Below are 144,179 nucleotides of genomic sequence, written 5' to 3'. Positions count from 1 at the left end.
TTGGCCACCACAAGTGCCTCTAAAATTAGTAACTTTCGGGTTTGTGAGAGACTTTAGACTGTCGAACCTGCTACCGAAAGTCCCCTATACAACTATTTCTAGTCCATTTTCTACGTATTTCTGCTATGCTTTTAGGGGTGTCTTGGAGTAGTTTTAAGAGTTATAAAAGTTATGCTTGATCCCTTATTTGGATCTGTCTGTGTAGAATCAAACTTGGGAGACGTAGAGACCAATAGTGACGTAACTGCTTCAGAGCAAGGTTGCATTTGCAAGAGATAGTAGAACTAAATTAAACTTTTATTTTAATCGAATGAAATATTTTAAGCATGCTCATGCATCACGAATGCTATGTATAACTAAATAGATTGTTGTACATTAGATTCATGAATATGATACATTGCATATTTAATTGTTGTTGTAGATGGATTTTTTATGACCAACTTGCCCTCAAGCATGATATAATATGTTTTGTATCACCGATTTTTAAGGGTGAGCAATCGGTCGGTTCGGTTCAAAACTGAACCGAACTGAATAAACCAAAAACAGAAATTTTGGTATTTATAAAACCCGAACTAAACTGATTTTGATCAGAAACCGAATTGAACTGAACCGCTCTGATTCGATTCGATTTGGTTCAATTTGATCGATTTGAATTTTTAATAAATTTTTTATTTTTTATATTTTATTTTTAGTATTTTAAAATTTAATTTAAATATTTTAATCTTAATATGATTTAATCTATCTATATTATTGAAAATAATATACTATTATCACTAATCTGTTCGGTTCGGTTTTTTCAATTTTTTTCTGATCAAGATCAAACCGAATTGAAATAATTGAAATTTTTAAAATTAAAAATCAAACCGAACCAGAATGAATAAAAAATCGAAATGATTTTTTAAATTAATTCATTTCGGTTAGTTTTTTCGGTTTGAACCGAATACTGCTCACCCCTACCAATTTTTCTTTTATGAATCCCTTGTCAATGATCTTGGTATGTAAAAGTTTTAAAGTTCATGTTATGTTTGAATCAAATTAATGGTGTATATTGATGACTATAGTGGAGCATTTGATGAGGATTTTAGAGTAGGTTTATATTTACAGTTATGTATGTATGCATATATCGGGTTTAATTCATGTTATGATAACGTTTTATATATATATATATATTTTTAAGATCATGTTGGGTTTATATTAAATGTAACAGGAAGTATAATCAGCTTTCTATAGGCTTCGGCGACTTTAAGTCATTCTGAACTCAAACCCTAGTAGTGGCCCGATTTCCATGTCATTATAGATTAGTATTAGAGTCCTAGGTTTACATGGCCGGGCCTAGAGTGTTGGGCTCATTGATGTTAGAGGGCAAATACAATTAGTGAAATACATGACTACTAGGAATAGGATGTAGAGTCCTGTCTTGATGTATGTATGCTTATGTGTAATGTCATGAATATGCACATATGCATTAATGATGCAATATGTATGTTGAGAGTTTATGTGTATGCACATTAACCATATAATACTAAAGTTTATGTGTTTAATGTTTTTTTTCAGAAAAAAGGATGTGTGGCTTATGTTGATCGACACAATTGATCGGTGCCCCACCTAAAAATAAGGGTATAAATGCCTTTTCCTCTGCTGCTCCATCAAGAGCATGGACAAGCAAAAGTAATGGGAGAGAAGTATTAAGGGACCCTAGGTCTTTTGATGTAAACAAAAGGAGGATAAATCTGGGTAGGATGTCTGCAGATGACAGGGAATCAGTAGGTGATGAACAGAGGAGAGATGGAAGTTTAGATATGAGTTTTGAAAGAGAAAGTGTGAGAGAGTCTAAAGGATGAACAAGAGGTACTCAAGTCTCAGAATCAGCTTATCCACCTCAGTACTTATTTTACTCATAGGGATTAGGGTATCTAATGGGAGGTTCATCAGATTACTCTAGCTATCACCCTTACCCCTCATACATGCCTTACCCTCCATACTACTTATCATACGCACCCTATCCCATGTACTCACTCCACCATATTACTAGAATCCAGCAAACCCTAACCCAGGGAGTGTAGCACCGCCTCCTCCTGCCCCAGCAAAACCAGTAATTCCTGAAACCTAACCACCTAGATCTAACCCATCAGCAAGGAGCAAGGTAGATGACAGGTTACCTGAAGTTGGATGCTCATAAGTATAAGGAGTGTAATGACCTGAAAACTAATCTACTAACGGCATTAGGGTTCATATCGACTTAAGATCGACGGAGCCCGTAGCAAGCCTACTATACATTCTATTATATCTGATATAATCCTAAGAGATGATTTTAAAATGCACATTAACATTTGCATAACATGAACCAAAACACGGTATGTTCATACATATATAACTAAAAACATAAACTCATGCTAGAGCCTTCATTAAATGCTCCAATATGGTCATTAACATACCAAAGTTTGGTTCAAACATAGCTTAAACTTAAAACTTTTTATATAATAAGATCATTAATAAGCAATCATAAAAGAAAATTTGGGCAAAGCACAATTCTAAACTACAATACATTACATGCCCACCACAAACTATTATTCAAGAGATATACCATAGAATATTGTTGATCTCCCGAACTAAGTCTATTCCTATAAACCTAGGATGAGAGGAAAAGGATAAGCTACTAGAGCCTAGTGAGCAGAAATATAACAAAAAGCAATTTAATAAAACATATGATTGTATAAATGCGTCATAACAAAAATAATTCACATTATGATGAGCTTGTCGCCTGTAACACCCCTTATCCCGTCTATAAAATAGCTGAGTAAAGGATGCCACATGCTATCCTATATACAATTGCTCATATAGACTTAAATTAGCTTCTACATTACCAGTTGTTATTTAATTTATTTAAAAATATGTTAATTCACAAAAATAACTTTAAATGGAGAAACTGTAAGAGTCTTCCCTGTTTATCAGCAATTATTCCTGTAGGAAGCAGTCATATATTCTCAATATTTACTCAATTCACACTATTAAATCTATAAATGGAACATATTAAGTTAAAGCAGTAAACATATTGATTTACATTTTTACTATTTTCAAAACTCATTTACAGACCCCTAGTGGACTACTTATATACATCCAAGCATAAACAACCTCTATACAAAATTTGAGATTAACTGGTTATGATGATATTCTCCATACTGATGCAGAACCAAACTTCTTGTTCTCACTTTCTTTGTCTATTATCTACACATGGAAAAGTCCAATGCGTCGAGCTTATACTCAGTCGGTAAATAATAATATATATTCATACAAAGTATAAATATGATTACATATGACAGTTACAATAAAATCATTTTATAAAAATATGTGAAAATTTTGGGTATATGTGGGTGAAAAGTGAGCAAATTAAGTCATGCAATTGTATATATATAAGGTCATTCATAATATGGTAACCATCTTGTATGCACACTTATAAGGTATTAATAAGTCATATAATTAAATCTTAACCTCTATAAACTCTTAACAGAATCAACTAGCCAGATAAGGGAAAACTATGTCTGTATAGCACAAAGTGCTAAACTGTATTTTCTAGGGGCCGAATGTTGTGCCTGTATGGCTCAAAAACTGAGAAACTATGCGACACATGGTGTGTCAAAAATATCATATTATGTGGCCCATTAGGGCATAATACTTTTAAACTGTATATATAATGCTATATTTGTATTTTGTCTATGACTCCTACCGAGGTTTACTAGGGCAAAGAATGCATATTTACATGTTAAATATTTATTTGTATTAAAATTATTCTTTTAGATGCTTAACATATTGAAACAAGCAAGCATGTCGAATTATACATTCATAAGTAAGCATATGTATGTGATAAACTATATTCAATCATGAATATATTGCTATTTCATTAAGAGCGTGTGTGTAAAGTTTTAGTTTATTAAGCTAGCATGTGTGTAAAGTAGGCATGCCAAGCTAGCATGTGCGTAATTTGGCGGAAAAGTTAGCATGTCATCCCTTTTAGGTGAATATTTAGATTTAGGTTTGTTTCTGTCTGAGATTGTATCACATTTCCAAGTGTCTTATAGGCAGAATTAGACTAACTTTTTTCATGAATCTTATATATTTATGTTTTAGCTTTCTAAAAAGATATATTAAATCCAATTCTGACCTTCTTAACTTAAGTTATAAATTTTTCTTTGTAAGCTGCCCAATTAGATTCTAACCAATATAATTTTGATACCTACTTTTAGTCTAATAAAACATATCATATGCGTACATTTGCACACAAATTTAATCTTAAGTTTTTTCTACAAAGTTTTAGGTATACTTCTCAAGATTCATTTGACACTAATTTTAACTCATTTTAATAAGTAAAGAATTAGTTATATTATAAGAAATATAGACCGTTCCGGATGTACTATTCCTATGACTAGTTTAGGTTCACTAGCAATTTACATATATTTAGCTACAAATTTAAAATTTGGTCAATTCATAAACATTTTAGTTCTTCATCTCAGGTTTCTTTTCGTATATTTTAGAATTAATTTCAATAATTACACAATAAGTTATGAAACTTCTAACACAGGTTGCCCTATTAAAACCTATTATGCTAGATTTGTATTTTTAGCTACCATGTTGAATTTCTTTGCTTTAAGTCTTCCAAACACCATTTCAACATTCATATTACACATCTATACAATCAAAGTAAAATTTCCAGCAATTAAAACCAAACTCTGATTTTATATATTCATGAGAAAATCAAAGGAAAATAAAAAATCATGCAAACACCAAACCTTTTGCACAAACTTTTTCAAAAGTTTTAGGTACACCTTATTTATTCTTTTTCCTTACATTTGCCTTTTGATATACCTTCCTCATTTTGAATTTGTTCTTTACAAAGAATAAGGAAAAATAAGAGTTTTAATTTATTTAACAATATAAAATTGATTGAAAGCATAAAAGAACATGTTTGTGTAACCAAATTTTCAATTTCTATCACTTACCACCTAACCACCTAAACTTCTCTTCTTCTTTCCTCCTTTTCTATGGTTCTTTTATTGGTTATTTCACTTAGGAAAAAAATTTGCATGGATGGAGATCTTGTTTTCATAGAGAAATAAGGTAGGAATGGAAGAAAAGAAGAAAACAAATTTTGTCTTTTTCTTTGGTGAAGGTTCGGCCAACATGAAGGATGACGAAGACCATCTTTTTATTTTATGATTAGTCATTTCTTTCTTTTATATTTAGGTGATACATGGAGAATTTAGGTGAAGAGGTGAAAAATTGGAGGATCAAACTTGAAATTTACTTTTAAACTTTTCATTTTCACACTTTAACCTACTAAACTTTTCACATGTTTCCATTTAGTTTTTAAACTTTAATATTCATAGATTAATCTACTAAAATTACACTTTTAATATTTAGAAGTTCATTTCATTTAGAAAAGCACATTGAATTTAACAAGCACCTCAAGCTAGCACGTCGAATTTAACAAGCACAAACCTTTAAGCACCTCCTGAAAGCAACTTGACTCTGACTTACATATCATATTATCTGCTTTATTTTAAGATATGTCAGTTTTCTTATTTGGTCTTTCTATGATTCAATTATTAGAGTTTAAAGATATTAAAATATTATTATTAATCATTCTTATTTTAATTTTATCTTTGCATGTATAACTCTATATGAAATGCAAGTCAGACCACTAAACACAACTTGTAGTGCTCCACTTATAGGCGAATTGTGTTTCAAGCGGCTATATATAAACTAACATCTCCCTTAATTAGCTTGAAGTTAAGCTAGCACCTCCCCTGAAAACTCTAATTTTAGAATGGTACAATTTAAGTCTAATAATTTTTTTATTTCTATCCTTAGGTTTAGAATCTGACATCACTAGTAACCCTCCATAATTCCAATAGTGTCCGGCCCACAGCGGGTGCTCCTCAGGACTTCCTCTTAAACAGTACATAACATATCCATAGATGGGCACCCCGGTCTTTGTCTTACATAGTGCTAGGGGTGTAGAATAGGCTTCGATCTAGACTTCTATATTCATCATACATATCATAATATCCTCGAGGGCTAGTGGGCCATCCAACATCCATCCACAAATAGAAAGAATTATGTAGTGCATTATATTCATGAATTCTAATGCAAAACAACCTATTCATATGCACATGGCATTCGTGATATATGAGCATGCTTAAAATATTTGATTTCATTTAAAATAATAGTTTAGTTTAGTTTAGTTCTAATTATCTTTGGCTAATGCAAACCTAGCTCTGAAGCAGTTATCTCATTGTCGGCCTCTACAGTCTCCTAAGTTCGATCCTATACAGATGGACCAAAATAAAAGACCAAACATAACTTTTGCAACTCTTAGAACTACCCCAAGAAATTCCTAAAAGCATATAAGAAAATGGGCTAAAAACGATTGGACAAGGGAGTTTCGGCGGCTGGTTTGGCAGCCTAAAGTCCCTTTACAAATCCGAAAGTCAAACTTTTAGAGCCAAGTTAGGCAACCAAACTTGATTTCGGCGGTCGAATATGGGTTCTTCTGCAATGTAGAATCTGATTTTGCCTTCTATCAACAGCCCCCAAAATGCAATCAAACCAACTCAAAAGCCTATAAAACTATCTAACATCACATATAGGGTCTCAAAACAACTTAGGAGACTCCAAAACACCAACATGCATCCATTCAAAGAGAGATTTTCAGATTCAAACAAAACCCAAGTTCAAGAATCAACAAAGAAATTGCATGCATCCTAGCCAACAACCCAAACCAGAAACAAACCTACGTTAACCCCTTAGATCAATAGAAAAACAAGGATTGGAAACTTACCTCTTAAGGAAAATGAAAATAGATTCGGAAGGGCAAGAAAGGGATTGTGGATAAAGCCAATCCTTGTAAAACTTTGTGATTCTCAATCAAAAAATACAAACTAAAAAAGATCATAAATTTCTGAGAGTTTTAAGAGAAATACAATGAGAAAACATCAAGAGTTAATGTATGCTCACCTCTTCCTGAAAATAGAGAAAATCTCCTTCCATTTTCGAGTTGAGCTCAATTTATAGGTGGGCTAGAAAAGCCACTTTCGGCAGTCGAACCTTAAAAATTTTCTAAAACATATCTTTTCACATTTTTAAAATACTTAAAATTTCATTATATGAAAAAATATTTTACTCTTCTAAAGTTTTTTATTTTGAGATTCCGGATTTCAATGAAAATTTCGTCGAAAAGTTGGAATTCTGACACTAGAGTTTAGCTGAAAATTACAAGTAGGGAGATGACCACATTTGAGTATATCAAAGTAGTAAAGATGATAGTTGATAAGTTGGGAGCTAGTGATATTAGAGCCATTCAGATAGAAGAGTTCACTCTGAAGTGCAAGAAGGCCAACTAATGGTTCAAAAACTATACAAAACCAAAACTGGATAGCTTATCATATGAACAATTTGCAAATGAGTTTGCTGGATGGGATTTTCCAGATAGTTCAAGGGAGTTTAAGGTGATAGAGTTTGAGCAACTGAGACAAATCGAAGAGATGAGTATGGATGAGTATACAAATAAGTCCATAGAGTTGCTACATTATGTAGGTCAGGCTTATGACACAGAGTAGAAGAAAAGCTAGGAGGTATGCCATGAGACTCCACTCTTGGTATTCCTCTTTGATCCTAGCAGTAGAGATAGAGAATTTCCACACCATATTAAACTCAGGTAGAAATATGAAGGCTAGTGCCATCATTCAGGGAATAATAAAACAACAGGTGGCACAATACTCAGGTTCTAAGGCCTCGGGAATGGAAAAGTTTGATCTCTCTTCTCTTAATGCAGCAGCCATAAGAAGCAGGAAGTGGAATAAGTCCATTAAGAAAACCAAGAAGAGCAAGTTCTGGAATAGGTTGAATTCTAATCTAGAAATGGGTAGTAGTTTAAGCATTATTCCAATAGCTCTGGATGTGTTAGATATAGAAAGTCGTACAAAAGACCTTATTAGTTTTGGACTACAACTTATTACAGATGTGGACAAGAAGGACACATGACACATGACACATGAGTGTCCTAATGCAGCCAGGATGGTATAATCCCGACAGATAGCTTTTGATAGTATGGTTCAGCTAGCAGATATAGTCACATCTCAGGACAGAGGGTAAAGTAGAGGAAGGGGGCAACCTCTTCATCAGTAGGTTCCCAAAGAGAAGGTCCTGCAGCATAAGCATGGATCTTCATCATGACACAGCATGAGGCACACACATCAAACATAGTGATGTCAAGTAAACTCACTATTGTCTGTTCTGATGTGTATGCTCTTTTTGACCCTAGTGCTTCTCATTCTTTTGTTTCCCTAAGAGCCGTAGTCAGTTTGGGTTTGATAGCTTATAGGCTTGAGTGTCCTTTTTGGTCCAGTTGGCCCAAATGTAATCCATCTTTGGTAGAATCAATCTGTTAGTTTAGTCCAATTATAGTTGAGAATAGGTACCTTTCAACCAATATTGTGGTTCTAGATTTGACTAATTCTAACATTATTCTATGGATGGATTGGCTCTTTACTCATGGTGCTACCTTGGATTGCAGAGACAAGGTAGTTAGGCTTAGAGAACATGATGGATCAGAGGTTGTCTTTCGATGGGACAAGTCAAGTATGCTTAGGGATTTGATATCTACTTTACAGGCTCATAGATTGCTTAGGAGGGGTTGTCAGGGGTTTCTTGCTCATGTTAGAGAGTTTAATGGTCAGGTAAGGGAACCAACTTCAGTGCCTGTGGTTAGAGAGTTCCTAGATGTTTTTCTAGAGGACCTGCTAGATTTACCACTTGATAGGGAAATAGAGTTTGAAATTGAGGTGTTTCCAGGTATCGATCCCATCTCTATTCCTCCCTACAAGATGGCACCTTCTGAGTTGAAAGAGCTAAAGGAGCAGTTGCAAGAGCTAAAGGAGCAATTGCAAGAGCTAAAGGAGCAATTGCAAGAATTAGTAGACAAGGTTTTCATTCGACCTTATACCTCATCCTAGGGTGCTCTAATGCTATTTGTAAAAAAGAAGGATGGATCTTTGTAATTTTGTATTGACTATAGATAGTTGAATAAAGTCATTACCAAGAATAAGTATCCTTTATTTAGGATTGATGATCTATTTGACTAGCTAGCAGGAGCTAATTTTTTCTCCAAAATAGATTTGAGATTCGGGTATCATCAGTTGAGAATCATATAAGAGGATGTGCCTAAGATATTACTTTTAGGACCAAATATGGGTAGTATGAGTTCCTAGTAATGCTATTTGGGTTGCCCAATGCTCCTGCAATATTTATGGATCTCATGAGCAAAGCTTTCAGACCATTTCTAGATAACTTTATTATTGTCTTTATTGACGATATCTTAGTGTATTCCAGGAATGTAGAGGAGCATGACCATCATTCAAGGAGAGTATCGCAGACCTTGAGGGAGCACAGGTTGTATGCTAAGCTCTCTAAATGTAAGTTCTGGTTGAGGAGTATCTCTTTCTTAGGGCATGTAGTGACAGGAAATAGAATCGAGATAGACCATAAGAAAATAGAAGCGATAACAAATTAGTCCAAGCCCATTACAGTAACATAATTCAAAAGCTTCTTAGTTTTGGCAAGTTTCTACAGACGGTTTGTTTAGGATTTCTCCAAAATAGCTACTCCTATCGTCAGGTTGACCCAAAAAAATCATAAGTTTATTTGGTCAGAATAATGTGAAGAGAGCTTTCAAGAGTTTAAGAGAAGATTGACATTGGCACTAGTGTTAGCTCTGCCTATAAGTCATGAGAATTTTACAGTATTCTGTGATGCATTCCGAGTGGGAGTAAGTTGTGTGTTGATGCATAATGATAGGGTAATAGCTTATGCTTCTAGACAACTAAAGAAGTACGAGTTAAATTACCTTACACACAATCTAGATATGACACTTGTGATCTTTACACTCAAGATTTAGAGGCATTACCTTTATAGGGTGAAATGTGAGATCTTTACTGTAACGACCTGAAAACCGGACTGCTACCGGCGCTAGGATCCAGATCGACTTAAGATCGCCGGGACCCATAGCAAGCCTACTATACATCCTGTACATCTGATAAAATCCCATACATGATCATATATCTTCATAAAAACTTTAAACTTTCCATATACCAAGCTTGACCTGTGCACGCACCATAACTTTATACATACAAACCCCATACTAGAGCCCTCATCAAATGCTTTAGTTGGGTCAACATTACATACATCAAACTTGGTTCAACATATGTCATCATTAAAACATTAACATAAGATCATGTACAAAAAGGGATTAACCATACATTAGGGCCAAGCACAATACTAATCCTCATTACATTACTGTACAATACCTTACATTACATTAATTTACATATCATTACATGTCCACTAAAACTCTATTACATCATGCTATACCAGAACTCTGATGACTCTCCCATAGCTACCTGTGCTCCTGCAACCTTGGAGGTTAGGGGAAAGGGATGAGCTACTAAAGCCCAGTGAGCAGAACAATAAAAATAATTTATAAACATATGCCATCATGAAATGCATCACATCACAAACAATTCACATCACGGATGGACTTGTCACCAATAACCCTCTACATAGTCTAATTGTGTCAGGGGCGTAGAATGGGCCTCACTGGACTTTCTCTTAACATGACATAACATAACATATCCAATGTGCCAGGGGCGTAGAATGGGCCTCACTGGACTTTCATACCGTATCATAATATATCATATCGAGGGCTAATGGGTCATCCAACATCCATCCACATCAACATCATATTATGCAATGCATCATATTTGTGAATTCTAATGCAAACAACCTAGTACATATCATGGCATTCGTGATGCATGAACATGCTAAAAATTTCATTTATTTTAAAACATAGTTCAGTTCTACTCACCTCTGGCTGACTCTGAAACAACTAACACTGTTGGCCTCCTCGGTTTCTCGGGTCCGATCCTACACAGGTGGACTCAAATGAGGGACTAAACAAACTCTAACATGACTCTAAACATCTCCCCAAAAACCCCCTAAAACATCATCAAAACATGCATAGAAAACTAACAAAGGAAGGCTGGACAAGGGACTTTCAGCGACAGGTTCGGCAGCCGAAGGTCCCTCCAGATCCGAAAGTCAGGCACTTTCAGGGGCAAGGTTCGGCGGCCGAAAGTCCTTCCAGAGCTGAAAGTTCAAACCTTCGGGAGCGAGCTTAGGCAGCCAAAACTGCCTCCACATGCAGGTTCGGCGGCCAAAACTGGCTTCGGCGGCCGAACCTGGGCTCTCCCAAAGGGCAGAACCCGATTCTGCCTCTCACATCCAGCCACCCAAAACTTCACAACATGCATTCAACTATTCTAAAACATGCATAAACACTTATACAAGCATATAGGGGCATAAAACTAGCCTAAACCCCAACAAATATCAACATAGCATCACTTTAACATACATTTATCATTTAACTAATATAAACCCTAACATTTTACATCTACTTTAAACATGCATTAAAACCCTTAACCCCTTCTTAAAACTTACTTAAAGCATCATCAAAGGCGCGGATCTACACTTACCTCTTAAAGATCGAGAGGAGATGTGATCCAAACTTGGAGATTAGGAGAAATCGAGCTTCAGGGGTCTCTAAGCTTCAGAACTTTGATCTTTGCTCAAAAATCTTCAAAACAAGGTAAAAACTCATCAAAACTTGAAGGGATTGAAGGAAAACACAAAAACAACCATGGGAGGGCGAAATCTCACCTATGCCTGAAAATAGAGAGAGAAAACTTGTCCATTTTCGGACAAGGGGCCTTTTATAGGTGGCTGGCCAGACCACCTTCGGGGGCCAAAAGAGCTCCCGCAAGTCCACCATGTTCGGCGGCCGAACTTGAGGTTCGGCAGCCGAACCTGGACTTTTCCTCTTTGGTCTTTTCTTTCAAAACTCAATTTCTTTCTTCATTAAAACCATAAAAACATATAAAAACATTTTAGAAAACCTTTATTTTACCCTTCTAAAAGGCTCCGACATCTGAGAAATTTTGGATTCCAATGGAGATTCTGCCGTAAAGTAGGAATTCCGATGCCGGGGTCTAGCCGAGTATTACATTCTTCCCTCCTTAAGAACATTTGTCCCCGAATGTTCAACAAACAAACACATGCATAGCATGGCATAACACACATATTAACAATGAAGCACATAACAACAAAAACACTAACCTTAAAAGAGATAGGGGTATTGCTAGAGCATAGACTCCCGTGTCTCCCAGGTACATTCTTCCATATTGTGGTGATTCCAAAGGACTTTTACCATCGGGATTTCCTTATTCCTCAGCTTTCTGATCTGCATGTCTAGGATCCGCACCGGCTGCTCAACATAGGTGAGATCTCCTAGGATCTCTACATAAGGCTCATTAAGAACCTTGCCCGAATCTGACACGAACTTCCGTAACATGGAAACATAGAAAACCGGATGGATTCTCTCCATTGAAGCAGATAGGTCCAGTTTGTATGATACATTCCCAATCTTCTGCAAGATTTCAAAGGGTCCGATGTACCATGGAGCTAGCTTACCTTTCTTCCCAAAACGAATCACCCCTTTCATAGGAGACACCTTGAGCAACACCATATCTCCCTCCTGAAACTCTACATGCTTCCTCCGGACATCTGCATAGCTTTTTTGCCGACTCATAGCAGTTTTGATCCTTTCTCTGATAATGGGCACCACTCTGCTGGTGATCTCTACTAGCTCAAGCCCTGCCAAGGCCCTTTCTCCAACTTCTTCCCAGCAGACAGGTGACCTGCACTTCCTCCCATAAAGAGCTTCATATGGAGCCATCCCTATGCTAGCATGATAGTTGTTATTGTAGGCAAACTCCACCAAGGGTAGATGTTGCCTCCAAGAACCGCCAAAATCTAGCACACACATTCTAAGCATATCTTCAATGGTTTGGATGGTCCTCTCTAACTGTCCGTCCGTCTGTGGATGGAAAGCAGTGCTAAAGTCTAGCCTGGTACCCATAGCGTTTTGCAGACTCAGCCAAAACCTGGAGGTGAACTGGGGTCCCCTATCTGACACTATTGAAACGGGAGCCCCATGCAACCTGACAACTTCATCAACATACACCTGCGTCAATTTGTCCACAGAATAGCCACTCCTGACAGGGATGAAGTGAGCAGATTTGGTCAGTCTGTCCACAATCACCCATATGGAGTCCAACCTGTTGGACGTTGCCGGTAACCCCACCACGAAATCCATAGCTATATTCTTCCATTTTCACTCTGGAATCGGCAGTGGGTTAAGCATTCTTCTGATGTTCCAGCTTCACCCTTTGACATACTTTACAGGCAGACACGAACTGTGCCACTTCTCTTTTCATAGCTGGCCACCAATAGACTCTTTTCAGATCCTGGTACATTTTGGTGGCTCCAGGGTGAACACTGTATTTAGCATTATGAGCTTCCCTCATAATGTCTCCCTTCAAACTCATGTCATCTGGTACACATAACCTGTTCCCATAGCGGAGGATCCCTTTGTTGTCAAAACGAAACTCCTCATTCTTGCCTGACTGAACAGTTCTGGCAATTTTCACTAACTCTGGGTCCTCATGCTGTTTCTGAGCCACCTGCTCCAGAAACACGGGTGTCACTCTCATCTAAGCTATCAAAGCACCTGTACCAAACAACTCCAACTGTAGCCCTTCATCAATGAGCTTATAGAATTCCCTCACCACCGGTTTTCTCTCTGCCGTAACATGGGATAAACTGCCAAGTGATTTCCAGCTTAAGGCATTTGCCACAATATTTGCCTTATCCGGATGGTACTAAATTTTGCAATCATAGTCACTAAGCAGTTCTACCCACCTTCTCTGCCTCAGATTTAACTCTCTTTGACTCAAGATGTATTGCAAGCTCTTATGATCTGTGAAGATCTCACATTTAACCCCATAAAGGTAATGCCTCCACATCTTGAGTGCAAAGATCACAGTTGCCATCTCTAGGTCATGTGTAGGATAATTTAACTCATGCTTCTTCAGCTGCCTAGAAACATAAGCAATTACCCTCTCATTTTGCATCAACGCACAACCTAGTCCCACACGGGATGCATCACAAAACACTGTGAAGTCTTCATTACTGGTAGGCAGAGCTAACACCGATGTTGACGTTAACATTTTCTTCAGCCCTTCAAAGCTTTCCTCACACTGTTCAGACCACACAAACCTCTGATTTTTCTTGGTCAACCTGGTCATAGGAGCGGCAATTTTGGAGAAGTCCTGCACGAACCTCCTGTAGTAACCTACCAAACCTAAAAAGCTCTTAATCTTTGTAACTGTAGTGGGTCTAGGCCAGTTAGCTACAGCTTCCACCTTCTTGGGGTCCACTTCAATTCCCTTTTCTGACACAACATGTCCCAAGAAGGAAATTCTCCTCAATCAGAACTCACACTCAGAGAACTTGGCATACAAGCCATGCTCCCTCAGGGTCTGCAAAACTATCCTCAGATGATGGGTATGCTTCTCTGCGTTTCTAGAATACACTAAGATATCGTCAATGAAAACGATAACAAAGTGATCCAGATACTGGCTGAAAACTCTGTTCATGAGATCCATGAATGCTGCAGGGGCATTAGTCAGCCCAAACGGCATTACTAAGAACTCATAATGCCCATATCTGGTCCTGAACGCCGTCTTCGGCACATCTTCCTCTCTGATTCTTAGCTGGTGGTACCCAGATCTCAGATCTATCTTGGAAAAACAATCTGCTCCTGCTAGCTGGTCAAATAGATCGTCGATCTTGGGTAGAGGATACTTGTTCTTTGGTAGTGACTTTGTTCAACTGCCTGTAATCGATACAAAGTCTCAAGGATCCATCCTTTTTCTTTACAAACAGCACTGGAGCACCCCAAGGTGAGGTACTCGGTCAGATGAAACCCTTGTCTACCAACTCTTGCAACTGCTCCTTTAGCTCCTTCAACTCTACTGGTGCCATCCTGTAGGGAGGGATAGAGACTAGTCTGGTTCCAGGCATCACTTCTATTTCAAACTCTATCTCCCTAGCAGGTGGTAGTCCTAGAAGCTTGTCTGGGAAGATATCTGGAAACTATTTGACTACGGGCACTGAGGCGGGCTCCCTAACCTGACTATCAAGCTCTCTCACATGAGCTAGAAACCCCTGACAACCCCTCTTGAGCAACCTATGAGCCTGCAGGGCTGATATAAAACCTCTAGGCATACCCCTCCTGTCTCCCCTGAAGACAACCTCTGACTCATCCTGATCTTTGAACTTGACTACCTTGTCTCTGCAGTCCAAGGTAGCACCATGAGTAGATAGCTAATCTATCCCTAGAATGACATCAAAATCTGTCAAATTTAGAACCACAAGGTCAGCTGGAAGGCATCTACCCTCAACAAACACTAGACTGAACCGGCAGACTGACTCTGCCACTGATGGGTCACACTTGGGTCCACTGACCCAGAGGGGACATTCTAACCCAGAGACTATCAAACCCAACCTCTCTACGGCTCTCAGAGCAACAAAAGAATGAGAAGCACTAGGGTCCATTCAAGCATACACATCTGAACAACCAATGATGAGATTACCTGACACCACGGTGTTTGACGTGTTTGCCTCCTGCTGTGTCATAGTGAAGATCCGAGCTGGAGCTGATGAACCTTCACCCGGGAACCTGCTGAAGAAGAGGCTGCCCCTCTCCCTCCGCCTCTGCCACTACCCTGAGTCATGGCTGGAGCTACTGGCTAAGCCACACTACCTGAAGTCATCTACTAGGACGGTGCCATAAAAGCTGCTCTAGGACACTCTCGTGCCATGTGTCCCTTCTGCCCACACCTAAAGCAGGCTGTCATCCCAAATCGACATACTCCCTTGTGTGGCTTACCACACCTCAAGCATTCTGAACCATCTGAACCTGAGCTCGAGCCACCACCTAATCCCAGACCTGACTTCAAACGATTCCAAAACTTATTCTTCTTTGGCTTTTTAGTGGTGCTGCCCCACTTTTTACTGCCTGAAGCTGCTGCGCTCAGAGAAGAGGGATCTAACTTTCCCCTGCCTGGGGTCTTGGAACCCGAAGACTGTGCCACTGATTGCTTAACTGACCCCTCAATAATGGCACTAGCCTCCATCTTCCGTGCTGCATCCACAATGGTATGGAAGCTCTCCCTCTCTGCTGCAAGGATCAGGGAGGAATACCTAGGATGTAGCCTCATGGTATACCTCATATCTTTCTTCTGATCTGTGTCATATGCCTGACCCACATACTGCAGCAACTCCAGAAACTTGTCGGTGTACTCATCGACACTCATATCCTCTGTCTGCCTTAGCTGCTCAAACTCAACAACTTTCAGCTCTCTGGAACTGTTTGGAAATGCCCATCCAGCAAACTCATTTGCAAAATCCTCCCAGGATAAGCTCTCCAACCTCGGGTCCACATAGTTTTTGAACCATTCTCGTGCTTTCTTGCATTTCAATGTGAACCCTGCTATCTTAATGGCCCTACTATCATTTGCCCCCAACTCAACTGTTATCATTTTGACCGTTTTGAGGTACTCAAATGGATCATCACCTGTCTTGAACTTGGGAGCATCCAGCTTCAGGTAATCTATCATCTTTACCTTGCTCCCCTCATATGAGCTAGGTTTAGGTGTTTAGATTTCAGGAGCTACTAGTTCTGCTGGTGGAGGAGGAGGTGCAGCATTCCCCGGGTTAGGATTTGCTGTATTTGGATAAAAGGGTGAGGGTGGATACATAGGGTACTGGGGATATGGTGGGTAAAAAGGAGGGTAAGGCATGTAGGAGGGATATGGGTTAAAGCTGGAGTAATCCGATGTACCACCCATCGGATACCCTGGGCCCTGTGGAAAGGGTTGATATTGGGGTGGGTAGCCAAACCCCGATTACTAAGTGCCTCTTTGAGACTCTCCCATGCCCTCTTCTGACATACTCATGCCCAAGCGACCATCTCTTCTCTGTTCAGCCTCCTCTGATCCCCTCACATTAGCTGACATACCACCCTGAACTGTTCCCCTTTTGCTTACATCAAAAGACCTTCTAGGGTCCCTTGACGTTCCCTCTCTACTTGAACTACAAGACATTGCCCTTGGCAAAGCAGGGGAACGGGCATCCATGCCCTCATTTTTTGGTGGAGCTCCTGTCAATCTAGCGGATCGACGTGAGCCTCTTATATTGCTTCTTAAAAACTACATATACACATAAACATTAACATCATATGGTTCATGTGGAAACACATGAACCCGCATCATACATAGCATAACATTAATGCACATGCATATCATCATGGCATTACACATCATCATCAAGACAAGACTCTACATTCTATCCTAGTGGACATGATTTTTCCTATTGTGCTTGCCCTTCTATGACATCTATGAGCCCGACACTCTCTAAGTCCGACCATATGAACCTAGGGCTCTGATACCACTCTGTAACGACCCGAAAACCGGACCGCTACCGGTGCTAGGATCCAGATCGACTTAAAGTCGCCGGGACCCGTAGCAAGCCTACTATACATCCTGTACATCTGATAAAATCCCATACATGATCATACATTTTCATAAAAACTTTAAACTTTCCATATACCAAGCTTGACCTGTGCACGCACCATAACTTTATACATACAAACCCCATACTAGAGCCCTCATCAAATGCTCTAGTTGGGTCAACATTACATACATCAAGTTTGGTTCAACATATGTCATCATTAAAACATTAACATAAGATCATGTACAAAAAGGGATTAACCATACATTAGGGCCAAGCACAATACTAATCCTCATTACATTACTGTACAATACCTTACATTACATTAATTTACATATCATTACATGTCCACTAAAACTCTATTACATCATGCTATACCAGAACTCTGATGACTCTCCCATAGCTACCTGTGCTCCTGCAACCCTGGGGGTTAGGGGAAAGGAGTGAACTACTAAAACCCAGTGAGCAGAACAATAAAAACAGTTTATAAACATATGCCATCATGAAATGCATTACATCACAAACAATTCACATCACGGATGGACTTGTCACCAATAACCCTCTACATAGTCCAATTGTGCCAGGGGCGTAGAATGGGCCTCACTGGACTTTCTCTTAACATGACATAACATAACATATCCAATGTGCCAGGGGCGTAGAATGGGCCTCACTGGTCTTTCTCTCACATCGTGCCAGGGGCGTAGAATGGGCCTCACTGGACTTTCATACCGTATCATAACATATCATATCGAGGGCTAGTGGGTCATCCAACATCCATCCACATCAACATCATATTATGCAATGCATCATATTCGTGAATTCTAATGCAAAACAACCTAGTACATATCATGGCATTCGTGATGCATGAACATGCTAAAAATTTCATTTATTTTAAAACATAGTTCAGTTTTACTCACCTCTGGCTGACTCTGAAACAGCTAACACTGTTGGCCTCCTCGGTTCCTCAGGTCCGATCCTACACAGGTGGACTCAAATGAGGGACCAAACAAACTCTAACATGACTCTAAACATCTCCCCAAAAACCCCCTAAAACATCATCAAAACATGCATAGAAAACTAACAAAGGAAGGCTGGACAGGGGACTTCTGGTGGCAGGTTCGGCGGCCGAAGGTCCCTCCAGATCTGAAAGTCAGGCACTTTCAGGGGCAAGGTTCGGCGGCCAAAAGTCCTTCCAGAGCCGAAAGTCCAAACCTTCGGGGGCGAGCTTAGGCGGCCAAAACTGCCTCCACAGGCAGGTTTGGCGGCCGAAACTGGCTTCGACGGCCGAACCTGGGCTCTCCCAAAGGGCAGAACCCGATTCTACCTCTCACATCCAGCCACCCAAAACTTCACAACATGCATTCAACTATTCTAAAACATGCATAAACACTTATACAAGCATATAGGGGAATAAAACTAGCCTAAACCCCAACAAACATCAACATAGCATCACGTTAACATACATTTATCATTTAACTAACATAAACCTAACATTTTATATCTACTCTAAACATGTATTAAAACCCTTAACCCCTTCTAAAAACTTACTTAAAGCATCATAAAAGGCGTGGATCTACACTTACCTCTTGAAGATCGAGAGGAGATGTGATCCAAACTTGGAGATTGGGAGAAATTGAGCTCCGGGGGTCTCCAAGCTTCAAAACTTTGATCTTAGCTCAAAAATCTTCAAAACAAGGTAAAAACTCATCAAAACTTGAAGGGATTGAAGGAAAACACAAAATCAACCATGGGAGGGAGAAATCTCACCTATACCCGAAAATAGAGAGTGAAAACTCGCCCATTTTCGGACAAGGGGCCTTTTATAGGTGGCTGGTCAGACCACCTTTGGGGGCCAAAAGAGCTCCCGCAAGTCCACCATGGGAGGGCGAAATCTCACCTATGCCCGAAAATAGAGAGAGAAAACTCGCCCATTTTCGGACAAGGGGCCTTTTATAGGTGACTGACCAGACCACCTTCGGGGGCCGAACTTGAGGTTCGGCGGCCGAACCTGGACTTTTCCTCTTTGGTCTTTTCTTTCAAAACTCAATTTCTTTCTTCATTAAAATCCTAAAAACATATAAAAACATTTTAGAAAACCTTTATTTTACCCTTCTAGAAGGCTCCAACATCTGAGAAATTCCGGATTCCAACGGAGATTCCGCCGGAAGGTAGGAATTCCAATGCCGGGGTCTAGCCGGGTATTACATTTATAGATCATAAAATGTTACAATACATCTTGATTCAAAAGGAGTTGAAATTGAGGTATAAGAGATGGGCAAAACTCTTTAGTGATTATGATTGCAAAATCCAGTACCATCTAAGTAAAACAAATGTAGTAGCAGAAGTTATTAGCTGAAAATCACTTGGCAGTTTATCTCATATCTTAGTGGAAAGGAGACTAGTGCTAAAAGAATTTTTTAGGTAAGGCTTACAGTTGGAGTTCTCTGATACAGGTATTTTAGTAGCACAAATGAAAATGACACCTGTATTTTTGAAATAAGTAGCATAGAAACAGAACGAGGATCCAGAGTTCGTAAAAATAGCAAAAGCAGTTCAACAAGGTAAAAATAGTGAATTCAGATTTGACAATAAAAAGATCCTTCTTTATGATAACAAATTATGTATATCAGATAATATAAATTTGAAAAGAGACATTATGAGAGAAGCTCATAATGCCAAGTATAGTGTCCACCACAGTACGTTTTAAGAGGTATATCTAATTGTTAGAATTTCCTTTTCCCTTTTTAATTGTGAAATTTTCTTTTGTCTATATTTAGGTATAATCACGAATATTCTTTTTGAAAATAAATAAATTCATTTCTCATTATAGATGCTCGTCTTTTTCTTTATTTTGACCCTTAGATAGATAATACATCTTATGTAAGAAAACACCATCTGCATTCAATTTCAAGGTCTGATAGTGATGTATCTAAGCCTATAGATCAAATTCAGATTATTTTCCATCTCATTTGACCTGATATGTGGTGCTGAACAACTAATGGCGGTGGTCTATAGCTCTATTCCTATTTTAAAATTTAACAGGATGGCTTATTGATATTTGTAATTGATTTTATTTATTAATTTAAAAATTACAATGGAACAAAAAATTTATTTGTAAATTTATAAACAGATATGAAACAACGTTATGTTGTTATGTTATAATTATAAATAGAAAAGAATCTTGTACGATTTACAAACAATATTTACAAATGAAAAATCCATTTACATTACAAATGGATTGCAAATGTCTAATTTTTAAATGGCTTACAAACAAAAAAAAATCTGTTTGTGAGGGGATTCATTTGTGAATGAATGAGGAAATATGAATTACAATCCCATATGAATTGTCATATCCGTTTGTGATAAGTGAGAAGTACTAAAAACAAGAGTAAATTATACTTTAGTTCTTGAATTTTAGTATAATTAACGGATTGATTCTTTTATTTTTACAATCGGACACTTAAATTCCTCTATAATTAATCTGTCTAAATTAGAGGTTCTTCCATCTATTTCTGCCGTTAAAAATGTGAAAATATTTTTATTACACTTTCAAATGGACAAACTACACTTGAATCCTTGAATTTTAGTATAATTAACGGATCGGTCCCTGAATTTTTAAAATCATACACTTAAATCTCTCTATAATCAATCTGTCCTCAACTATTATACTTTAAATATTTTGATCCGTTATTTTTTATTTGAAGAACACTTAAGTCCCCATTAACTTTTGTATATAATATCTCATTTAACTAATTTTTAACACTTTTTGTTCTTCAACTTTTATTCATTAATATACTTCAATATTTGTAACTTTAAAACTTTCACAAAATACTTACAACTCCAACTATTTTTATGTATTACCAAGTAACCTTTAAATAGATTGTAAACTTTTATAAAGAGTATTTTATGAAGAAATTGTACTTTTAGAAGAACTTTGACTATTCACTAGCTTTAAACTAATATTTATAATGGACATAAGAACTTTAATTTTAAACGGATTTAAATATAGAGGGACTTAAGAATTTAGTTTTAAAAATATAAGTATTGATTCATCAATTACGCTAAAATTTAGGGATAAAAGTGTAGTTTACTCAATATAAAACACTACAAGATTTTTCCGGATTAGTAACGAAAATCTGTTAATAATCCATGAAAATACGTTACTAACCTGTTTAGTAACGTATTACATCTATTACTATGAATCTCGTTGCTAATGCAATAGTAACAGATTAATAATCTGTTACTAATATTGTAACGGATTTAGTAACGGATTTGTAATAGAATTTATTAACGGATTCAAAATCCGTTACTAATTTAATAAAAATTTAAAATATATACATTAAATATGTTATTAAATTTAGTAATGGATAGAAATTCAATACTAATCTGTTACTAATTTTATAAAATAAAAAATAAAAAATATATTAAAACTATATTTTGTTATTAAATCTGTTGTTAATTTTTTAAAAAAATATTAATTTAATTATAGTAAACTATTAATTTTTTCATTGTATTTTACATTAAATATTAATTTTAATATTTTATATTTTATTAATTTTATGAGAAAATTATTATAAAATTACATGAGAAAAATCTTAAAAAATGAAAAAATCTGAGAGAATGGAAAAAATGAGATATAAAAAGGAAAATAAGAAAAGAAAGAAAATAGAAGAAAATAATGATAAAAATGAAGAGAAAATAAGGAAAAAAGGGAAATTAAAGAAAATGAGAAAAAAAGAAGAAAAAAGAGAGAAAAGAAAAGAAAATGAGAGAAAGATGAAGAAAAAATGAAGAAAAATAAAAGAGAAAATAAAGATATAGAAAATAATGAAAGAAAGAAGTTAGAGTATATATATATATATATATATATATATATATATATATATATATATATATATATATATATATATATATATATATATATATATATATATATATATATATATATATATATATATGAGAGAAAAGAAAGTAAATGAATGAATAATGAAAGAAAAAAAGGAAGGAAAAATAATAGAAAGTGTAAGAGTAAATAAAAGAAAATGGAAGAAAATGAAAGAAAAAATATAAGAGAAAATAAAGAAAATAAAATAAAAATCAAGAGATAAAAGAAAGATTAATAATGAAAGAAAATTGAAAAAAAATAGAAGAAAATGAAAGAAAATAGAGTTAATAATGAGGAGAAGAAAATAAGATAAGAAAAAAAATGAAGAAATGAGGAGAGAAAAAGAAAAAAATGAATGAAATGAAGGGAAGAATTAGTAATGGATTGAATCCGTTACTAAATTTAAAAGAAAAATACAGACGAATTAAAATAAAAAGGCGGTATTATTCTCTAAATTTTAGTAACGGATTTCTTAATCCGTTACTAATTTTTAGATTAGTAATAAATTTAATAATAGATTTTTTTGTTATTAAATTAGAAAGAAAAAAAGAGAAATTTTAAAATAAAAGCGCAGTATTTTATTCTCTAAAATTTAGTAACGGATTATGGAATCCATTATTAATTTTCAAATTAGTAATGGATTTACTAACAAATAATATCCGTTACTAACTTAAAAAGAAAATATGAGATTTTAAAAAATAAAAAGTCAATTTTTTGTTAAAAAATAGTAATAGATTAAATCTATTACTAAATCCATTACTAATTATATAATAGATACGTTCCGTTATTAAATCCGTTACCATTTCATTTATTTAATTTATCTATTTAGTAACCGATTTAATAATAAATTATTAACGGATTAAGATTTGTTACTAAGTTTTAGCTAATTTTATAACGAATTTCAAATAAGTTATTAAATTTGTAAATAATTTTATTAACTAATAGATTTAGTAACGGATTTGTTAATCCGTTACTAAATAATAAAAATTAGTAACGGAATACAAAATCCATTATTAATTAGTTACGAATTTATAACGGATTTAAATCTGTTACTATTCTGATAGAGTTTTATAGTGAAATTCTCATATTGGAAAAGATTTAAGTGTTCACGAGGGTATTTTAAGTATTTGAAATATTTGTTCTCCTTTTGAGCGGTTGACTAATAGAATTATGAGTAGAAGATCTTCAATTTAGACGGATTGATTATACAACGAGTTAAATGTTCGATTTTAGAAATACAGAGACCAATCCATTAATTACGTTAAAATTTAGGAACTAAAATATAATTTACTCTAAAAATAAAAAAAAAAGATACAACAATTAGATTATTTATTCAGATATGAAATTTAAAAAAATTAAATTCAAAATGCAAAGTAGAAAGCAGATTTTTCTCCCAAATTGGAAAGTAAGGAGTCGACTAATTCTAATCATTAATGGAAATTCTAGCTGCATCTACCATCTGTTCTAATACTTAAACAGAAGTTAATAATATGAAATCAAAGATTAAAATACAAAAATGAAAGAAATAAAATAGCCAAGAACAACAAAAACACGAAAATTGAACCTATTGAAAATTCTCACATAATTATTGAAAATTCTGGCATTAGAAGTTACAATTCAACGAAAAATAGTAAACATACTAAAAAATTATAAAATTTTATGGGAATATTCTCACATGACATCTAGGTAGACATCAATATAACATAGGCATTTAAGAGCACTATACAACTTGATCTAGCATCATCTGGTCATGCAGGATAAGGATTTGACCTAAGTTGCAATAGTTCGGATCTACCCATATTAGTATTATTCTTGAAGGTAGGAACATTGCAAGATCTCATAGTGGGTTGTATATATCCAGGCATATGTTATATTGTTCATGTGCTTAATCAATTTGTGCATTCTCTGTGATAACCCCATCTTGATGTTGCATACAGGGTCTTACATTATATTAAAGGTACTCTAAGACAAGGAATTAAGCTCTCTTTAATTAGTTTGTTAGCTATACCAGCCTATTGCAATGCTGATTGAGCAGGATGCTCAATGACACAGAAATCTGCTACTTATTAAATTATTTTCCTTAGATCCTCGCCAATCTCATGGTATTCCAAGAAGCAAACAATTTTTTTCATTGCTCCACTGAAGTTGAGTAATGTCTTGTGAAATCACATGGCTACTCAGATTATTACAAGATTTCAGTGTGAAACATAAGGAATTAGTCTCTTAATCTCGTCCTTTAATTATTGACATTCTTTTGTTGTGTGGCCATGATCTTCATGAAAGCGAGTGTAACGACCCGAAATCGGACCGCTACCAGCGCTAGGATCCAGATCGACTTAAGGTCGCCGGGACCCGTAGCAAGTCTAACATACAACCTGTCATACCTGATAAATCCCATACATGATCATACATTTTCATAAAAACTTTAAACTTTCCATTCTACCAAGTTTGAACTGTGCATGCACCATACTATAAACATAAAAACCCCACACTAGAGCCCTCATCAAATGCTCTAGCTGGGTCAACATTACATACATCAAGCTTGGTTTACATCACATTAATTAAACATCACATTAAGATCATGTATCAAAAGGGATTCTCATACATTAGGGCCAAGCACAATACTAATCCTCAATACAATTCTATACAATATCTTACATTACATTACATTACATTATCTTTCATGTCCACAACTAACTATTACATACATAGGACTTTTACTCTTGCTGACTTCCTGGTCTATTTCGAACCTGCAAACCTGGGGGTTAAGGGAAAGGGGTGAGCTACTAGAGCCCAGTGAGCAGAATAGTAAAACAGTATATTAAAATACATGCTTTCATGGAATGCATCACATCACAAACAATTCACATCAAGGATGGACTTGTCACCAATAGCCCTCTACACATTCCAATAGTGTCAGGGGCGTAGAATGGGCCTCACTGGTCTTTCTCTTAACATAACATAACATAACATTTCAATGTGCCAGGGGCGTAGAAAGGGCCTCACTAGTCTTTCTCTTACTCTGTGCCAGGGGCGTAGAATGGGCCTCACTGGACTTCTATACCGTATCATCGTCATCATATCATATCGAGGACTAATGGGTCATCCAACATCCATCCACATCAACATCATAATATGCAATGCAACATATTCGTGATTTCTAATGCAAACAACCTAGTATATATCATGTCATTCGTGATGCATGAACATGCTCAGAATTTATTTACTTTGAAACATAAAGATCCATTCTACTCACCTCAGCAGCTACCTCACTGCTGGGGTCCTCGGTTCCTCGGGTCCGAACCTACATAGGTGGACTCAAATGAGGGACCAAACATATACTAACATGACTCTAAACATCCCCCCAAAAACCCCCTAAAACACCACAAAACATTCATAGAAAGCATGCAAAGGAAGGCTGGACAGGGCACTTTCTGTGGCAGGTTCGGCGGCCGAAAGTCCCTCTAGAGCCGAAACTCAGTCACCTTCGGCGGTAGGTTCGGCGGTCGAAAGTCCCCTCTAGAGCCGAAAGTCCAAACTTTCGGGGGCAGGGTTTGGCAGCCAAAACTGCCTCCTCAGGCAGGTTCGGCGGCCGAACATGGCTTCGGCTGCCGAACCTGAGTTCTTCCAAAATGGCAGAACTCAAGCCCTTCTCAGACATTTGCCTCCCAAACCTTCCAAACTCAAACCAACTCATGCAAAAACATGCATAAACATGTACTCAAGCATATAGGGGTCTCAAACCATCCTATACCCTAACAAACATCACATAGCAACACATTAAACATGCATTTCATCATTAAACACACATAAACCCTAACATTTATAACTAGCCTAAACATGCATCAAAACTCTCTAAAACCCCTCAAAACTTACATAAAACATAAAAGAAGGGTAGGATCTCCACTTACCTTTTGAAAAACGAGAGGAGAGGCGATCCAAACTCGGAGATGGGAAAAATCGAGCTCCGGGGTCTCCAAGCTTTAAAACTTCGATTTTTGCTTTAAAATCTTCAAAACTAAGCTAAAACTTATTAAAACTTGAAGGATTTGAGGAGAAAACACAAGATCAACAAAAGGGGTGGCAGAGACTCACCTTGCCCGAAAATAGAGAGAGAAAACTCGCCCATTTTCAGACAGGGGGCCTTTTATAGGCGGCTGACCAGACCACCTTCGGAAGCCAAAAGTGCCTTCGCAACTCCACCATGTTCGGCGGCCAAACATGAGGTTCGGCGGTCGAACCTGGGTTTTTCCTCCAAAACATTTTCTTTCAAAACTCAATTTCTTTCTTACTTTAAACTTTAAAACACATGAAAACACTTTAGAAAAACATATTTTACCCTTCTAGAGGTTTCCAACATCCGAGATTCCACCGGAAAAAGGAATTCCGATGCCGGGGTCTAGCCGGGTATTACATTCTCCCCCCTTAAGAACATTCGTCCCCGAATGTTCACCAAACTAGCATAACATACATAAACACATAACAACACATAGATACAAACCTTAAAAGAGATGAGGGTATTGCTGGAGCATAGACTCCCGTGTCTCCTAGGTACATTCTTCTACATTATGGTGATTCCAAAGGACTTTCACCATCGGGATTTCCTTGTTCCTCAACTTTCTGATCTGCGTGTCTAGGATTCGCACTGGCTGCTCAACATAGGTGAGATCTCCTAGGATCTCCACATCAGGCTCACTAAGAACCTTTCCCAGATCTGACACAAACTTCCTTAACATGGAAACATGGAAAACCGGATGGATCCTTTCCATTGAAGCAGGTAAGTCCAACTTGTACGATACATTCCTAATCTTTTGCAAGATCTCAAAGGGTCCGATGTACCGTGGAGCTAGCTTACCTTTCTTCCCAAAACGAATCACCCCTTTCATAGGAGACACCTTGAGCAACACCAAATCTCCCTCCTGAAACTCTACTTTCTTCCTGCGGACATCTGCATAACTCTTTTGCCTGCTCACAGCAGTCCTGATCCTTTCTCTGATAATGGGCATTACCCTGCCAGTGATCTCTACTAGCTCAGGCCTTGCTAAGGCCCTTTCTCCAACTTCCTCCCAGCAGACAAGTGACCTGCACTTCCTTCCATACAAAGCTTCATATGGAGCCATCCCTATGCTAGCATGATAGTTGTTATTGTAGGCAAACTCCACCAAAGGTAGATGCTGCCTCCAAGAACCGCCAAAATCTAGCACACACATTCTGAGCATATCTTCTATTGTCTTGATGGTCCTCTCTGACTGTCCATCAGTCTGTGGATGGAAAGCAGTGCTAAAGTCCAGCCTGGTACCCATAGCACTCTGCAGACTCCGCCAAAACCTGGAGGTGAACTGGGGTCGTCTATCAGACACAATTGAAACAAGAGCCCCATGCAACCTGACCACTTCATCTACAAACACCTGCGCCAATTTATCCACAGAGTAGCTACTCCTAACAGGGATGAAGTGAGCAGATTTGGTCAATCTGTCCACAATCACCCATATAGAGTCTAACCTGTTGGACGTTGCCGGTAACTCCACCACGAAGTCTATAGCTATATTCTCTCATTTCCACTCTGGAATCGGTAGTGGGTTAAGCATTCCAGTCGGCTTCTGATGTTCCAGCTTCACCCTCTGACATACTTCGCAGGCGGACACGAACTGTGCCACTTCTCTCTTCATAGCTGGCCACCAATAAACTCTCTTCAGATCTTGATACATCTTGGTGGCTCCAGGGTGAACACTGTATCTAGCATTATGAGCCTCCCTCATAATGTCACCTTTTAGACTCATGTCATCTGGTATACATAATCTACTCTCATGGCGGAGGATCCCCTTGCTGTCAAATCTGAACTCCTCATTCTTGCCTGACTGAACAGTCCTGGCAATTTTTACTAACTCTGGGTCCTCATGCTGTTTCTGAGCCACCTGCTCCAGAAACACGAGTGTTACTCTCATCTGAGCTATCAAAGCACCTGTACCAAACAACTCCAACTGCAGCCCTTCATTAACGAGCTTGTAGAACTCCCTCACCACCGGTCTTCTCTCTGCTGTAATATGGGATAGACTGCCAAGTGATTTCTGGCTTAGGGCATCTGCCACAACATTTATCTTACTCGGATGGTACTGAATTTTGCAATCATAGTCACTAAGCAGCTCCACCCATCTCCTCTGCCTTAGATTCAACTCTCTCTGACTCCATATGTACTGCAAGCTCTTATGATCTGTGAAGATCTCACATTTAACCCCATACAGGTAATGCCTCCACATCTTGAGTGCAAAAATTACAGCCGCCATCTCTAGGTCATGTGTAGGGTAATTCAACTCATGCTTTTTCAGCTGCCTAGAAGCATAAGCAATTACCCTCTCATTTTGCATTAACACACAACCCAGTCCCACACGGGACGCATCACAAAACACTGAGAATTCTTCATTATTGGTAGGCAGAGCTAACACCGGTGCTGACGTTAACATTTTCTTCAGCTCTTCAAAGCTTTCCTCGCACTGCTCAGACCACACAAACCTCTGGTTCTTCTTAGTCAATCTGGTCATAGGAGCGGCAATTTTAGAGAAGTCCTGAATGAACCTCCTGTAGTAACTTGCCAAACTCATAAAGCTCTTAATCTCTATAACTGTAGTGGGTCTAGGCCAGTTTGCTACAGCTTCCACCTTCTTGGGGTCCACTTCAATTCCTTTTTCTGATACAACATGCCCCAAGAATGAGATGCTCCTCAACCAGAATTCACACTTGGAGAACTTGGCATACAAGTCGTGCTCCCTTAGGGTCTGCAAAACTAACCTCAGATGATGGGCATGCTCCTCTGCATTTCTGGAATATACTAAGATATCATCAATGAAGACAATAACAAAGTGATCCAGATACTGGCTAAACACTCTGTTCATAAGGTCCATGAATGCTGTAGGGGCATTGGTCAGCCCAAACGACATTACTAGGAACTCATAATGCCCATATATGGTCCTGAACGCCGTCTTCGGCACATCTTCTTCTCTTATTCTCAGCTGGTGGTACTCGGATCTCAGATCTATCTTGGAGAAACAACCTGCTCCTGCTAGCTGGTCGAATAGATCATCGATCCTAGGTAACGGATACTTATTCTTGGTAGTTGTAACGACCCGGAAACCGGACCGCTACCGGCGCTAGGATTCGGGTCGGCTTAAGGCCGCCAGAACCCGTAGCAAGCCAAACATACATCCTATGAACCTGTTTAATCCCATACGTGATCAACATCATACATAAAAATTTAAAACTTTTCTTTCCAAGCCTAACCTGTGCATACATAACATATCATAAACCCCTCGTTGGAGTCCTCATCAAATACTCCAATGGGTAACATAACATATCATAGGCTTAGATAATATAAACATCATAAAAACATTTTTGGATCATATACCCAAGGGATTAAAACAAACTCCAGTCAAGCACATTCTAAACTTTCATTACATTACATAACATACTTTTACATTACAAATAAACCATGTCCACCACTAGGCTATTACATAAACTTCTCTTACTCTTCTTGACTTCTCTATCTACTCAGCACCTGCAAGACTGGGGTTAGGGGAGAGGGGGTGAGCTAAAAAGCCCAGTGAGCAGAAAGTAAAAACATTTGATTTAATTCCTCCATTTTTAGGTTTATTATTGTTTATTTTATTATTCTTTTTCTTATTATCATTATTATTATTATTATTTTATTGTTTTATTTAACTCTTTCTTTTTCTTTTCATGCTTTCATGAAATGCAACACATCACAGCTAATCACATAAAGGATGGTATTGTCACCATTAGTCCTCAACATCTCCAAATGCCAGGGGCGTAGAATGGGCCTCACTGGTCTTTCTCTTACATAACATAACATTCTAAAGTGCCAGGGGCGTAGAATGGGCCTCGCTGGTCTTTCACTTACATAGTGCCAGGGGCGTAGAATGGGCCTCACTAGTCTTCCGTAACATATCATCATAACATAACATCAGAGGACTATGGATCACCCAACAACCATCCACATCAACATCAATTTATGCAATGCAGCATATTCGTGAATTCTAATGCAAACATCCTGAAATATTGCATGGCATAATGATGCATGGGCAATGCTTTATGATTCATTCATTTATTCATTTACTTTACTTTAAAACTTAAGGAGTTGTTCCACTCACCTGGTGACTGAAGCTTTAACGACGGATCCTGAACGACTATCTCACAACCGGGGGTCTCGGTTCCTCGGGTCCGAACCTACACAGGTGGACTCAAATGAGGCACCAAACAACAAGAACATAACTCTAAACATACCCCCAAAAACCTCCTAAAACACCTCAAAACATCCCTAGAAAACATGCAAGAAAAGGCTGGGAAGGGCACTTTCGGCGGCACCTTCGGCGGCCGAAAGTCCTTTCAGAGCCGAAAGTCAGGCAGGTTCGGCGGCACCTTCGGCGGCCGAAACTCCCAGACAGAGGCGAAACTCATGCATGTTCGGCGGCACCTTCGGCGACCGAAAGTCTCGGACAGAGCCGAAACTCCCACTTTCGGGGGTAGGCTTCGGCAGCCTAAAGCTGCCTCCCAAGCTGGTTCGGCGGCCAAAAGTGCCTTCGGCTGCCGAACCTGGTTTCTGCCAAAGGGCAGAAACTTGGTTCTTCATGCCCATTTCAACCCCCTACACAACCAATCATGCATAACCCTATTCTACAACATGCATACTCAAGCATACAAGCTCCTAGGGGCCTCAAACTAACTTAAACCCCAACTACAACACACAAGCAAGCCACATTGTTCACAAATCACATAAAACCTAACATTTTCTTAAAAACTCATACAACCCTATACATGCCATTCTACCCCATAAAACAACTTAAAACTTACTTAAAACACATAAGGAGCTTAAGATCGGCTCTTACCTCTTGAAGATCGAGAGGAAGAACGATCCTAGCTTGGAGGTAGGGAGAAATCCACTCTTTGATTTCCAAGCTTCCAAACTTGCTCAAACTTCAAAACTCTTCAAAAACAAGATGTAACTTGTTAAGATCTGAAAGATTTGAGGGAAAACACTTAAAATGACCATAGGAGGGCTAAAGCTTACCGTCGGCCGAAATGGGAGAGAAAACCTCGCCTCTTTCGGTCACGGGGTCCTTTATAGGGCTGGTTCTGTCACCTTTCGGCGGCCTAACGTGCCCCCACATCTCATGCATGTTCGGCGGCCGAACATGAGGTTCGGCGGCCGAACCTTGACTCACTCAAACAAGGCTTTCGGAGGCCTAAAGCGCTCCCAAAACCTTACCATGTTCGGCGGCCGAACTTAACTTTCGGCGGCCGAACCTGGCAAAGCCTCCTTGGTCTTTTTCATTCAAAACTAAATTTTCATTTTACTTTAGAAACATAAAATACCTTAAAAACATTCCATAAAACATGGTTTTACCCTTCTAGAGGTTTCCGACCTTCGAGATTCCACCGGACGGTAGGAATTCTGATACCGGAGTCTAGCCGGGTATTACATTCTCCCCCCCTTAAGAACATTCGTCCCCGAATGTTCACCAAACAACACATAACATATATACTAAGCACATAAAACACTTCACACTTACCTTAAAAGAGATGAGGATATTGCTGGAGCATGGACTCCCGTGTCTCCCACGTGCACTCTTCCAAGTTGTGGTGGTTCCATAGGACTTTCACCATCGGGATTTCCTTGTTTCTTAACTTTCTGATCTGGGTGTCTATGATCCGTACTGGCTGTTCAACATAGGTGAGATCCTCTTGGACCTCCACATCAGGCTCACTAAGAACCTTGCTCGGATCTGACACAAACTTCCTCAACATCGAAACATGGAAAACCGGATGGATTCTTGCCATTGAAGCAGGTAAATCCAGCTTGTACGACACATTCCCAATCTTTTGCAAGATTTCAAAGGGTCCGATGTATCGTGGGGCTAGTTTACCTTTCTTCCCGAAGCGAACCACTCCCTTCATTGGAGACACCTTGAGCAATACCAGATCCCCCTCCTGAAACTCTAACTGTCTCCTGCGGACGTCTGCATAACTCTTCTGTCTGCTTGTAGCAGTCTTGATTCTCTCTCTGATTATGGGTACCACCCTGCTGGTAATTTCTACTAGCTCAGGCCCTGCCAAGGCCTTCTCTCCAACTTCCTCCCAGCAAACAGGTGATCTGCACTTCCTTCCGTACAAAGCTTCATATGGAGCCATCCCGATGCTAGCATGATGGCTGTTGTTGTAGGCAAACTCCACCAAAGGTAGATGCTGCCTCCAAGAACCGCCAAAGTCCAGCACACACATCCTGAGCATATCCTCTATAGTCTGGATGGTCCTTTCTGACTATCCATCAGTCTGGGGGTGGAAGGCAATACTGAAATCCAACCTAGTACCCATGGCATTCTGCAGACTCCGCCAAAACCTGGAGGTGAACTGGGGCCCTCTATCTGACACTATCGAAACAGGAACCCCATGCAGCCTGACGATCTCATCCACATATACCTGCGCCAACTTATCCACAGAGTAGCCACTCCTGACAGGAATGAAGTGAGCAGATTTGGTGAGTCTGTCCACGATCACCCATATGGAGTCTAATCTGTTGGACGTCGCCGGTAACCCTACTACGAAGTCCATAGCTATATTTTCCCATTTCCATTCTGGAATCGGTAGCGGGTTAAGCATTCCAGCAGGTTTCTGATGTTCCAGCTTCACCCTCTGACATATTTCGCAGGCTGACACGAACTGTGCCACTTCTTTCTTCATTGCCGGCCACCAATAAACTTTCTTCAAATCTTGATACATCTTGGTGGCTCCGGGGTGAATGCTGTATCTTGCATTATGAGCCTCTCTCATAATGTCTCCTTTTAGCCCTATGTCATCTGGTACACATAATCGACTCCCATAGCGGAGGATCCCCTTACTGCCGAATCTGAACTCACTATCATTGGCTGACTGAACAGTCCTGGCAATGTTCACTAACTCGGGGTCCTCATGCTGTTTTTGAGCGACTTGCTCAAGGAACACGGGTGTCACTTTCATCTGAGCCAACAAGGCACCTGTACCCGACAACTCTAACTGTAGCCCTTCTTCGATGAGCTTGTAGAACTCCTTTACTACTGGTCTTCGTTCTGCTGTGATGTGGGATAGACTGCCTAGTGACTTCCGGCTTAGGGCGTCCGCCACGACATTCGCCTTACCCGGATGATACTGAATCTTGCAATCATAGTCACTCAGCAGCTCCACCCATCTCCTCTGTCTCAAGTTCAAATCTCTTTGACTCAGGATGTACTGCAGGCTCTTATGATCTGTAAAGATCTCACATTTTACCCCATAGAGGTAGTGCCTCCACATCTTGAGTGCAAAGATTACTGCTGCCATCTCAAGGTCATGTGTGGGGTAATTCAACTCATGCTTCTTCAGCTGCCTAGAAGCATAAGCAATCACCCTCTCATTCTGCATCAGTACACAACCCAGTCCCACACGGGACGCATCACAAAAGACTGTAAAGTCCTCATCACTAGATGGCAGAGCTAAAACTGGTGCTGAAGTCAACCTCTTCTTAAGCTCTTCAAAACTCTCTTCGCACTGGTCGGTCCACAGAAACTTCTGATTCTTCCTGGTTAACCTGGTCAGAGGAGCTGCTATCTTTGAGAAGTCCTGAACGAACCTCCTGTAGTAACCTGCCAAACCCAAAAAACTTCTAATCTCTGTCACTGAAGTGGGTCTAGGCCAGTTAGCCACAGTTTCTGTCTTCTTGGGGTCCACCTCAATACCATTCTCTGACACTACATGCCCCAAGAACGAAATGCTCCTCAGCCAGAACTCACATTTAGAGAACTTGGCATACAAGCCATGTTCCCTCAAAGTCTGCAAGACCAACCGCAGATGATGGGCATGCTCTTCTGCATTCCTGGAATACACTAAGATATCATCTATGAAGACAATAACGAAGTGATCCAGGTATTGGCTAAATACTCTGTTCATGAGATCCATGAATGCTGCAGGGGCGTTTGTTAACCCGAACGGCATCACTAGGAACTCAAAATGCCCATATCTGGTCCTGAATGCTGTCTTCGGCACGTCTTCATCTCTGATCCTCAGCTGATGATACCCAGATCTCAGATCTATCTTGGAGAAACAACCTGCTCCTGCTAGCTGGTCGAATAGATCATCGATCCTAGGCAACGGGTACTTGTTCTTGGTAGTGACCTTGTTCAACTGTCTATAGTCGATACAAAGTCTGAGGGATCCATCCTTCTTTTTCACGAACAACACTGGAGCACCCCAAGGTGAGGTACTCGGTCGGATGAAACCCTTATCTACCAGCTCTTGTAACTGTTCCTTAAGCTCTTTCAGCTCTGCTGGCGCCATCCTGTAGGGAGGGATAGAGATCGGTCTGGTTCCTGGCATCAATTCTATCTCGAACTCTATCTCCCTAGGAGGCGGTAAACCTGGCAGCTCGTCTGGGAAAACATCTAAGAACTCTCTAACCACAGGCACTGAGGCGGGCTCTCTGACATCTCTGTCTAGCTCTCTCACATGAGCTAGATAACCCTGACAACCCCTCCTGAGCAGCCTACGAGCCTGTAGGGCTGATATCAAACCTCTAGGTGTACTCCCCCTGTCTCCTCTAAAGACAACCTCTGACTCATCCTGACATCTGAACTTAACTACCTTGTCTTTGCAATCTAAGGTAGCACCATGGGTAGATAGCCAATCCATCCCTAGAATGACGTCAAAATCTGTCAAGTCTAGAACCACTAGGTCGGCGGATAGGCATCTTCCCTCTATGAAAACTGGACTGTACTGGCAGACTGACTCTGCCACTGACGGGTCACACTTGGGTCCACTGATCCATAGGGGACACTCTAACCCAGAGACCATCAAACCCAACCTCTCGACCGCTCTCGGAGAAACAAAAGAATGGGATGCACCCGGGTCCATTAAGGCATAAGCATCTGAACAACCAATGATGATATTACCTGACACCACGGTGTTGGATGCGTTTGCCTCCTGCTGCGTCATTGTGAAGATCCGTGCTGGAGCTGACGGACCTTCCCCTCTGTAAACTGATGAAGAAGAGGCTGACCCTCTCCCTCGGCCTCTGCCACTAGCCTGTGTCGCGACTGAAGCTGCTGGCTGTGCCACACTACCCGAAGCTGTCTGCTGGGGCTGTGCCGTAGGAACTGCTCTCGGACACTCCCAAGACATGTGTCCCTCTTGCCCACACCTATAGCAGGCTGTCGTCCCAAACCGGCATACCCCCCGGTGTAGCTTACCACACCTCGCACAAACTGCGTTATCAGCACCAGAGCTTGAGCCACTTCCTAATCCCAGACCTGATTTGATCTTGCTCCAGAACTTATTCTTCTTTGGTTTCTTAGTGGTACTGCCCCACTTCTTACTAGCTGAACTCAAGGATGAAGGGTCAATCCTTCCCCCACCTGAGGTCTTGGAACCAGAAGGTTGTGCCACTGACTGCTTGACTTTTCCCTCTATTACGGCACTAGCCTCCATTCTCCTGGCCATGTCTATAATGGCATGGAAACTTTCTCTATCAGCTGACTGAATCAAAGAGGAATACCTGGAATTGAGCCTCATGATATACCTCCTCGACTTCTTCGAATCTGTGTCCAGATGTTGCCCGGCAAACGGCAACAACTCTAAGAATCTATCGGTGTACTCATCGACACCCATCTCATCTGTCTGCTTCAGCTGTTCAAACTCAATCATCTTCAGCTCCCTGGAACTGTCAGGGAAAGCCCATCCTGCGAACTCATTCGCAAACTCCTCCCATGAAAGACTGTCCACCCTCGGTTTCACATAGCCCTTGAACCACTCACGGGCCTTTTTGCATTTCAGGGTGAAACCAGCCATCTGAATGGCTCTGCTGTCATCCGCACCTATCTCATCTGTAATTGTTTTGACCTTCTCCAGGTACACAAACGGATCATCACCGGTATCAAACTGGGGAGCACCCAACTTCATATAGTCGGTCATCTTGGCCTTGCTCCCTCCAGATGAGGTAGGCTGAGGTCTTTGGGTTTCTGTAACTGCGGTTTCTGCTGGTGGTGGAGGTGCGACATTCCCTGGGATAGGGTTTGCTGTGCCTGGATGGAAGGATGGAGGTGGGTACATAGGGTACTGTGGATACTGTGGGTAGAAAGGTGGGTATGGCATGTGAGAAGGGTAAGGATTAAAACTGGGGTAATCCGATGTACTTCCCATCGAATACCCGGGGTATGGTGAAAAAGGTGGGTACTGGGGTGGTGGAACAAACCCCGAGGCCTGAGTGCCTCCCTGAGACTCACCCATGCCCTCCTCTGGCATGCTTACACCAAGGCTACCGTCCCTCCTCTGGTCCACATCCATCTCTTCTCCCACATCCACTGACCTGCCTCCTTGAACCGTTCCTCTTACTGATCTGTTTCTACCCAGATCCAGAGACCTTCTAGGGTCTCCCACTGCTCTGTCCCTGTTGGACCTGCTTGACATTGCCCTTGGCAATGCTGGAGGACGGGCGCTCGTGCCCTCATCCTCCGGTGGTACTCTAGTCAATCTAGCTGATCGACGAGTTCCTCGCATTCTGTTTACTGAAAAACAGCACAGATAAAAAAACATTAGCATCAAATGGTTCATGTGGAAACACATGAACCCACATCATATACACATCATATTCATAGCATATCTCATGGCATACATACTTTCATTCTAGACAGGACTCTACATCCTATCCTAGTGGACATGATTTCCAATTGTGCTTGACCTTTCTATCACATCTATGAGCCCGACACTCTAGGTCCGACCATATGAACCTAGGGCTCTGATACCACTCTGTAACGACCCGGAAACCGGACCGCTACCGGCGCTAGGATTCGGGTCGGCTTAAGGCCGCCAGAACCCGTAGCAAGCCAAACATACATCCTGTGAACCTGTTTAATCCCATACGTGATCAACATCATACATAAAAATTTAAAACTTTTCTTTCCAAGCCTAACCTGTGCATACATAACATATCATAAACCCCTCGTTGGAGTCCTCATCAAATACTCCAATGGGTAACATAACATATGATAGGCTTAGATAATATAAACATCATAAAAACATTTTTGGATCTTATACCCAAGGGATTAAAACAAACTCCAGTCAAGCACATTCTAAACTTTCATTACATTACATAACATACTTTTACATTACAAATAAACCATGTCCACCACTAGGCTATTACATAAACTTCTCTTACTCTTCTTGACTTCTCTATCTACTCAGCACCTGCAAGACTGGGGTTAGGGGAGAGGGGGTGAGCTAAAAAGCCCAGTGAGCAGAAAGTAAAACCATTTGATTTAATTCCTCCATTTTTAGGTTTATTATTGTTTATTTTATTATTCTTTTTCTTATTATCATTATTATTATTATTATTTTATTGTTTTATTTAACTCTTTCTTTTTCTTTTCATGCTTTCATGAAATGCAACACATCACAGCTAATCACATAAAGGATGGTATTGTCACCATTAGTCCTCAACATCTCCAAATGCCAGGGGCGTAGAATGGGCCTCACTGGTCTTTCTCTTACATAACATAACATTCTAAAGTGCCAGGGGCGTAGAATGGGCCTCGCTGGTCTTTCTCTTACATAGTGCCAGGGGCGTAGAATGGGCCTCACTGGTCTTCCGTAACATATCATCATAACATAACATCAGAGGACTATGGATCACCCAACAACCATCCACATCAACATCAATTTATGCAATGCAGCATATTCGTGAATTCTAATGCAAACATCCTGAAATATTGCATGGCATAATGATGCATGGGCAATGCTTTATGATTCATTCATTTATTCATTTACTTTACTTTAAAACTTAAGGAGTTGTTCCACTCACCTGGTGACTGAAGCTTTAACGACGGATCCTGAACGACTATCTCACAACCGGGGGTCTCGGTTCCTCGGGTCCGAACCTACACAGGTGGACTCAAATGAGGCACCAAACAACAAGAACATAACTCTAAACATACCCCCAAAAACCTCCTAAAACACCTCAAAACATCCCTAGAAAACATGCAAGAAAAGGCTGGGAAGGGCACTTTCGGCGGCACCTTCGGCGGCCGAAAGTCCTTCCAGAGCCGAAAGTCAGGCAGGTTCGGCGGCACCTTCGGCGGCCGAAACTCCCAGACAGAGGCGAAACTCATGCATGTTCGGCGGCACCTTCGGCGGCCGAAAGTCTCGGACAGAGCCGAAACTCCCACTTTCGGGGGCAGGCTTCGGCAGCCTAAAGCTGCCTCCCAAGCTGGTTCGGCGGCCGAAAGTGCCTTCGGCTGCCGAACCTGGTTTCTGCCAAAGGGCAGAAACTTGGTTCTTCATGCCCATTTCAACCCCCTACACAACCAATCATGCATAACCCTATTCTACAACATGCATACTCAAGCATACAAGCTCCTAGGGGCCTCAAACTAACTTAAACCCCAACTACAACACACAAGCAAGCCACATTGTTCACAAATCACATAAAACCTAACATTTGCTTAAAAACTCATACAACCCTATACATGCCATTCTACCCCATAAAACAACTTAAAACTTACTTAAAACACATAAGGAGCTTAAGATCGGCTCTTACCTCTTGAAGATCGAGAGGAAGAACGATCCTAGCTTGGAGGTAGGGAGAAATCCACTCTTTGATTTCCAAGCTTCCAAACTTGCTCAAACTTCAAAACTCTTCAAAAACAAGATGTAACTTGTTAAGATCTGAAAGATTTGAGGGAAAACACTTAAAATGACCATAGGAGGGCTAAAGCTTACCGTCGGCCGAAATGGGAGAGAAAACCTCGCCTCTTTCGGTCACGGGGTCCTTTATAGGGCTGGTTCTGTCACCTTTCGGCGGCCTAACGTGCCCCCACATCTCATGCATGTTCGGCGGCCGAACATGAGGTTCGGCGGCCGAACCTTGACTCACTCAAACAAGGCTTTCGGAGGCCTAAAGCGCTCCCAAAACCTTACCATGTTCGGCGGCCGAACTTAACTTTCGGCGGCCGAACCTGGCAAAGCCTCCTTGGTCTTTTTCATTCAAAACTAAATTTTCATTTTACTTTAGAAACATAAAATACCTTAAAAACATTCCATAAAACATGGTTTTACCCTTCTAGAGGTTTCCGACCTTCGAGATTCCACCGGACGGTAGGAATTCCGATACCGGAGTCTAGCCGGGTATTACAGTAGTGACTTTGTTCAACTGCCTGTAGTAGATACAAAGTCTCAAGGATCCATCCTTTTTCCTTACAAACAGCACTAGAGCACCCCAAGGTGAGGTACTCGGTCGGATGAAACCCTTGTTTACCAACTCTTGTAACTGCTCCTTTAACTCTTTCAACTCTGCTGGTGCCATCCTGTAGGGAGGGATAGAGATCGGTCTGGTTCCAGGCATCAATTCTATTTCAAACTCTATCTCCCTAGCAGGTGGTAGTCCTGGAACTCATCTAGGAAGACATCTGGAAACTCTCTGACCACGGGCACTGAGGTGGGCTCCCTAACCTGACTATCCAGCTCTCTCACATGAGCTAGAAACCCTTGACAACCTCTCCTGAGCAACCTACGAGCCTATAGGGCTGATATCAGACCTCTAGGCGTACCCATCCTGTCTCCTCTGAAGACAACCTCTGACCCATCCAGATCTCTGAACCTGACTACCTTGTCTCTGCAGTCCAAGGTAGCACCATGACCAGATAGCCAATCCATCCCTAGAATGACATTAAAATCCATCAAGTCTAGAACCACAAGGTCGGCTGGAAGGCATCTACTCTCCACAAACACTGGACTATACCGGCAGACTGACTCTGCCACTGATGGATCACACTTAGGTCCACTGACCCAGAGGGAACACTCCAACCCAGAGACTATCAAACCTAACCTCTCAACGGTTCTCGGAGCAACAAAAAAATGAGATGCACCAGGGTCCATTAAAGCATACACATCTGAACAACCAATGATGAGATTTCCTGACACCACGGTGTTGGATGTGTTCGCCTCCTGCTGTGTCATAGTGAAGAGCTGGAGCTGATGGACCTTCACCTCGGGAACCTGCTGAAGAAGAGGCTGCCCCTCTCCCTCTGCCTCTGCCACTACCCTGAGTCATGGCTGGAGCTGCTGGCTGTGCCACACTGCCAGAAGCCGTCTGCTGGGACTGTGCCATAAAAGGTGCCCTAGGACACTCTCGTGCTATGTGTCCCTCCTGCCCACACCTGAAGCAGGCTGTGGTCCCAAACTGACATGCTCCCTTATGTAGCTTACCACACCTCAAACACTCTGCACCATCTGAACCCGAGCTCGAGCCACCACCAAGTCCCAGACCTGATTTTAACCTATTCTAGAACTTATTCTTCTTTGACTTTTTGGTGGTGCTACTCCACCTCTTATTGCCTGAAGTTGCTGCACTCAGAGAAGAGGGATCTAGCTTTCCCCTGCCAGGGGTCTTGGAACCCGAAGACTGTGCCACAGACTGCTTAACTGTTCCCTGAATGATGGCACTAGCCTCCATCTTCCATGCTGCATCCACTATAGTGTGGAAGCTCTCCCTCTCTGCTGCAAGAATCAAGGAGGAATACCTAGAGTGGAGCCTCATAGTATACCTCTTGGCCTTCTTCTGATCTGTATCATAAGTTTGCTCCACAAACGGCAATAGCTCCAAGAACCTATCTGTAAACTCATCAACACTCATCTCCTCAGTCTGCCTCAACTATTCAAACTCAATTATCTTCAATTCCCTTGAGCTATCAAGGAAAGCCCATCCTGCAAATTCATTAGCAAACTCCTCCCAGGTTAAACTGTCCAATCTTGGGTCCACATAATTTTTAAACCACTCACGGGCCTTTTTGCATTTGAGTGTGAACCCCGCCATCTGAATAGCTCTACTGTCATCTGCCCCTAACTCATCTGTAATCATTTTAACTATTTTCAGGTACTCAAATGGATCATCTCCCGTCTTGAACTTGGGAGCATCCAACTTCAAGTAGTCAGTCATCTTAACTCTGCTCCCTCTAGATGAGCTAGGGTTAGGTACTTGGACTTCAGGAGCTACAGGTTCCGGGGGTGGTGGAGGAGGTGCAACATTCCCTTGATTAGGGTTTGTTACATTTGGATAGAAAGGTGAGGGTGGATACATTGGGCATTGGGGGTATGGTGGATAGAAAGGAGGGTAAGGCATGAAAGAGGGATAAGGGTTAAAATTAGGGTAATTCGATCTACCTCCCATCGAATACCCGGGGCCTTGTGGAAAGGGTTGATATTGGGGTGGTTGAGCAAACCCCGAGGCCTAAGTGCCTCCTTGAGATTCTCCCATGCCCTCTTCAGACATGCTTACACCCAGACTTCCATCCCTTCTCTGATCAACATCCATTTCTTCCCCCTCAGCTGACACTCCACCCTGAACTGCTCCTCTTCTGCTTGCATCAAAAGACCTTCTAGGGTCCCTTGACACTCTCTCCCTATTGGATCTGCAGGACATTGCCCTTGGCAATGCAGGGGGACGGGCATCCATGCCCTTATTTTCTGGTAGAACTCTAGTCAATCGTGCAGATCAACGAGTACCTCTCATCTTGCTTACTGAAAAACAACACACATCACATAATATATTAGCACCAAATGGTTCATGTGGAAACACATGAACCCGCATCACATACATAGCATAACATTAATGCACATGCATAAAATCATAGCATTTCACATCATCATTCAAGACAGGACCCCACATCCTATCCTAGTGGACATGATTTTCCTATTGTGCTTGCCCTTCTATAACTCCTATGAGCTTGACACTCTCTAGGTCTGATAGAGCATATTTTAGTCCACTTTATCATGATCTTATTGATGTTTATTTACACCTTTCCTACCTAATTTTGTGGTTTTAATCATGTTTTGCAAATATAAGGTGTAAAGAGACAATCAAGAGAAAATGCTCTCAAAAATGCCAAAAAGTGTCAAATCTGGAAAAGCCACCTTCGGAAGCACCTTCGGCGGCCGAAAGGCTCATCCAGAACCGAAACTCAATCACCTTCGGAAGCACCTTCGGCGGCCGAAAAGCTCATCCAGAGCCGAAAGTCACCCATCTTCGGCGGCACCTTCGGCGGCCGAAAGTCTCCTCTAGAGTCGAAAGTCCAGCTTCCGAAAACAAGTTTAGGCAGCCAAAAATCCTCCCAACTTGCCTCTTCCTTATTCAAGAAGCCAAATCTTGAAGATCACATGATTCCCACTTCATGCCATGCACATTCAAAATTCAAAAGGAGGCTCCACCTTCCTCTTTAGTGCATGGGTGGCAAGAATAATGTGAAGAAGACTTCTTGGACACACTTGGGCAGCAATTAAAAGACCAAAAAGTCCTTGCAACTCCATACATGCACCTAGAAGGCACATATAAGACCACGGGCACTTTGGGCAACCTCTAAAAGATGCATGGACACCCAAGAAACCCTAGGCAACCTCTCAAGACATATTTAAAGGCTTCAAGAAGACAAGAAGAGGAAGAATTCAATCACCACCACTCCTCCAAGGTTCGGCCGTCGATCTCCACAAGGCTTCGCCTCCACCGGTTCCTCCTTTGTTCTTCTTTTCTTTGATTTTCTATTTTGGTTCAGCCATGAGTGGCTGAAACCCATAATTCTAGTTGAGGATTGGTTCAAACTAAGGTTGTTTAAAGGGTTGTGAGATCTGAACATAAAGTGTTTGCTTTTGATTTGTTCAATAGTCATGCAATCGTGTGCTTAAATCTAAGATTGCTTTGTTGTTTTGATCAAATTGGCCACTTGATTCTTAATTGCAAAGTTAATTGATTGTTAGTTGGGATATTTGTTAGTCCGTAATTGCTGAAAATATTCTGACCTAAGAACACTTGGTGTAAAAAACTAAGGAATTGTATGATCTAGCAACATCTCATGCGTTTGAGTAGTTAGGGTTAGATCTCTCTCTTTCTTCATGCAATTGACAACTGTTTTGATGCCTAAGGCCCAAGGACGTTCCTTGGCAATTTGTTAATTAGTAATTGATTAGAGGACGTTCCCTAATTGATTTAATCATAAGGAGAGACATGGTGGTGAGAAGCGTTTTCCATCCCCATAACCAATCTATTGAACCAATCAAGAGAACATAAGTTTCAATGATCAATCCAAACAACCAAGGTGGATCCATATCTTCAACTAGACCTTTCTCATATTGATTTCCTCTTTTATTTTAATTACTTTCTGTTTTAATTGTTTTCAATATTGGTTAGTCAATTCAATCTCAAAACCCCCCTTTTTTACTTTATTGCACTTTACTTTTGATCTGCCTTCAGTTACTTACCTCCAATTGTGCTTTCAGTTGATCTTGTTTGGGAAAAATAGATAAGTATTCAATTCTCTGTGGATTCGATCCTTTACCACTATCTATAGTTAATTTACCACTATATGCAGTTACTTACCTCCTATGAGCCCGATACTCTCTAAGTTCGACCATATGAACCTAGGGCACTGATACCAATCTGTAACGATCCGAAATCATACCGCTACCGGCGCTAGGATCCAAATCGACTTAAGATCGCCGGGACCCGTAGCAAGCCTAACATACAACCTGTCATACCTGATAAATCCCATACATGATCATACATTTTCATAAAAACTTTAAACTTTCCATTCTACCAAGTTTAAACTGTGCATGCACCATACTATAAACATAAAAACCCCATACTAGAGCCCTCATCAAATGCTCTAGCTGGGTCAACATTACATTCATCAAGCTTGGTTTACATCACATTAATTAAACTTCACATTAAGATCATGTATCAAAAGGGATTCTCATACATTAGGGCCAAGCACAATACTAATCCTCAATACAATTCTATACAATATCTTACATTACATTATCTTTCATGTCCACAACTAACTATTATATACATAGGACTTTTACTCTTGCTGACTTCCTGGTCTATCCCGAACCTGTAAACCTGGGGGTTAAGGGAAAGGGGTGAGCTACTAGAGCCCAGTGAGCAGAATAGTAAAACAGTATATTAAAATACATGCTTTCATGGCATGCATCACATCACAAACAATTCACATCAAGGATGGACTTGTCACCAATAGCCCTCTACACATTCCAATGGTGCCAGGGGCGTAGAATGGACCTCACTGGTCTTTCTCTTAACATAACATAACATAACATTCCAATGTGCCAAAGGCGTAGAATGGGCCTCACTGGTCTTTCTCTTACTCTGTGCCAGGGGCGTAGAATGCGCCTCACTGGACTTCTGTACCGTATCATCATCATCATATCATATCGAGGACTAATGGGTCATCCAACATCCATCCACATCAACATCATAATATGCAATGCAACATATTCGTGATTTCTAATGCAAACAACCTAGTATATATCATGTCATTCGTGATGCATGAACATGCTCAGAATTTATTTACTTTGAAACATAAAGATCCATTCTACTCACCTCAGGCTGACTCTGAACAGACTCTAAAGCAACTACCTCACTGCTGGGGTCCTCGGTTCCTCGAGTCCGAACCTATACAGGTGGACTCAAATGAGGGACCAAACATATACTAACATGACTCTAAACATCCCCCCAAAAACCCCCTAAAACACCACAAAACATTCATAGAAAGCATGCAAAGGAAGACTGGACAGGGCACTTTCGGCGGCCGAAAGTCCCCTCCAGAGCTGAAAGTCCAAACTTTCGGGGACAGGGTTCGGCAGCCAAAACTGCCTTCTCAGGCAGGTTCGGCGGCCGAACATGGCTTCGGCTGCTGAACCTGAGTTCTTCCAGAATGGCAGAACTCAAGCCCTTCTCACACATTTGCCTCCCAAACCTTCCAAACTCAAACCAACTCATGCAAAAACATGCATAAACATGTACTCAAGCATATAGGGGTCTCAAACCATCCTATACCCTAACAAACATCACATAGCAACACATTAAACATGCATTTCATCATTAAACACACATAAATCCTAACATTTACAACTAGCCTAAACATGCATCAAAACTCTCTAAAACCCCTCAAAACTTACATAAAACATAGAAGAAAGGTAGGATCTCCACTTACCTCTTGAAAAACGAGAGGAGAGGCGATCCAAACTCGGAGATGGGAGAAATCGAGCTCCGGGGTCTCCAAGCTTCAAAACTTCGATTTTTACTTTAAAATCTTCAAAACCAAGCTAAAACTTGTTAAAACTTGAAGGATTAGAGGAGAAAACACAAGATCGATAAAAGGGGTGGCGGAGACTCACCTTGCCCTAAAATTGAGAGAAAACTCGCCCATTTTCGGACAGGGGACCTTTTATAGGCGGCTGGCCAGACCGCCTTCGGAAGCCAAAAGTGCCTCCGCAACTCCACCATGTTTGGCGGACGAACATGATGTTCGGCGGCCGAACCTGGGTTTCTCCTCCAAAACATTTTCTTTTAAAACTCAATTTCTTTCTTGCTTAAAACTTTAAAACACATGAAAACACTTTAGAAAAACATATTTTACCCTTCTAGAGGTTTTCGACATCCGAGATTCCACTAGAAAAAGGAATTTCGATGCCGGGGTCTAGCCGGGTATTACAGCGACAATACTTGGTCTTGTCCCATTTTTCTGCCTTCTCGGGATTAAGCTTGGGTGGCCAGCTGATTTCTTTATCATTTTTCATGTTTCATATTAAGATACGAGTTCATGAGTTACTTAGCGGAGTGTAATTCTTATACTTACTATGTTCGTCCTTCTTTCGCGAGATGGGTAGCTCCTATGATCCCCTTCATGGGTTCGTCTCTCGGGCTTTTGACTTAGCTTTTGGCTTGCTTTCTTGTCTTCTTTTAGTTCCTGAATCTCATCATCCAACCCGATATACTTCTGGGCCTTGTCTATCAACTGTTGATATGTCGCGGCTGGGTTTTTTATTAAGGAATTCACGAACTTGATGTTATAGGTTCCTTTCTTCAATATCTCACATGCTATCTCATGATTCAACTCTTCCACCTGTATGGCTTCAGCATTGAAATAGAAAATACAACTCCTTAAATACTCGCCCTCTCCTTGGTGAATCTTCTGCAGGTTTGATAAAAGCTTTTTGGGAGGTATACAAGTGATAAATCTAGATTTGAATATCGTAGTAAATTGTGTAAAGTTTTGGATTAGACTTGGACTTTGGTGTTTATACCATTTTTTAGTCAAACCCGTGAGTGTTGATGGGAACACTCAGCAAAAAACAATCACTTACATCTTGAAGCTGCATGGCAGTCCTGAAAATGGCTAGATAATTTCAGGGGTTTATCAATCCACCATATTTATCTAAGCTCGACAACTTGAACTTGGCAGGAAAGGCTTCCGCTAGTATTTCTTCTGAAAGAGGCAAGACACTATCTAAACTGAAATCCTCTTCCTGTTCTCTTTAGTATCTTTGTATGGCCCGTACTAGCTTTCAATATACTCCTTTCGGAGCCTCATCTAATTCATCTTGAGATTCAGACTTACCTTTATACTGCAATTTGGCCACTTCCGTATAGGCCCTTGGTGTATCTACAGAGTCTTCATCCCTTCTTCTAGGGTCCATTTTAGATGCCTCTGTCCGAGAGTAGCTATACTGGAATATCTACTCGTTATTTAAACTATTAAGGTCTGCTTCGCTGATCATTGGGGGCGTGCTCTCCTGATTATCTAGGTTAGAGAAAATGATGAGTCCCTCGTTGGTAGCGATATTGTCAACAACTGTTGGGCTTCTGACCATTTTAAGTGAGGGAAGATGATAGGGAACCAGTCGTGATCCAAAAAATGGTTTAATAGATTTCCCGACAATGGAATAAAATAATGTTGTTGAGATTATATTGATGACATGGCCAGAATGAAACTGTGCTGTGATTGGTTAGAACTTGCAAGAGAGGAAACGTGAGGCCGTAGTGAGTGTCCACGGCAGCCACTGCGATGCTCAAATCACTATCTTGAAGAATAGAGAGAATACAATAAATTACTTAGAATTTGAGTAGTGTTAGAGATAACATACTTTTGTTTTTGTGATTGTTCTCTTTTATAATAAAAGAAAATGGAGATAAACATAGTATTTCATAAAAATCCGGCAATGATGTGGCTGGCTACTCAATAAGGAATATCGTCAGCTACTAAGTTAGTAATCTCGCGATCTCAGGCGAAATGGGAATGTATCTGATAATGGTAACTCTGTGCTGACACTCGACCTATTAGGGGAGGGCGAGTCATTGACGACAATCTGGGTATTAAAGTGTCTGGGTCTTTTTTTACTTGGATGAGACCGTATTTCCCACTTATCAAATCCTTATTACGTAATCTCTATCTTGTGGTGACAGCTCATAGTCTAATATAGGCAGATGTGTAATCTCAATTATTATAGACTTAACTCATGAAAGTCACACTTAATTTTATTTTACTTTTTTCTAAATTTAAATGGTAGAACACATTTTGCATGAAATTTATAGAATCTATATTTTTTAAATTTAAAATTTATTTTATTAAATTTGAAGAGTATAATTCAAGAAACTCATATATTTAATTAATTCTCCTAAATAATCTCTAACAAAGTAATATAAAGAAAAGAAAAGCTACTTGCATAGAAAATCTAACCTTTTACAACATTTTGTGATTTTATTCAATACTTTAATTTTTAGAACTGTTGACTAAATTATCAAAATTTTTAGGGATTTTATCTAAATTTAAATTTAAAATTATAAAAAATATATCCATGCTAATATAATGTAGACATGGAATAACTATTTTTTTGGAATTCGGATAAAAGATTGAAACGTTAACAATTTAGTTCAAAATTTTAATTTTTAGCAGTTAAATTTTCAAATGATTTGAAAATTTTATTTTAATCTAAAGACTATTGTTATAATTTTTTTAAATTAAAAATTCATAATTTAAAATTTTTCTTTATAATATTTTTTTCAGGAAAAAAAAAGAAAATTAAAAAAGTCATCAAATATTTACTTATAAGGATAAAAAATCATAGATATTTAGTATTGTAAGGAAGGACATACAGTAAAAGCTTAACGTGAATCCCTACTATACAAGAGAGGATACAGCAAAGTCTTGACTTTTGAAAAGAAGGTAAGCTTTTATGCTTCGAATGTGTGGAAGCTTCATGCTTGATTGATCTCCTTGAAATATATTTTTAATTTAAATAAAATCACAAATAAAATAATTAAAATGTTTAGGAATTTAGCCTATAAATTAAAGTTTTAATTAAATCTTAAAAGGTCACGATCATTTGAATTTTTTGTTATACTAATAGATTTTTTTTAAACAAAATTGTTATTTCAGATGGCATGCAGGTTTCTTGAAAAAAATAAAAAAAACATGCCACTATCTCCACAGTTTTCCTTTCTTTAATTTTAAATTCGAATAAAATCTAAAAATTATTTTGAGAAGTCAGTTTGTGATATTAATAATCAAAATATATTGGATAAAATCGTAAAAAAAATTCTAAACATTTAAATTTTTTTATATCAATAACAAAAAAAAAATAAAATAATGATATTAGTATGCTAAGTAATACCTAGGCTGATAAAATTACTAATATACCCCTAAAGATTATAAAAATCTAGGGGCTAATGAGTACGCATCTATTTAGTGTGGTTAATTAGTTGCGCGACACGTTGATGACAGTTCTTCTGATGCTGTGCCAGCTCCTCCACCGTTACATTTCTGGGTTCCACCGCTTTCAAGATTCTTGAAAGCTAATGTCGATGCAGCAGTCTTCCCTGATGGCTTCATTGGAGTTGGTGGAGTGCTTCGCTCATATGATGGCTCTTTTGTTGGCGCTTGTCAACATAGACTCCTTGGTTACTTCTCTCCTAAAACAGCTGAGTTAATTGCCATTAGAGAAGTTCTGAGTTGGATTAAGAGGCTGGGTTATGATCAGATAGTGTTGGAATCAGATGCTCTTACGGTAGTGAAAGCTTTGCTTTCTTTTTCAACTTCTGATTTTTCTAGTTTTGGGTCCCTTGTTGATTATTGTAAATCTCTAATAGCAGAGATGAATTCAGTATCTGTGAGTTTTGTTCCTCGATCTGCCAATAGTGTGGCACATCTTATAGCTAGAGCTGCCTCTACTATTTCAGACAGGATGGAGTGGCTGAACACTCCTCTACAATTGATTGTTCATGCTTTGATGTTGGACTTCCAAATTTGAATGCAATTACATTTTTAGTTTAAAAAAAAAAAAAAATTAGTTCTCTCAAAAAGCTTCTGTTTGAAAAATGCTTTTTGAATTATTATTGTTTGATACTGATGTGACCTGAAATTCTTTTAAATTTATTAAGTAAATGATTTAATTTACAAAATAAATCAAAAAGAAAAATAGTTAACACCTAAAACCAGCTACTTTGATGTTAAAAGCATATTTAAAAGAATATTTTGAATATTGAAAATTATATACCTTAAGTATAGTTGTAATTTTAGTTATATAATATAAAAATATAGAATTTGTTGTTTATTTTAAGTAAAACCCGAGATTTATTGACCAACTATTTTTTTTAAGGATATTTAGTAATTTTATTTGAAAGAGGTAAAAGGAAATATAAATTTATATATGAGTATTGATTTTTTTAGTTATTTATTATATATGAGATGGATTTAAAATAAAAAAATCAATTATTTGAAGGTCAGTACTCATACATTCTGTTTTGATTAGGTCTAATCTTACACTGGTTTGATTTTTTTCTGATTAAAATCGAATCGAATTGTAATAACTGAAATTTTTGAAATTAAAAATCAAACCAAACTAAAATAAATAAAAAATCGAATCGAATTTTCAAATTAATTTGGTTCAGTCGATTTTTTCGATTAGAACCAAATACTGTTCACTCCTAATCATTTTTATTTTGGACCGTTATTTTTTTTTGTATGTGTATAAAAATATAATATTAGCTTTTAATGAGATATAAGTATTTTATGGCCCCGTACGAATACTTCTACTGAGCAAAAAGCTCATGTAGATGAAATGATTAGATAGCTGATCATTTTCGAGATGAATCCTATAGACACTGCAAATAAGATAAACAGACTACTTTAATTTATCATCGATGTGAATGATATATTTTTTTTTTTTACAAAACAAAGAAAAATGTATTTTTTTTAAGGATCAGTGTTGCCTAATTCCAATCTAAAAGGAATTTTATATTCCATTTGGGAGAATGTCAATGAGTCATACGGTTACATTGTATTGTAATTTAATAACGAATATTCCAAATGAGTTTTAAATAAAATGATATATCATTAGATGGGATTGTCAAGACTTAATAGTATGTTTATAGATAAGCCAAAAAATTTTAGAGTTGACTGTGATATAAATCAATTAGATGAGATTCTATGCATGTTTCTTAAATATTCTATACATGTGTCTTAAGTAATAGATAAGGATAATACAAAACCTTTTTCGAGTTTTGAAATAGCTTTCTGTTGTATTTAGATATGTATAACTCCCTTATTTGTAGGATGTAAACGGGTTGTATGTATGTATTTAAATTCATCTGTTATTCATAATAATACACACTTTTCCTGTTCTATTATTAAGTCTATATTATATGTGAATGTTATCCATGTAGTTTGTTGATACTACTGTAAATAATTTTATAATAAACAATATTATCTTTCACCATTTTATAATTTTAAATAATGTTATTTTTTCATAAATTATTAATTATTAATTATTTTTACATCATATATTAATATACGGTGTATGAGTTGATGTTTCTAGATATCAATCATAAAATATTTTAAAACTCTTAAATTATAAGTAATTTAATACATGAACTTTAACATAATTAATTATAATTAATTTTTATAATACATTAGGATTTTATATGATGATTGGGAATATAGTGAACTTTTGACTCCAAAATCTAATATAAAATAATTATTAATATAATTCATTATTATTAATATTAATGTATGTATGAACTAATGTATTAATTCATGTGCATAAATATCCCTAATTTAAACTAAAAATAATATCTTCTTCCAAATCCTTTTAGCTTATCTTAATAAGTGAAAGAAGCAAAATGATGATAACTATGAAATTTAAAGTAAGAAAATCTAATATGTATTCGAGGAACTAAGAACTCTAAAATCTCTTAACCTAGTTATGAAAATACTAAAATAGGGCAATACTACCCATCCTAGGCTGAATCATGAGGTATATGATATTTTGAATAAGTGAATTCAAATGCTTACATCACTTTAGTGAGTAGTATACATGATATTGTTATGCTTGAGTTTATAAAATGAAATAATTGAGATTATATAGATATTCAATGTGATAAATGATTTAGGGTATTGCATATTGTAACTACTCTAAATTTTGCCATTTGAACGGTTATATTGCCCTAACAGATATATAACATTTGAGTTCTTGAAGTATGCACAGGTCACATAGTTTATTTGTTAAGTATGAAAATTGCAGTGTACACATCATCATGCCCTATCATGTGTGAGTTGAAGATAAAAAAAATAATACACCCAATATAGAGCCGAAAATAAAAAATCTAAAATAAAATTTTGTATCTTATTTATAATAGCCCAATTTTAATTTATTTTATATAAATTAAAAAAGTAAAAAATATTTGAATTTTAAATCTTTAGCCATTACTGCTCCTCTATATGAGTGGTGGGCAGCAACTCCTTTTCTCTCAAAAAAATTGATTGTTAACGAAGAGTATCTCTTTGCTCTCAAGAAAAAAAAAATTTCTCTCGTCTCTCTTCCTCAAAAGTTTTTTTCAAAATAGTTTTTGTGAGAATAAAATTTTCCTCAAGATTTTTTTTTGCTAGACTATTTTTTATAGATGTCGAGCTACCCCTGTATGTATGTACCAGATGATCTCATGTATTCATGTGGAATAAAAGGTCAAAGAACCTGAGGATATCCAGACACTTAGATTCTTATAGAATATACTGACATTCTAGATAACTCTTACACTATAAATTATATGCATGATTCATAAAAAATAGGTGATTATGTATGGAATATATGATATAAGGTGAATTTTAATGTTTTGTTTATTTATTTTAATCCTGAAAAATTTATGAATTTTTAAAACTATGTTTTTGATGAGAGTTGATATATGACATTTTAAAAATTGAGTGGTGACATAGTAAAAAATTTTTTTAATTAAATTAAATTGTATTTTGTTTTTTTTCATAATTATTTTATTAATTTAAATTATTTATACTTATTTTCATTTAATTAGAATAAAAATATACATTTTAATTTATTATTAGTAATATTTATTCTTTATAAATATTTAAAAAATATTAATAAATTGTCACTATAAATATAAATTTAATATATTTATATTATAAAGGTTTTAATTTTTTATATTTATCAGAAACTTTCAACAAATGCTTTTATAAATTTGATTATAATTATTATTTAAAAATAATATATTAATTCGTAGCTCAGAAACTTTTTAAGTTTGTACCACAAAAATCATTGAAAAATATTTATATTCACATATAAAAAATAATTTTTAAAATATCGCATAATAATTTCTAATAATTTAAAAAAATAAAGAAGTTTTTTAAATGAGAAAAATATTTAAATAGTAACCATAAAATTATTATTATTTAATTTTAAAATAATTTATTAAATTAATAAATTAAATTTTAAAATTGAACTTTATAATTTTATTGGATTATAAAGTTATATAATTTAATCCAATTAATTAAATTGAGAAAGAATTTAAATAAATATTAATTTAATTATATTATTAACTAATAAGTATTTAGAGAGTGAAATAAATTTTATAATAAAATTTAAATAAAAATATATATTAGTGTTCTACATAACACAAATTTTTCTCTAACATGAATAAAAAGCTAGATATGACTGTATTAAGTTGATCTTTTCCTTTTAAATGGAAATTGGGGATTGGACAGTAGAATTTGAGATTTTTCATATTTACTTAAATGCATTTACTATCAGACTAAATCTGTAAATGTATGACTGTATTGAGTTTAATCAAGTTATTAAAGATTATAAAAGATTTTTATCGTAAGAGTTTAATGGTCCATCTATAAGTCAATATAGCTTTTATAAAATGTTGAAGCATCTATATGTTATATATGTTATATTAGTTCCACTATCTAATTTAAGACTCCCACTTTTGTTTATAATTTATTTATATTTTCAGTTTTTTATCATTTAATATTTTAAATCTTAAATTGAATATTTTGTAGAGGTCTACGGGCCTGCCTTAGATCATTAAATTTTTTATTATTTATAAGAATGTTTCTAAGATTTGATAAAACTTATAAGATAACCTCTTATTAAATTTTTAATAATAAATTAATTTTTAAATTTAATTTTCATCGAATAAAATTATTTTTTCATAAAAAAAAGGTACATTTGCCATTAGTTGACTATTGATTAAGAGCTAAATATCTCTAAATAGTAAAAATATTCTTCTAAAATATTCCTCTAAATGGTTAATTTTTTATAATAAAAAAATTATTATATTTATTATTTTAATAATAAAAAAAATAAAAGATTACTATTTTAATTTTTAAGATCAACGAACTTATGGTTTTATACATTATTATTTTTATTTATTATCATACTGATGTAGCCGAAAGTAGAACTATGCTATGATTGGTTAAATCTGCAAGGAAGAGAATGTGAGGTGATAGGTGCTCACGATAGACACTTCAACACTCCAGTCAATAAACTGGAGAATATGATGAATGTAGAACTTTAGAGTAGTTATTTAAGAGAATTGTGTACCTTTACCTCTATGATTTTTGACTTTTATACTGTAAGGGAATAAAGTTAAATATAGCAGTTCCTGATAGTTCAGCAATGATGTGACCGGTGGTTTGATAAGGGATCTTACCAGCTAATCGGTTGGTGATCCCAAGATTACAGGTGTAACGGGGTCTGCGGGACTGTGCTTGCTAATGGTAACTTTATGTCGAGACTCGTCCTATCCAAAGGAAGGCGAGTCTTGATGATAAATTGGGTGTTAAGGTGTTCGAGTCTTCCTTTTCTGTCCATTTATTAGATTCTTATCGTGTGGTGCTGTCTTGTGATGACAACTCATGAGTTTCTTTGGGCGATTATTATATAATATCAGAGGCCCTCTTGCTAGTCTTCGATTCTTCATATTCAAATGTGACAGTTATTTTCACAATTTGGGATACATGACCTTTTGATATTAGTCTTCCCCTGCTCACGCCGTTTTGCCTACCTATCCCTTCGATGATGGCTACCCCGTTTGTCGAGCCGCATTTAAAGTTTGCCATCAAAACTGTCTTATAAGAACTTTTCTTCTTTCCCAAATATTACTTTTGCTTTCATCTGTAACCTTTGCTTTCAGAAAGACTTGGTCGCTCCTTTCCTGATTACACTCCCTTCCTTTCACGATAATTTCTTTTTTTCCTTTTAAAATAAATAGGAATACTTCTTCTTTGTAATACCCGGCTAGACTCCGATATCGGAACCCCTACCGTCCGGTGGGACCTCGGATGTCGGAAACCTCTAGAAGGGTAAAACTATGATTTTATGAAATGTTTTCATGTATTTCACGTTTTTAAGTAAGAATTAAATGAGTTTTTTTGCGTGAAAAATCTTTGGAGGAAAACCCAGGTTCGGCCGCCGAACTTTGAGGTTCGGCCGCCGAACATGCATGCTTTCGGAGGGACTTTAGGCGCCCGAAAGTTTTGAGTGAGGGAAATGCAGGTTCGGCCGCCGAACTCCAAGTTCGGCCGCCGAACCTTGCATGCATGCGGAGGCACTTTCGGCCCCCGAACGTGGCTTGGCCAGCCACCTATAAAAGGGGCACTTAGCCGAAATGAGAGAGTTTTCTCCCATTTTCAGCCGCAGCAAGCTTCCGACCTCCCTCTCCCAAATCTTGTGTTTTTCCTTCAATCCCCACCATTTTCTTTGAGTTTTAAGGTTCCACAAAGGTCTTTGAGTGTTTTTAAGCAAGTTTGGAGCTTGGAAGTCTTGGAGCTAAATCCCTCAATTTTCCGAGCTAGGGTCGTTCTTCCTCTCGATCTTCAAGAGGTAAGCTTCGATCTATGCTTCTTTTATGTTTTATGAAAGTTTTATGCAAGTTGATGGGGTAGAATGCATGTTTAGGCTTGTTGTTAGGTTTATGTTGTGATTTGAGCAATGTATGTTGGAAATGTGTTGTTTGAAGTGTTGTAGTTGGGGTATATTATAGTTTGAGACCCCTAGGTGTGATGTATGATGTGTATGCATGTGTAGAAACAAGTTTATGCATGTTTTGAGGTGTTTTGGAGGCTGTGGACACAAGGAAGCCAAGTTTCTGCCCTTCGGCAGAAACTCAGGTTCGGCCGCCGAAGTGACTTTCGGCCGTCGAACCCCCTTGTGGAGGCAGTTTCGGCTGCCGAAGCCTGCCCCCGAAACTCAAGTTTCGTCTCTGTCTGGGAGGTTCGGCCGCCGAAAGTGCCGCCGAACCTGCATGACTTTCGGCTGCAGAGGGACTTTCGGCCGCCGAACCTGCCGCCGAAAGTGCCTTGTTCAGCCGTTTCTCGCATGTTTTCATGTGATGTTTTCAGGATGTTTTAGGGGGTTTTTGGGGAGTATTTTAGAGTCATGTTCATGTATGTTTGGTCCCTCATTTGAGTCCACCTGTGTAGGTTCGGACCCGAGGAACCAAGACCCTCAGCAGTGAGCCAGCTGCTTCAGATTCTCTTCAGAGCTAGCCAGAGGTGAGTGGAATAAACTTTAAGTTTTAAAGCAAATTAATGAAATGTTTTAGCATGATTCACGCATCATGAATGCCATGAGATATATTAGGTTGTTTACATTAGAATTCACGAATATGTTGCATTGCATACTTTGTTGTTGATGTGGATGAATGTTGAATGATCCATTAGCCCTTGTATGTCATGATAGCCATGTGAGTCCAGGTGTGCCTGCTACGGCTCTACGCCCCTGGCACTATGACGGATTATGGAAGTCCGGGTGTGCCTGCTACGGCTCTACGCCCCCGGCATGTATAAGTAAGAAAGATAGGGGCTAAATGGTGACAAGTTCATCCTTGTTGTGAAATGTTTGTGTTATGGCGCATACATGAAAGCATGATTTAAATTGATGTTTTATTATTCTGCTCACTGGGCTCTAGTAGCTCACCCCACTCCCTTTATCCCCAGAGATGCAGGTACAGGATAGATCGGGAAGTCGGCTAGAGTGAAGTTAAGTCATGTATGTTGTAATAGATAGTAGTGGACATGAACCTGATGTAATGAGTATTTATGACCATGTAATGTAATGAATGATTTGATGATGTATTGAGGATTATAGTAGTGCTTGACCTAGAGGTGTGTGAATCCCCATTATGTACAGAGTGTTTAATAAGTAATGATGTTAATGACCATGATTATCCAAGCTGATATGTATGATGATGATACCCCATTGGAGTATTTGATGAGGACTCCAGTGTGGGGTTTACGTATGATTTTGTGCATGCACAGGTTTTGCTTGGATAAGAGAAAAGAAAATTTTTTTACAGATCATGTATATGTTGTTATGTATGGGATTCCACAGCTTAAGAGGAGGTATGTAGGCTTGCTACGGGTCCCGGCGGCCTTAAGCCGATCTGGATCCTAGCGCCGGTAACGGGTCGGATTTCCGGGTCGTTACAGAGTGGTATCAGAGCCCTAGGTTCATATGGTCGGACCTAGAGTATCGGGCTCATAGATGTTCTAGAAGGTCAAGCACACTAGGAAAATCATGTCCACTAGGATAGGATGTAGAGTCCTGTCTATATGATGATGTGATATGCCATGATGATATGCATGTGCATAAATGCTATGATATGATGTTATGTATGTGATGAGGGTTCATGTGTTTCCACATGAACCATATGATGCTAATGATTGCTTATGCTATGTGCTGTTTTTCAGAAGATAGGATGAGAGGAACTCGTCGATCTGCACGATTGACTGGAGTGCCACCTCAGGACGAGGGCACTGATGCCCGTCCTCCAGCATTGCCTAGGGCAATGTCCAGTAGGTCCAACAGAGACAGAGTAGCTAGAGACCCTAGAAGGTCTTTGGATCTGGGTAGAAGCAGATCAGTAAGGGGAACAGTGCAGGGAGGAATGTCTGAGGATATGGAGGTAGATCAGAGGAGGGATGGCAATCTTGGTGTGAGCATGCCGGAAGAGGGCATGGGAGAATCAGAAGGAGGCGCTCAGGCCTCGAGTTATGTCCAGCCACATCACTACCCACCCTATTCACACCATCCAGGGTATTCGATGGGAGGTACATCGGATAACCCCAGTTTTAGCCCTTATCCTCCACATATGCCATACCCACCTTACTACCCACCATACTCTCAGTACCCCATGTACCCACCTCCACCTCCCTATACCGGTACAGCGAACCCTACCCCAGGGGATGTTGCACCTCCACCACCACCAGTACCTACTGTCCCGGAAACACAAGTACCCAAACCTACCTCATCTGGAGGGAGCAAGGTCAAGATGACCGATTACATGAAGTTGGGTGCTCCTCAGTACAGAGCAGGTGATGACCCATTTGAGTATCTGAACAGGGTCAAGATTATTACAGATGAGATAGGGGCTGATGACAGTAGAGCCATTCAGATGGCTGGGTTCACACTGGAGTGCAAGAAGGCACGTGGTTGGTTTAAGAACTATGTGAACCCGAGAGCGGACAGTATGTCCTGGGAGGAGTTCGCAAATGAGTTTGCAGGATGGGCTTTCCCTGAGAGCTCTAGAGAGCAGAAGATAATAGAATTCGAACAGTTGAGGCAGACTGAACAGATGAGTGTGGAGGAGTACACAGACAGGTTCCTGGAGTTGTTGCCATATGCTGGGCAGAATTTGGACACAGATCAAAAGAAGTCAAGTAGATATATTATGAGGCTGCACTCCAGGTATTCCTCTTTGATACAGTCAGCAGAGAGGGAGAGTTTCCATGCCATAGTGGATATGGCTAGGAGAATGGAGGCTTGTGCCATCGTTGAGGGGAAGGTAAAACAGTCAGTGGCACAGTCTTCTGGTTCCAAGACCCCAGGTGGGGAAAGGTTAGACTCTTCTTCTCTGAGTGCAGCAGTTGCAGGCAGTAAGAAGTGGGACAGAGGCCACAGAAAATCTAAGAAGAATAAGTTCTGGAACAAGATCAAGTCAGGTCTGGGTTTAGGCAGTGGCTCAAGCTCTGGCGCAGAGGTTACAGCATGTATGAGATGTGGGAGACCACACAAAGGAGTATGTCTGGCGGGGACAAACACATGTTTCAGATGTGGACAGGCGAGTCATTTGGCTCGGGATTGTCCTAGAGCAGCCTTTGCAGCACCGTCTCAGCAAACAGCCTCCGGCAGTGTGGTGCAGCCAGTAGCTCCAGCCGCAACACAGGCCAGTGGCAGAGGCAGAGGGAGAGGGTCAGCCTCTTCATCAGCAGGATACAGAGGTGAAGGTCCATCAGCTCCGGCACGGATCTTCACTATGACTCAGCAGGAGGCCAACACATCCAACACCGTGGTGGCAGGTAATCTCATCATTGGTTGTTCTGATGTGTATGCCTTAATGGACCCGGGTGCATCTCATTCTTTTATTGCTCCGAGAGTCGTGGAGAGGGTAGGATTGATGGTCTCTGGGTTAGAGTGTCCCCTATGGGTCAGTGGACCCAAGTGTGACCCGTCAGTGGCAGAGGCAGTCTGCCAATGTAGTCCAGTTTTCATAGAGGGAAGATGCCTTTCCGCCGACCTCGTGGTTCTAGATTTGACAGATTTTGACGTCATTCTAGGGATGGATTGGTTATCGACCCATGGTGCTACCTTGGACTGTAGAGACAAGGTAGTCAGATTCAGAGATCAGGATGGGTCAGAGGTCGTCTTCAGAGGAGACAAGAGGGGTACACCTAGAGGTCTGATCTCAGCTCTTCAGGCTCGTAGGTTGCTTAGGAGGGGATGTCAGGGGTTTCTAGCTCATGTGAGGGAGTTAGATAGTCATGTCAGAGAGCCCGCCTCAGTGCCTGTGGTGAGTGAGTTCTTAGATGTTTTCCCAGACGAGTTACCAGGGTTACCACCTGCTAGGGAGATAGAGTTCGAGATTGAGTTAATGCCTGGTACCAGACCGATCTCTATCCCTCCCTACAGGATGGCACCAGCTGAATTGAAAGAACTGAAGGAACAGTTGCAAGAGCTGGTAGATAAGGGTTTCATCCGACCGAGTACTTCACCTTGGGGTGCTCCGGTGTTGTTTGTGAGGAAGAAGGATGGATCCCTCAGACTTTGTATCGACTACAGACAGTTGAACAAGGTCACTACCAAGAACAAATACCCTTTGCCGAGGATCGACGATCTATTCGACCAGCTAGCAGGAGCAGGTTGTTTCTCCAAAATAGATCTGAGATCAGGGTACCATCAGTTGAGGATAAGGAATGAAGATGTACCGAAGACAGCTTTCAGGACCAGGTATGGGCACTATGAGTTCCTTGTGATGCCGTTTGGGCTGACCAACGCCCCTGCAGCATTCATGGACCTCATGAACAGAGTATTCAGTCAGTATCTGGATCACTTCGTTATTGTCTTCATAGATGATATCTTAGTGTATTCCAGAAATGCAGAGGAGCATGCCCATCACCTGAGGACAGTTTTGCAGACCTTGAGAGAGCATGGCTTGTATGCCAAGTTCTCCAAGTGTGAGTTTTGGCTTAGGAGCATATCATTCTTGGGGCACATTGTGTCAGAACAGGGTATTGAAGTAGACCCCAAGAAGGTAGAGGCTGTAGCTAACTGGCCTAGACCCACCACAGTGACCGAGATCAAGAGTTTTCTGGGTTTAGCAGGTTACTACAGGAGGTTCGTTCAGGACTTATCAAAGATTGCTGCTCCTATGACCAAATTGACAAAGAAGAATCAGAAGTTCATATGGACCGATCAGTGTGAGGAAAGCTTTGAGGAGCTTAAGAGGAGGTTGACTTCAGCACCGGTGTTAGCTCTGCCAAAAAGTGATGATGACTTCTCAGTATATTGTGATGCGTCCCGTGTGGGACTGGGTTGTGTGCTAATGCAAAATGAGAGGGTGATCGCTTATGCTTCTAGACAGCTGAAGAAGCATGAGCTGAATTACCCCACACATGACCTAGAGATGGCAGCAGTGATCTTTGCACTCAAGATGTGGAGGCATTACCTTTATGGGGTAAAGTGTGAGATCTTCACAGATCATAAGAGCCTGCAGTACATCCTGAGTCACAGAGAACTGAACATGAGGCAGAGGAGATGGGTAGAGCTGTTGAGTGACTATGATTGCAAGATTCAGTACCATCCGGGTAAGGCGAATGTTGTGGCAGACGCCTTAAGCCGGAAATCACTCGGCAGTCTATCCCACATTTCAGCAGAGAGGAGGCCGGTGGTGAAGGAGTTCCACAGACTTATGAGCGAGGGATTACAGTTGGAGTTGTCTGGCACAGGTGCCTTAGTGGCTCAGATGAGAGTGGCACCCGTGTTTCTGGAGCAGGTAGCTCAGAAACAGCATGAGGACCCAGAGTTGGTCAGGATAGCCAGAACGGTTCAGTCAGGCCAGAGTAATGAGTTCAAGTTTGATGATAAGGGGATCCTCCGCTACGGGAACAGATTATGTGTGCCAGATGACATTGGTCTGAAGGGAGATATTATGGGGGAAGCCCATAATACCAGGTATAGTGTTCACCCTGGAGCCACCAAGATGTATCAGGATCTGAAGAGAGTGTATTGGTGGCCAGCTATGAAGAAGGACGTGGCACTGTTCGTGTCAGCCTGCGATGTGTGTCAGAGGGTGAAACTAGAGCATCAGAAGCCGGCTGGAATGTTGAATCCACTACCGATTCCAGAGTGGAAATGGGAGAACATAGCTATGGACTTCGTAGTGGGGTTACCGGCGACGTCCAACAGATTGGACTCCATATGGGTGATTGTGGACAGACTCACCAAATCTGCTCACTTCATCCCTGTCAGGAGTGGTTACTCTGTGGACAAGTTGGCGCAGGTGTACGTAGATGAGATTGTCAGACTGCATGGGGTCCCGGTATCTATAGTGTCAGATAGAGGGCCCCAGTTCACCTCCAGGTTTTGGCGGAGTCTGCAGAACGCTATGGGTACCAGATTAGACTTCAGTACTGCCTTCCACCCACAGACAGACGGACAGTCAGAGAGGACCATCCAGACAATAGAGGATATGCTCAGAATGTGTGTGCTAGATTTTGGCGGTTCTTGGAGGCAGCATCTACCTTTGGTGGAGTTTGCCTACAATAACAGCTATCATGCTAGCATAGGGATGGCTCCATATGAAGCTTTGTATGGGAGGAAGTGCAGATCACCTATCTGCTGGGAGGAAGTAGGAGAGAGGACTCTTGCGGGTCCGGAGTTAGTAGAGCTTACCAGCAGGGTGGTACCCATAATCAGAGAGAGGATCAAGACTGCTGCAAGTCGGCAGAAGAGTTATGCAGATATCCGCAGAAGACAGCTAGAGTTTCAGGAGGGGGATTTGGTTTTGCTCAAGGTGTCTCCTATGAAAGGAGTGGTTCGGTTCGGGAAGAAGGGTAAGTTAGCTCCACGGTATATCGGTCCTTTCGAGGTGCTTCAGAGGGTCGGTAATGTGTCGTACAAGCTAGACTTGCCTGCTTCGATGGAGAGAATCCATCCGGTTTTCCATGTTTCTCTGTTATGGAAGTACGTGTCAGATCCGAGCAAGGTTCTTAGTGAGCCTGATGTAGAGATCCAAGAGGATCTCACCTATGTAGAGCAGCCAGTGCGGATTCTTGACACTCAGATCAGAAAGTTAAGAAACAAGGAAATCCCTATGGTGAAAGTCCTTTGGAACCACCACAATATTGAAGAATGCACCTGGGAGACACGGGAGTCCATGCTCCAGCAATACCCCCATCTGTTTTGAGGTGAGTGTTAGTTGTTCTATATGTTGCATGTATGATATATTGTATGCTATGTTGTATGTTATGATTGATGCCATGCTTTGTATGTTAGTTGAGGAACATTCGGGGACGAATGTTCTTAAGGGGGGGAGAATGTAATACCCGGCTAGACTCCGATATCGGAACCCCTACCGTCCGGTGGGACCTCGGATGTCGGAAACCTCTAGAAGGGTAAAACTATGATTTTATGAAATGTTTTCATGTATTTCACGTTTTTAAGTAAGAATTAAATGAGTTTTTTTGCATGAAAAATCTTTGGAGGAAAACCCAGGTTCGGCCGCCGAACTTTGAGGTTCGGCCGCCGAACATGCATGCTTTCGGAGGGACTTTAGGCGCCCGAAAGTTTTGAGTGAGGGAAATGCAGGTTCGGCCGCCGAACTCCAAGTTCGGCCGCCGAACCTTGCATGCATGCGGAGGCACTTTCGGCCCCCGAACGTGGCCTGGCCAGCCACCTATAAAAGGGGCACTTAGCCGAAATGAGAGAGTTTTCTCCCATTTTCAGCCGCAGCAAGCTTCCGACCTCCCTCTCCCAAATCTTGTGTTTTTCCTTCAATCCCCACCATTTTCTTTGAGTTTTAAGGTTCCACAAAGGTCTTTGAGTGTTTTTAAGCAAGTTTGGAGCTTGGAAGTCTTGGAGCTAAATCCCTCCATTTTCCGAGCTAGGGTCGTTCTTCCTCTCGATCTTCAAGAGGTAAGCTTCGATCTATGCTTCTTTTATGTTTTATGAAAGTTTTATGCAAGTTGATGGGGTAGAATGCATGTTTAGGCTTGTTGTTAGGTTTATGTTGTGATTTGAGCAATGTATGTTGGAAATGTGTTGTTTGAAGTGTTGTAGTTGGGGTATATTATAGTTTGAGACCCCTAGGTGTGATGTATGATGTGTATGCATGTGTAGAAACAAGTTTATGCATGTTTTGAGGTGTTTTGGAGGCTGTGGACACAAGGAAGCCAAGTTTCTGCCCTTCGGCAGAAACTCAGGTTCGGCCGCCGAAGTGACTTTCGGCCGCCGAACCCCCTTGTGGAGGCAGTTTCGGCTGCCGAAGCCTGCCCCCGAAACTCAAGTTTCGTCTCTGTCTGGGAGGTTCGGCCGCCGAAAGTGCCGCCGAACCTGCATGACTTTCGGCTGCAGAGGGACTTTCGGCCGCCGAACCTGCCGCCGAAAGTGCCCTGTTCAGCCGTTTCTCGCATGTTTTCATGTGATGTTTTCAGGATGTTTTAGGGGGTTTTTGGGGAGTATTTTAGAGTCATGTTCATGTATGTTTGGTCCCTCATTTGAGTCCAACTGTGTAGGTTCGGACCCGAGGAACCGAGACCCTCAGCAGTGAGCCAGCTGCTTCAGATTCTCTTCAGAGCTAGCCAGAGGTGAGTGGAATAAACTTTAAGTTTTAAAGCAAATTAATGAAATGTTTTAGCATGATTCACGCATCATGAATGCCATGAGATATATTAGGTTGTTTACATTAGAATTCACGAATATGTTGCATTGCATACTTTGTTGTTGATGTGGATGAATGTTGAATGATCCATTAGCCCTTGTATGTCATGATAGCCATGTGAGTCCAGGTGTGCCTGCTACGGCTCTACGCCCCTGGCACTATGACGGATTATGGAAGTCCGGGTGTGCCTGCTACGGCTCTACGCCCCCGGCATGTATAAGTAAGAAAGATAGGGGCTAAATGGTGACAAGTTCATCCTTGTTGTGAAATGTTTGTGTTATGGCGCATACATGAAAGCATGATTTAAATTGATGTTTTATTATTCTGCTCACTGGGCTCTAGTAGCTCACCCCACTCCCTTTATCCCCAGAGATGCAGGTACAGGATAGATCGGGAAGTCGGCTAGAGTGAAGTTAAGTCATGTATGTTGTAATAGATAGTAGTGGACATGAACCTGATGTAATGAGTATTTATGACCATGTAATGTAATGAATGATTTGATGATGTATTGAGGATTATAGTAGTGCTTGACCTAGAGGTGTGTGAATCCCCATTATGTACAGAGTGTTTAATAAGTAATGATGTTAATGACCATGATTATCCAAGCTGATATGTATGATGATGATACCCCATTGGAGTATTTGATGAGGACTCCAGTGTGGGGTTTACGTATGATTTTGTGCATGCACAGGTTTTGCTTGGATAAGAGAAAAGAAAATTTTTTTACAGATCATGTATATGTTGTTATGTATGGGATTCCACAGCTTAAGAGGAGGTATGTAGGCTTGCTACGGGTCCCGGCGGCCTTAAGCCGATCTGGATCCTAGCGCCGGTAACGGGTCGGATTTCCGGGTCGTTACATTCTTGCTCTCTTACTCCTGGTGAAAGCTCCGCCTCAAGCTTCTCTTTTGACGGCCCCATCCTTGCCCCCAGCTCTTGTTGTCCCACTAAGGGTGGCTCAAGAAGGCGAATGTAGCCTGATTGTTGACACTCCGTCCACCCTATCAGAGCATGATATAGATTGACTTCACGATAAATACCAAATTCCTCAAGAGACTTTTTGTGTTTTGCTCCTTCCTCGAACGTTCTCTTCAATGACCTGATTCCGGTAGATGATACTATCATAATCTTTGAGGAGGGATACTGGCATTATTAAACTGAGCATGACCCTCTTCTCTCAATTGTGTCAGCTGGATACTGGCAAAAATGAAAAGTTCTGATTTTTTAATGGGCAAAAACACCGGACAATGTTCGATCAGATACCTTCTTTCTTAAAGTAGTGGAAGAATAAGTTTTTCGTCCTTCGTCATTGGACGTCCGAGATTATTAGACCATCTGAACAAGCTGGAACCTGTGGGTGGAGCTGAGGAAGGATGGGGTCCAGTTGAGGAGGGATAAGAATGAGGCTCTAGCCTTTCTCTTGATGAAGGCTAGATCCTCTTAGAAAATGGACATCACCAAGGCTGTGATGAATGCCGTTTTATCTTGGCAGAGTCATCTCCAAGCGAGCAGACTCGGAGTCCTCACCCGCCCAGTCTTCCCAGCCTCGGGAGAGCACTTCTCTGGCTAGAGATCAGGGTATCTTCTTTTCTATCTTATTTTAGATTTCAATCTGTCTTACTTTTCAATTTGCGCAAATATGCCTGGGTCAAGAAGCAAATTTGCTGAAGCGGCGCGGGCTGCACGCAAAGGCAAGGCTATCACTGGGGCAACTGGTCCCCTTCCCAAGCATGCTCGCCAGGCAGTAAAAGTGATCATGTTTCCTTCTCCTCCTCCCTAACCTATAGTAGAAGAGTCGACCCACTTGCAGCCTTAGTCTTCTGTAATGGGTGCCTCTGCACCTGTCACAGTTTTTTAGCCTTCTGCTGCCGTCCCCACTCCTATTGAGCCCATTTCTATGAATATGAGGGTTGATTCCTCATGGCCTCCCAGCATCCAGTGTCTGGCATTGGCTCTAACCCAAACGTCCTCTCTTCTTGAGGATCTGAACCTAGCCATCCTGTTAACCAAGAATGCCCTGAGGCCCGGGGACCGTCACCACTTGAATGAGCTCGAAACGAATGAGCTCGAGATGAACGAGCTTTTTGACAATATCATGCATTCTGCCTTGGAGAGTGCTCTTTGTGCCTATATGGCCAAAGAACGTAACAAAGTCTTGAGGGGAAAGTTTGGTGCTTAAGAAACATATAAAAGGCTCCTAGCAGAGGAGTGCTCGAGGCTAAAGACTCGGGTTGATGAGGTGAAAGGCACCATGAAGGAGACTCTGGAGTCAGTGGATAACCTCCAGGCTGAGTCGGGTGAGACCAATGCTTCAAAATTGGCCCTGAAGAATTGGGCACAGAGAGTCAAGAATCAAGTGGTCTTACTTCATCGCCAAGTGCTGGAAATACAGTCTCAGGCTAAGGAGGTCCGGGTTGCTTCTACCAGGATTGCTGAGGTTGAAGTAGAACTTTGAGAGACGATGGCCCAAGGTGGGAAGATGTTCGTACAAGGCTAAGACTCTATCAAGAAGGAACTTCTCAGGTGTTTCCCTGTAGAGGACTTCTCAGTAATACCCGGCTAGAATCCGGCACCGGAATTCCTGTCGTCCGGTGGAATCCGGGGTGTCGGAATTCTATAGGAGGGTAGGATTTATGTTTTCCTACAGTGTTATGATGTATGTTAAGGGTTTTAGTTAAATGGATTTGAGTTGGGTTGAGGTTGGAAGAGAAAAGTCTATGGAGACTTTTGCCAAGTTCGGCCGCCGAAGGTAAGTTCGGCCGCCGAAAGTGCCCAATGTTCGGTTTCCGAAGTTCAGGTTCGGCCCCCGAATGTTGCATGGTTTTGCATGCGATTCGGCAGCCGAAGCTGAGTTGCTCAGCCAGCTCTTGTGCAATCCTTAGTCAGCATGGTGGACAGGTGTTGGCTCCAAACCCTGGCCAGAAGAGTGGCCACGTCTCCCATGCTTTATGTGCTCAGTTTGAGCAGCTCATGCAAGAGTGAGCTAGTGTGCAAAAGATAGTGAAAGTTTTGACGAAAAACCTAAGTGTTTGAGAGTTTGAGTGGTTGAAGGAAGTTGGTCCGTTTCCTTTTGGTCAGAGTGTGAGCTTCTTCTTACAGGAGGTAAGTGGTGCTCTTGAACCTGTTGATATGTTTTCTGAAGGGTTTACAGGTTTTATGAAGAGAGAGGCATGTTTGGTGGTTTTTATGAGTTATGTATGTATATATGTTTATGTGTTATGTTTGATTTGTTGTTTGGGGTTATTCGATAGTTTTGGACCCCTGTGAACATATACTTGCGTATATGTGTGTGGAATAGTTGAAGTATGCATGTTTGGAGATGTTGCAGGGAAGGAGGAGCTTGGTTTGCCGTCGGGCTGAGTTCTGGATGAACTCAGGTTTGGCAGCCGAAGATTCATTCGGCCGCCGAACCTCTTGCATGGTGGCTTTGGTTGCCACAGCTTGCCCCCGAGCGTTTTGAATGTTCGGCTCTGTTTAGGGGGTTCGGCCGCCGAAGGTGCCGCCGAAGGTGCTTGAGTTTCGTCTCTGGAGAAGACGTTCGGCCGCCGAACCTGCCACCGAAAGTGTTCTGTCCAGCCTTCTTTTGCATGCTTTGCATGGATAGTTGCATGAGTTTAAAGGGTTTCTTGGGGAGTGTAATAGAGTTATGCAGAAGCTAGTTTGGTCCCTCATTGGCATTTATCTGTATCTGTACAGACCAGAGGAACCAGAGAGAGCAGCAGTGAGTACTGCTCCAGAGTTTTCAGAGCCTGCTCAGTCAGTCAGTCCAGTTAGCCAGAGGTGAGTGGAACTAAACTTAACTCTTTTAATTGACTAATGGAATGTTTTAGCATATCTCATGCATCATGATTATGCCATAGGGTGATTGCATTAGTATCCACGAATATGTTGCATTGCATAGTTATTTGTTGATGTGGGTGAATGCTGAATGATCCAATAGTCTCAGGCAGTAAGACCAGGAGCCTTTGACTACGCCCTGGCAGGTATAGTAAAGACCAGGAGCCTTTGACTACGCCCTGGCAATGGTAAGTACAGAGGTGTTATATACACATATACATATATGACAGGAAGACCAGGTGCTCGATTCTATGCCCTGGCACAGAGTTACTGGGACTATGTGGTGACAGGTTTACTCTTGATGTGGTTTGTCTGTGTTGTGACGCATTCCATGAGATCATGTGTTACTGAGATATTTTACTGTTCTACTCACTGGGCTATAGAGCTCATCCCACTCCCTTAACCCCAGTTTTGCAGGTTCAGTGTACAGTGTACAGGGACAGTCCCGCAGAGTACGGAAAGAGTAAAGAGAAGTGTAATAGCCTAGAGTGGACATGTAATATTAAAGAAATGTAATAATTGTGTGTCTAAAGGTAGACATGTGCTTGACTTAGTGATGTATGTGTTGACATGATCTGGAGATGTATATATGTTTTTCTGTATGTGAAAAACCAGGCTTAACAGGTATGAGTTAACCCATCTAGAGCAAGCTCTAGTCAGGGGTACAGAGTACAGAGTACAGAGTACAGAGATAGTGCATGCACAGGTTAAGCCTTGGTTCAGCAAAGAGTTTTTATTTTCACAGAAAATGTATGATCATGTATGAGTTTTACAGGTACACAGAGAGTATAGCAGGCTTGCTACGGGTTCTGGCGGCCTTAAGCCGACCTGAATCCTAGCGCCGGTGACGGTCCATTTTGGGGTCGTTACATTCTCCTAGATCGACGACATCGTTCCTGATGATGAGATGAGGATGAGGATGGGCAAGACGAAGAAGGAATAATTGAAGACAACCCTCCTGACCGGGCTTCTAATGCAATAGCTAATGATGAACCTATAACAGAAGCTCGGGAGGAGACGACTGATAATGTCCCTCCTATCCTATAATAAGTCTTTTATTTAAATGAAAAATATTTTATTTTGATAGTTTTGTATGATCAGTATTCAACCATAAATTTTGTCTACTCAAGACTTAAATGATTTCCTTTAAAAGACTACTAAAAGATTAACACCCGACCATCATAGTGGTAATAAAATAAATAACTTAAAAGCTTTTAAACAGCAGGATTAACACCCGAACATATGGCCTAGCGGATGCCTGCCTTGGGTTTGAGATACCTTTAGTATTTCCTATAATCTTGAGACTAGTACTAGTCCGCAAGCACTCGTTTTGTGGTTTAGACCTCAAATGCCTACAAAATTTTATATGGGGCTAACACCAAAAGTTGAGCCTGTCGAAACCTGTCTCGTGGCCTGGCATGAATGTCCTGATTATTGAAATCAACACTTGATCTTTTGGCCTAGCTTATACTCGCAATGTGGCCTTGGGCATCAAATGCCTTATAAAGTCAAAACTAATACCCGATCACGTAGCCTGGCTAACACCCGCCTTATGCCTTCGGCATAAAATGCCTTTTTAGTGGGACTAATGCCATATCTTCTGGCCTAGTGGAACCTATCTTGTGGCTATAATTAGTAGATCCAATGCTTGGATTGTAATCCAGTGAAACCCACCTTGTGACTTAGCCGAGTAGAACTGCCCTTGTGGCATTGATTAGTGGGACCGACGCCTGGATTTTGGTCTGACTGAACTCGCCTTGTGATTTGGCCTAGCGGAACTTGCTTTGTGGCCTTTAATAGTGGGACCGACGCGTGATTATGATCTGACGAAACCCGCCTTGTGATCTGCCCTGGCGAAACCCGCCCGATGCCCGGATTGTGGTCTGGCAAAACCTGCCTTGTGACCTGACCTGACAAAATTCGCCTTGTGGCCTTAATTATGTTAGTGTATTTGCCCTAGGCCATTATCTTGGACCTTTTTGTATGACATTTTGGTTATTAATAAAAGAGGTTTATTATCATTATTATTTATTTGCATGTTACATAATAATAATTAACATCCCTGGTTGCTTATTATTATGGTGATAATAATAAAATATGAGTTGTATGATTATTGATTAATAATCATGAGATGATTATGTATATGTTGATATAATTCAATAATCATAGATACTTATTAGAGAGCAAAGTATTGAATGGACCCGCATTGAGATCACTACATGGGTTATTGTCATAAGTGAATCTCAAAGTAGTTATGTCTTAATCCTTTGACTTGAGATTGTCATAGTTTACAATATAAGGACTATTATGTTTTGACATAACCAGACATTGTTTTTAATCGAATAATCATAAAGGTTATGATTGAGTATAAAAGAAATTATGTAGAGAATATTGAACAATCAAGATAGAATTTGTCCCTCTCTTTGAAAGAGATATCTTCTAGGCTCCTCGATAAGTGAGACTGAGAAATGCATGGCCGTACTCAAATGAATTGATAGTGTGATCAATATCATTTGATTTTATCAGTCTACTTAGAGATCGAGAAATTACAAGTTTGAACATTATAAGTTTGACATTGACCATGACTTATGTTCAACTAGATATCGTGTGACAAATGGATTAATACATGTTCTATTTATTAGGTTTTATCGGACTATCGATCCTTATATTAATTGGGTAGTCATAATGTCTTGCTAGAGGCCGCTTATAATTTATGGGCCTTGTGGGACTGGGCCTATTGCCAATTAATGTGAGCCTATTGGGTAACACACAAAAGAATGTTGTTAATGTGCTATGTCATATTAATGGGCTAAAAGCCCATTAGTATAATTAATAATAATAAAGATGTTATTATTATTAATATTAATTAATTATTTATTATTATAAGATAATAATATTTAAAAGATCTGCAGTCTATCTGTAACTGTTACAGATAAAAAAATTTTCGAGTTTCCTTTTCAAAGAAAAACTATCACATAAGATATTTGAGTATCTGCGAGATTGTGATAGTTGGTTATGAACATAACTCTTTTACAAAAAGAATTGTGAGAAAATAAAACACTAAAAAACGAATAAAACTTCTTCTGCGAATTGTGGGAGTAAAGTTTTGGTGAAATCATTTTTCTGAGGTGTAGATTGGGGAGCACATAGCTTATCCATCTTTGAGAGAGCTAGCACTCCAAAAGGATAAAAGACGTTTGTGTAGATACTATTGAGGATGTTCGTTTTAAAAGCAACACCATCAGTCCGAAACTGTATCTTCTCGTCGAGTCTAACAGATTGAGGAGCACACAGCTTATCCATCTTTGAGAGAGCTAGCACTCTAGAAGCATAAAAGACGTTTATGTGGATATCATTAAGAGTGTTAATTTCAGAAGTAGCACCATCAGTCCGGAACTGTATCTTTTCGTCGAGTCTAACAGGTTAGTCTCTTATCCTTCCTTTCGAAATAAACGAAGCACTCAGATCCTGTGAAGGAAACCAGATATTTTTATTTTCTGCTGCGTGTTTTGGGTTGCAGTAATCTCTGGATTTTCTAACAAATTAGTGGTATCGACGCTCGGATTGTGGTGCTCCTTATCTTTTTAAAGAAGGCAACTCCATTGTTCCTAGTTTTTGAAGAACACAATATATGAAAAAATATCTCGTTAGCTGTTATTAATAAAGTTTTCTTAGGTTACAAGTATTCTATGATTCAGCCATCTAATTTGATAAGCTTATAGGACCCTAGGAGAATATCCTTCAAAATCTTAAATAATCCTTTTCGATTTTTACCGAACTTATCAGACCAGCTGTTAGATTTGTGGTTTACTTATTTTCCCTAATCATCACTAGGTCCTTCCACAATTACATGAATAATCCCTAAAGGCTCTCGGTTAGGGGTGGTCTTAGGAGTTGTTGCCTTAGGTTTAGGTCTCCTCTCTTCTCTATCCTTTTTGGTGAACTTTCAAAGAGTATCATCCCTTATCAGACTCTCAATCTCATCTTTTTATTGCTGACACTCCTCCGTTGTCGTGATCTTCGTAAAAATGACAATACTTGGTCCTATCTCGTCTTTTCACTTTCTCGGGATTTAGTTTGGATAGCCACCTAACTTCCTTGACATTTTTCCTGATTCACATTAGAATACACATCCATGAGTCATTCAATGGAGTATAATGTTAGAAAACTCAGAGATTACTGCAACCCAAAACACGCAGCGGAAAATAAAAATCTCTGTTTCCCTACCAGGATCCAAGTGCTTCATTTATTTCGAAAAGAAGGATACGAAACTAACCTGTTAGACTCGACGAGAAGATACTATTGCGGACTGATGGTACTACCTTTTCAACGAACACCCTCTATGGTATCCACACGAACGTCTTTTATCCTTCTAGAGTGTTAGCTCTTTCAAGATGGATAAAACATGTGCTCCTCCAATCTGCAGCTCAAAACAATTTTTCCAAAAATGTTACCCCCACAATTTGCAGAAGGAGTTTTATACATTTTAAGTCTTTTAGTTTTCCCACACTTCTTTTCGTAAAAGAGTTGTGTGCATAACCAATTATCACAATCTCACAAATACTCAAATATCTTACGTGATAGTTTATTTTGATAAGGAAAACCGAAGAATCTTTCATCTGTAACAGTTACAGATAGACTGCAGATCTTTTTAAATATTATTATCTTATAATAATAATTAATATTAATAATAATTAATATTAATAATAATAACATCTTTATTATTATTAATTATACTAATGGACTTTTAGCCCATTAATATAGCACATCATCAGCGTTCTTTTGTGTGTGACCCAATAGGCTCATATTAATTAGCAATAGGCCAAATCCCACAAGGCCCATAAATCATAAACGGTCTCTAGTAAGACATTATGACTACCCAACTGATATGAGGATTGATAGTCCGATAAAGTCTAATAAATAGAACATGTATTAATCCCTTTGTCACACGATATTTAACTTGAACATAAGTCATGGTCAATGTCAAACTTATAATGCTCAAACTTATGATTTCTCGATCTCTAAGTAGACTGATAAAATCAAATGATATTGATCACACTATCAATTCATTTGAGCACAACCATACATTTCTCAGTCTTACTTATCGAGGGGTCCAGAAGATATCTGTAACAGCCCGGCCCCGTACGACCGGCCCTGTTACCGCTCACAGCCCGTGACCTACCTCTGGGCCCAGCCACTGTGAGCAGCTCTTAACATCCCTTCACCCTCACGGGTTCCAGGCAGGATTTGTCCCCTTGGTTCGCGGGACTCTAACCCGTTCTTCCCAAGTGGATTTGGCCCAAATTTCCCTTTGGAAATTAGGTCGCCTCCCCCACTGCTCGAACCCGTGAGGGTGAAGGGATGTTAAGAGCTGCTCACAGTGGCTGGGCCCAGAGGTAGGTCACGGGCTGTGAGCGGTAACAGGGCAGGTCGTACGGGGCCGGGCTGTTACATAAAAAGGCGCCCTTCACTTGGAGTACAGCTACCTGGAAAGGAGCAAAGTGGGGGAAAGTTAAAAAGAAAAAGGTTAGGGGTCTTAAAGGGTCAAGAAAAAGAGAGTTAGGGCTTAGTGGTGCTGGTCCGAGTTTTGCTAGAGGCAAACCAAAATGTTTGAGGTGTGGAAGATTTCATACGGGAGTTTGTCTTGTTGGCACGACAGGATGTTATAGGTGTGGACAGGAGGGACATATGATGCGTGAGTGTCCTTTTGCGCCCCAGTTGATTCAGTCTCAGAGAATAGATACAGATAGAACAGTTCAGGCTGATAGGCAAGGAGGAGAGGCTGACACATTTGACACCTCTGTGCCAGGTATGCTCATGTTTGAGTGGTCTGATATGTGTTGTGTGAACCATAGTAGGATATTAGTTATGTGACAAAAGTAAAAGGTAAATAAATAAAGATTCAGAAAAGAGGAAAAGAAAAGGGAAGTAAGGTCAGAAAGAGGTTAGAACCAGTTTGGGATTGGGTGGTAGTTGAGGCAGAGAAAAAGGGTTTGCTTTTTTCTGAAGGTTCCCGAGGGAAGTTCCATTAGCCGTAGCTTGGATCTTCACCCTAACGTAATAGGAGGCTAACACATCGAATACAGCGACGTTAGGTACGCTCGTTTGTAAGTATTCGGATGTGTATGCTGTTTGTTTGAACCCCAGTGTTTCGTTTTCCTTGTTGTTGTGAGCTGTTGATAGGATGGGTTTGATGACTTCTGGGCTTAGAGTGTTTTCTTAGGTCAGTGGACCTGAGTATGATCCATCTGATGCAGAGTCAGTTAGTTCAGTTCAGAGTTTATGGTGAGTAGGCGTAATCCAGCTGACCTTATGGTTCTAGAGATGACTGTATGATGTCATTCTAGGGCGGATTGATGCATTACTCGAGGTACTACCTGTGTCCATAGCGACAAGGTAGGGAAATTGGATGGATCAGGCAGTCGTTTAGGGGGACAGTGTATAGGGGTGCCTAGAAGTTTGATGTCAGCCCTTCAAGCTCATGTTTTGTTCAGGAAAGGTTTTCAGAGGGTTCTAGCTCTTATGAGCGAGTTAGTCAGGACAGGGAATCAGCCTCAGTACCCGTTCCTAGTAAGTACTAGATATTTCCCAGACGAGCTGTCACGTTTACCGTCTGTCAGGGAGTTAAAGTGGAATGAGAATGGTATCCGGACGCGGAACTATTTCTTTCTTTCCCGGCAGGATGGCACCTGCAGACAGAGAGAGAGAGAGAGAGAGTTAAGAATAGTGAAAGAGGCTTAGTAGATAAAGGTTTTATCTGACTTAGTACCTCACTCTGGAATGTTTTGTTGTGGGCAACGAAGGATGATTCCTTAAGATTTGATTGTTACAGATTAGTATTACAGATTGGTGTCGAACCTACAGATTGGTGTCGAATCTACCGATTGGTATTTGTTGAGAATTAAAGAGTGAGAGTTTCACAAAGAAATTAGTTTAGTTAAGATGAAAAGAGAAGAGTAAGGATCAGAGTAGCGCAGCGAAAGCTGTGGAGTGCAGAAAAAAGATTAGGATACTAATTCTGGAGTATGGACTCAGATCAGGAAGGTAGAGGTTCAGAAATTCTCTCTTTGGAGAGAAGTGCTAGGCTTTTACTTGCCTGTTATTTGTTTGTTTTTAACATTCGAGGACGAATGTTTTTAAAGGGGGGAAGATTGTAATACCCGGCTAATTCAGGCATCGGAAGTCCTACCGTCCGGTGGAATCTCAGATGTCGGGAATGTCTAGAAGGGTAAGAGTGAAGGTTTTCGAAAAAGTTTTAAGTGTTTAAAAGGTTTTGAATCAAACCGGGTTGAGTTTAAAGAGAAAAGGCTTTGGGGACAAAGGCAAGGTTCGGCCGCCGAAGGTAAGTTCGGCCGCCGAAAGTGCTCAATGTTCGGCTCCCAAAGTTCAAGTTCGGCCCCCGAATGTTGCACGGTTTTGCATACGATTCGGCAGCCGAAGCTGAGCTGGTCAGCCAGCTATTGTGCACTCCTCAGTCGGTGAAATGGCCAGCTGTTGCTTCCAAATCACAGACAGAGGGTTATGCCACGTCTCCCATGACTCATCTGCAAGCTTTTATCAGCTTATGCAGAGGGTTTGGTCGTGTTTCAGTAGCGTAGAGAGGTTTTGGTGATTTGAAGCTTGTGAAGGGGATTTGCTGAGTTCAAGTTGTTCCTCTTCTGGTTTCAGGAGGTAAGGGAAGTCTTTACACTTGTTTTAATGGTTTTTCACAGCTTTTAAAGAAGCTAGGGAAGTTTATGCATGAGTTGCATGCTTAGGTTTTAAAGTGAGTTTTTGATGTGTTTAATGGTGTAAGTATGTATATGTGTTGTACTTGCTGTTTTGTTGGGGTTAATAGGTAGTTTGGACCCCTTTGTGCATGTACCAAAGTATGTGCAAGTTGAGGAGTTGAGTCATGCATGTGGAGAGGAGTTGTTGCTTGGCAGAAGATGGTTGTGCACGAAGCTGAGTTCTAGATGAACTCAGGTTCGGCCGCCGAAGAGAGGATTCGGCCGCCGAACCCTGCGTGAAGGTGGTTTCGGCTGCCGAAGGTTGCCGCCGAACATGCCTGAGTTTCGGCTCTGGAGAAGACATTCGGCCGCCGAAGGTGCTGCCGAAGGTGTTCTGCCCAGCTTTCTTTTGCATGCTTTGTGTGATTGTTCCAAGAGCTTTGAGAGGGATTATAAGGGAGTGTTTATGAGTTGTTTAGATTATGTTTGACACCTCATTCGAGTCCTTTTATGTAGGATTGGACCCGAAAGATCGAGGAGGTCACCCGTGTTAAGTGTTGCAGAGTCAGTTCAGTTTCTGCTAGAGGAGCAGAGGTGAGTAGAACTAAACTTAATCTTTTATTAAAGAAACAAAATGCTTTTAGTATAATTCATGCATCATGAATGCTATGATATGTCTTAGAGTGATTGCATTAGAATCACGAATATGGTGCATTGCATTATACATTATCAGTGAGGATTAGACCAAGGCGACATCAATAGCCCGTCGAGGGAGTTTTGAGGTCATGTCTAATCCAAGATGTGGACTGTCTGTGTTGTGACGCATTTCATGACAGAGTGTATGTAATGAACTGTTTTCAGTGTTTCTACTCACTGGGCTTTAGAAGCTCATCCCTTTCCCTTAATCCCAGTTTTGCAGGTTCAGGGTTAGCTGGGAAGTCAGAAGCATCAGAGTGTTGGCTCCAGTATGCTTGTGTAATAGTTAGTATGGACATGATGTAAATTAAAGAGATATGTATTACAGATGTAATAGACAGTCAGTTAGTGTGCTTGTGGTTTAGTATGTGCTTTGCCTATAGTATGTTTTATCCCTTGTATATGCATGTATCCTGTTTTCAGTTTCTTGATGAGAAATGAGTCGAGCCAGGCTTAATAAATGTTGTGTTTCGAAAACCCAGTGAATTATAACTGTGAGGGAAGACAGGGATTAATTCCTTTGACCCAAGACCAGTGCAGAGGAAAGACCAGGTTTGATTCCTGTGATCCATAGAGAGGCCAATAGAGAAGACCATGTTTGATTCCTGTGACTCTATGGTAGCCAAGTTCACTTATGATATGCTGACCCTTACAGAGTGGGTTCTATGACACAGCGCATAGTGCATGGAGGTTACTTGGTAGCGTGTCACTGGTGTATTACAGATAGCCCTCAGGGCTATTTCAGATTAGTATATCTGAGTGGTTTTTAAGTTAAGTCTGGTAGTTTGTCAGAAAAGTTTTCCAGTTGTTGGATCATGTATGGGATGTTTGGAGTTCAGGTTAGGCTTGCTACGGGTTCTGGCGGCCTTAAGCCGACCTGAGTCCTAGCGCCGAGCAGTTTGGGCCGTTACAGAGAGGGTACCGGTTTCCGGGCTGTTACAATATCTCTCTCAAAGAGAGGGACAAATTCTATCTTGATTGTTCAATATCCTCTACATAATTTCTATTATGCTAAATCATAACTTTTATGATTGTTCGATTAAAGACAATGTTTGGTTATGTCAAAATATAACAGTCCTTATGTTGAAAACTATGACAATCTCAAGTCAAAAAATTAAGACATAACTACTTTGAGATTCACTTATGACAATAACCCAAGCAGTGATCTCAATGCGGGTCCATCCAATACTTTGTTCTCTAACAAATATCTATGATTATTGAATTATATCAACATATACATAACCATCTCATGATTTATCAATCAATAATCATACTAGTTATATTTATTATTATCAATATAATAATAAGTAACAAGGGATGTTAATCATTATTATGTAACATGCAAACAAATAATAATGATAATAAAACCTCTTTTTATTAATAACCAAAATGACATACAAAAAGGTCCAAGATAATGGCTTAGGGAAAATAGACTAACATATAATTCTTATACTCACTTGGGTCATCCCTTCTTTAGGAGACAGGATAACTCTTGTGGTCTCTTTCATATCCTCGCCTCTCCTACTTTTGGCTTTGCTTTTGGTTTGCCCTCTTGTCCTCTCTCAGTGCTTAGACTTTGTCATCTAGCCTGACATACTTCTGAGCTTTCTCCATCAACTGTTGATATGTAGCGGCTGGGTTCTTGATTAAGGAATTTATAAACTTGACGTTGCGTGTTCCTTTCTCTAATGTTTCACATACTATCTCATGATTTAATTCCTCCACTTGTATTGCTTCCACACTAAATCGTGACATAATGTTTCTTAAAGACTCACCCTCTCCTTTGTGGATCTTTCGCAAGTCTGAGGAGAGCTTTTTAGGAGGTATATAAGTAATAAATCTAGATTTAAATAATATAAGGAACTGCCTAAAATTCTGAATGAAACCTAGACTCAGATGTTGGTACAATTTCTAAGCCAAACCTATGAGTGTTGATGGAAACACTCGGCACAACACAAAGTCGTTGACATTCTAAAGCTATATGGTCATCCTAAAGATCATCAAGTGACTCCTGGGATCTATTGTTCCATCGTATTTGTCTAAGTTAGGCAGCTTGAACATGGGCATGAATGTTTCTGCTAAGATTTTTTTCGAAAGAGGTGATGTACCATCCAGGCCGAAGTCCTCCTCTTGCTCCTTCTAGTACCTTTGCACGGGCCGTACCAACTTTCAATCCATGCCTTTCAGAGCTTCATTTGATTCATCTTCGAACTCGGCCTTTCCTTTAGACCGCATTTTGACCGCCTCTATTCGAGTCCTTAGGTTGTCTATGGAACCTTCCTCCCTTCCCCTGTGAGCCATATTTTATGCCTCCCCCCGAGCCTTATACTGCTTGAGGGTAACTTGCAATCTTTGGATGTATTGAAGTATCTGCTCGTTGTTTAAATTGTTGAGATCTGGTTCATTGCCATTGAGGGTGTGTTTTGTCCACTACTAAAGGTGGAAAAATGATGGCGCCCTCATTGGTAGCAACCTTAGCAGTAGCTTGCGAACTACCAGCTATTTTTAAAGAGAAGAGAGAAATTTCTTTCTAAAAGAAAAAGAATAAAAGACCAATTTTATTTCAAATGAACAGGAAGGAATCAATGAAGTTTTTCGGCATCAGAACCAAATGATGCAGCCGAAAGTAGAGTTGTACTGTGATTGACTAAACTTGCAAGTAAGAGAACATGAGGTGGTGGATGCCCACGGTAGTCACTTCGACGCTCAAGTCAGTAAATTGGAGAATAATGCGAAGATAGACCTTGAGAGTAATTATATAAGAGAATTGTATACTTTTGCCTCTATGATCATTGGCTTTTTATACTCTAATAGAACAAAATTAAATATAACAGTTCTCGATAGTCCGGAGATGATGTGGCTGGTGACTTGATAAGGGATCTTGCCAGTTAATCGAATGGTCATCCGATGATTACAGGTGTAATAAGAGTCTGCGAGATTGTGCTTGCTAATGGTAACTTTAAGTCGAGACTCATTCTATCCAGGAGAAGGTGAGTCTTAATGATGAACTGGGTGTTAAGGTGTCTGAATCTTTCTTTTTTCATATGGGACCATACTGCCCATTTATTAGATTTTTATCACGTGAATTTATTTTATGGTGATGGCTCATGAATTTCTTTAAGTGATCTGTGTAACATCACATACTAAATAATTTTAGTTTTTAAAATACAAAAATCAATATTATGTAGGTATAAAAATTAAAAGTTAAAATTAATTATTTTATTTTTTCTTAAAAATTAATTTTTATATTCGTTAAGTATACAATGGAAATCTGTCTAAATTGATTTATATAAATATAAAAATTTTTACACTTAATTGAAAATTAAAAATTTATATATATAGTTGAGATTCATCTAAATTGATTTTTATAAGTATAATAAGTATAAGAATTTGTATATTACAAAATATTAATTTTTATGTTTTAAAAATTAAAATTATTTACTATGATAATAAATTAAAAAAAATAATGAATAAAATCTATAAATCACCAATTTTTAAAATTAAAATAGCAATCTCTTAATTTTTTATTATTAAAATAATAGATAAAAATTATATTTTATTATAAAAAATTATTGACCATATAAGGAGATATTTTAATTATTTAGAGATATTTCATGTCTAGTCAATGGTCTAACTAACTGCAGTGTACTTTTTTAATAATTTTATTAAACGAAAATTAGAGTTAAAGATTAATTTATTATAAAAAATTTAATGAGCAATTATTTTGTGAATTTTGTGAAACTTCAAAGATGTCCCTGTGAATTATCTAAATTTTTTTCTTATTTTTATAAAAATATTTTTATTAAAATAAAAGTAAGAAAAAGAAAAAGAAAATGTAGCTTTTTTTTTTTCTTTCTTTTCAAGATATGGAAAAAGCAGAGCCATTGAAAGGCTTTAAAGGTTTAAACATTGAAACATAATATAATTCAGCATGACGGCGAAATATATCAGGAAAAAAATGAAAATAAAAGTAAAATTTGGGAGTATAAATTAAGCCACGTAGAGAGACGTAAAGACGCAAATTTGAAAACGCAGAAGACACTCAGACGAAGGCAGCAACGGTTGCAGAAATAAGAAGAAAAAGAAGTAGAAGAAGGAGAAGATCAATACCTCTGGTGTTTTCTGATAGTAAAAATGGCAGGGCAATCGAGGAAATGGATGATTCTAGTGGCGACGATATGGATTCAAGCATTTACTGGGACTAATTTCGATTTCTCGGCATACTCGACGGAATTGAAATCGATGCTGGGGATTTCTCAGGTACAATTAAACTACTTGGCGGTTGCTTCTGATCTAGGGAAGGTGTTTGGATGGTCTTCAGGATTGGCTTTGATGCATTTTCCGCTATGGATGGTTCTTTTCATGGCTGCTTTTATGGGATTCTTTGGTTATGGCTTTCAGTGGCTTGTCATTCGAAACGTCATCGCCTTGCCTTACATCCTGGTATACTTCCCTTTTTAATACTTGTTTTCAATTAATGCTTATCATTTCCTGTTTTCCTTTGGGATTTGCTTGCAACTATGAATTATTTATGATTATATATATAGTCTTAAAGTTTTTGAGAATTTTTCTCACATTTTCTTGGCGGGTAGGGAGCATTTTCTTGATGGATAGGCAGGGGGTTTAGTGTTTGATTTTTTACCTATAATTTTTGTCCATTTTGTTACTATCCACATTTTATTAGATAGTAAATATAAATTAACTATCACAATTATATTTTATTTTATTTTTAAAAACATATCAATTGTTATTTTTTAAAAAATATATCTTAATATTTAATAAAATTTAATATTTTTAATATCAGTAATTTTTAATAATCAATAAATAAATTGAACGGATATCATTTTATATATTTATATAAGGAATTTAATTTTTTTGGGACATTTTTATCTTATATTATTTAAAAAATAATTATCTAAACTAATAGTGTAAAGGGTAATTTACAATATAGTTTCTAAAATTCAATAAAATCCTTAATTTATTCTCCAATTTTTTTAATGGTAAAAATAGTTCTTGAGTTTTTATATTCGTTAGTTCTTAATTAAAAAAATTAATTTAAATTAGAGAGACTAAATTGTTATAAATATTAAAATTGTAAAAATTAAATTATTATAATTACTAAAATTAAATGAATTAAACTGTTATAAAAATAAAATTTCAAGAATTAAATAATTTAACTATCAATTTTAACAGAAAAATTATTTTGTTAATAGAAAAATTATTTTGTTAATAGAATGAAATTTTAATAATTAAATTATTTTATCAGTAAAATGGTTGAACTAAATTATGGACTTTTTTAAATATCAAGAACTATATTATAAATTACCTAAAATTAATTCAATTAGAAATATTGCAAGGACTTTTTTTAATTGGAGATATAGTTTTGTTTTAGAAGCATTAATTATCCTAAATACATCTAGGCAATATAGTGCAGGCCATATATCATTGCAATTTAATAGATAAAAGTTATAAATAATTATAATATTTAGAGATTAAATAATAATTTTATATTAGCTACAAAATAATTAAAATGATTTAAGTGTATGATTAAAGAAAAATAGAAAAGTTAAATAATGTAATTTTTAAAATATAAAGATTAATTGTCATTAGTTATGAAATTAATGGTTAAATTTAAATTTTTTAAAATAAAAATTATGGATAAAATACCGTTGATATTTTTTTCTTCTTATTATTTTTTATAATTATATAAATAAATATTTTATATATAATTAAAACAATTATTATCTCCCTGTTGATAAGAAACCACTATTATTAAAAATTATATAATTGATGTTGTGATGTGCTGATAAAAACATTATCATGAAAGTGTTTTTTGAATCGATATAACCATGCTATCTTTGATATAAATGCCATGCAAAATAATAAAAATACAAACTTCTCCTCTTTATTTTAAAAATTTTATTTTTTTACATAATTTTTAAATTTAATGCTTTTTTTTTTTCATGGATGATGTTGAGTAGTGTCTAAATTCTTTCCCCCAACACCATCTCGAACTGGTACTGGGTTAAACTCTGTTATTTAGAATGGACAAGTCATTGAACTCCAAAGTGTCCAAAATGGACAAAAAATAACATTAGGATCATCATAAAGTTTCTTCCACCTTCGGAGGAGAAGCTTCCTTGAGCTCACTGGTGTCCAAATATGCATACTGCTGATAACCCATCACATGTATGGTGGTCATATATTGCCAAAAGTGGGATGTGCCAAGCACATTCCCGTTTCCAATGCAATTAATTTATCGCGTCATTTCTGTCATTCTAACTCCGTGATACAACAGTGACTCCAAGAGTATAAAATAGTCATCTGGCTGGTAGTTATTTGGTTTGTATATTTTATAGTGGAAGAAATTAAGGGTTAAAGTATTTTTATCCTTGTCTAGGCTAACACATGAATAAGCCTTTATGGAGGCAAAACCCATTTTTCAGCATATATAACGTGGTAAATCTATAGAAAATCATCAATATGCTGACGCAATTTTATTATTATGGTAGCTCATGATGCTGGTTGGGATTCTTACGGTAATTGAAAGCAACCAAATAAGATCATTTTTCCAGATTCATTTTAAAATTATGTTTATTGAATAACAATAAATGCAAACGATTTTGCGGGACTTATATTTGTTGCGTCCTTTGTTTTGACAGTTCTCTAACTGCAGCTTGCCTAATAACTCCACAGTTAGATGCATCATGTGAGAGATGAGCGAGTAGATACTTGTCTTTTGATTCTTTCTGGCCGTCTTTTTTAAGCTGGAGTCATCTTCTCTTCTTTGAGCATCTACATTCATTTTGTCTGCATCCCAGCAATTTACTTTGTTTTATCAATACAATTTTTAAATGAATTTTGTGGATAAAATTGAACCCTTTATTGCCAATATCACAGTGGATACACTATAGAAAGCAGCACCATAAATTAAATGATTCTGTAGTCTAATAATCTTAAATACAGATGGTTTCTCTAACTGCAAGCTAATGCACTTTCCACCTTGATTAAGTGGATGTTCAGATGAGATTTTGGGAGTTAGCTTTTGGCATTTCGGTTACCCATAGTTTGTTTTTGCTGTTTGCAAAGCATGGTGATTGGAGCAATGTTTTAAAGTTCAATGATCAACGATTTAAAATCACAACTACAACATTTGAGGCTGGAATTTGTTTAGCTATCAAATTTTCTCAATTCAACTGCCAAAATTACTTGATGTTTAGGCTATGTGCTGTTATTATAAGATAGAACCACGTGGCAATAGTCCCACCCATGGAAAGGAGTATCTGGACACCGTAGTACCTGGTTTTTCATCAAAATTCGTCTTCTGCTGAATGGGTCGAGTTTCCATATTAAATTACCATTAACAGGTACAATTTAACAGATCCCTGTTAAGCCTATAATCACGAGATTCTTGATCAATTAGCCGGTAAAATTTCCTATCAATTAGCCGGATTTTCAAAAAATACTATAATTAACTCCATTTTCTTATAGTATAAAAACTAAAGATTATATAAATAAAAGTACACAATTATTACACAATTATTTTTGAGTTCTAAATAATTTTTTAAATTCACTTTTGCTTCAGTTTACCGACTTGAGCGTCGAAGTGGTTGTCGTAGGTGTCCACCACCTCATATTTTTTTTCTTGCAGGTTGGCCAATCATAGCACAGCTCTATTTCAATCACATCATTTGGTTCCATTGCTGAGAAATCCATTGAAGTCTTTGATTCATTTGGATTAAAATCGATCTTTTATTCCCTTTCTCTTAAAAAAAAAAATATTTTCTGTAACGACCCGAAAATCGGACCGTCACCGGCGCTAGGATTCAGGTCGACTTAAGGTCGCCGGAACCCGTAGCTAGCCTGCTATACTCTCTGTATACCTGTAACATCCCATACATGATCATATATACAAAAGGATTTACTAACCAAATAAGTCAAGCACCATTCTAACAGTAGACACAATTATTACATCTCATTATACGATTACATGTCCACACTATACTATTACAAAACTCTTTTCTCTTCATGCACTCTTCTGAACTGTCCCTGTACACTGAACCTGCAACACTGGGGTTAAGGGAGTGGGATGAGCTACTGTAGCCCAGTGAGTAGAACAATAAAATCAGTTATTAAACATGCTTTCATGGAATGCATCACAACACAAGTAAGTCACATCAACTCGGGTGGTCATGTCCCCAAATAGTCCCAGCATCCTATCCTTATGCCAGGGCGTAGAATGGGTACATGGTCTTCCTGTACACAACATCTGATACTTACCATGTACCGTGCCAGGGCGTAGACTGGGCACCTGGTCTTTCTACCGTGCCAGGGCGTAGAATGGGCACCTGGTCTTCCTCAGAGACTATTGGCTCATCCACTAGCACCCACATAACACAATGATAGAATGCAATGCAACATATTCGTGAGTTCTAATGCAATCAACCTATTGCATAGTCATGGTGCATGAAATATGAGAAAAGACATTCATTTCTTACTTCAAAGATTTAAGTTTAGTTCCACTCACCTCTGGCTATCTCTGACCAGACTCTGCAAACTCTGAAGCAGTACTCACTGCTGAACTCTCTGGTTCCTCTGGTCTGTGCCTACACAGATGGACTCAAATGAGGGACCAAACTAGCTCAAGAACAAGTCTATAAAACTCCCCAAACATCCCCTTAGACACCCTAAAACAACCATGTAAATCATGCAAAGGAAGGCTGGACAGAGCACATTCGGCGGTAGGTTCGGCGGCCGAATGTCCTCTCCAGAGCCGAAACTCATGCACCTTCGGCGGCCGAACTTTTACTTTCGGCAGTCGAACCCTTTCGGGGGCAAGGTTCGGAGGCTGAAAGGCACTCCAGAGACGAAAGTCCATAACCTTCGGCGGCCGAAACTCCCCTCCAGAGCTGAAAGTCCAAACTCTCGGGGGCAAGCTTAGGCAACCGAAGCCACCTCCTCAGCATGTTCGGCGGCCGATCCTTTCTTCGGCGGCCGAAGCTGGGTTCATCAAGAAGGCAGAACCTTGCTCTGCCTCACGCCAAAACATTCCAATCTCAACCAAATTCAAATACCACAATTCCTCTACATACATATACTCAAGTATATGCACAAAGGGGTCAAAAACTACCTTAAAACCCCAACAAACAACATAGCATAACACATAAATATGCTTTTATCAACAAAACACCAAAATCACACTACTTACCCTAACCATGCACTCTACCCATAAACTCCATAAAACTTCCACAAATCATAAACAGAAGGTCAGGATCTTCACTTACCTCTTGAAAACAAGAAGATGAATGATCCTAGCGTGGAGATATGGAGAAACTCTCCCTCAAACTCTCCAAACTTCATTTTTAGCTCAAAACCTTCAAAACAACAGGAAAACCAATCAAAACGTTGCAAGATTTGATGAAAATATGAAGAACACCCAAGGAAGACATGGTCTCACCTCTGTTTGTGAAAGGAAAAGCATGTTCGGCGGCCGATCCTTTCTTCGGCGGCTGAAGTTGGGTTCATCAAGAAGGCAGAACCTTGCTCTGCCTCACGCCAAAACATTCCAATCTCAACCAAACTCAAATACCACAATTCCTCTACATACATATACTCAAGTATATACACAAAGGGGTCAAAAACTACCTTAAAACCCCAACAAACAACATAACATAACACATAAACATGCTTTTATCAACAAAACACCAAAATCACACTACTTACCCTAACCATGCAACTCTACCCATAAACTCCATAAAACTTCCACAAATCATAAACAGAAGGTCAGGATCTTCACTTACCTCTTGATGAACGATCCTAGCGTGGAGATATGGAGAAACTCTCCCTCAAACTCTCCAAACTTCATTTTTAGCTCAAAACCTTCAAAACAACAGGAAAACCAATCAAAACTTTGCAAGATTTGATGAAAACATGAAGAACAACCAAGGAAGACATGGTCTCACCTCTGTTTGTGAAAGGAAAAGCAAAGCTTATCCTTTAACCGACTGAGGGCCTTTTATAGGTGGCTGGCCAGCCCACCTTCGGCGGCCTAACGTGAAACCAAAAGCCATGCATGTTCGGCGGCCGAACATCACCTTCGGCGGCCGAACCTGGCTTTTCTTCCTTGGTTCTTTTCTTTCAAAAACTCATTTCCTTTTCACTATAAAACGATATAACATATGAAAATACTTTAGAAAAACATAAATCTTACCCGTCTAGAGAATTCCGACATCCTAGATCCCACCGGAAAGTAGAATTTCGATGCCGGACTCGAGCCGGGTATTACATTTTCTCTCTCTTGAAATGGTCGGTAATTTATGAATTGCTGCTAAAGTTACTACCAATGAAGGCACTATCACTTATTTTACTCCTGGTAGTGGACAAAACACCTATTTATAGTTAACGAAGCATATCTTAATTATCTAAATAATGAGCAAATGGTTCACTACATCAAAAGGTTGCAGGATACTCTCGAGTAATATAAAACTCGGGGGAGACATCATTCGTGGTTCCCAGGGGAAGAGAGAAAGCCTCAGTTGATACCTCAAGAACTCAGACAGAGGCGATCCAGATGCGGTCTAAAGGGAAGGTCGAGTTCGAGTAAGAAGAGTCATCAGACGAGACTCCAAAAGATGTCGATTGAAAGCTAGTACGGACTGTTCAAAGGTACCAAAAGGAGCAAGAAGAGGACTTTGGCTTGGATGATGCCTTGCCTCTTTCAGAAGAGATCTTGGCAGAGACATTACCCGCTAAGTTCAAACTCGTAAGTTTGGAAAAATATGACGGGACAGTAGATCCTAGGAGTCACCTAGCGATCTTTAGGACAACCATGTAGCTTCAGAATGTTAGCGACTTCGTGTGCCAAGTGCTTCCATCAACACTCACAGGTTTGACTTAGAAATGGTACCAACTTCTGAGGTCAGGTTTAATTCAGAACTTTATGCAATTCAGAATGTTAGCGACTTCGTGTTGTACCAAGTTTTTCCGTCAACACTCACAGGTTTGGTTTAGAAATGGTACCAACATCTGAGGTCAGGTTTAATTCAAAACTTTATGCAATTCACCGTGTTATTTAAATCCAGGTTTATTACTTGTATACCTTCTAAAAAGCTCTCCTTTACCCTGCGGAAGATCCATCAAAGATAGAGCGATTCTTTAATGAGTTTTATCTCACGATTTAATGCATAAACAATATAAGTGAAAGAATTAAATAATGAGATAACATGTGAAGCATTAAAAAAGGGACACACAACGTTAAGTTCATGGATACCCTAATAAAAAACCTTGCCACTACGTATCAACAGCTAATAGACAAAGCCTAAAATATATCAGGCTGGATGACGAAGTTCAAGTATTGAGAGAAGATAAAAGGATGAGTCAAAAGCAAAACTAAAAGTCAGAGAGCCGAGGATACAAAGGAGATCACAGAAGTTACCCAGTATCCCGAATAAGGGATGACGAAAGTAAGTATATGAAAGACAACTTTATCTCACGGTCTAATTAGTGTCAGGGATAGTTTAAAATCTGAGAACCAAACCTCATAAAAAATGAGGAAAAGGTTTACTCCTTAATAGAAAGAATCAAAGATAGGCAGGACAACTACAAATTTCACCAGGCGGCTAGAGGTGATAATGAAGAGGCCAATTTTTTAGCCAAAATGTCGGCGATAGGTGAACAACACTTAACTCAATTATTTTATTTTGAAGAGCTGCACACTCCTGCAACTGACGAGAAAGAGTTTTTTCATATAAAGGAAGGAGAATCGTGGATGACACGCGTGTATAAGTTTTTGACATAGGATGATCTACTGGCCGATAAATTATCGACCAAACAGACAATAAGAAAATCTTTTAAATATACACTAATTGACGGTTGGTTGTATAGGAGGTCCTTAACTTAACCATGACTGCATTGTGTAACGGAAGAGGAGGGCTATGAAATCCCAAAAGACATTCATGAAAGTGATTATGGAAGTCATGAAGGAGCTTAGATGATCGCCTAGAAAGTATTCCTATTCAGATAAGGATACCACTGGTCAATGATAATGCAAGATGTGAATCAGTGTCGAAGATATCAAGTACAAGCGAGCATTCCAAGGACTTCGAGAGAGATGCAAGCGACAATTAGAAGCCTTTAGCCTTTCTTTCAGAAGCGGCTAGACATCTTTGGCCCGTTTTCAAAGGCAGCCGGATCAAGAAAATTCGTAATTATGGCAGTGTTCTTCAGTGACAAAGAACATTGGGGTTACGTTCTTTAAACAAATTAAAGAACATTCATTAAAGGCCACAATGCGGGTTCTGCCAGGTCATAATTCGAGTGTCAATTCCACTAATTGAGGCATATTAGGCCATGGTACAAGGCGGATTTCGTCAGGTCATAATTTGGGTGTCAGTCCCACTAAATAAGGCATCCTATGCCCGCGCACAAGGCCAGTTCCGCCAGACCATAATTCGGGTGTTAGTCCTACTAAATAAGGCATCTTATACCAGGCCATAAGGCAGATTCTGCCAGGCTATAATCTGGATGTCAGTTCCGCTAAACAAGGCATCTTATACTAGGCCACAAGGCAGATTCCACCAGGCCATAATCTGGGTGTCAGTCTCGCTAAACAAGACATCTTATACCAAGCCAAAAGGTGGATATCCACCAAGCTCAATGACCGGGTGTTAGTCCTGTTAACTAAGCAATTTCCAAGTGTTAGTCCTGCTAATAATGTATTTTATGCCACAACTACAAGGCGAGTATCCGCCGAACCCAATGACGAGTGTTTTGCCCCACTTATAATTTTTCAAGGCATTTTACACCCATGCCACATGTCCGGGTGTTGGTCCCATTTTGCAAAACTTTCCAAGTTATTTATTTTATGGCCATGAAGAAGGCGCTAGTTAGGCCAGTAACAAGACGCTATATCCTGATTAGCGAGCCTATTTTAATTTTTTGGCAAAGGCAATATTTACCAGGTTCTTTGGTTGGGTGTTAACCCTTTGGCCAATTTTTTAAATGATTAAGTATTGATTGGACTAGAGTCCTAGATGAATCAGTAAAGATAATGACAATATATGCAAAAGATATACTTTTATTATAAAAAAAAATATATGGGAGGAGGGACATCTTCAGTTTCCTCCTCCTGAGCCTCTATTATATTTACATTCTCTACGTCTATTACATTTCTGCAGAGATTCGGTAGATGTCTTCAGACCTCTCCTCTTGCTTGTCCTCATCTTCCTCCTCAAGAAAAATATCGTCTATCCAGGTAAAGTCTTAAGAAGGGAATGCTTCTCCAACTATATTCTCGGCCATGCCCTCAAAATCAATCTTGCACAATCCAACCCATTCCCCAAGAGTTTTGGTACTGAAAACTGTTAAAGACACCAACACCATGGCCAGAACAAAGCCCTTTCATAAGCTTAATATAGTCAGGCTGATTGCTGTCCTCAGCCATTACATAGAGTTGGACAACATGTTTCTCGATCACTTTTGCATCTTCATTAAGACCTGCCTTCAGTTGCTCTTCATAGACTATGATGGTGTCCTTCGCATGTATCTAGTCATCCATACGAGCGCTCGGAGATGGAGCATAGACATGGGAGATTTCTCGAGAGATATGGTATTAGTCATGAAGGCGTTCTATATCCTTCTCAGTTAGTATGGAAGGGATGTCGTTGACCATAATATTTTTGCTTTTAAGGATCACCTTTAGTGGAACGATGGAAGCAGGAGTACGAATGGGGTCATCAGATGAAGAGCTCGAGGTAGAAGTTCCACCAGATAAAGAAGAAGAAGAAGAAGAAGAAGTATTCATATTCATATCTATAAAAGGGAAAACAATTAACTTGAAGCAAGGGAGTGTGAATGGAAAAAAGGAGTGGTCAAGTCTGTTCTAAAGCGCAAATATGAGTTAAGAGAAGAAGGGTTTTTATACAATGACTTTATCGGCAAGTTTTGAATGCGACTCGAGAAATAAGGCAATCGTCCTTTATGGGCAGGAGCAGGCAAAACAACGCGAGCATGGAAGGCTAATCCAAATGTATCGACCCAGGAACCGGACCGCTACCGGCGCTAGGATTCAGGTCGACTTAAGGTCGCCAGAACCCGTAGCAAGCCTACTATGCATCCTGTGTACCTGATAAAATCCCATACATGAATATACATTTTCATAAAAATTTTAAACTTTTAATATACCAAGCTCGACCTGTACATTCAATATAAACTGTATACATAAAACCCACACTAGAACCCTCATCAAATGCTCTAGTATGGTCAACATCACATATCTCAAACTTGGTTCAACATAAATCATAATAAAAGCTTTTACATAAAAACATGTTCAATGGGATTTACAGAACATAAACTAGGGCAAAACACAAATCTAACCATTACATAATACATGTCCACTACTAATCTATTACATTAATCTTATACCAGCCTCTAGCCAACCTCCCGAGCAATTCTTGAACCTGCAAACTTGGGGTTAGGGGAAAGGGATAAGCTACAAGAGCCTAATGAGCAGAATAGTAAAAACAGTTTAATAAACATATGCTCTCATGAAATGCATCACAACACAAACAATACACATCAAGGATGGACTTGTCACCAGTAACCCTCTACATATCCAATGTGCCCGGCCCTCGACGGAGCTCCTCAGGACTTTCGCTTAAACATAACATAACATATCCAACTGTGCCAGGGGCTGCCTGGTCTTTCTCTTACATAGTGTCAGGGCGCGTAGAATGGGCAGCCCTGGTCTTCCATATCCGTATCATATCATAACTTGCTCAAGGGCTAGTGGGTCATCCAACATCCATCCACATCAACAATAAATTATGCAATGCATCATATTCGTGAATTCTAATGCAAGCAACCTATTACATAACATGATATTCGTGATGCATGAACATGCTTAAAAGTTTAGTTACTTTAAAATACGGTTCAGTTCTACTCACCACTGGCTAACGCTTGACTAATACTGGAGCAGTTACCTCACTGCTGGCCTCTACGGTCTCCCAGGTCCGATCCTACATAGATGGACTCAAATGAGGGACCAAACATAACTCTATCAAGACTCTAAACAACTCTCCAAAAACCCCCCTAAAACATCATAAAACATGCATATAAAACAAGCAAAGGAAGGCTGGATAGAGGACTTTCAGCGGTAGGTTCGGCGGCCGAAGATCCTCTACAGATCCGAAAGTCGGGGTCCTTCGGGGGCAGGTTCGGCGGCCGAAGGTCCTCCACAGATCCGAAAGTCAGGGACTTTCGGAGGCGGCTTCGGCGGCCGAAACTCCCTTCCAGATCCGAAAGTGCATGCTTTCGGGGGCATGTTAGGCAGCCAAAAGGCTGCCTCCCATGCAGGTTCGGCGGCCGAACCTGGGTTCGCTAGAATGGCAGAACCCGATTCTGCCACATGCATTTCAATCCCAAACTCTCAAATCCTCACACCTAACTTCCTAAGACATGCATACTCACTCCAACATGCATAAGGGGCATAAAAACTAATTTAAGCCCCAACAACAACAATAAAACATCACATAAGCATACATTTATCATAAAACTAACATAAACCCTTAAAACTTTAGATCTACCCAAAACATGCATTATAACCCTTAAAACTTACTTAAAACATAATTAAAAGCAAGGATCTACACTTACCTCTTGAAGATCGAAGGTAGATGTGACCCAAACTTGGAGTTGAGGAGAATCGGTCTCCAAACTCTAAAACTTTGGATTTGAGTTTAAAAGCTTCAAAATAGGAGAAAAACTCATGAAAATGTAAAAGATTTGGAGGAAGACTAACATAAACACAAAGGGAGGGCGTAAACTCACCTTAGCACGAAAATGGAGAGGAAAACCCTCACATTTTCGGGCTGAAGGCCCTTTATAGATGGCTAGCCAGACCACCTTCGGGGGCCGAAAGGAGAGCTCCCGCAGCAGCACCATGTTCGGCGGCCGAACGCTTTTCTCCAAAAACATTTTTCTTTCATTTTAAAAAAAATCTTTAATTCAAAACTAAACAATAAAACCATGAAAAACATTTTGTAAAAATATATTTTACCCTTCCGGAGGTTCCGGTATCTGAGATTCCGAATTCCAGCGGAGATTCAGTCGGAAGGTTGGAATTCCGACACCGGAGTCTAGCCGGGTATTACACTAAATATGCCACGTGCCCCAGTTTGTGAAGACAACTGTCACCTTTGAATCTGTAAAATTAAAGAACAGCGGAAAGATTTCTGATGTAACATAACAATTGCCCAAAGTATGCCATGAGCTGTCACCATAAGACAGGATCACATGACAAGCCGATACGTGGTCCCACTCGTAGAAAGAAAAACCTGAACATTGTAGCATCCGGTTCTTAATCAAGACTCGCTCTTTTTTGGATGGGTCGAGTCTTCACATGAAATTACTGTTAGTAAATACAATGCAGCAGATCCCCATTATGCCTGTAATTACGGGATCCCGATCAATTAGCCGATGTGATCTCCTATCAATTAGCCGGCACCAGCCGAATTTTTAGAAAATATTATAATTAAGTTCATCTTCTTACAGTATAAACTAACGATCACAGAGATAAAAGTACATAATTCTTACACAACTACTCTCGAATTCTAAATAATTTTTTACATTTGCCCCTTTCTTGAGTTTCTGACTTGAGCGTCGGAGTGATTGTCGTAAACGCCCACCACTTCACATTCTCTTTCTTGCAGGTTGACCAATCGCAGCACAGCTCTATTTCGGCCACATCACTACTAAATAAAACATGCCCAAAATTTTAAATACAAGAATTTATGAAAATCTGCTAACGCTGAACCTGATGCATACTTTTAGAGATCTCTCAATATCTGTAAATGAAATGATCTAGATAGATATAGGATAAATTTATGCAAAAGTGCTTATACATTTCTAAATTTTAATTTCTTTTTGAGCCTTTTATGACCATAACAGACATATTGTTTGGAAAAATATGCGTTGTAGGTGTTTCTCCTTTGTTTATTGGCTGGATGTAGCATCTGTTGGTTCAACACTGTGTGCTTTGTCCTCTGCATCCAAAATTTTCCAGCTAACAGATCCCTAGCTTTATCCCTCACTGTAGCCTTCAACGGTGTTAGTGCAGCATTATACACTCTCGCTGCCAATGCAATTGATTCATCATCAGATGATATATATCTTCTTTTAAATGCCCTTATTCCCCTTATCACTTCCGTAGTAGCATTGCTTCCAATTCTTCGCCAGCCATCTTTAGATCCCCTCTTGCCTGATGGAGTTCGCCGTGATTCCCTTATATTTCTTGTATTGAATTTCTTAGCCATCCTCACAGGAATCTATCTCCTTCTCTTCAAGTCAGCTTCATCTAATTCAACAAGAGCTTCTCTACTCTTTGGTGGAGCAATTTTTCTTCTAATTTTCCCATTGTGTATCCCTGGTGTTGTCTATGCCAAAGGCTGGTTTCGCCGTACCATTCATTCTAGTTTCCGCCTTGAAGGCTCTAGCTTCAGTCTTGTAGATATTGATGATCTTGAGCTTCATAAGGAGCTCCTCACTCGTGAGACGAGTAATCCCGAGAATGGGGATATAATCCCCAATGAAGTTACTGGACAGAAGAGCTTGAGCGAAAAAGAGGGATGCTGTGAGACAATAGTTGGGAAGGGCAGGCTGTTAATGCTTGGGGAAGAACATCCAGCATCATTGCTCGTGCGAAGATTAGATTTTTGGCTATACTACATTGCATATTTTTGTGGAGGTACAATTGGCCTTGTGTACAGCAACAATCTAGGCCAAATAGCACAATCTCTGGGACAAGGGATGAACACTGCAACTCTTCTCACTATGTATTCAGCCTTCTCATTCTTCGGCCGATTACTTTCAGCTGCACCAGACTACCTAAGGGTGTAAGTAATCAAACCAATCAAGTCAAACTTTAGATAAAGAATGAAGGACTATAAACAATAATTCTATCTTAATTTTGCAGGAAGATGTACTTTGCAAGAACTGCATGGCTAACCATTTCTCTTGTCCCAACTCCAATTGCCTTTTTCTTTCTTGCTACATCAGGCAGTGAATTGGCATTGAAGATAGGCACTGCATTAGTTGGATTGAGTTCTGGGTTCATATTTGCTGCAGCTGTTTCGATAACATCCGAGCTATTCGGACCAAACAGCGTAGGTGTGAACCACAACATTCTTATTACCAACATTCCAATAGGGTCACTTGTCTATGGATTTCTTGCTGCTTTAGTATATGATTCTAATGCAAGAGGTAAAGGCCTAGACCTCATTACTGATTCAGTGATTTGCGTGGGGAGGAAGTGCTATTCCTTAACATTTGTTTGGTGGGGGTGCCTTTCAGTTTTTGGGTTAGGTTCTAGTTTTCTGTTATTCTTAAGGACAAGGCATGTCTATGATCAGTATGAAAGGAACAGAGTTTCTACAAGACTGTATTAAAGCATTGGAATTTTTATTGAGAGATCGTAGATTTGAATTTGAGATCTTGTTGGTGATGTTTAGATTTGCAGGGAAGGAAAAGTTGTACAGCTGTTTAGATCTTGTAATCAGGTTTAAGATTTTGAAATAACTAGTGATGGAAAATTGGATCAAATCATTAAAGAAAGGGTATATTTGCCAATTTATAATTTTGATATAAATAATTCATTAAGTTTTAAGTCTCTGTAGAAAATTTAAATGTTTATTATTTTTATATTTATATTTTAATTTAAAATTTTAAACAATAAAACTAATTTTTTCACATTCACCTCAATTTTATCCATTTAACATAATTAATTTTAATCAAAAAATTTATAGTTTATATATCATATAATTAAATTGAATTTGAAAAAATTAATGGCTAACTTATAAAATAATTCCTAAAATTTTATATTAATAAATATATAGTCCTTTAAATTAAATTTTATATTAAAAATAAATTTATTTTATATTTATCCTATGTAATATTAAATAAGCATTTATTATAAATAAATTTTCATTATATAAAATATCACATAATTAAAAATTTATATTCACTATTATAAATTATATACATATTTTTAATATATAAAAAATTATATTTTATATTAATAATATTAAATAAAATAAAATATTACATATTTTGCTATGTAAAGTCATCGCTTTTATAATTTTTATAAAATCTTAAATATGTGAAACACATCTCTTATAAGTTATTTAAAATATTTAATATTTTTATTTTTAATAAATATATTAATGTAGTAATTGATTCGATAAAAAACTGTATTTCATATAATAATATTTTTATATTAATAATATTAAATAAAATAATATATTTTATATTTTATATTATATTTTTTTTACATTTTAAATTTTTATTAAACTATAATATTGTATAAAAATAAAAAAAAAGTAAATAATAGAATTAACAAAAAAAGAATATTATTGAAATAAAAATATATATTTTAAAGACTATTTTATTGGTCAAATAAAATTATCTTGTAATTTTTTAATAATTTTTCATATTTAATTTATTTCTCTTGAGACAAAATGAAAAAAAATTTAATTTTATTATCTAAAATTTAAAGTTTTTGACATAACTATGAATGAATATAAATATTTTGATTTTTTTTATTCAAAAACTATTTAAGGAATAATCCAATCAATTCGATGAAATTTGAGAAAGGATTTTCAAGTAATGGCCTTGTGGAGTTTAACACAAGAAAGGAAAATTCGTCAATTTTTAATAAATAATAATCTAATTTTGATGAAATCTAATTTTAATAAAGAAAAACCGTGTATAAATAATAATTTAATTTTGATGAGGGAAAACCATGTATATATGCTAAAGGTAGATTATTGTTAAAGGAATTTCATAATACGCTATAGGCTGGACATTCGGGTTCACGATGCACGCTAATTTTATTATGCAATTTTTTTGTTAATAGGCCTCATAATAAACTATCCTAAGTATTATGGCCCTTACAAGATTGTGGATAAAATTGGTGCAATAGCTTATAAGTTACAACTTTCTCCAGAAGCCAAAATCCATGATGTATTTCGTATATCACTTTTGAAACCGGCTCATATTGGTAATGCTTTGAATGCTTCTAGTGATACTTTCAGTCCAGGCTCCCTATTCACAAGTAGTTCTGAATAGTTGGGGGAAAAGAGGCAATCGAGCTGCTGCTCAATGGTTGATTCAATAGCTTGGTTCTGCTCCTGAAGAAGCTACATGGGAGTTTGTTGATTCAATTCAACTTCATTTTCCATCATTTAGTCCTTGAGGACAAGGACTATTTTTGGGGGAGATATCGATAAGGTGCATTTGAATTAGTTATCACAAGTATTTTAATAAGAGTAGAGCACGTACCTTATAAATGAGGAGTATGTGTGAGAATGGCATGAGAAGCACATAATTTAAGGGAGTTAGTTAAAATCTGTAACGCTAATTGGTTAGCTAAACATCTAGGTATTTAGAAGGTATTTGTTTCAACTTTTTCATCCAATTGGTATACTTCCAAACCCTTATTTTATATATTTGATAAACTCTTTGAAAATGCGGCTGATAGCTGATAGATACTTTGTCAACTGCATTTTCCAAACCCTTATTTTATATATTTGATAAACTCTTTGAAAATGCGGCTGATAGCTGATAGATACTTTGTCAACTGCATTTTCCAAACCCTTATTTTATATATTTGATAAACTCTTTGAAAATGCGGCTGATAGCTGATAGATACTTTGTCAACTGCATTTTTCAATCAGTTTTAATATGCTGATTTAATATTTATGAAAATCGAACTGAATCAATTTTAATTAAAAATCAAATCGAATCGAACTGATCTGATTTGATTCAATTTGATCGATTTGAATTTTTAATAATTTTTTTATTTTTTACACTTTATTTTTAGTATTTTAAATTTTAATTAAAATATTTTAATTTTAATATGATTTCATATCCCTATATTATTAAAAATAATATAATATTATCATTAATCAATTCGATTTAATTTTTTTAATTTTTTTTAATTGATTCGATTTTTTTTTTAAATTTTATAATAGTGATAATATTATCAGCCTGAGCACTTAAAATAATATAATATTATATTATTAGTTTGAAAATAGTGATAATATTATATTATCACTGTGGAATTTTTTTTATTTTATATATATTTATTTGTTATTTCACGTATAAATAGTGGTAGCAATATATATTTTACTAAACACTTAATATCAGACATCGCTATCAATTATCAACCATCGATTATATTCAACAGTTAAATCAAACACTCTTAATATAGAAAAATACAATTGTAAACATATGATTGATTTGATTATTTGAATAAAATCTCTCTTCCTCTCAATTCTGTATTCTTAACTTTTTCCACTCTTATTTTCTTTATTTTCTATGTTTTTCCAGAAAACTCATCAATTTTTTGTAATTATTTTATTTTTAATTGGCCTATCCAAAGATGGATACAACAATGCAAAAATGATTATAAAAGGCATGCAACCTTATAATTAGAAAGGAATTGATGCAGCAACCCAGAAGAAAAGAAGGGATCAGTATACTTACGACAAGATTGCCATCATTAAAATTAACAACTAAAGACACACAACCAGTTAGTGATTAAATAAATTAGATGAAAAAGAAAATTCCACAATTGCCTCTGGCTTTCACTAGCATTCAGTATACTAAAATCTTGCAGCTCTGCTGCTTTCTGCTTCCTATCTATTTTGATTCATGTCTTTCAAAATTTTGCAAAGCCCTCAACATAGGCAGCATGAGAAGTCTCAAAAGTTTGCCATTTTCACGAGATGTCTTTCAGCACGTCCGCGGCCATTTGAGCCAAATTCAGAAATTTCCTGCTAGGATCAAGTGGCCAAGACAAATCTCATCTAAACAACTGCACAAAAGGATATAAAAACTGAGTTCTTCTTTTTCAATATCATTTCTCAACCAAATTGAAGGCAAAGGAAAAGCATGTCACAGCTTAAGAGAAGCACAGAATATTATGTCCTACCTTGATTTCTCCAAAAACTGAATACTTAATGAACAGAATAGACATAATACATCAATTTTTATTTTTTTTGTTATCACAAAATAGGTGACTTTAGAAAAGAATAAACTTTACACAACATATCATTGTTTGCCAGATTAATCTGCAGATTTTGGTGAGCAAGGCCCTGAGGACGTGTGTCCTCACTCGTACGCACCCTTGTTAACAGATGGATCTTTGTGGATGAAGGACTCAGAACCCCGGGAAAGAACATAAGGAATAATCCCAGCAATTGCCTGTCGTTCTCTATAGGATGCCCAAGTTACCAAATAAAGACCAGCAACGATCAAGCATCCCCCCAAGATGCTGTGACAAGAAGAAAAACAGAGTAAGCCTTCCCAACACCAGCTTCAGGTGCCAAGGATCCTTTCAAGCATTATGTTAAATATCAAGGAAAATCAATTCTGGCTTCAAAAGGTAGGCATTTCTGATTAAAGAAAAAGGAAATTTTATCTTGTCAACTTGTGTTAATGTCATTTTTATGTTTGGCTTCAACTAGAAAAGACCTATAGAAGTTCATTATCCAAGCATTCTCTCAACTATAGAAGAAAATTAAATTTTTTTTTCGAGAACAAAAATTTTATGATAACCTACAGATAGGACCACTCATAGACCAATTACGCAAAACATCACAACTATCTAAGTGGAGAAATGCATGCAATATGAGTAAATATACAAATTGGATGCAAAAAAGTTTCAAGTGACTAGAGTAAAACCTTCCCAAATATATGGGGCTCCCTAGAAAAATTCTTGACAATAAAGCAGAAGCTGCAGGTTGAAGTGGATTGTAGAGTGCAACCATAGCAGGCCCCAAGATCTTATTGGACCATGTAAGAAGTCCATAATTAAGGGCAGAAGCAACAATTCCCTGAGAAAAAAGTCACATTAGACAAACAGAAATTCATTATTGCAAGATATAATTAATTGTGCACACCTTATTAGTGCAAAAAGAACTTCAAAGAAAGGTTTCGGGTGATTCTAATACTTCTATGATTTTATGAAGGTGTGTTGAAGAAAAGCTTCTTGGAGCGCAGGAAATTAGTTGCAGCAATTTAAGAACAAAAGACCAACTTGCTGAATTGGCAAATCAGCAAATGCCCATATATGAGTAGTTCCCTTGCAGTTTTGAGACCCTTTTCTTCCTGCATGAAAGGAGATGCAATTTTTTTTCCATCCCAAATTTCCCATGCGTGTTCCTTCAAAATCACAATATTGTTTGATGGTTGTACTTTCTTTCTTTCCCTTCTTGACATTTCTCATTCATCTTCCATAAGAATTGTGGCATTGCAACAGCTGAACTCACCATCTTGGCTTCTAAAGTACTGCCACTTGCTTTCAACACCCACACTTTTTGCAACTCCTTTATTTCTTCCCCCTTCTTGTTGCTGAATATCAAATTTCCCCTTATCTGCCTCAGTCACCTGCACTGCAATCATCAATTTAGCCTCAGGTTGTCTTATGCTAATTGAATTGGGTAGTGGTGATATTTCCATTGCAGGTTGGTCAGATGAGAATTGAGTACTGCTGGACAGAATAGGTTTATTGACTAAGTTTTGGAATTTTAGAGTTGCAATGACATCATTGGTTGGTGATTTTGAAGAAAAGGGAAAGTTCCTATACAATTGAGAACTTTCGCATGATATAACAGTACAAGTGTTAGGGATCCTCAATTCTCTGTATCTGTCTTGATAATCTCCTACAGTCCTCTCCTGTTTCATTTTCATGTTCGACTGCATCCTCCCTTCCCTCATCTCCAAATTTAACACAACTCCTTCTCAAATTCCCTTTCTCTCGCACCAATTATTGAACCAATCATCAACTCTATCCACTAGAAATAAACTTGCTAGTTGCTACACTCACCCTTTCCTCCTTTGGGAACTTTATATACATCAAATTACTTCACAGTTTCTAAGCCAATCCTAGGCTCTTTTCCATCACAAGTAAGCAATTTAAGCTTTGGCAACATTTTCAATTCACTACCCGCTGTTATAATAGTATTTACAGGGAATGGAAGAATGCTCTTACCTCCCACAGATCTGCTACTTTCTGCCCTGTGATGTCCTCACCTCCATTGCTGCCTTCTTTTCCTTTTTCTTTCAAATTCCCAGCCTTCAAGGATTGGAGTTCTTCCATTAAGAATTTCCAATTTCATGAAACTTGGACCTCAAGTCTTCAAAGTTCTCGTCGTTCTTTTCTTGAACTCTTTCCATCTTTTCTTGAAAATCCCGAAGCTCCTCCTCCAATTCTGCCACCTTAACTGCTTCACAACTGAAGATAACTGATCTTGTCATTTTCAGGAATGAATTGCGATCACCAAGAATCAATTTGATACCAATTTATCAAAAGAAAACCCTAGAACAGAGAAATAGAAGAAGGATAGAGAAGAATAGAGAGAGATAGAGAGAAGAAGAACAACAAGAAGATTTTAGAGAGAATAAGAAAAGAATAGAAGAGAGAAAGGTTCAGATTATTATTGATCTTAGAATGAATATTCCATGTATTCCTACTCCCAATTTATACACAACAGCTCTCTGATAACCGCAGCAGCTCTCTAATAATTGTCACAGCCGACTTATAACAGCTTCTTTAACTACTCATCTTTCCCTCCAATTCCAGCAACTTGCTAACAACTATTCCCTCCAAAAATTCTCAGAATCCAATCCACACATCTTACTAGTCCTGTCAACAATTAACTCCTTTCAGCTCCCAATCTCTCATATATAACATGGTGCCATGGGGTGAAACAGAAATTTCATATATTATTGAATGAAAATCATTTGTTGCTAGAATTGCAGGAAACTGTCACTATCCATGAGGACTGGACTCCGTCTAATCCACAAGAGCCCAGCTTAGACATTGTTACCATCTTAGGTCATAGCACTCCAAAATCATCTACAACATCAAGGAGAATGTTCTTTTCCACTTTCCACTTTGTTTCGAGTCCAAAGACAACTCCAAGGATTATTAAATCTGGAGACTCAAAAGAAAATCATAGAGAGTATAACAGTTTTGACATTCAAGATATCAAATTAATCATCAACTTCAATAAAATTGCAACTGCTATTATCAATCCAGGTGAAGGGTAATAGATTCTCTTATAATGTACATCTCTTATTGCCAATGGGTACCTGCTATCTTTTTTCAGTTTCATGAATTGATCCAGATTCTCCAATACGAGGAAGAGGTGGAGTAGGATGGAACTCAGGCAAGGGTGTTCGAACAGGAATTACTCTACTACTCCATCAGTTTTAGATAGCTAAGTAGACTCCTTTAACTTTCTGAGTAGAACCAAGCCTTTTACAACCAAAATCTAACCATGCCCATACATGCTATCCTTGAAGAAATAAGAAAGGACATCACCAAATTACCCTAAAAAAATATAAAATTAATTATTAAGTTCACTATTAGCATAGCAAGTAATGTAGCTATATGAAAGGTTAGAATGAGATGGGTTCAGTCACTATTAGACTCAGGCTACAAATGAAGGCAGGAACACAAACTGCACCATTACCTAAGGTGACCACAAGTTGATGTAATAGAGGATTTGTGAGAGATAGCAGGAGATTAAGAGTTGAATTTAATTTACCTAGGAAATGATAATTCAAGGAAAACCTGTGATTGTTTCCCCTTGTTGGTATAAAAATCTCATTTCTTCCTTACTGTCTCCCTCTTTGTTCCCTCTACTCTCAAACCCATTCCTCCCACATCGTCCACCCAACAAAATAGAAAGAAAAAGAATCCTACTATTCTCCATATAAATAATTTTGATAGCAAACAATAATTTTGAAAAGTTAGGACAATTCAAACCCAAAGATTTTGTATCCAAACATGAGCCATTGATTTAATCAAAATATGTGATAAGATTTATATTAGGTGATGAAACATGACATGTATTGAGATGATAATTTGGATATATAGTGCACAACTTGGATAAAATTACCAACAGAAAAAGAAGAAAAAGTAGCACGGAAATGAAAACAGTAGTGATGGACAAAATAAAGAAATCAACTTCCAGTCTCTTACGCAGGAAGTGAACCATAACACTGACCACAATATCCCAGAAAAGGTAAAGGGCACTCTAAAAGGTAAAACTAAACAGAAAATTGGACTTCATCTCATAAAGAGTAAAAAAGACGATACAGTTATTCATAGTTGGGTAGAGTTGAAATTAGATGACTGAAAATAAATTGTACATCCACAGAAGACATGAAACTGAGGGCAGATATATATTGAACAGCAACTTACAGCATAAATGACCGCCCAAAGCTCAGACTGCACCAGACTCCACTCTGCTGCTCCATTGGTCATAAAGAATGCTGTCAGTACCATCAATAGAGCTCCAAATGCATATGAATATGCTGTGACCGAAATGCTGGCAGGATATTTTATTAAAACTGGAGCCTGCAAATTTTCCAAATAACAAATGAAGTGTTAGCAGACTATTGCTAATATACAAGAGATTCACACATGGAGAAAGAAAAATATTGAAATGTAAGACCAAGTCAAAGTTACTAATGTAGTTGAGAAAAACTAGCTCCACATACTATTACTACTCATGATATCCTACTTGCTAGCAGTGTTGTCTCTTATGTTATTTGTGATGTTAGTAGCGTTGTTAGTGATTAATAGTGCTGTTAGTGGTTAATAGTGCTGTTAGTGGTGCTGTTAGTATTTTGCTTTGTTTTCTTTCACTTTTCTTAGTTGAAGGAGGGTGATAATCTATGTTCTAATCATACTAATAACTTCTCCTATTAATTCTGTGGTTAATAGGTAGAGGTTATCTCTTCTCTTTATATTTAAGTTCAGTCGAAATAATAAACTTAGTTGTAGGAGGTGATCCTTCATATTCTGATCATGTTAATAAATTATCTTGTTCATAGAAACAGGTTATCTCTTCCTTTTGTATTTAAGTATTTAAGTTTCAGTTGAAATAATAAAGCAGATATGATAGAATTTTACCAAAAATTGTTAAGTACTTAACTCAAGAGATTTTCAAATTCTCTCTTAATGAGTTTATACAACCTTCATCATAGATTGAAAAAAGAAACAACCATTTTCTTCTTCATCTATTGATCCATTAATTCCTCAATCTCGTCCCATAACTTGATCCAATTTCTAAGGATCCTAACATTTGGTATCAGAGCCTAGTTATGGAGGATTCAATCCAACATCAATTTGATAGACTTTTAGCCTTATTTCTTGAAGAACAGGCTGCTAATAAATCCCGACAGGAGGAACTTAATACAAAATTGGAGAACCTCACAAGAACCGTTGCTAGTGCCAAACTGTCTGCATCCATCTCAAATAGCAGTACCCAAAATCGAGCTTTAAAATTAAAAGGGATAGCCAATTTAATTTGTGTAGGATTTGATTCTTCCAGTAGCACTCCTGTGGTCCCTAAATTCGCTGTATTGAATTTCCACAATTAAATGGGCAAGAAGATCCTCTAATTTGGTTAACTCATTGTAAGCATTTTTTCTGTCATCAACGAATAGGGAACGATGAGAAGGATCCATCTTGGGAAACTACCACTCAATTGAAACAATAATTCTCTACTCTCGTGCTTGAGGACAAGCACGTCAACATGGAAGAGAGTAATGTTAGCAGACTATTGCTGATATACAAGAGATTCACATATGAAGAAAGAAAAATATTGAAATGTAAGACCAAGTCAAAGTTACTAATGCAATTGAGAAAAACTAGCTCCATATATACTCATGATTTCCTTCTTGCTAGTAATGTTGTCTCCTATGTGTTATTGGTGATTGGTGATTGGTGATGTTAGTAGTGTTGTTAGTGGTTAATAGTGCTGTTAATGGTTAGCGGTTCTGTTAGTAGTGGTGTTAGTGGTTAATAGTGTTGTTACTAGTGGTGTTACTTTCCTTAGTTGTAAGAGGGTGATTCTCCATGTTCTGATCATGCTAATAACTTCTCTTGTTAATAGGAAGAGGTTATCTCTTCCTTTTGTATTTAAATTCAGTTGAAATAATAAATGAGACATGGTAGAATTTTGCCAAAAGTTATTGAGTATTTAACTCAAGAGATTTTCAAGTTTTCTCTTAATGAGCTTGTACAACCTTCATCATAGATTGAAAAGAGAAACAACCACTTTCTTCTTCATTTATTGATCCATTAATTCCTCAACCTCGTCCCATAACTTGATCCCATTTCTAAGGATCCTAACAAAAGGTCATTAACATCTCACAATAATAAAACTAATAGATAAATGGTTTTTAGTGATGAGATACTGTTATGTATACTGGGAAGAAATATAGAAAGAAGCAACAGCCGAGAGAGTAGTTAGCAATGGAGGAAAAAATAGTAGTCTCTTATGAATTGGTTACGAACTGTTATTATCATTAATCTCTACATTTCTCAACGCTTTCTTCTGTTTTCTTCTATAAGTCTTCTTCTTTTCAGTAACTGTCTTGTTAGGGTTCTATTCTTAACAGATACTTAAGCATGATAATCAAGAATACTACAAGGAAATACTGAAAAGTATTAACAATTATTTCAAAATATTGTGTGTATCCAGATGACCAACTCTTTGCCCTCTAATAGAAAATGAAAAACATTGCAAGCTGATTCATGTCTTGAAAATAACATTAAAGGCAGCAAGGCTAAAAGGAAAAGTTGGTTCAAGTATTACACCAAATGATCAATTTATTCATGGTTAAACTTCTAGGAATGCATTAGACAGCAAGTTCCATTAACTACATCCTTAATTTTATTATGTGATTGTTTCTCATGCAGCATCAGTTAAAAATCAGAATCTCATTTATCTTGCGATGGCATAATAAAGAAATTAGATATCAATGGAAGCCATACTGACACCTTGAAAATATAAGAAATCGCTGAAATTTTAATTATCACGATAGCTTGATGGCATACAGGCTATCACTGCTTTACTCAAAAACTGCTTCATGTGACTTGTGTATCAGCAATTATGGGCTTCTTTATTTCTTAGTTTCATTGCTTCCGTGGGACTAGAGATTCTTCAGTCTTTTGAGGATTTGTAGTTTTTCTACAAGGTCCATAATTCGAGCAAATGAATTAAATACATGTTTCTACAAGTTCGTTTTGCTTGAACTCCCTTAGATTCAATTCATGCAGATCTCTATTTTCCCTATATCATGCATTTTTTTAACAAATTGTACCATCTACTAGTAGCAGAACTTCTAAATAAGAAATTCTTAATGAAATGTATTCCTAAGTAGTACTAAAATCTCTATATTTCCTAATAAGACATTTAACAGAAAATTCTGGAAATTCTTAATTTCATAATTTTTAAAAATAAATCAAAATACATAAATATTTCATTTCAAATTATCTGTCTCACTATCACTGGATAACCATATAAACATTTACCTGAATGGCCAGAAAAGCAGCCATGCACATACAATTCCCTATTAAGCATAAAACTCCAAGATGCCAACTTTCCAGACCTATATTCAGGAAGCTGGACAAAAACCATCCAGCAGGCTCTGGTTGACCCTTGGCACTTATTTCGCTTGCTGCAGAATCTGCATCACTAAATCCAAAGACAACTGGACCACGGAACAGAACCATCAACATGGCACCAGAAACACAGACAAGGGTACCCCCAACCTTCGCTTGACCCTCAGTTCTTGACAAATTCACTCTTTCTGTTCTGCAAGAACAAGTTCATATAGGAAACTGAACAAAAAGCACTCATACAAGCAATGTACTTTGCATATGATATATCATAGAAAAAAGAAAAAGAACAGCAGCTAAATTATACACACACACAGTGGGTGAATTTGTTGGACCTACCCCATCATCACAGCCAAGAGAAACGTAAAAACTGGGATTGAAGGCTGTATTGCCGCAGCATATGTTGGATTTGTGTAGCCAAGGCCAAGAAGAAATAGTAGCTGGTTGCCAAATATCCTACCAAATAACAAAACCAAATAGATTGGTTACTAGGATGGTGTTTCTGGATATTGGTAGTAAGCATTTCATAGTGTAACTAGATGAATAAAGATGGATTAAGATAAACACACCCCGTTAACCCAAGGAAGAAGAATGACAAGAGTAGACGTTTTGTCATAGGTGGTCGAATCCTTCTACAAAAAGAAATACAAAATGTCTCAGGATTATGCATCATGTGGAATAATATATGAAATTATAAAGCAGAACAATGTCATAAGAAATTAAGAACTTGTACTGCCCATCTGACAACTAAATAAACCAACAGGAAAAGCTGCAAAATATGCATTTCGCTATGTCCAAAGGCCTATTATGTCATCATCATTGAAGCTGCACTTCAAAAGTGCAAATGAGAATCAGTATTCATACTGGCAAAATATAATTCACTTAGTTATCACATGGAATTGAATAAAACTGCAAGGCTTGTCTTATATACAAAATCGATCAAATTTAATACCAATTGGAGGTAGCCATCTTGTCCTCCCCCCTCCCACCCCAATTGATCGGCAAAAAACCAAAAAAAATCTGAGAGTTGAAGAAAAAAAAAAAAAACAAAAACAAAAACAAGTAAAAAGAAAAAAGATTCTAATTAAAAAATTAAAAACCATTGCATTGGTAAAAATTCTCCTAAACATGTATACAAATGGACCAAATAGGCACAGACATCAAATGCTAAATAAGACAAACCCAGAAAGGGGAAAAACACAAAAGCCCATACAAATTGAATTACTTTTCACGGATATAAGCCACGGGAGCGAGGATTGAGAGAGCAAGCAAGTCTCGACAGACACAGAAAACAAGTTGATTGACCCCAACGTTAAGAGCCACCTTGGTAATAACATGATATCCTCCATTGAATAGCTGCACCATCGCCATGGCGACATGAGCATTCCCAACCTCTTTTTCCAGAGCTCCTACTCCACCTCCAGCTGATGATCCCATCCCTTTCTTCCTCTTAAAAGCCTCTGTATTTAGGAGAGGAAAGAAAGAAAATTTATATGAAAATCAAAGAAAGAATCATACAGAAAATGAAAAGGAAAATATTAGAAAACGAACCAAAATCCAATGGTAAGGTAAGTTGGTGTGGGGATTGCGTAAAAAACCATCTGGGTTTCCTTAATTTTCAAGGCAACAAATTTAATTTTTTTTTGTTTTCTGTTTTTAGTGAATATATATGTGATTTTCTTTCCTTAATTGACATGGATGCTCCTTGCTCTCATAAACATAGATTTTCTTTTTTTTTTTTTTGAAACCTCGAAAACATAGATTTAATTTCATTCTTCTGTATCAAATTAATTTTTGAATTACTTAAGAAAATTAAGACACTTTAATTTTAATTTATTATATTTCAAATTTTTATTTTTAAACTATCAGATCATTTATTTGAAATTTTAAAATTTAATAAATAATTCATTAAATAAATTATTGAATTGATTTTATTATAAAATAAAAAATATATTTGTTATTATTTTTTAGCTTCAAATTTGAAAAATTATTCTTATTCGCTGTATAAGTGAAAATTTGTCCAATAAGACTATGCAGGGTGTCTTTGGCCGAGAATAATGAGACAAATAAGCTGATTTCCGCCCTTTTTAATTTTTTTTTTTTTTTTAAATTCCACTCTGCCTAAAAAAATGAAAGGTATAAGAAGAGTATATAATAATAAATTAAAAATAAATAGTGGACAATTAAAATATATTATCAAATAAAAGATAAAATAACAACTAAAATAAAGTAAAATATTAAGAGAAAATTAATAGAAAAAAAAGATAAAATTGATATGGTTGGTTTTGAGCGTATTTGATCTAAATTAAAAAAATTAATCGAATCGAATTAATTTAAAATTCAGTTTTATTTCTATTTGACTTAATTTTTAATTTTAAAAATTTTCATTATTTCAGTTCGGTTCGATTTTGATAAAAAAAAAATTAAATCAAACCGATTAGTGATAATAGTATATTATTTTCAATAATATAGATATTTAAATTAAAATATTTTAATTAAATTTTAAAATATTAAAAATAGTGTAAAAATTAAAAAATTTATTAAAAATTTAAACTCATCAAATCAAACTGAATTAAATCGAATCAGATTAATTCGATTTGATTTTTGATCAAAATCGATTCGGTTCAATTTTCATAAATATTAAAATTTAAAATTTTAATTTATTCGATTCTATTCAATTTTAAATTAAACCGACTGATTGATCATCATGGTTGGTTATAAAATATTGGAACTATATCAAAAGTAAAAGATGTAAAAAACTCAAAACATAGAGTTTTATTAAACATTTTGAACTTAATTTTTTACACAAAGAATCACCCAAGAAGGTCATCAGAAGTCTATGATATACCCTTTGAAAGTTCCAACATTATCTAGCTGTGCTCAGAAATACTGGTTTATGCGATTAATGTGAAAATTCATAACTAAATTTAAATACAAATCAGACAAATAATGTATAAAAATTACATGAAATTTTATGAGAAATTTAATAAAAGAATTTTTAGAAAGAAAATTAACTTTTATCAAAATTGATTTTTGAACAGAATTAATTTACTTTTTAATATACTCTAAATTGTGTTTGATGACCGTCGGACTTTCTACGAGTGAGGTCGGGTCCTAAAGGAGAACACATGCTCTCATAAACATAGATATTTTTTTTTTAAAACCTCAAAAAAACATAGATTTAATTTCATTCTTCTGTATGAAATTAATTTTTGAATTACTTAAGAAAATTAAGACACTTTAATTTTAATTTATTATATTTCAAATTTTTATTTTTAAACTATCAGATCATTTATTTTAAATTTTAAAATTTAATAAATAAATTATTAAATTGATTTTATTATAAAATAAAAAATATATTTTTTTATTATTTTTTATTTTCAAATTTGAAAAATTATTCTTATTCGTTGCATAAGTGAAAAGTTTACCAATAAGACTATGCAGGGTGTCTTTGGCCAAGAATAATGAGACAAATAAGCTGATTTCTCCCCTTTTTTAATTTCCTTTTTTAATTTTTAAATTCCACTCTGCCTAAAAATATGAAAGGTATAATAAGAGTATATAATAATAAAATTTTTTAATTATTTAATATTTCTAAAGTATCACATAACATAAATGCCAACTATTTTCTTTTTTTTTTAGACATTGATTTGACTTTACTTAGTAGTGAATTTGAAATGTGATCCAAACTCTGGGTACCATGACTAACTCTTACATTTTTTAATAATATTTTTAACAAATAAATTATTATCTATAATTATAAATATCATAATTATTTTAATAATTATTACCGATTAAAAATAATTTCATAATACCAAGTTAAATTTCAAATAATTATCATATTTAATTAGTTGTAATAAAAATACTTCAGTCCAAATAAAAGATTAAATAGAAAAATACTATCAATCTTTAAAATATGAGTTTTAAACTCAGCAAATATTTATGCAAGCAATCTTGAAAGATATTACAAGATTTCTATTAAGGATATGATTTGGGAAACATTTAATGAAGTTCTGTCTTGTTTTGGAAAATTAATCAAACAGATCTCTTCAATCATTCCCTTCTAGGATTCACTAACCTCTCTACAACACTTGTTGCCAGCATATATAAGGCTACAGACTACAGAGATTGATCAACAACAAGAATCCCAATTCCTTTCCCGATTGTTCAAAAGTCCCATGGCTTCCCCTTCTTCATCAGTCCAAGTTTTGGGAGGCTCTGAGTCTGAGCTTTTAACTTTTGAAGACATGGAGTTGCATAACGTTGATGTCAATACGCAGGTGACGAAGTTTGAATGTTTGTTGATGGTTGCAGCAGTTGCTACTGTCAAGTGGGAGGAACAGAAGAGAAACAAAGCTGTGGAGATGGATAAGCTACCTAGGCTTTTAAGGGGAAAGCCTTTGAAAAAGCAAGAAGTTTTTCTTGTTGAAGAAAAGGGGTTCAGCAACAAAGCCAGAGAGTTCAAGGGAGAAAAATTACTGGATGTTGCAAGCAAGAACTATAAAGAGAAGGATCTTCATCAATGGCGGTTCAACATTGAGACTGAGCAAGAATTGAATCAAAAGAAGAATGAGGCAAGAAACACTACTGCACCAAAGAGAAGAGCGTTACTTGAGAATCAAGAAAGGAGAAAAAGGCACAGAAAGACAAGCTCGAAAAGCGAGAATGGAGATTTGAAGAGTTCAACGCCATTGCCACAACCAAGCCTACCTGAAAAATTCAAGAAACTGATCCTCGAGATGAAGGGCACTGAAGCAAAGTTGGTGATCCAGAAGGCAATAACAAACACTGACACGCAAGACAATTAGGGGCGTTTATCGATGCCGAATAAGCAAGTGTTATGTGAATTCTTGAATGAAGATGAGAAGGAAAAGCTAGAGAAAGATGAACACTTGCAAGTGAAGATCATTGATCCTAATCTTGAAGTTAGTGACATGAATTTCAGGCAATGGAAGCTGAACAAACCCAATGGGAGTCATTCTTTAACCTATGTGTTTCGCACTCACTGGAATGAGTTTAAGAAGAATAATGGGTTAAAAGAAGATGATATAATTCAAGTATGGGGTTTTAGAGTTGAAGGGAAGATTTTATTCGCTTTGGTGAAGGCTGAAGAAGGATGAGAAAATGGACAATGATCCGAAGAAGCAGCATTCGCATGCTAGTTTCTTTTTTTTGGTGGAAACTTAGTTAAGGGGTTGATTGTGGTATTAGTTAAAGGATATATTATTCTCCTTTTATCTTTTGATCAACAGTTAACTTTTGACCATTTTTTCAATTATTTTAATATGAATTTTGAAGATATTTAATTAAATGATTACTCAATTATTTCAAAATTGAACCAACTAATTACACATCTCTGCATACAGGATATAACATCTCAGCTATTAACAATCAATCAACAGTATGAATTAAACTCAACAATGGCATAATTATTCTGCTCTGTGCAAACTCACCGGCAGTTTCCTTTCCACCAACACTGCCCAAAACTGACACAGATTTTGAGGGAGATTAATATTTTCCCTTTTCTTTTTCATAAAGTTTAAATAAACAAACACCACCACCTAATTCTGGGCTCCACCTCTCTCTCTCTCCACTCCTCCCTCTTCCCCTCTTACCATAGGTCCAAACACTGTATCTCTCAGTTTCTATGTGTTGGTACTTGGTAGCTTTGTTATAAGGTTATACTTCTCTTGTAAAGCAATCAAGCAAATGTCTTAACCCTTCACAGGAAATAAAAAATAAAAAATCCCAAGTTCTGATCTTGTTTCATCAAATTTTTTTTTTTCCTTCTGGAGTGGCAAAATGGCAACGGCACACACCCCCCATTTTAACACAGACCACCATTTAAGCCGTTGCAGCAGTGACTTGTCGTTCTCTGGAGAGTTTGGTGCCCACAGGGACTCTTCAGCGTCAAATTGCTTGTCAGAGGTGGACTTGGAGAGTGGGGTTTTGGAGGGGAAACTGCATTTGGATGGTAAAACTAGGAGAGATTGTAGAATTTGCCATTTGGGTTTGGAGAGTAATGGGCCAGAGAACGGGGCAGCCATTGACTTGGGGTGTTCCTGTAAGGGTGATTTGGGATTCACAAGGTAAGAAGGATATGCTGATAATTATTATTATTTTTTTTTAACAAGAATTCTCGTTTGCTGCAATCAGCCTATGGCTGATTCACAAGGTAAAAGACTGATAAATTAAATATATATAAGAAAAAAATTAAATTTATAAGTATAAAATTACTGAAAAAAAATTTAATACGATTTTAGTTTCCTTCATATTCTTGATTTCTCAATTTTGGCATAAATCAGTATGTTTTAAATTTAATTTTAAAATTATCAAATTGAATAAATTGCTATGGGAGAAAATTTAAATTTATAGATAAGAATTTATTTTATGTTAAAAAAAAGATAAGAATTTCTTTTTTAAATTCAAAAGCCCACTTTATTAGTATAATATTAGTTATTTAAAATATTTGATTAAGTAGCTGTTTTGATTTAATGTGGTTTTAATTTCAGTTTAGTATTTATTTAGGAATTGAAACCAAATGAAGAATTTAATACAATTTCAGTTGCTTTCAGATTCGTTTGGTTATCAGTTTCTTATTTTTGGTATAAATTTAATTTAATTTTCTGATTCAATTCAATTTAATAAATTTATTTTTTTCAAAAATTCTTTGCTCCACTGATATTTCTGTGTTCTTATCATTTACCAAATTAAATTTAAATATATTTCTTCAAAACAATTAATGTAAATTTTGAAACTTAAATGTATTGATAAAAATATAAATTTATTGTTTTAAGCAATCATTACACTAATTTTCAGATTAGTTCCCTGTGGAATCAATTCATTTATAAGAAATGGTACTGACAATATCAGATGTTCATCAATAAGAAAAAAGGAAACAAAGAGTCCACGTCAATATCAACCGTGAACCTTTCTCTGATTATTATTATTTTTTTAATTATTAATATTCTGAAATTCAGAAAATAGAATTTATAGTATGAGAGTAAGTTTAGTCTGGGAAGATAACGTCTCTTTCCCTTTATCCATTTTCCTTTTGTCCTCTAGTGACGCATAACCGCCACCCTGTTACAGTGCCACATGTCCCTATCACTCAGACCTGTACGTACAGACATGTCAGCATACCCCTCTCTGTCAGGCGGCCATTTAATTCCTCCCGGCATACATGCTGATAGGGCTGCGAGGTGGCTGGACCTGCTATCCTACATCCCATCACATCACCGGGCTAGGTTATCCTCTAGTGGACCTGCGCATGAGGCCAATCCAGCTTGCCTTAGTCACGGGCTAGAGTGCGCGACACTGGGCTGGTCTGCTTTAGAGGGTTCTAATGGGCTTTAGGCCTGTGCTCTTCTCCAGGGCCCGGCCTCACCCCGGGTATAAGAAGTCTGGCGGTCATCAAGTACCCCCTTTACCTCCTCAGTAATTATTCCATAAGTAATGAGGGGGGTAAATCTCTAGGCCCATTATGACCGCGCGACCCGAGGAGGCTCCTATCAAAAACGCCCTTTCTCTGCTTTTACTCTTTTCAAATTCAAACTCTCCATTTCTCTTTAAATTCTTCTTCTTGCTTTGCTCTCTATACTTCGTCTCTCTCATCCCCTGTAAAATTTTTTTGAGGTATGTCTTCTGCTCTCTAATGGCTATCCCTAGACTCCATAATATCTTGAATTCGAGGTCCAGTATCTCCTCTGCATCCCTTTCTAACTTCTTTTCTCGAGAATACCTAGATACTTCCCTCTATCACATTAGGACTCCCCACCGCAATTAGAGGATCGTTCTTCCCGTTCCTCCGCCGTCGGGTTTGATTGACCCCAGCGGGATCGCAGCTTGGTCTTCTTTGTCAAGCAATGCGATTTCGATCTAACCTTCCCTTTTTCTCCCTTCTTCATCGAGGTTTTTCTTTACTTCAGAGTAACTCCTCGCATGCTCTCACCGAACTCCATTCTTTTTATGTGTTCTTTTGAATCCATCAACTTGTGTTGGGGTTTTACCTCTTTCGCTATTTTGTTTTCTACCTTCTTCCGTCTAGTCCGTGCTAGTCAGAGGTTCTATTATTTTCCTCCTCGAGGAGGGTTATCTATCTTCTCGGGGTATAAGGACTCCATCAAGGGCTGGGTTCAAGGTTTCGTGGTGGTGGAGTTAAAGGAAGGCTCTGGAATAACCTGGGATGTGGATCTCTCCTGGAGGGATGTCCTTCCGGGTTGTAACGACCTTCCTAGGCTGCCCCTACTAGACCAGATCTGCCTTCTTCGACTAACCTCTGTCTCGCAGAAGTATAATGTCGAAAAGTGCATGTTCGTGTCCAATTTTCGGGACTACCAAGAAGCTGGTATTTGTTTGTTGATGGTCTGCCTTTTTTTTTTTCTTCTGACTTTTGCCTTTTTCTTGTATTTGTTTTTAACTTTTAGTTATTTTTGTTTTTTTTGCAGCCTCTTCAGGAATAGGGAATGACTTACCATCAGGAGAAATCATTAGCACAAAGCAGCGAAGAAAGTTGAAAAGAAAACAAAAGAATGACTTACCATCAGGAACATCTCCCTAATTGTATCTCTAAGCTCCCCCCGAGGCCAAGACTGAAACGTCGCCTGCTCCTTAGTGGAACTGGCTAGAAGACCAGTAAGAGCAGGCAAGCGGGGGTCCGAGGCCTCTGTAACGCCACCAAACATCCGCTCTTTGATGACTTCGGCGACTACACTGGCAGGAGATTGGTGGGTGATATCCTCTGCATTCAGAATGTCGTTGTTGGGAGCCAATAGCAGGGGTATCACAGGGACATCTTTCTTCTTTTCAAGGGGAGGGAGAGCTGGGGCTGACCCTTTGGAAGCTCGCCTTTCCTTCCCAATAGGAGGGAGAGCTAGAGTCGACCCTTTGGAAGTCCTGGATTTCTTCCGAGCAGGAGCTGGGGGAGACATTTCAGAAGAGGCTGGACGCTTGTCCCCCCCCTTTCTCGTGACATCTCCGTCAACAGGGCCGGACCCAGTCTCCGCAGGAGCAAGGACATCCTTAGTAAGGGCCTCTGGGACATCTTCCTCCACAAGGATAACCTCTGTTCTTTCCTTCGGAGCTTCCACTTCAATATTCGGGGTCTCAAGCCTCCCCTCATGCACCTCCTTAGGAGGAAGAACAGGATCCGTCCTCACTGGCTCAGAGTCTTCCAACGGCCTGATAATGATTCGTGGATTTTCCCTCGCCTCCTCTGTGGAAGCCTGACTGGACCGAGAAGCCTGATCAAGTTTAGGGGTCGAGTCCGACCCACCACGGCTAGGTGGCCGAGAGGATTTGGTACCGTGGGAGCTCGGTTTAGGAGCTCGAGAAGAAGCTTGAGCAGGAGGACGGCTCATCGTCCTAGAAGTAATCAACTTAGCCACCTCTTCAGTAGCTTCAGACACGCGATGACCAGATCGGAGGGCGTCCAACGCGGCATTCATGCTCTCTCGAGACAAAGTTAAGTTCTTCGGGGGTTTGATTTGGTCCATCTTGGCATCAAAAGCTGCAAAAAACACAAAACCAGAAAAATTAGCATACTTTCTAGTAGAAGTCACAAAGAAAAAGTAGAACTGCTAGACAAGGCACACTACCCGTGTCTCGGATATCCCTAAGGTTAGACGCGAACATACACTTCTCGACGTCATACTTCTTGTCAACAGAAGTCAGTCGAATGTACCCCACCTGCTCGGTAAGGCTCAGTTGGGGCAGGTCGTTGCAGCCCAAGGAGGCATCCTCCCAGTTGAGCCTCACTCCCTATGACAGGTCGGTCTCTTTCTTCAACTCCACCACAAGAAAACTCTCTACCCAGCCTTTTATCGAGTCCTTGTAGCCTGTGAAGATGGACAACCCACCACGGGGGGCAAAGTAGTAAAAACACTGGGCTGCTCTGACAAGACGGAAGAAGGTAACGAATAGATGCACCGTAGGCGTAAAACCCCAACTCAAACAGACGGATTCAAAGCAACACATAAACAACATGGAGTTAGGAGACAACATTCGAGGGGTTATCTTGAAGTATTGAAACACCTCGACGAAGAAAGGGGTGAACGGAAAAGTCAGGCCGAAGTCCCGTTGTTTAAGGAAGAAGACTAAACTACGACTCTCCTGAGGATCTATCAAACCAGGAGGAGGAGGATTTGGAAGAACTATCCTCTCATTTCGGAGAGGAGCTCGAATGAAGTAAAGTGGAGTATCTAAGTACCTCCGAGAAATAAACTTAGTTATGGTGGAAGGAGTGATGCAGGACTCAAGATCGAAAACGTCGGGAAGTTTAGGACTCTCCATGGAAGAATAAGAAGACGTACCTGAAGAGCAGTAAGGACAGATGAGCAGGAGAAATCGAAGGAGAACAGAGAGCAGAGGAGAGCAAGCCTTCCAGGAAAACAGAGAATTCAAAATGTGAAACAATAAGAAGACGAAAAATGGTTCTGAACAGTTTTGTCTTGGGGAGGCGCGGTCATTATTACTCTCGATGTTTACCCCCTCGTCAGTCAGGCAATAACCGACGAGAAGGTAAAGGGGCAATTGATGACCGCTGGATTTCTCCACCCCGGTCTGGGGCCAGGCCCATAATATCGGCCCATTATCTAGAGACCTCCTAGCCTCGCGATTGCACCAGGTCCGGTCCCCCTTCCCATGAGACCGGGCCTCGACAGGTTCTCTCCATCAGGCCGGCTCAGCCCTTTGGGCCCAACAGACTGAATCTCCCAGGGCTCTGTCTTAATTCTATATCCTAGCCCAAGCTCAGAACCATGAAAGAGGTCTACCTCTCCATCATGTGGGTCCCACAACATGCGCGCACGGACAGAATCAGAGACCGATGCGTATGAAACAGATACCCGATATTCTTGTACGATCGTATCAGTATAGCAGAGATAGGTGGCCCAATGGGAGTCATGCCGTTATGCGTCACTGACAGACAATGAAAACAGATAAAAGGAGGATTGTCCTCCTTTAGGTTAAGTTTTTTTCCAGTTTTACAGAACCCTTGTAAAACCCTATTCTTTCTGGATCTCAGATCATCAAAACCAAATGAAGAATTTAATACAATTTCAGTTTCTTTCAGATTCGTTTGGTTATTAGTTTCTTATTTTTGGTATAGATTCAATTTAATTTTCTGATTCAATTCAATTTAATAAATTTATTTTTTTCAAAAATTCTTTGCTCCACTGATGTTTCTGTGTTCTTATCATTTACCAAATTGAATTTAAATATATTTCTTCAAAACAATTAATGTAAATTTTGAAAATTAAATGTATTTATAAAAATATAAATTTATTGTTTTAAGCAATCATTACACTAATTTTCAGATTAGCTCTCTGTGGAATCAATTCATTTACAAGAAATGGCACTGACAATATCAGATGTTCATCAATAAGAAAAAAAGGAAACAAAGAGCCCACATCATTATCAACTATGATCCTTTTCTCTTATTATTATTATTTTTTTAATTATTAATTTTCTGATATTTAAAAAATATAATTTACAGTATGAGAATAAACTTAGTCTGAAAAGATTACGGCTCTCCCCCTTTATCCCTTTTTCTTTTATCCTCTAGTGACGCATAACCGCCACCCTGCTACAGTGCCACCTGTCCTTGTCACTCAGATATGTACGTATGGACGTGTCAGCGTACTCCTCTATGTTAGGCGGCCATTTAATTCCTCCCAGCGCACGCATGCTGATAGAGCTGCGAGGTGGCTGGGCCTGCTCCCCTACGTCCCATCACATCACCGGACTAGGTTATCTTTTGGTAGACCTACGCATGAGGCCAGTCCGGCCTGCCTTAGTCACGGGCTGGAGTGCGCGACACTGGGTCGGTCTGCTTTAGAAGATTTTAATGGGCTTTGGATCTATACTCTTTTCTAGGGCCCGACCTCACCCCTAGTATAAGAAGCTCGACGGTCATCAAGTTCCACTTTTCCTCCTTAATAGTTATTCCATGAGTAATGAGAAGGTAAATCCCTAGGCCCCATTATGACCTCACGGCCCGAGGGGGGCTCCTATAAAAAATGTTCTTTCTTTGTCTTTACTCTTTTCAAATTCAAACTCTCCATTTCTCTCTAGACTCTTCTTCTTGCTTTGCTCTCTGTATTTCGTCTCTCTCATCCCCTGCAAAATTTCTTCAAGGTACGTCTTCTGCTTTCTAATGGCTATCCCTAGACTCCCTGATGTCTTGAATCTGAGGTCCAATATCTCCTCTGCGTCCCTTTCCAACTTCTTTTCTCGAGAATACCTAGACACTTCCCTCTATCGCATTAGGGCTCCCCACTGCAACAAGAGGATCGTTCTTCTCGTTCCTTCGCCACTGGGTTTGATTGACCCCCAGCGGGATTGCAGCTTGGTCTTCTTTGTCAAGCAATGCGATTTTGGTCTAACCTTCCCTTTTTCTCCCTTCTTCATCGAGGTTTTCCGTTACTTCGGAGTAACTCCTCGCATGCTCTCATCAAACTCCATTCTTTTTACCTGTTCTTTTGAATCCATCAGCTTGTGTTGGGGTTTTACCCCTTCCACTGTTTTGTTTTTCACCTTCTTCCATCTAGCCCGTGCTAGCCAGAGGTTCTATTATTTTGCTCCCTGAGGAGGGTTATCTATCTTCTCGGGGGTATAAGGACTCCATCAAGGGCTGGTTTGAAGGTTTCGCGGTGGTGGAGCTAAAGGAAGGCTTTGGAATAACCTAGGATGTGGATGTCTCCTGGAGGGATGTCCCTCCGGGTTGTAATGACCTTCCTAGGCTGCCCCTGCTAGACCAGATCTGCCTTCTCCGACTAACCTCTGTCTTGCGGAAGTATGATGTCGAGAAGTGCATGTTCGTGTCCAGTCTTCAGGACTGCCAGGAAGCTGGTATTTGTTTGTTGATGTTCTGCCTTTTTTTTTCTTCTAACCTTTGCCTTTTTGTTATATTTTTTTTAACTTTTAGTTATTTTTATTTTTTACAGCCTCTTCTGCACCGATGGACAAGATTAAGGCCCCGAAGAACTTCACAATGTCCCGAGAAAAAATGAGGGCTACCTTGAAAGCCTTTCGGGCTGGCTGATCCGTGACCGACGTGACTCGGGAGGTTTTTCAGGCCATCTCCCCTCCTGTGGCTGGCCGGACTACTTCTCTTGCCCTTGCTTCTTCTCGGGCATTGGTGCTTGCCTCCAAGGGCTCTCGTTCTGCAGCTTCCAAGGCTTCCACCCAAGGCAGGGCTCTGGGCTCCTCTAAGTCCTCTAAGTCCTCTACGGCTCCAAGGCCCAAGTCGACCTCTACTCCAGCTTCCCAGGAGCCCATCACTATTGAGAAATCTGCGGAGGGTGGTTCCAAGGGAGGGGCCAAAGTTGCTCCTTCTCCAAAACGATCTAAGCAGGCTACTGCTGCTAGTGCTATTGTGATTAGGAGCTCCACTAGCAAGCGAGCTTAACCTTCTGAGGTCCCTCCTGAGGGCCAGGCCTCTAAGAAGGCATGCGTGCCTGGGTCTCTTGAGGCCATTCTCCCTCCTCCTGCTGACAAAGGAAAGCAAGCAGTATGGTAGTTGTTTTCAGCCCCTAACAACGAGCTCCTCAAACACTGCTGAGGTGACTCCTAGGTCTGCAGTGACCTCTATGGCTGAGATGCTGAGCGAGAAGATGTTCGGCGAGATATCTGATATCTCTGATCTGTGCTTCCTTGCTCTCGCCAGCCATCTGGCCTGCTCTACCAAACAATAGGTGGCTTTTTGCTCGCGATCCCAGGAGGAGCTAGGAGACAGCCTCTGAGAGATGCTCCTTATGGTAAGTTATTTTATTGTCTTTAAGTCTGCTTTGTTTCCCTTGTTGTTTAACTCTGTTGGTTGCCACCTTTCTGTCAGGCGCTTGGCATTGACATAGAGATCAATGCTCTGGATCAATCCCTCCAGAGCTCGATGGACCAATAAATTGATGAAGCCCACCATGAGGAGAACATCACAGCGACTGGTGAGGCCCATGGGCACATAATCGACCTCAAGAATCAGCTCGAGGACCTCACCATACGCTTGGAGGAGATGCGGGATGAGGTCTGATAGAGCATATTTTAGTCCATATTATCATGATGTTATTGATGTTTATTTGCATCTCCTCTACCTAATTTTGTGGTTTTAACCATATTTTGCAGATATTAGGTGTGAAGAGACAATCAAGAGAAAAAGCTCTTAAAAGTGCCAAAAAGTGCCAAATCTGGAAGAGCCACCTTCGGCAGCACCTTCGGCGGCCGAAAGTGCCCTCGAGATCCGAAACTCTACCACCTTCGGCGGCACCTTCGGCCGCCGAACCTCTTCTCCAGAGCCGAAAGTCCAACTTTCGGGGGCGAGCTTAGGGGGCCGAAACTTCCTTCAAGTTGCCTCTTCCTTATTCAATAAGCCAAATCTTGAAGACCACATGTTCCTCACCTCATGCTACACACATTCAAGATTCAAACGGGGGGCTCCACCTTCCCTATCCAAGCATGAGTGGGAAAGAGAATTCAAGAAGACTTCTTGGATATCTAGGACAACTACTTGAAGATCTTGGACAACAATTAAAAGACCAAAGTGCCCCTCACTTACAACTCATCACATGTACCACGTTTTTGCCTTCTCCCATGCACAAAGAAGGCACATGATTGACCAAGGGCACTTTGGGGAGCCTCTAAAAGACTCATGGACTGCCATCAAATCCTAAGGAGTCTCTCAAAATCTATTTAAAGGCTTCAAGAAGACCAAGGAAGGCAGATTTGAATCTCCCAACTTCTCCAAAGTTCGGCCGTCGCTCCTCCTCCACTTTTGCCACCATCGGTTTCTCTTCCCTCTTCTTCTTCTTCTATTTTCTGTTTTGGTTTAGCCATGAGTGGCTGAAACCCCTTATTCTAGTTGAGGATTGGTTGAAACTAAGGTTGTTTAATGGATTGTGAGATCTGATCATAAACTATTGTCTTTGATTTGATTGATATTCATGCAATTGATGCTTTAATTCCAAGATTGCTTTGTTGTTTTGATCAAATTGGCCACTTGATTCTTGATTGCAAGGTAATTAATTGTTGGTTGAGATATTCTTTTGTCCGTAATTGCTGGAGATATTCTGACCTAAGAACACTTGGTGTAAAAACCAAGGAATTGTATGATCTAGCACCATTTTCATGCGTTTGGAGTAGCTAGGGTTGGATCTTTCTAGTTCTTTATGCAATTAACAATTGCTTTGATGCCTATGGCCCAAGGACGTTCCTTGGCAATTTGTTGATTAGTAATTGATTAGAGGACGTTCCCTAATTGATTTGTTCATAAGGAAAGACATGGTGGTGTGAAGCGTTTTCCATCCCCATAACTAACCTATTAATTCAATCAAGACAACTCATGTTTCAATGATCAATCCAAACAACCAAGGTGGATCCATATCTTCAACTAGACCTTTCTCATATTGAATTTCCCTTTATTTCAATTTACTTGCTGTTTTAATTGCTTTCAATAGTTGTTAATCAAATAAATCCCAAAACCCCCCTTTTACTTTTATTGCACTTTTCCTCTTTAGATACTTGCTTTCAATTGTGCTTTCAAAATAATCCTCTTGGTCTTTGACTCGCGGTTGTCGAAGCCGGTCAAAAATAACCTTTACGGTTATCAACAATTTACAACTACAGATAGTGGTAAAGGATCGAATCCACAGAAAATTGATAACAAGTCTATTTCCTTAATCAAGACCAATAGAATTAATTGAAAGCACAATGGAAAGCAAGTAATCAATGGGGAATAGAAACAAAGTGCAATGAAAGAAAAAGGGGGGGGGTTTTGAGAGTGATTTGACTAACAACTATTGAAAGCAATTAAAACAGCAAGTAAATTGAAATAAAGGGAAATTCAATATGAGAAAGGTCTAGTTGAAGATATGGATCCACCTTGGTTGTTTGGATTGATCATTGAAACAGATGTTACCTTGATTGAATCAATAGGTTAGTTATGGGGATGGAAAATGCTTCACACCACCATGTCTTTCCTTATGAACAAATCAATTAGGGAACGTCCTCTAATCAATTACTAATCAACAAATTGCCAAGGAACGTCCTTGGGCTATAGGCATCAAAACAATTGTTAATTGCATAAAGAACTAGAAAGATCCAACCCTAGCTACTCCAAACGCTTGAAGATGGTGCTAGATCATACAATTCCTTGGTTTTTACACCAAGTGTTCTATGGACAGAATATTTCCAGCAATTACGAACTAAAAAATATCCCAACCAATAATCAATTACCTTGCAATTAAGAATCAAGAGGCCAATTTGATCAAAAAAACAAAGCAATCTTGGAATTCAAGCATCAACTGTATGAATATTGAATAAAATCAAAGACAATAGTTTATGATCAGATCTTACAATCCATTAAACAACCTTAGTTTCAACTAATCCTTAACTAGAATAAGGGTTTCAGCCACTCATAGCTGAACCAAAACAGAAAATAGAAGAAGAAGGGAGGAGAAGAGGAACCGGTGGTGGCAAAAGTGGAGGAGGAGCGGCGACCGAACTTTGGAGAAGTTGGGAGATTCAAATCTGCCTTCATTGATCTTCTTGAAGCCTTTAAATAGATCTTGAGAGACTCCTTAGGGTTTGATGGCAGTCCATGAGTCTTTTAGAGGCTCCCCATAATGCCCTTGGTCTTGCATGTGCCTTCTTTGTGCATGTGTGAAGGCAAAAACATAGAGCATGTGTGGAGTTGCAATTGAGGGGCACTTTGGTCTTTTAATTACTGTCCAAGATCTTCAAGTAGTTGTCCTAGGTATCCAAGGAGTCTTCTTGAATTCTCTTTGCCACCCATGCTTAAATAAGGAAGGTGGAGCCCCCTTTTGAATCTTGAATGTGTGTGGCATGAAGTGGGAAACATGTGATCTTCAAGATTTGGCTTCTTGAATAAGGAAGAGGCAATTTGAAGGAAGTTTCAGCCCCCTAAGGTCGCCCTCGAAAGTTGGACTTTCGGCTCTGGAGAAGAGGTTCGGCGACCGAAGGTGCCGCCGAAGGTGGTGGAGTTTCGGATCTGGAGGGCACTTTCGGCTTTCGAAAGTACCTCCGAAGGTGGCTGACTTTCGGCTTCCGAAAGTGCTTCCGAAGGTGGCTTTTCCAGATTTGGCACTTTTTGGCAGTTTTAAGAGCATTTTCTCTGGATTGTCTCTTTACACCTAATATCTTCAAAACATGATTAAAACCACAAAATTAGGTAGAAAAGATGTAAATAGACATCAATAACATCATGATAATATGGACTAAAATATGCTCTATCAAATACCCCCACACTTAGCCTTTTGCTTGTCCTCAAGCAAATAAACATAGTCAAATAAGCTTTCTTTGCTCTAGATCCTTATTTCCACTTAAGCTCTTACTCAAGATACCTATTTTGAAGCATTGCAGTGAAGAATATATGCATGAAGATTACTCACCTTTCTCCTTGTTTCCCTTTACTTACCATTGCTAGGATTTGTCTTCCTCAAGAGAGACCATACATGCACATTATTTGTTAAGACTTTTTCCAGCTTTTAGTGTGACTTGCCCTTACCTTGAAGTACTTTATTCAGGCTTTTGCACTTTAGATTTTGCTTGGAAAGGTCACCAACCTAGTTTTGATTGTCATGGTTTATATTTTTCAATTGGTCACCTATCCAAGTGGCTACTAGCCTTGTTCTTAGTCTTTTGACCATTGGAACAATTTTTGAATTTGTGCTTTTGAGGACTTTACCTTTGCTGAATTTTCTTTCTCTCAATGATTTGAACAAATCAACACCAATTGCTAAATCAAGTCATGTTAAGTTCATTCACACAACTTTCAATTTATTCTCATCAATTGAGGGTCATCAATATATTTTTCACCAATGGCAAGCTCAAAGATTCAATTCAAAAGGCAATTCTCAAACATGAATATAACTCACTGCAATTGATTCAACATAAGTTTAAAGAGTCATCACATCAATGGGGTCATGGCAAGAAAAACTCATCTAACATAGTTCATCAGTTTGAGTAGAGCAAAACAAAAAGAAGAAGAAGGTTGTGGTTGTGTATGTGTTATTGAAAGCATAAAAATAACAAAAATGAAAAACTTTTCCTAATGCAAGCAAACTAAAGATTAAAGCAAAAATAAACTTAAAAGTAAAAATTCAGAGATATGCACCCCCACACCTAAATCATGCATTGTCCTCAATGTATAAGAAACATAAAAGAGGAAAGGAAACTGAGTACTCCCCTGGGTGTGGTGTGCATGGTGCGATCCACTTGATCAAGGCTCAAGTAATTGGGGAAGGGAAAAGAGTCCCAACTGTATTGAGTAGAAAGTGTAGTACTCCTTTTGATTTGGTCATAGCCCATCTTACTTTTTCCATGTACTCATGAAGTAACATGATTAGCTTTTTCTCTTTCAGATGAGGTGTGCCTCTAGTTCTCATGTTTGGATTCTTGAGATGATTGGGTAACATTTTGAACTCCAATTCATGTTTCTCTATGGCTAGCTGCAATTTGGTACTGAATTCAGGCAAAACAAACTCTACCTTATCCGGAGGTTTGGGAAGGCATTGATCCACATGCTCCTTTGGTTTAGCTGCTTGTAATACCATTTGTTCCTTGTGAGCATGGGCTGTTTGCATTGGATCCATGGCTGAATTGGTTTCCGTTTGCGAGGCAGGCTGTGGTGAGGAATTCGGCGTCTAAAAGGCAATGATGTTTGGCGGCCGAAGGATGGCTGAGTTCGGCGGCCGAAAGTCTTCAGTCTGCGCAAGGTCAATCTGTTGGATGCTACAGACAGTCTCTTTCAGTTTTGGCTCTTTCTGGCTTTCTTCATCTTTTTGGCTAGCCTCCCTGCATAAATCATTGGTTAGAATATCATCTTTTATATCAAAAATATCTTTGCTCAAACAATCAATGATATCTAAACTATCAACAAGTTCTGTTTGATCAGTTGGTTTGGACAAACAGTTTTCTGGTTGTTTCTCTTTAGCACTTTGTTCTTGCACTTGCCAACTTTCATCATCTGTCTCATCATCTTGAAACTCTTCCTCTTTTCTTAACATGGTTGCATTCATTGAGGCGGTCACTTGTCTCATGTCCTGTCGCATGCTTTGTATGGAATTTATCATTGTTTCCATCATCTTTTCAAGGTGTTGATCTGAACTTGAAGGTGCTGGTTGGGTTTGATATCCTTCATAGTCCTGGTAGTTGTTAGCCCCTTCATAACTAAAGCCTGGATATGGTCCCCAACCTGGATTGTATGTGTCATAGTACGGATCATGTCTTGGCTGTTCATAGAATCCTCCAAATATATGTACTTGTTGGTCATACTTATAACGTGTAGGACATTGATCAGTTGGGTGTCCTACATATGAACAGATCCCATATGGCCTTGGTGGCTGGGATGCTTGAACCTGTCGAACTATTTCTATGGCAAGGTCTTTCATAAAAGATGTCAGAAAAGAAAGATCAGATCTACTTACCTCACCCATGATTCAGATCTGTGATGGTGACTTACTTGGGTGAGATGATGCGCGGCGGCTGGAATGAAGCAAGTTCGGCGGCCGAAGGTTGATGGGGTTCGGCGGCCGAAGGTATGGCAGAATGCTTGGCAGCTTGCTTTCCTAATCTTCTAATGGTGCGTTCAATTTCTGGATCAAAGGGTAGTGTGTTCTTGCATTCAGATCTGGTCATGAAAGAAAAATAAACAAGTAAAATCAATTCCCCGGCAACGACGCCAATTTTTGACTCGCAGTTGTCGAAACCGGTCAAAAATAACCTTCACGGTTATCAACAATTTACAACTGCAGATAGTGGTAAAGGATCGAATCCACAGAGAATTGATAACAAGTCTATTTTTTTTAATCAAGACCAAGAGAATCAATTGAATGCACAATTGAAAGCAAGTAACTAAAGAGCAATAGAAGTAAAATGCAATTAAAGAAAAAGGGGAGTTTTGAGATTGATTTTGACTAACAACTATTGTAAGCGATTAGAACAGCAAGTAATAAAAATAAAGAGGAAATCAATATGAGAAAGGTCTATTTGAAGATATGGATCCACCTTGGTTGTTTGGATTGATCATTGAAACATATGTTACCTTGATTGAATCAATAGGTTAGTTATGGGGGTGGAAAACGCTTCACACCACCATGTCTTTCCTTATGAACAAATCAATTAGGGAATGTCCTCTAATCAATTACTAATCAACAAATTGCCAAGGAATGTCCTTGGGCTAAAGGCATCAAAACAATTGTTAATTGCATAAAGAACTAGAAAGATCCAACCCTAGCTACTCCAAACGCTTGAACATGGTGCTAGATCATACAATTCCTTGGTTTTTACACCAAGTGTTCTATGGACAAAATATTTCCAGCAATTACGGACTAAAAAATATCCCAACCAACAATCAATTACCTTGCAATTCAGAATCAAGAGGCCAATTTGATCAAAACAACAAAGCAATCTTGGAATTAAAGCATCAATTGCATGAATATTGAACAAATCAAAGATAAAGTTTATAATCAGATATCACAATCCATTAAATAACCTTAGTTTCAACCAATCCTCAACTAGAATAAGGGTTTCAACCACTCATGGCTGAACCAAAACAGAAAAAATAGAAGAAGAAGATGAAGAGGGAAGAGAAACCGGTGGTGGCAAAAGTGGAGGAGGAGCGGCGGCCGAACTTTGGAGAAGTTGGGAGATTCAAATCTGCCTTCCTTGGTCTTCTTGAAGCCTTTAAATAGATCTTGAGAGGCTCCTTAGGGTTTGATGGCAGTCCATGAGTCTTTTAGAGGCTCCTCAAAGTGCCCTTGGTCAATCATGTGCCTTCTTTGTGCATGGGTGAAGGCAAAAACGTGGTGCATGTGATGAGTTGTAAGTGAGGGGCACTTTGGTCTTTAAATTGCTGTCCAAGATCTTCAAGTAGTTGTCCTAGGTATCCAAGAAGTCTTCTTGAATTCTCTTTGCCACCCATGCTTAAATAAGGAAGGTGGAGCCCCCTTTTAAATCTTGAATGTGTGTGGCATGAAGTGGGAAACATATGATCTTCAAGATTTGGCTTCTTGAATAAGGAAGAGGCAATTTGAAGGAAGTTTCGGCCCCCTAAACTCGCCCCTGAAAGTTGGACTTTCGGCTCTGGAGAAGAGGTTTGGCGGCCGAAGGTGCCGCTGAAGGTGGTGGAGTTTCGGATTTGGAGGGCATTTTCGGCTTCCGAAAGTGCCTCCGAAGGTGGCTGACTTTCGGCTTCCGAAAGTGCTTCCGAAGGTGGCTTTTCCAGATTTGGCACTTTTTGGCAGTTTTAAGAGCATTTTCTCTGGATTGTCTCTTTACACCTAATATATTCAAAACATGATTAAAACCACAAAATTAGGTAGAAAAGATGTAAATAGACATCAATAACATCATGATAATATGGACTAAAATATGCTCTATCAGTCTTGTTAAGAAAAATAGATTGGTTATCAATTCTCTATGGATTTGATCCTTTACCACTATCTGCAGTTGTAAAATTGTTGATAACTGGAAAGGTTATTTTTGACCGGCTTCGACAACCGCGAGTCAAAAATTGGTGCCGTTGCCGGGGAATTGATTTTACTTGTTTATTTTCTTTCATGACCAGATCTGAACGCAGGGACACACTGCCCTTTGATCCAGAAATTGAATGCACTCTCAGAAGATCAGGAAAACAGGCTACTGAGCATTCTGCCCAACATTCGGCCACCGAACCCCATCAACCTTCGGCCGCCGAACTTGCTTCACTCCAGCAACCGAATCTTGCACAAATGGCAGAACCTCAAGTACAAGCTGCTGCCCATAATGGACATGCTGTCCAAGGCCAAATAATTCAAGAAAATCCAGCAAATAGGCCCCAAGCACAAAGAGAAAGAACCATGAGAGAACTAGCAACACCTGTAGGTGATCATGCACCACTTTGCATCACCTATCCACCTCTGACAGTTCCCTTTGATCTAAAAACAGGTTTGATTCATCTTCTCCATAAATTCAGAGGTTTGGAAAATGAAAATCCACACAAGCAGTTGAAAGAGTTTACTATTGTTTGTTCATCCATGAGACCTCAAGGTATCTCTAAAGATCATGTCAAGTTAAGAGCTTTCCCTTTTTCATTAGATGACTTTGCTAGAGATTGGTTATTTTATTTGCCACCTGGATCTATAACTTCTTGGGATGATATGGTCCAAACCTTTTTGAACAAATACTTCCCAACACATAAGTCAATTGGCATAATAAGAGAAATCACTAGTATAAGGCAGAAACCAACTGAGGATTTATATGATTATGGGGAACGGTTTGAAAGACTGTGAACAGGTTGTCCACAACATGATATGTCAGATAGGTCTCTCATACAATTCTTCTATGGAGGAATGTCTCCTTTAGAAAGGAGATTCATTGATGTAGCTTGTGGAGGATCCATTGCAGACAAGATACCTAGAGAGATGAGAGAGTTAATCTCCACACTTGCAGCCTCATCTAGGCAATATGGAGAAGAAAAACAACTGCAAAGAGCCAATGAGGTAAGTTCACCTACTATTTCTGAACTGACATCTGTTATGAAAAATTTTGCCATAGAACTGGTTTAACAGATACAAGCACCCCAGCCACCTAGGCCATGTGGGATTTGTTCATATGTAGGACATCCAACTGATCAATGTCCTATGCTCCAAGAAGACAATCATCAAGTCAATGCCATTGGAGGGTACAAAAACCAACCTAGACATGATCCATATTCAAATACTTACAATCCAGGTTGGAAAGACCATCCCAATTTCGGCTACGGAAGGGCCAATAGCAACCAGAATTACCAAAATTACCAAAGAAATCAACCCCAACCAGCACCTCAAAGTTCAAATCAGCACCTTGAAAAGATGATGGAGACAATGGTGAATGCCATGCAAGGCATACGACAGGACATAGGACAACTGGCTGCATCCATAGGCAGATCTGAATCCCAAGGTAAGCTCCCTTCTCAAACTGAAACCAATCCCAGACAGAATGTCAGTGCTATTACTTTGAGAAGTGGAAAAGAACTTCAAGATGCAAGATATGAGGAAAAAAAGCAAGTTGCACCAAAGCCTACGCCATCTGAAACACTTGCACAAGAACCAATGTAATCTGAAGCACCTCCTGCGCACAAGACTGATCCAAAAGTAAGTTTTCAGATTCCACCTCCTTTTCCAAAAAGATTTGAAAGAACACAAAAAGAAAAGGAAGAAAAGGAGATCCTTGAGACTTTCAGAAAAGTGGAAATCAACATACCTCTGCTAGATGCTGTAAAGCAGATTCCCAGGTACACAAAATTTCTGAAAGAGCTTTGCACTAATAGAAGAAAGCTTGCTGAAAGAGAGAAAGTAAGTGTAGGTGAGGTAGTTACTGTTGTGATTAAAAGAGAACTCCCTACTAAATGCAAAGACAAAGGTATGTTTGCTATTTCTTGCAAGATTGGGAATGTAGGAATTAAGAAAGCCATATGTGATCTTGGTGCATCCATCAATGTTATGCCTCTCTCCATCTATAAATCTCTGAACGCATGTGCATTGAAAGAAACAAGAGTTGTGATACAACTAGCTGATAGATCTGTAGTACATCCCATAGGTGTTCTAGAAGATGTGTTAGTTCAAGTAGATGAATTTGTCTTTCCTGCAGATTTTTATGTGATTGATACTTAGGAAGACAGTTGCAATACTAGTTCTGACATACTTTTTGGACGTCCTTTCTTGAGTATTGCTAGAACTAAGATTGATGTGCATGATGGTACTTTGACTATGGAATTTGAAGGGGAAGTCATTAAATTCAATGTCTATGATGCTATGAAATATCCACATGATATGTCCCCTGTTTATGGTCTTGATATTATTGACTGCTTGAGCTAGGATGTGTTTAATGAGAATCAAGATTGTATTCTAAATGACGATCTTTGCAGGAATGAAAGTCAGAAAGAGCCTAAACTCAAAGAAACCGTTTGCAGCATCCAGCAGATTGATGTTGCGCAAGCTGAAAACTTTTGGCCGCCGAACTCAGCCCACTTTCGGCCGCCGAATCTCACTGCCCCTCAGGCACCGAATTCTGCTGCACCATTGCAGAAAGACATTGGGCAGACAAAAAACCTTCGGCCGCTGAACTCAGAAGTCCTTCGGCCGCCGAACCTCTTACATCAGTCTCCAAGGCAAGAAAGCTCCTCCAGTCCTCCACAGAAGGAGACTTCTGAACCCGCCTCCTCTTCTAGTCTTCCTTTGCAACACCCTTTTGAATTGGAAGAATGTAAGAATGACCTACTTGAACAAATCCTCCTTGCTCAATCTGATGAACCATGGTATGTAGACATGGTGAACTACTTGGCCACAGGTAACTTGCCTTCTTACATGCCAAAGCATACCAAAAACAAAATCAAGAAAGATGCCAAATACTATGTTTGGGATGAGCCATATTTGTGGAAATATTGTGCTGACCAAATGATAAGGAGATGTATTCCAGATCAAGAAATAGCTTCTGTGCTCACTTTTTGTCACTCCTATAGTTGTGGTGGACACTTTGGTCCAAGAAAGACTGCTCATAAGATACTTGAAAGTGGTCTGTTTTGGCCCACTATGTTTCGAGATGCCTTTCTGTTTTGCAAATCTTGTGCTAGGTGTCAACAAACTGAAAATCTGAGCAAAAGAAATCAAATGCCACAGAACCCCATCATGGTCTGTGAGGTGTTTGATGTATGGGGTATAGACTTCATGGGCCCATTCCCACCATCCTTTGGATACACTTACATCATCCTTGCAGTGGATTATGTATCCAAGTGGGTGGTAGCTAGGGCAACAAAGACTGATGATGCAAAAGCAGTAGTTGACTTTGTGAAGACCAACATCTTTACCAGACATGGAGTACCCAAAGCAATCATCAGTGACAGAGGGACCCACTTTTGCAATAAGGTAGTGGAAAGTCTTCTCAGAAAGCACAATGTGATCCATAGAACATCCACAGCCTACCACCCTCAGACAAATGGGCAAGCTGAAGTGTCCAACAGAGAAATCAAAGCCATCCTTGAAAAGATAGTTTCTCCTAACCGAAAGGATCGGAGCTCAAGATTGGAGGATGCTTTATGGGCCTACAGAACAGCCTACAAGACTCCCATAGGTATGTCTCCTTATAGATTAGTCTATGGGAAAGCTTGTCACCTTCCAGTTGAACTTGAGCACAAGGCATATTGGGCTGTAAAGAATTGCAACATGGACCTCAAAGAAGCTGGACATCATCGCAAACTGCAACTGCAAGAGTTAGAAGAGATAAGACGAGATGCATATGAGAACTCTTGGAACTACAAAGCAAAAACCAAAGCCTCCCATGACAATCATCTTTCAAGAAAATAATTTGAGGTTGGTGATAAAGTCTTACTCTTTGACTCTCGTTTGAAATTATTTCCAGGAAAGTTACGGTCTAGGTGGATTGGACCATTCATTGTGGAGCATGCCTATCCACATGGAGCTGTAGACATCCGAAGCATAGAGACTAGAAAAATCTTCAAGGTGAATGGGCATCGTCTGAAACCATACTTTGAAGGATTCACTGTACAAGTGGTGGAAGAAATTCCACTACAACATCATTCTGCCTAAGAGATCACGCCATGCACACCACACCCCAGGGGAGTATTCAGATTTCTTTGTTCTCTTCTTTTCTTTTACATTGAGGACAATGCATGATTTAAGTGTGGGGGTGCATATCTCTTCTTCTTCTCTCTTCTCTTCTCTTTTGCGATTTCTCCTTCAGTTCTGCGAAATTTTTTCCAATTTTTGTTCATGCAATTTTTTTACTTTCAGTTTTCCTTTAGTTTGATTGTTTATGCTTTCAATAACACACACACAACCACAACCTTCCTCTTCTTCTTGTTTTGCTCTACTCAAACTGATGAACTATGTTGGATGAGTTTTTCTTGCCATGACCCCCATTGATGTGATGACTCTTTAAACTTATGTAGAATCAATTGCAGTGACTTGTATTCATGTTGAGAATTGCCTCTTGAATTGAATCTTTGAGCTTACTGATCAAACATAAATTAGCCACATTTTAATTATCTTTATTATTGCTTATTTACACATTTTTTAGCCTAATTTATGGTTTTTATCTTGTTTTTGTAGAAAAGAAAGAAAATGGAAAGTTGGAGAAAAAGTACAGAAAAAGTTGGAAAAGTGATTGGGTCAAAGTGATTTGGCCAAATCACTGCTCAAATCAAGCTGAAGCAGAAAACTGGGATTAACTCATAGACAGCGATTAGGGCAAGCGATTTGGGCAAATCACTGCTGTAACGACCCGGAAACCAGACCGCTACCGGTGCTAGGATCCAGATCGGCATAAGGCCGCCGGGACCCGTAGCAAGCCTGACATACATCCTGTAAACCTGTTTAATCCCATACATGATCAACAACATACATAAAAATTTTAAACTTTTCTTTTCATTCATTCACCAAACTCAAACTGTGCATGCACTATTCATAACATAGGCATCAACCCCTCATTGGAGTCCTCATCAAATACTCCAATGGGGTAACATAACATAACATATATTAAGTTTGGTTTACATAAACATCAATAAAAAAAGATCATGTACTCATAAAGGGATAACCAACATACTGTGGTCAAGCACAACTCTAAACTTCCATAATCATCATTACATAACAGTACAATACTATACTTTTGTATTACATCATATTCATGTCCACAGCTATCTATTACATAAACAAGACTCTACTCCTGCTGACCTCCTGGTCTACCCTGTACCTGCAAACCTGGGGGTTAAGGGAGAGGGGTGAGCTATAAAGCCCAGTGAGCAGAATAATAAAACATTCAATTTAAAATTTCATGTTTTCATGAAATGCAACACATCACAAACAATTCACATCAAGGATGAACTTGTCACCAATAGCTCACTACTGAATCCAATAGTGTCAGGGGCGTAGACTGGGCCTCACTGGTCTTTCTCTTACATTACATTCATAACATAACATTCCAATATGCCAGGGGCGTAGAATGGGCCTCACTGGTCTTTCTCTTACATAGTGCCAGGAGCGTAGAATGGGCCTCACTGGTCTTCCATACCGTATCGCATCATATCATAACGTAGTGCGGCCAAAGGATCATCCAACATTCATCCACATCAACAGCATATTATGCAATGCAACATATTCGTGAATTCTAATGCAAGCACCCTAGTATATCTCATGGCATTCATGATGCATGTATCATGCTCAAAATTTATTTATTTACTTTGAAACGTAATAAGGTATACCACTCACCTCTGGCTGAAGCTCTAAAGACTCTGAAGCAGCTATCTCACTGCTGGGGTCCTCGATTCCTCGGGTCCGAACCTACACAGGTGGACTCAAATGAGGGACCTACATACATAAGCATGACTCTAAAATACTTCCCAAAAACCCCCTAAAACACCTTAAAACAATCATACAAATCATGCAAAGGAAGGCTGAACAGGGCACTTTCGGCGGCAGGTTCGGCGGCCGAAAGTCCCTCCAGAGCCGAAAGTCATGCACCTTCGGCGGCACTTTCGGCGGCCGAAGGTTCCCTCCAGAGCTGAAAGTCATCTTTCGGGGGCAGGGTTCGGCAGCCGATACATGCTACCAAAGGCAGGTTCGGCGGCCGAAAGAGCCTTCGGCTGCCGAACCTGAGCTCTTCCCAAAGGGCAGAAACTCAGCCTCTTCATGCATAAAAACCTCCCAACTCATTCAATCAAGCATTTTCCTATTCTACAACATCCATACTCAAGTATACAAGCTCCTAGGGGCTTCAAACTATCCCAAACCCCATCTACAACACATCAAACATCCACAAATATCATACATTGTTCAAAACATCAACATAAACCCATAAGACTAACCATAACCTAAACATGCATTTCTACCCCCAGAAACTTCATAAAACTTGCTCAAAACATTAAAGGAACTATGGATCTACTCTTACCTCTTGAAGAATGAGAGGAGAGGCGATCCAACTCGGAGATGGGGAGAAATCCGCTCTTTGGTCTCCAAGTTTCCAAAACTCGCTCTTTTTGTTTAAATATCTTCAAATCAACATAAAGCTTGTTAAAACATGAAAGATCGAAGGAAAATCATAAAAAACGAACCATGGGAGAGCAGGAACTCACCGTGGCCGAAAATGGGGAGAAAACTCGCCCGTTTCGGCCATGGAGCTCTTATATAGGGGCTGGCAGACCACCTTTCGGCAGCCTAAAGTGCCTCCAAAACTCATGCAAGTTCGGCAGCCGAACATAAGGTTCGGCGGCCGAACCTTTGAAACTTTCAGAAGCCTAACTTGCCCCCCTAAACCATCCAATGTTCGGCGGCTGAACTTGAGGTTCGGCGGCCGAACCTGGAAATGTCTCCTTGGTCTTTTTCATTTAAAATTCAATTTCTTTTTTGCTTAAAACCATAAAATACATTAAAACATTTATGAAAACATGACTTTACCCTTCTAGAAGTTTTCGACATCCGAGATTCCACCGGACGGTAGGAATTCCGATACCGGAGTCTAGCCGGGTATTACATTCTCGCCCCCTTAAGAACATTCGTCCCCGAATGTTCCTCAACTAGCACATGCAAGGCATACAACATAACATACACATAAAGCACATAAAACACTTAGTTACTAACCTTTAAAAGAGATGGGGGTACTGCTGGAGCATGGACTCCCGTGTCTCCCAGGTGCATTCGTCCATATTGTGGTGGTTCCAAAGGACTTTCACCATCGAAATTTCCTTGTTTCTCAACTTTCTGATCTGGGTGTCAAGAATCCGTACTGGCTGCTCAACATAAGTGAGATCCTCTAAGATCTCCACATCAGGCTCACTAAGAACCTTGCCCAGATCTGACACGAACTTCCTTAACATGGAATCATGGAAAACCGGATGGATTCTTTCCATTGAAGCAGGTAAATCCAGCTTGTACGACACATTCCCAATCTTCTGCAAGATTTCAAAGGGTCCGATGTATCGTGGGGCTAGCTTACCTTTCTTCCCGAAACGAACCACTCCTTTCATAGAAGACACTTTGAGCAATACCAAATCCCCCTCCTGAAACTCTACTTGTCTTCTGCGGATGTCTGCATAACTTTTCTGCCTGCTCACAGCAGTTTTGATTCTTTCTCTGATTATGGGCACCACCCTGCTGGTAATCTCTACTAGCTCTGGCCCTGCTAAGGACCTCTCTCCAACTTCCTCCCAACAGACAGGTGACCTGCACTTCCTCCCATACAAAGCTTCATATGGAGCCATCCCTATGCTAGCATGATAGCTGTTGTTGTAGGCAAACTCCACCAAAGGTAGATGCTGCCTCCAAGAATCGCCAAAATCTAGCACACACATTCTGAGCATGTCTTCTATAGTCTGGATGGTCCTCTCTGACTGTCCATCAGTCTAGGGATGGAAGGCAGTACTGAAATCTAGTCTGGTACCCATAGCACTCTGCAGACTTCGCCAAAACCTGGAGGTGAACTGGGCCCTCTATCAGACTCTATCGAAACAGGAACCCCATGCAACCTGACCACTTCATCAACATACACCTGCGCTAACTTATCCACAGAGTAGTTGCTCCTGACAGGGATGAAGTGAGCAGATTTGGTGAGTCTGTCCACAATCACCCATATGGAGTCTAGTCTGTTGGACGTTGCCGGTAACCCCACTACAAAATCCATGGCGATATTCTCCCATTTCCACTCTGGAATCGGCAGTGGGTTAAGCATTCCAGCCGGCTTCTGATGTTCCAGCTTCACCCTCTGACATACTTCGCAGGCTGACACAAACTGTGCCACTTCTCTCTTCATAGCTGGCTACCAATAGATTCTCTTCAGATCCTGGTACATTTTGGTGGCTCCAGGGTGAACACTGTATCTAGCATTATGAGCCTCTCTCATAATGTCTCCTTTTAGCCCTATGTCATCTGGTACACATAATCGATTCCCATAGCGGAGGATCCCTTTGTTGTCAAATCTGAACTCCCCATTCTTGCCTGACTGAACAGTCCGGGCAATTTTCACTAACTCTGGGTCCTCATGCTGTTTCTGAGCCACCTGCTTCAGAAACACATGTGTCACTCTCATCTGGGCTATTAAAGCACCTGTACCAGACAACTCCATCTGTAGACCTTCATTAACGAGCTTGTAAAACTCTTTCACCACCGGTCTCCTCTCTGCCGTGATGTGGGATAAACTGCCTAGTGATTTCTGGCTTAGGGCGTCTGCCACAACATTCGCCTTACCCGGATGGTACTAAATCTTACAATCATAGTCACTAAGTAGCTTTACCCATCTTCTCTGCCTCAAATTCAGCTCTCTCTGACTCAAGATATGCTGCAGGCTCTTATGATCTGTGAAGATCTCACATTTTACCCCATAGAGGTAATGCCTCCATATCTTAAGTGCAAAGATAACTGCTGCCATCTCAAGATCGTGTGTAGGGTAATTCAACTCATGCCTCTTCAGCTGCCTGGAAGCGTAAGCAATCACTCTTCCGTTCTGCATTAACACACAACCCAAACCCACTCTGGATGCATCACAGAACACTGTGAAGTCCTCATCGCTGGTTTGCAGAGCTAACACCAGTGCCGACGTCAACCTCTTCTTAAGCTCTTCAAAACTCTCTTCGCACTGGTCGGTCCCCACAAACTTCTGATTCTTTCTAGTCAGTCTGGTCATAGGAGCTGCTATCTTTGAGAAGTCCTGAATGAATCTCCTGTAGTAACCTGCCAAACCCAAGAAACTCCTGATCTCTGTCACTGAAGTGGGTCTAGGCCAGTTAGCCACAGCTTCTACCTTCTTGGGGTCCACCTCTATCCCATTTTCTGACACAACATGCCCCAAGAATGAGATGCTCCTCAACCAGAATTCACACTTGGAGAACTTGGCATATAAGCCATGTTTCCTCAAGGTCTGCAACACCGTCCTCAGATGATGGGCATGCTCCTCTACATTTCTGGAATACACTAGGATATCATCGAAGAAGACAATAACAAAGTGATCCAGATACTGTCTAAACACTCTGTTCATGAGATCCATGAATGTTGCAGGGGCATTGGTTAACCCAAACGGCATCACAAGGAACTCATAATGCCCATATCTGGTCCTGAATGTTGTCTTCGGTACATCCTCTTCCCTTATCCTCAGCTAATGATACCCGGATCTCAGATTTATCTTGGAGAAACAACCTGCTCCTGCTAGCTGGTCAAATAGATCATTAATCCTAGGCAACGGGTACTTATTCTTGGTAGTGACTTTGTTCAACTGCCTGTAGTCGATACAAAGTCTAAGGGATCTATCCTTCTTTCTCACAAAAAGCACTGGAGCACCCCAAGGTGAGGTACTCGGTCGGATGAAACCCTTGTCTACCAGCTCTTGCAACTGCTCTTTCAGTTCTTTCAACTCGGCTGGTGCCATCTTGTAGGGAGGGATAGAGATCGGTCTGGTTCCAGGCATCAATTCAATTTCAAACTCTATCTCCCTAGCAGGTGGTAAACTTGGCAGCTCGTCTGGGAAAACATCTAGAAACTCACTGACCACGGGCACTGAGGTGGGCTCTCTGACATGACTATCCAGCTCCCTCACATGAGTTAGAAAACCTTGACAACCCCTCCTGAGCAGCCTACGAGCCTGTAGGGCTGATATCAAACCTCTAGGTGTACCTCTCCTGTCTCCTCTGAAGACAACCTCTGACCCATCCTGACATCTGAACCTGACTACCTTATCTCTGCAATCCAAGGTAGCACCATGGGTAGGTAGCCAATCCATCCCTAGAATGACGTCAAAATCTGTCAAATCTAGAACCACAAGGTCGGTGGAGAGGCATCTTCCCTCAATAAAAACTGGACTACACTGGCAGACTGACTCTGCCACTGACGGGTCACACTTGGGTCCACTGACTCATAGGGGACACTCTAACCCAGAGACCATAAATCCCAACCTCTCGACGGCTCTCGGAGCAAAGAAGGAATGCGATGCACCAGGGTCCATTAAGGCATAGACATCTGAACAACCAATGATGAGATTACCTGACACCACGGTGTTGGATGTGTTTGCCTCCTGCTGAGTCATGGTGAAGATCCGTGCTGGAGCTGATGGACCTTCACCCCTGAAACCCGCTGAAGAAGAGGCTGCCCCTCTCCCTCGACCTCTACCACTAGCCTGAGTCGCGGCTGGAGCTACTGGCTGAGCCACACTACCTGAAGCTGTCTGCTGAGACTGTGCCACAAAAGCTACCCTAGGACACTCCCGTGCCATGTGTCCCTCCTTCCTACATCTGAAGCAGGCTGTCGTCCCAACCAGACATACTCCCTTGTGCGGCTTCCCACATTTCTTACATACTGCATTATCTGCACCTGAGCTCGAACCACTTCCTAATCCCATACCAGACTTGATCTTATTCCAGAACTTGTTCTTCTTTGGCTTCTTGGTGGTACTACTCCACCTCTTACTAGCTGAACTCAGAGAAGAAGGATCTGACCTTCCCCCACTTGGGGTCTTGGAACCAGAAGGCTGTGCCACTGACTGTTTGACTTTCCCTTCGATGATAGCACTAGCCTCCATCCTCCGAGCCATATCCACTATGGCATGGAAACTCTCCCTCTCTGCTGACTGAATCAAGGAGGAATACCTGGAATGGAGCTTCATGATATACCTCATTGACTTTTTCTGATATGTATCCAGATTTTGCCCGACAAACGGCAACAGCTCCGAAAACTTGTCTGTGAACTCATCCACACTCATCTCATCTGTCTGCCTCAACTGCTCGAACTCAATCATCTTCAATTCTCTTGAACTGTCAGGAAAAGCCCATCCTGCAAACTCATTTGCAAACTCCTCCCATGATAGGCTGTCCAACCTCGGGTTCACATAGTTCTTAAACCACTCTCGGGCCTTCTTACATTTCAGTGTGAACCCAGCCATCTGAATGGCTCTACTGTCATCAGCTCCTATCTCATCTGTAATCGTTCTGACCCTTTCAAGGTACACAAACGGGTCATCACCGGTTTCAAACTGGGGAGCACCCAACTTCATATAATCGGTCATTTTGACCTTGCTCCCTCCAGATGAGCTAGGCTTGGGGTCTTGGGTTACTGGGACAGTAGGTGCTGCTGGTGGTGGAGGAGGTGCAGCATCCCCTGGGGTAGGGTTTGCTGGATTTGGATAGTAGGGTGGAGGTGGATACATAGGGTACTGTGGGTACTGTGGGTATGGTGGGTAGTAAGGTGGGTATGGCGGGTAGTAAGGTGGGTATGGCATGTGTGAGTGGTAAGGGTTAAAGCTGGGGTAATCCGATGTACCTCCCATTGAATACCCGGGATTATGTGAAAAGGATGGGTACTGGGGTGGCTGAACAAATCCCGAGGCCTGGGTGCCTCCTTGGGACTCTCCCATTCCCTCTTCCGACATACTCACTCCTAAACTGCCGTCCCTCCTCTGATCCACATCCATCTGATCCCCCATATCCTCTGACATTCCACCTTGCACTGTTCCCCTCACTGATCTGCTTCTACCCAGATCCAAAGACCTTATAGGGTCTCTCACTGCTCTTTCCCTGCTGGATCTACTTGACATTGCCCTAGGCAATGTAGGACGAAGGGCATCAGTGCCCTCGTCCTGAGGTGGTACTCCAGTCAATCGTGCAGATCGACGAGTTCCTCTCATCCTGTTTTCTGAAAAAAATAGCACACATCGAACAAACGTTAACATCATATGGTTCATGTGGGAACACATGAACCCGCATCACATACATCACATACAAAACATAGCATTAATGCACATGTATAATGTCATGGCATTTCACATCATCATTCATGACAGGACTCTTTATCCTATCCTAGTGGACATGATTTTTCCTATTGTGCTTGACCTTCTATAACATCTATGAGCCCGATCTAGGTCCGACCATATGAACCTAGGGCTCTGATACCACTCTGTAACGACCCGGAAACCGGACCGCTACCGGCGCTAGGATCCAGATCGGCATAAGGCCGCCGGGACCCGTAGCAAGCCTGACATACATCCTGCAAACCTGTTTAATCCCATACATGATCAACAACATACATAAAAATTTTAAACTTTTCTTTTCATTCATTCACCAAACTCAAACTGTGCATGCACTATTCATAACATAGGCATCAACCCCTCATTGGAGTCCTCATCAAATACTCCAATGGGGTAACATAACATAACATATATTAAGTTTGGTTTACATAAACATCAATAAAAAAGATCATGTACTCATAAAGGGATAACCAACATACTGTGGTCAAGCACAACTCTAAACTTCCATAATCATCATTACATAACAGTACAATACTATACTTTTGTATTACATCATATTCATGTCCACAGCTATCTATTACATAAACAAGACTCTACTCCTGCTGACCTCCTGGTCTACCCTGTACCTGCAAACCTGGGGGTTAAGGGAGAGGGGTGAGCTATAAAGCCCAGTGAGCAGAATAATAAAACATTCAATTTAAAATTTCATGTTTTCATGAAATGCAACACATCACAAACAATTCACATCAAGGATGAACTTGTCACCAATAGCCCACTACTGAATCCAATAGTGCCAGGGGCGTAGACTGGGCCTCACTGGTCTTTCTCTTACATTACATTCATAACATAACATTCCAATATGCCAGGGGCGTAGAATGGGCCTCACTGGTCTTTCTCTTATATAGTGCCAGGGGCGAAGAATGGGCCTCACTTGTCTTCCATACCGTATCGCATCATATCATAATGTAGTGCGGCCAAAAGATCATCCAACATTCATCCACATTACCAGCATATTATGCAATGCAACATATTCGTGAATTCTAATGCAAGCACCCTAGTATATCTCATGGCATTCATGATGCATGTATCATGCTCAAAATTTATTTATTTACTTTGAAACGTAATAAGGTATTCCACTAACCTCTAGCTGAAGGTCTAAAGACTCTGAAGCAGCTATCTCACTGCTGGGGTCCTCGGTTCCTCGGGTCCGAACCTACACAGGTGGACTCAAATGAGGGACCTAACATACATAAGCATGACTCTAAAATACTCCCCAAAAACCCCCCTAAAACACCTTAAAACAATCATACAAATCATGCAAAGGAATGCTGAACAGGGCACTTTCGGCGGCAGGTTCGGCGGCTGAAAGTCCCTCCAGAGCCGAAAGTCATGCACCTTCGGCGGCACTTTCGGCGGCCGAAGGTTCCCTCCAGAGCCGAAAGTCATCTTTCAGGGGCAGGGTTCGGCAGCCGATACATGCTACCAAAGGCAGGTTCGGCGGCCGAAAGAGCCTTCGGCTGCGGAACCTGAGCTCTTCCCAAAGGGCAGAAACTCAGCCTCTTCATGCATAAAAACCTCCCAACTCATTCAATCAAGCATTTTCCTATTCTACAACATGCATGCTCAAGCATACAAGCTCTTAGGGGCTTCAAACTATTCCAAACCCCATCTACAACACATCAAACATCCACAAATATCATACATTGTTCAAAACATCAACATAAACCCATAAGACTAGCCATAACTTAAACATGCATTTCTACCCCCAGAAACTTCATAAAACTTGCTCAAAACATTAAAGGAACTATGGATCTACTCTTACCTCTTGAAGAACGAGAGGAGAGGCGATCCAACTCGGAGATGGGGAGAAATCCGCTCTTTGGTCTCCAAGTTTCCAAAACTCGCTCTTTTTATTTAAATATCTTCAAATCAACATAAATCTTGTTAAAACATGAAAGATCAAAGGAAAATCATCAAAAACGAACCATGGGAGAACAGGAACTTACCGTGGCCGAAAATGGGGAGAAAACTCGCCGTTTCGACCATGGAGCTCTTATATAGGGGCTGGCAGACCACCTTTCGGCAGCCTAAAGTGCCTCCAAAACTCATGCAAGTTCGGCAGCCGAACATTAGGTTCGGCGGCCGAACCTTTGAAACTTTCGGAAGCCTAACTTGCCCCCCTAAACCATCCAATGTTCGGCGGCCGAACTTGAGGTTCGGCGGCCGAACCTGGAAATGTCTCCTTGGTCTTTTTCATTTAAAATTCAATTTCCTTTTTGCTTAAAACCATAAAATACATTAAAACATTTATGAAAACATGACTTTACCCTTCTAGAAGTTTCCGACATCCGAGATTCCACCGGACGGTAGGAATTCCGATACCGGAGTCTAGCCAGGTATTACAACTGCCCAAATCAAAATAACTCAGACAGACAGCAGAAGAGGGAAAAGTGCAGAAAATCGAAATTCAAAAGTGGAGAAGTCCAAATCCACTTCAAACACTGCAAGATCAGCCCCAAGAACCACACCGTTCACTTAGAGAGTTCCATTCTCAATCAAATACAAAATCCAAAGAGGAATCAAAGACTAGAAAGAAGACCAAATCAAATTGAGATTTCAAAACCCTAATCAAATTGGAATTGGGATTCTCCATCTATAAAAGTGCTGCATCCAAACCAGCAAAGCTATCTCACTCTCCTCCTCGGAAATTCTGCAGAAACTCAGGAGACTCTTCTTCTCTTCCTTTCTTCTTTCTTTTGTGTACTTTTGTCCACCATGAGTGGCTAAATTCATTCTTTTCTAGTTGAAGTTGAGGAAATTCAGATTTGTGATGAATTGGGAGATTTAAAACTCCATTGTTAAACTCTTGTTTGCTTTCAATATTTATGCAATTTGATCTTTTCTATAATTATTATTTTGCTTTTAGAATCAATAAGGGCCCATTGCTTTTAAATTGCTTGAGTAATAAATTGTTTGAATGATTTAGGTCCGTAATTGCTTAGATTATTTGAACATAAATATAATCAGTTGTATAATCTAGACTTGACCACGCGGTTGGCAAGGATAGAATTGGGTTTCTCTAAGTCTTAATGCAGTCAACAGTTGTTCGATGCTAAATGCCCCAAGGACGTTCCTTGGCAACTTGTTGATTAGTGTTTGATTAGCGAACGTTTCCTAATCAAACTAGAACTAAGGAGGGATTTGGTTGTGAGAAGCGTCTTCCACAATCAAAACTAATTTATTGAATTAAAATAGGAGTATTAAATAATCAATGATCAATTCTGAACAAACTGAAATAGTCTCATACTTTAACTAGAATCTCTTTCCCATTGAAATCCCAAATATTCTCAAGATTTGGTTTGCCCAAAGCCATTATCAGTGACCGAGGCACCCATTTTTGCAACAAGGTAGTAGAAACTCTCCTCAAGAAGCACCATGTCATCCATAGAACCTCTACTGCCTATCATCCTCAAACAAATGGGCTGGCCGAAGTCTCAAATAGGGAGATCAAGTCCATCCTTGAGAAAACAGTTTGCCCAAACCGCAAGGACTGGAGTGTGCGCCTCAATGATGCCTTGTGGGCATATAGGACAGCCTATAAAACTCCAATTGGAATGTCTCCATATAGGTTGATTTATGGAAAAGCTTGCCACCTACCCGTAGAGCTTGAGCACAAAGCCTATTGGGCTGTAAAAAAGTGTAATCTTGATGAAAAAGAGACTGGAGTCCACAGGAAATTACAACTTCAAGAGCTTGAAGAGATTCGGCGTGATGCATATGAAGCTTCATGGGATTACAAAGCAAAAACCAAAGCCTTCCATGACAAAAATATCTCCAGAAAACACTTCCAGGTTGGTGATAAGGTCTTGCCTTTTGATTCAAGGTTTAAATTATTCCCTGGGAAGCTTCGGTCTAGGTGGATTGGGCCATTCTTGGTTGAACATGTCTATCTACATGGAGCTGTTGACATATGCAGCCCACAAACAAGCAAGATTTTCAAGGTCAATAGGCACTGTTTGAAGTAATTTTATGAAGGATTTTCTGTTCATCTTGTGGAGGAGGTTCCCTTGGATCCCCCTTCTCCAACCTACTGATCAAGGCAGGCAGTCCAGCCCAAGACAGAAAACAGAGCGCTACTGGGAGGCAGCCCAGCTGAAGTGATCGGGGCAGTGATTTGCGCAAATCGTCAGGCTGAATTGGTAGAATTGAGCACATAACAGACCTGACCAGTCAAGCCATTACACCCAAGAAGCGATTTGGCCATGTGATTTGCCCAAATCACTGACCAAATCGCCCTGCCGAGAAGCCAGAGCTCAACATTTAATGATCAGGGCAGTTCAACTACCCCAAATCACTTTAAAATAGTTTTTATTTTATTTCCTCACGCTATCTCTCTCTGTTTCTACTCTTCTTACTTCAAGATTTACCTTCACCGACGACCACCACCACCGACCACCATGGTCAGAATCAAGATGAAGGCCATCGGCGGACCCGGCATGTGGAGGAAACTAGGGCTACTTAGACCCATTCCCTCCGACAGCGATGATGAAGCAATGGACAACCCTCCACCCGTCCCCAACGATGCCGACACAGAACCGACCGAGGGAACAGAGACCACAAGCTCCGACGCACCAGACGCCCTGACATACCGTCGGCGAAACAAAGCGACGCTGATCTGTCCACCGCCAGCCTCCCCAACAGTCGGGACAGACACCTCTGAAGACGAAACACCTCAAGAAGACGCCCCTTCTTCCAGCCGTGGCCAGAAATGGCCAAGAACGCCTGCACCACCAACACCTCCGAGCCCAGAACGATAACCAGACGTCACCATCGATTCACCAGATACATCTCCTGCAGGCCACGAAGAAAGTGATTTGCCCAGCTATTTGCCCAAACCAACCCGCCCAGACCACATCACACAGGCACTGACGT

At 39.3% G+C, this 144,179-nt stretch overlaps 3 protein-coding genes across 13 annotated transcripts; 2 read left to right on the top strand and 1 right to left on the bottom strand.

Moving 5' to 3' along the window:
* Positions 1-79,945: 79,945 nt before the first annotated feature.
* Positions 79,946-94,491, top strand: LOC110601390 (protein NUCLEAR FUSION DEFECTIVE 4). The gene is made up of 3 exons (XM_021738503.2): positions 79,946-80,455; positions 92,984-93,897; positions 93,978-94,491. Exons 1-3 carry the CDS (start codon positions 80,147-80,149, stop codon positions 94,447-94,449), a joined length of 1,695 nt encoding a protein of 564 aa, XP_021594195.1. The 5' UTR covers positions 79,946-80,146; the 3' UTR covers positions 94,450-94,491.
* Positions 94,492-97,539: 3,048 nt separating this feature from the next.
* Positions 97,540-107,195, bottom strand: LOC110601391 (WAT1-related protein At4g19185). 11 transcript variants are annotated; one of them, XR_002485820.2, is made up of 9 exons: positions 107,037-107,195; positions 106,711-106,945; positions 106,055-106,117; positions 105,825-105,941; positions 105,399-105,681; positions 102,276-102,431; positions 98,747-98,898; positions 97,995-98,336; positions 97,540-97,877 (listed from the first exon to the last, which is right to left on the bottom strand). XR_002485820.2 is itself a non-coding variant. In XM_021738505.2 (9 exons), the coding sequence occupies exons 2-9, from the start codon at positions 106,920-106,922 to the stop codon at positions 97,870-97,872; spliced, it is 1,140 nt and encodes a 379-aa protein (XP_021594197.1). In that variant the 5' UTR covers positions 106,923-106,945; positions 107,037-107,195; the 3' UTR covers positions 97,540-97,869. The 11 variants fall into 11 exon arrangements, 8 of the variants coding, with proteins under 8 accessions (XP_021594197.1, XP_021594196.1, XP_043806770.1 ...); XM_021738505.2 differs by having other exon boundaries at positions 98,188-98,336; XM_021738504.2 differs by lacking the exon at positions 97,540-97,877 and having other exon boundaries at positions 97,891-98,336.
* A 4,092-nt stretch (positions 107,196-111,287) lies between these two features.
* On the top strand, positions 111,288-113,954 carry LOC110602097. Its single transcript, XM_021739520.1, has 2 exons — positions 111,288-111,574; positions 113,933-113,954. The coding sequence occupies exons 1-2, from the start codon at positions 111,288-111,290 to the stop codon at positions 113,952-113,954; spliced, it is 309 nt and encodes a 102-aa protein (XP_021595212.1).
* The last annotated feature ends 30,225 nt before the right edge of the window (positions 113,955-144,179 follow it).

This window comes from Manihot esculenta, chromosome 15 (genome assembly GCF_001659605.2).
Source record: "Manihot esculenta cultivar AM560-2 chromosome 15, M.esculenta_v8, whole genome shotgun sequence".
Taxonomy (NCBI): Eukaryota; Viridiplantae; Streptophyta; class Magnoliopsida; order Malpighiales; family Euphorbiaceae; genus Manihot; species Manihot esculenta.
The sequence above is the reverse complement of the archived record's forward strand: the minus strand, read 5'-3'. Positions and strand labels throughout refer to the sequence as shown.

Bases quoted from the DNA above. Each gene is read 5' to 3' on its own strand.
- LOC110601390 (XM_021738503.2), top strand. From the start codon at position 80,147: ATGGCAGGGCAATCGAGGAAATGGATGATTCTAGTGGCGACGATATGG. The intron at 80,456-92,983 runs GTATACTTCCCT...TATGCGTTGTAG, and splicing joins TCGCCTTGCCTTACATCCTG to GTGTTTCTCCTTTGTTTATT. The intron at 93,898-93,977 runs GTAAGTAATCAA...TTAATTTTGCAG, and splicing joins GCACCAGACTACCTAAGGGT to GAAGATGTACTTTGCAAGAA.
- LOC110601391 (XM_021738504.2), bottom strand. From the start codon at position 106,922: ATGGGATCATCAGCTGGAGGTGGAGTAGGAGCTCTGGAAAAAGAGGTT. The intron at 102,432-105,398 runs GTAAATGTTTAT...GAAAATTTGCAG, and splicing joins CTGCTTTTCTGGCCATTCAG to GCTCCAGTTTTAATAAAATA. The intron at 98,899-102,275 runs GTAAGTTGCTGT...CTTTTTTCTCAG, and splicing joins TTTGGGCGGTCATTTATGCT to GGAATTGTTGCTTCTGCCCT.
- LOC110602097 (XM_021739520.1), top strand. From the start codon at position 111,288: ATGGCAACGGCACACACCCCCCATTTTAACACAGACCACCATTTAAGC. The intron at 111,575-113,932 runs GTAAGAAGGATA...TTTTTTTTGCAG, and splicing joins GGTGATTTGGGATTCACAAG to CCTCTTCAGGAATAGGGAAT.